This window comes from Carcharodon carcharias, chromosome 13 (genome assembly GCF_017639515.1).
Source record: "Carcharodon carcharias isolate sCarCar2 chromosome 13, sCarCar2.pri, whole genome shotgun sequence".
In the NCBI taxonomy this organism is placed as follows: Eukaryota; Metazoa; Chordata; class Chondrichthyes; order Lamniformes; family Lamnidae; genus Carcharodon; species Carcharodon carcharias.
Window position 1 is genome coordinate 101,619,534 of NC_054479.1, and position 144,179 is coordinate 101,763,712.

The window sequence follows — 144,179 nt, forward strand, 5'->3', positions numbered from 1 at the left end:
GCACAGGAGATTGACAGGTCACGTTATTGACCTTCATACCGTTATGAGGGGCATAGAACGGGTGGACAGAAGGCAACATTTCCCCTTGGCGTAGGGATGGCTAATGTGGTGGTATTTATTTAAGTTGAGTGTCATGAAGTTGACGAGTGAGATGCTGAGGACCTTTTGGACAAAGTAATGTGGGAAGCACTGGCTGAAAGGGTGGTGGAGGTACAAACCCTCCTAAGATGCAATAAATCTTTGGATGTGCAGCAGCAATGCCATGGCATGTTAGGCCATGGGGATAGTGGTCAGAAATGGGATAAGGTGACTTTGGAAAGTGCTAGAGACGCACATCCTCAAGGGGCCAAGGGACCTTTGTGTATGACCCACACGTCTGACTGTATCAGTCTGTGAATGAGCAGTGTTGCTGCATTAACGATTGCAGCAATCTTCAGTGCTTTGGATGGTGGGGAAACAGAGTGGCTGGGACTGTGGCCCTCAAATACCTGGCGGCTGCACCCCAGCTCACCGACACCTGCCAACCTGGCCGCTTGCCTCCTCCCCAGCTCCATGGCCTGCTCCTCATATGTGGTTAGGTGCTGCAGCACGGCGTGCCCACTGCCAGTCCGCAAATACTCCCAGCGATTATGCTGTGTTTTTGCCTGCAGAACAGAAAAGAGCATTTATTGGGGCTGATTGCTCATGTACTCTGCACATGCACACCACACCCCAACCACAGTGGCCCAGCTGAGGCCTCCAGCAGTTCCTGCCCACACTACTGGTGATCAGTCACCAGAAGATAGTTTGGCTGGTCCCAAACCCCTCCCCCAACGGCCACTTTGGACACATTCGGCGTCCATCACTTTGAATAACACATGAGTCTTAGCACCCATGGCAAGGAGGCACAACTAGGTGCGGCACTGAGGCCAGCAGATTGCTCTTGGCCACGACACCTTAAGGCTCCCCTTCCACCATCTTATCACCATCAATAAGACATGTGTTGGAGTTCTGAGTATGTGTATAGCGCACCCCCCCTACCTCTCTCCCCCCCCCCCACCACCACCCTGCAGGTTGCCCCCAGACTACTCAAATGCGGCAACTACCAACATATGCTGCGGGGAGAACCCATTTGCCCACACAGTGTGCACCAAGTGCCCAATGCAGTATCGACACTAAGACGTGACAGGGAGGAGGGGGGGCCTCAAAAACTAAGGCTACCTGCTGGGTCAAATGGCCAAGGCCAACATGGTCCTCATCCTTCCAGAGAGCAACAAATCATTGAAGCGTTTGCGGCACTGGGTTCCTGTGCACCACACAGCATCTTGAGAGCTAACAGCCTCCGCCACCTCCTGCCACGCCTGCCTTGTCATGTGGGGGGCCCTCCTCCTCCCATCCTTGGGAAACAACACATCCTGACAATGTGACACCTCTTCCAGAAGGCAAGCATCGGAGAACCGAGGGGCACATTGGCCCCCCGCTGGCCTACCCTGCAGCCTTCCCCCCTCCTCCTCCTCTGCCCTGACCTCCTCTGGTGCCCGGTCACAGGCCATGGTGAATGGCCTAAAAGAGGCTGCCTGCCCTTTCCTTATACAGACTGCTGGTTCCCCATTGGAACCGGCGCTCGGTACACGCCCACCACAGATTTGAATTTCCCACTGTACACGGGACTCTGAAACATGCTGGGTGGGCCTTAATTGGTCCGCCTGCACAAAATGGCGGCGCGGCCCATTTCACCGGCAGAGATCGGCCACGTGCCCACCACCGATTGGGTCGGGCCCGCCCGCCCGACAAACATAAAATCCTGCCCCATGTATGTGTAGAGTTTGATCACTGTCCTGGTGAAGTTGTAAGCTGTCACTATTGAAATTTCTGTCATTCTGTATACATGCATAAAGTCACTTTTGTTCCTACCTCTGCTGCTCAGCATTGCTCCTGATTCCTGTCCTCAGTGTTGTTTCAGGCTCCTGTGCCATGTGCTAGGGCACAAAATTCTTGCAAGATGAGGAATTGTCCCCCTCAGTTTGCCGTGGCGTTGAATCTCCGAAGGAGCAGCCAGGGTTAAGTGATGGTATTGGCATTTGGTTGGTTTTGGGTGGGGCAAGTGTGGTTTGGTTTGTTGTGGTGCTGTGTGGGACATAAGGAGAGTGTCAGCATGAACTGTGGGGGCAGAAACAGCTAATTTGAGCTGAAGGGAGAGAAAGAAAATATATGTCTTTTAAATGGGAAGAAGCAGAAAGATTTTCATTTATAGTGTCTTTCACAGCTACCAGACACCACATCACAAAGTGTTTTACAGAGATACTCTTTGAAGTGTAGTTACAGTTGTGATGTTATTTTTGCCAAAATAGCAGACCATGGAGCAGGCTGTCATTGATTGCATGCACATGGTTTGTGCTGGAGCATCTCAATGCTGTGGAGTACTATAATAACCACAAAGATGACCACTTGCTGAATATGGAGTTGATGTGAGACCATGCTCAATCTGTGATGCCATCAGTCTTTTAGCCACCATGTCAAACCAGGGGGTGGCTGCTTCGCTACATGAGCTTTCTGCTCAATGCCTGGTCTATTATTCCCCTCCATGACGCAAACAGAAGTGGCAATCAAGACTACATTGGCCATGCTGCCTTGAGAAACATCACTGACCAGGCAATTAGGGTGCTGAAACAAATATTCCAAGCCTCCAGTACTCACTGGACTGAGTATCTCAAGCCATGGTGGTCTACTACATCCTCAACAATCTGGTCTATCATGAGGGCTCAGGCCTTGCACCAAGGATTTGACAACCACATCAGGAGGATAAAGAGGAGGTAGGAGGACAGAGGCAGCCGATATGATCACATTCTGCACGAACTGACTGTGAACATCTAATTTGACCATGTTCTTGTGATACAACCAGATCCCACTCCTTACCATCCCTCTGTCAAGGACCATCATAGTGTTCTCATGGCCATAATCGTGCTTCAAAAGTCATGACATAATAATTAATCCATACCAAATTTATAGAACACTGTTCCAATATTCCACACAAAACTAAACATCCTTGTGCATTCTTTGGTACCAGTCTTGCAGGTGCCTTTGAATGGTCTGGTTCTCATGTGCAGTACTACCCTAGTGGCTGCGTCATGACTTGTGGAAGGCTGCTGATTATCACGGGGGTCACTGCAGATACAGGATGACACTGTGCAGCACTAGCCCAAGAAAGCCAGGCTTCAAACTGTATCACCTTAGCAGGATGGCAGCAGTTTGGGCTGGCTGACTGACAGGCAAAAGCATTGGCAAGAGTGACAATGGTGGGAGCACAAATATTGGAACTCAGGACAACATGTTTGTGCTCTACAGGGCCAAAGTCACTCCCTGGGGCAACATCTCAGCAATCCTTATAATATACGGGAGGATGGGCTGCTGGACTGCTGTTAGGTCCTGATAGTCACTTTGAGCACTGTTATCCATAGCCATGATGAGTGTAGTCTGAACCTGAACAGCAACAGGCTGAGATTTCATGACCTCTTTTGCCTTCCACTGCAGCACTGAGCTATTGGGTGGCTTCTACTTGTGCTATAATGGAAGCTGTCACACCAGCCATCAGATGCTGCTTCATGTTGATTGCACAAATGAGGTCATGGAATTGGCCACCATTTCCATGCTGGAAAGGATGGGTAGAAGGACTCCAAGCTCCGCACAAAGTCCTGTGTCAAGCTGGAGCTGGACTCTTCCGCACTCCTTGACAGCAACAGCAGCTTTTCTGGGAAGCCTGTTAATGAACCAAACATTTCTGTGTGCATGTCACTCCATCGAAATCCTCACCTGAGTCCTCCGCAGCACAGCTTGCCCTCTGGGGAGTTGGCATATGTGCAACCCCTCCCTCTGTCCTGGCTGTACCCTAGACACCACCATCACTATCCCTGGGTATGGTTCTGTCTGCCCCACTGGCAGGACAGACCCACCAGAAGTGACAGCACAGTGGTATACAATCGGGAGGGAGTAGCCCTGGGAATCCTCAACATCGACTGAACCCCATGAAGTTTCAAGGAATAAGGTCAAACAGAGGGAGGGAAAACTCCTGCTGGTTATCACCTATTACCAACACCCACCCCTCCCCGCCACAGCAGATGAATCAGTGCTTCTCCATGTTGAACACCACTTGGAAGAAGCACTGAGGGTGGAAAGGGCTCAGAATGTACTCTGCGAGGGAACTTCAATGTCCATCACCAGGAATGGCTCAGTAGCACCACTGCTGGCTGAGCTGGCTGAGTCCTAAAGGACATAGCTGCTAGATGGGTTCTGAGGCAAGTGGTGAGGGAACCAACAAGGGGGAAAGAAACCTCATCCTCTCCAACCTACCAGTCACAGATGCGCCTGCCCATCGCAGTATTGGTAAGAGTGACCACCACATACGCTTTGTGGATATGAAGGGAGGAATTTTCCAGCCCTGTCACAGCAGGGGTGGAAAATTCAGCGAGCCATTCAAAAGTCCATTGACTGGTGGGACCAGAAGATCCCACTGGTGGGAGGGGCTGGAAAATTCCGGCCTAAGACCTGTCTTTACGTTGAGGGTACCCTCCATTGTGTTGTGTGGCACTACCACCATGCTAAATTGGATAGATTTCGAACGGGCTAGTAACTCAAAATTGGGCCTTCATGAGATACTGTGGGCCATATCAGCAGCAGAATTGTACACAACCACAATCTGCAACCTCATGGTCCAGCATATTCCCCACTCTACCATTACCACCAAGCCAGGGGATCAAGTGCAGGAGGGCATGCCAGGGTCAGCACGAGGCATACCTAAAAATGAGGTGTCGACCTGGTGAAGCTACAACACAGGACTACTTCCATATCAAACAGCAGAAGCAGCATGCAATAAATGCAGTTAAACGATCCCACAACCAACAGATCAGGTCTAAGCAGTCCTGCCACATCCAGTCGTGAATGGTGGTGGACAATTAAACAACCAACTTAAGGAGGAGGCTCCACAAATATCCCCATGTTTAATGATGGGGGAGTCCAGCATGTCAGTGCAAAAGAGAAGGCTGAAGTACTTGCAACCATCTTCAGCCAGAAGTGGCTCCTCCAGAGGTCCCCAGCATCACAGGTGCCAGTTATCAGCCAATTCCATTTGCTCCACGTGATATCAAGAAAAGTCTGAATGCACTGTGTATTGCAAAGGCTATGGGCCCTGACAATATTTCGGCAATAGTACTGAAGAAGTGAGCTTCAGAACTAGCCACACCCCTAGTCAAGCTGTTCCAGTGCAGTTACAACAGCGGCATTTACCCAACAATGTGGAAAATTGCCCAGTTATGTCCTGTCCAATAAAAGCAAGACAAATCCAGCCCAACCAATTACTGCCCCATCAGCCTACTCTCAATCATCAGCAAAGTGATGGAAGGGGCTGTGGACAGTGCTATCAAGTGTCACTTGCTCAGCAATAACATGTCCATTGACACTCAGTTTCGGATTTGCCAGGGCCACTTAGCTCCTGACTTCATTACGGCCATAGTCCAAACATGGACAAAAGAGTTCTCAAGGGGTAAGGGGAATGTGACTGCCCTTGACATCAAGGCAGTATTTGACCAAGTGTGGCATCTATGAGACCTAGCAAAACTGATGTCATTGGGAATTGGGGGAAAGGTCTCCACTGGTTGGAGTCACAAAGGAAGATGGTGTGGTTGTTGGAGGTCAATCAACTTGGTCCCAGGGCATCACTGCAGGAGTTGCTCAGGGTAGTGAACTAGTACCAACCATCTTCAGCTGCTTCATCAATGATCTTTCTTCCATCATAAGGTCAGAAGTGGAGATGTTCGCTGATGATTGCGCGATGTTCTGCACCGTTCACAACACCTCAGATACTGAAGCAGTCCATGCCTAAATGCAGCAAAACCTGGACAATATCCAGGCTTGAGCTGGCAAGTGGCAAGTAGCATTCATGCCACGCAAGTGCCAGGCAATGACTATCTCCAACAAGATGGAATCCAGCCATCTCCCCTTGACATTCAATGGCATTAGCATCACTGAAACCCCTAACAACATCCTGTAGGTTACCATTGACCAGGAACTGAACTGGACTAGCCATATAAATACTGTGGCTACAAGAGCAGGTCAGACACTAGGAGTTCTGCAGTAACACACCTTCTGACACCCCAAAGCCTGTCCACCATCTACAATGCTCAAGTCAGGAATGTGATAGAATACTCTGCACTTGCCTGGATGAGTGCAGCAACAACAGCACTTGAGAAGCTAGACAAAATCCAGGAGAAAGCAACTTATTGATTGGCATCCTAACCACCACTTTAAACAGTCACTCCCTCGACCACAGGCATATACTGACAGCAGTGTGTACCATTTATAGAATGCACTGCAACACCTTCCAAACCCACAACCTCTACCACCAAGAAGGACAAGGGCAGCAGATGCATGGGAACACCACCACTTGCATATTCCCCCACTCCCCACTCCAAGACACACACCATCCTGACTTGGAATGCATCACTGTCACTGGATCAAAATCTAGGAACTCTCCTCCTAAAAGGACTATGTATTAATTCCAATAATTGTATGTTGAGGCAGATCAAGTCTGAAGCTAGCCTGTACCTTAAAGCAGGTGTATTTCCAGCAAAGCCACAGACTTCTCCCAGCTCGTCTCAAACACCCAGATTTATTAATTGATTTTGTAGGATTTGAACCCATGTCCTCAGAGAATTAGCCTGCCTCCATTAGGTTACTAATCCAATGACAATACCACTACACTACCATCTCCCCCTCAAACATTCAGCATGAACTGGTTTATATACCCTTACAATGACTCTCTAACCCTTCCCCAATTGGGGACTGCTGTGCCTAATTACCAATTTAAAGTATGCATTTCATTGCTACATAAATTCAACATTAACACTGTTGGTGTACCTACACCACATGGACTGCAGTAGTTCAAGAAGGTGTCTCACCACCACCTTCTCAAGGGTAATTAGGGATGAGCAATGAATGCTGACCTAACCCATAGTGTCCACATTCTGTGAACAAATAAAAAAAATCTCTTGCCCAGTGTATCACCATATCTTGATGCTGCCTCTATTCTAGCCTCCAAAGCATGTGCAGCGCCTGATAGCTGTGACTCTCAGATTGAGTAATGGCACTTCTTCCTCCCCACATTCTTCTTTCTCTAGGCTTTCAGCCCTCCTGGCCAGGAAAGCTTGTGAATCTGAAAGCATAAAGGCATAAGGGCAGGGTTGGGTTGAGTTGGTTGGTTTGGGGGGGTGGTGGAATCAAGAGTACATGGTTACACCATTTGCAAATTGTAAATCATAGAAGGTTGCTGGATGAAATTGAAGTGGGACTTGAGAAGATGCATTAAACAGGAACAGATCGTCTTCCTCCATGGTTTCAGCACTGCTGCTGGCCACAGACTCAGTGATGGTTCCAATGATTTCCAGCATCATGTACTCCATGGGGGTGAGGGCATGAAGCTGTACCTGCCCCCACTGGTTAGCAGATGCTGCCTTCAATAATGCATTACCTTGCCTTTCAACTAAAGGAAAGTGTTTCAGTGAGTGTGATGCAATATGCTTTAGATGGTATGCTTGCCACGGTTGAATAACTGACAGTGTGAGAAAACTGTGAGCTGTGTGTAAGCTGCTTCCAACAGTGCTAAGTGTGTGAAGGTGAGGTGAGGCTATGAATGTGAGGTATAAGTTGTAAATGATAAAAATTGTTGGTAGGTGTGTGAAGGGGGTGCATTGAAGAGAACAGTATGGGGCTGGTAATGAGTGATAGGATAAGGTATGTGAAGATGCATTCCCTGACCTTGACCAAGCATGTGAGGAGAATAATTTTTTTTTGTGACATTATATCAGATCCTAAACAACCTACTGATGAGAGATTATTGACCTGAAACATTAATTCTTTCTGTCCCGCAATAGATGCTGCTAAACCTATTGAGTATTTCAGTAATTCCTCTTTTTATTTCAGGTTCCCAGTATCCACAGAATTTTGCTTTAGTTTATGTGATGCAGGCTAGATTTGAGTGGTGCTGGCCTTGTACAAACCTAGGCCCCTTGCTGAGGCATATGGCCATTCAATAGCTCATTCAATGCTGGGCTGAAGTCCACAATTATTAAAATTCTCAGGCAGCATGAAGCTTATGGCCTGTCTGCAATACTTTGAATGGGTGTGGGTTAATGATGCATTGCGATCCCTGGTGCCAGGTTTCAGGGGTTATACAATTGAGCTATTTTGATGTCAATTAAATAAATTTTTTGAAGATAATCAAGAAAGTTCCAGTAGAACATAGCAACAGAGTAACAGTAACCCAACCTAGCCTACACATATCCTTTAGAACTTGAGATGCCTTTCTCCCACAGAAAGTGGTCCTTTTGATGGACCTCAGTGAACCCATGCTTGGCAACGTGTTCTAGAGGTTGGTGACTCTGAGTGGGAAAAAGATACTTAATGACATTTACCCAAAATCTTGGCTTTCATATTGCATATTACTTCTCCAATATCTCTATTGAGCGCAGAAACTACTTTGAACTAAACCAACATTTATCTCCTTTATCAATTTAAAAACCTCAAAGTTATTTAATTTGTTCAATGGAAAAACATGCCCAATTCCTTAAGCATAGCCTGATAGAAAAGATCTTAAGACTATGCATCATTTTGATCAACATTTTCATCCCTTGTAATTTGTTGGCATGAAAACGGTACACATACTTGAAATGCAGCTGTGCCAAAGCCTTGCATTGTCCATTTTTTTTACTATCATTCACGGATGTGGTCATTTCTGGCATGACCAGTATTTATTGCCTATCCTTAAAAGCTTCTGAGGAGATGGTGATGAGCCTCCTTCTTCAACAGCTGCAGATTGTGTGGTGAAGATACTCTTGCAGCAATTACATTTTGCCCTGACGGTTTGGTACAACTGAATGACTTGCTAGGTTATTTCAGAAGGTCCACATATACGTGACACCAGCTATAGGTGGCGGATTTCATTCCCTGAAGGGCACTTGTGAAACAAGATTTTTTTTTTTGACAATCACATATGGTCACTATTACTGGTGTTAACTTTTTATTCCTGATTTATTAAATATATGGATTTGAAATTCCCCATCTGCTGTGATCGAATTTGAACTTGCCTCAGAATCATGAATCTGGGCTTTTGGATTACTCATCATTTAACATAGGATCTATGTTTTGAGACTTTCAGCTTTTATAAAGCTGTTGGCCAGGTAATAAAAGTTCTGCAAATTGGCTTTCATTGAAAAGATATTTCAGTGTAAAATTCTTTAACAAGATTTTTTATAAATACGAATGCAATTCTATACTACTGCCTCCTAGTGCACAGATTTCAGAAGTGATAGTGAAATGTATGCCAAAGATTTTTCTCTGTGATGTCACTTTTTTCTGTGTCAGTTTTCCTGAATTTCATTGGTTTCATTTTTTAATGCCAAAGCTAGCAACTGATGAGCTGCAAAGAAGCAACAGAACATCCATCAACTTAGACGTGCAACAGACCTCAGTTGAAATGTACAAAGTGCCTACCCACCCAAAAAATCCAGTTATTTTTATGTAGGTGCCACATTTGTATAACCATCCTTTACATCCGGTAATTAACTGATACTCTATCCCCACGACTGAGTCTGTCACTGTCTGTCTACAATGCACCAGTATCCTGTCCCTCAGTTTTGTTTTTGCTTTATTCCTCAATGGCAGGACTCATGAAACCCATTCAGTTGACAAGCTATTGATCTTGAATTTGTTTAAACCAGAACTCACTACTTCTGGAATACGTACATAATCAGGCTAAGCAAAGTTCAGATTTTTGTTATTTTATCAGGCATTTGGGGGACAAAGTATCACTGGAAAGGAGGGAAGGACAGAAAGAAAGTGCAAGACACACCAATACAGAGGTTCACTTCAGGTGAAGAAGGAGGGGCAGGTAAAGAAACCCCCTTGAATTGTGCCAGATTGATTGTTAAAGCCAGTGACAATTGAAGCAGAATCTGTTATGAAACATAGATCTGGTGGAGGGGACCTGAGATTTTTTGGGGCAGTGGAAAGAGTGAGCCCTTAGTACAAGAGAAGGGCATCTCTACGTCTGTTGCGACTATTGCTAACAGTTCATGTTGAAGTTAAATGGGGCGATGTTACAATGCACCCTATCCTGCTTACTGTGTGAAATTCCACAGGATTAAATATCAGTAAGATCTCATGCTCAGTAACCTGTCATTTTAGGCATTACCAACGTGATATAAATACCTTAAATTGCCTGACATGTTTGACAAATAATAATTGAAAACTTACCTGTTCAAAAATACTCTAGTTCAGTGGTGAAATAATCCAGAAGACATTAATAATTGTTTGTTCCCCTTTTAAGATTACTCTTTCATCATGTAAGGGTTTACTTCTGTTTCTCTCCCACCCAGTGTAGGATATTCCTACTCAGCCCTGGTAGTGGTAACGTGGCATTTTCAAAAAAAGGCTGATTGTCTCTATCTGACTAGTGTTGTTTTACTCATTCTTGATTCATTAATGCCATTGTTCATTGCCTTTTCTTGTAAGCAAAAAGCAAAAAAAAAACATTTAGTTAACTTAATGACTTGAAATTGTATTGGTCCAGAAAAGATAAATGTAATTCCTTCTAGGTGGTTCAGTCAGCTTTTTCAACGATTCATGTAAAGTTAGAAAAAGGGTGAAATACTATAACTACAGTGATGCAATTCTTAGCAACTGATACTGATTCTAGTTTATGGCTGATGATGAAATTACTTTGTGATTTTTTTTTGATGTAGAATGAGTTTTTCTTACATAAATAGAGAAAAATAATATATGCTATATTGCCTTTAAGGTTTGGATAATGAATGTAAATTGCATTGCTTTCAGGTAGCACCTTTAGGGTGATAAGAGTTTTACACAAGAATAATTGAACATAAATGCACCAAAATTTGCAACATTTGACTTTAGAACTTCACAAGAAAATATTTTTATGCATGCTGTAGAAATCCATGTGTCTTGTTACAATTGCCAGAATTTCGATTACCGAATACCATTGTTCTTAATTTTCATTTCCTCATTCCATTTAAATAACTTGGAAATGATCTGCAGTATAAAAGCTTCAGTCGATCACAGCACTAACTAGAATGACTTTGAATTTCTATTTTAGTTTCAGGTTAATACAATGAAGCACTCTGTATTGGTAGTGATCTGGGCTCTTGCCTTCTTTAAAGGTAAAACTTTCTTAGATATTTTTGTATGCTTGCATATTTTGCTTGTTCCAGGGTATGTATATATTTAAAATACACTAATTGAATCATTGAGTATGAGAATGCAAGTTACCGAAGGAATTTAATTTATTCTTTTATTTTGTTCATAACTTACTGCCAAATTGCTGATGGATGTGTAAAAAACACCCTATATTGGGAAAATGGTGATTGCCACCTGCCTTTGGCATAGGTGTTAAATACAGAAACACCACCTATAACTTATTGCGGGTCTGACTAATTCTGGCAGCTTCAAATAACTGTTTGCAGCCTGTTGAAGTGTGACCTTAGTGACATGTCTTTCTTAAGTCCCTTACCAATTTCAACCTCTGCAACTTGGATCAGGCAGTTCCACTCTAGTTTCCTTTCTTCTCCACCCTGCGGACCTCTGGAACTCCCATGCCTGCTTCAAGTCATTCCTTCCAGTATGTTGAGCTCCTTCAGGTGGCAGGCTGTGGCAGATGATGGATGACACTTGACTGTTGTCCCATGTTATGTCCCCTGCCAGTTTCAGGATCTCAGCTGCCAGGTGATTGAAGAAGCTGTTAGCAAAGGTCTCAGCCAAAACTAATATTATCCTGTTAACAAATGTAAAGAAAAATACTCTTTAAAAAGCTTCTGGTTACATTGTCCATTGTGTACAGCAGACAAAATATGATGACACCAACATGCTCACTATAAGCAGTGGGTACTGTTTTTTGCACCTTGTGGTAGTAATTAATTTACTATTTCAATCAACAAAATATAGATTATTTAATTAAGATAACTTGAATTATAATTATATTGTAATCCAAAATAATTTGGTCTTCAAGTTCTAACAGTACTTTCCTCCCCTAAATTATGATCAGATGTTAGAAGTAATTTAAAGCAAATGTAAATTTTTTGATGGCTGGAAATAATATTTGGTAGCAGAAAAGCTCATGGATTTACATTAGCCAAGGATTTTTCTAAAAAAACAGTTTTTGAAATTCATCTTCGATTTTCTTCTAACTGTAAGTTATGTTTCAGTGAGCAGGATGGACAGGGTCTAAGTGAAATGCATTGGGTTTGGATAGATCTTTAGAAAACTAAGGCTGTGTTGATGCTAAACCTTTTATGCAAAGTGAACTATAAAACCTCTTGCTGTACAAAAAAGTTGAATTCAACAAATTTGGGTAATTTTATGGAACAGAAATGTCACTTAAAATATATTTTAGTTTCTCACTTTCAGAGTAAGAAGTCCTGCATTTTCTAATTTATTTGACAATATGGATTTTACTTAATTCTAACACTTCTTCTGAAATTTTAATTCTTGGCAGGTTGAACTCTGTTTCACTCTGAGGGTAGAGCAGTTGCAAAGAGCCATCTTCAGCTCAGGCAGGGTGGGTGTGGGGTGCGGGGGGGGGGGGGGGGCGGTGGGGGAGGTGGGGGGGTGGGGTGCGGGGGGGTGGGGTGGCGTGGGTGGGGGGCAGCAGACCAGCTTCTAAACTTCAGAGTTGTTTGCAGTATCACTTTGGTCAGAACTTTACAACCTGCGGGTGGGCGGGCGTCTGACCTGTCCCGCCGCGAAAAAGCACGGGGTGACGTCGGGCGAGCATCCCAGCGCTATCGTGCACTTGTGCGATACCCCACTCGGCAGTCGGAAGTGCACCCTCCGACAATTAAGTGGGCAATTAAGCACATTAAGGAGGCAATTAGAAGCGTTTTTTCATGGCCTGTCCACTGTTATGGTTGGCGGATGGACCATTCTCCCAGGCGGCCTTTACATTTTTGCTCAAACCTCAATCCAGGGTGGGATGAAATCCCCGTGGGGAAATAAAATGCAAAGAGATACCTGGGGACTGTTTTTTTTATGAGGTATGCTTTCAGGTGCTTGCTTGTGCTGCACTGACATATTTTACAGCGTTTTTGTAGTTTTGTTTATTCAGTGGAGGTCTTCAGCTCCCTCAGGCAGCTGTCTGCCTTCAGAGAGCTCACTGCAAGTGCTCACCAACACCAGTGGTGACATCGACATCCGCCCCCACCAGCAGTGCTGAGCCTTTCTCACTGCACTTTTCATGCTGCCTGGCTGTCAATTGGCCAGCCCAGCGTGAAACCATGGTCAGGATTTCCCATCCGCTCCTGGTCCTGCTGATCGTGCACACCCGACAAGCGAAAAATTCAGGCCTGTGTGACTGGACCATGGCAAACAAGCACAAAAATATCACAGCACTTACAGCCAGCTGATGGAAAAGCAAGATTTGAGAAGCAGCAAGCTGGCTGAACCTGCTCTCAATTGTTGCATTTATGTAAGGGACAATGCTGTGTTTTCCAGACAGCCAATGCTTTAAAACCAATTTTACCATGGTATAGTGGGCAATCAATGTCCACAAGAGCAAAGAAAATGTTGTCACTTAATAATTTAGTTGTGCTTGTTATCCATTCGGGAACCACAATATGGTTTGAGGATGTTGGCACTAATGTAAGTAAAGCTATTCCAGACCAATACTTCTAGAGACTAATTTTAATTTTTCAGAATGAACTGAATCATTTTTAACATATGTTTATGTTATGCTTAACATATTGGGTAACGGAATTGATTTGGGGGGTGCATGTATAGCAGAGGGACTGTATGACCAACTTGTGAAATAAAATAATGGTCACTTTAACCGTGAGACTGGGAGGGGGGAAGAGGGTTAGAGAGTGGAGAGGGAGCACTGGTAAAAGCAAGGGGGCAGGGGATGTTGGGAGAGGGGAGATTGAGGTAGGGGGGGTGAGGGGAGTGAGAGTGCGGGGAAACAGGGTTGAGAGTGAGGAAATAGGAGAGCGTGAGTTGAGGGAAGGGGCCAATGTGGGGGAGCGGGGGGGGGGGGGGGGGGGTGGGGGGTGGGGGGGGTTGGTGAGAGTGGTTGGGGAGTGGTGGGAAGAGCCTTGCTCAGAGAAAGAACTTGTATGTATTCAATCAAACTAGCAGTTCCGCACTTCCCAGGCTTGCTCTCCCCCTTGTGGTCACCAGCAGCTGCCCAGTGCACTGCGCAAAAGGGAAAAAGATGTGAAGGCAGCAGCAGACTAGATACCCCACTCTCGCCCCCACGCACAATAATTAGCCCCTCACCCCCTCCCACATGCTAATTAGCCCCCCTCCCCTCTCACACAATAATTAGCTCCCTCTCCCCTCTCACACAGTAATTAGCCCCCCTCCCCTCTCACACAATAATTAGACCCTTCTTTCCCTCTCACATTGAGTAATTAGCTCCCTCCCCTCTCACACACAATAATTATTCCCCTCTCCTCCTCTCACGCACATTAACTATTCCCCTGTCCCCATCTCACATTCAGTAATAACCCCTCTCCCCTTCTCACAGAATAATTAAGCCCCTCTCCTGCCTCTCCCCTGGGCACATACAGTAATTATTCCCCTCTCTCCTGACCATACAAAGTAATTATTCCCCTCTCCCTCCCACAAACACACTAATTATTCCCCTCTCCACCCCAACACACAGTAATTATTCCCCTCCCTACCCCAACTCACAGTAATTGTTCTCCCCTCTACCCTAACACACTCTAATTATTCCCCTCTGTACCCCAACACACGGTGATTATTCCCCTTTCTCTCCCCCCACACACAGTAATTACTCACCTCTCCCCAACACACACAGTAATTATTCCTCTCCTCCATGTACAGTAATTATTCCTCCCTCCCACCCACACATACAGTAATTGCTCCCTTCTCCCCTCCCACACACAGTAATTATTCTCCTCTCCCCCTCACACACTAATTATTCCCCTTTCCCCCCAACATACTAATTACTCCCCTCTCCCCGCCCACACATACAGTAATTTTTTTCCTCTCCCCCAACACGCACTAATTTTTCCCCTTCCCCACCCACACATACAGCAATTGTTCCCCACTCCCTCCTCCCTTCCGCCCCACACACAGTAATTATTCCCCTCTCCCCATACACACAATAATTATTCCCCTCTCCCTCCCACACATTAATTATTCTACTTCCCACTCACACATACAGTAATTGTTCCCCTTTCCCTGCTTCCCACACCCCCCACACACAGTAATTATTTCCCTCTCCCCCACATGAAACAGGAGCAGGAAGACAAATTTTGAGGCAGTCACATTACTTCCTGACATTGATTCAGTTCAGGGCTGTTGCAGAGCCAAAAGTGACAAGCTCAAGAATTGCAGGCCAGCCTGAAAAAATTCTGACAACTGGTGTTTCCAAATTTTGGAGTTCCGGTCTAGCAAGATGGCAGAGAATATGGGACAAATGGCTTCCTGGGTGCATTTTGTAAGATATGTGGGACAATTATTAAAAATACAGGACGATCTCACCAAATAAGAGACAGCTGGTTAACCCTGGTGGGGTTGGTGGCTGGTCTGGTTAGATGATTAGAAAATGGAAGTGTTTCATGAAATTGGATTTTACTCAGGCAGGACAAGGGTTTGGCAGCCAGGAAATGGACTGACATTTTAAATATGTTAATGAGATTAAGAGACTCATATTTAACCTGTTTTACATGTTTAATAGTACACTGTTAGGTTTCCTGGATTTTGGGAGTCACATCAACTGCAGTGAGGCATGGATGGCCTCAGGGAGCACTCCTTGTGGGCTGACAGGAGCAGTAATGCTTCCTCCTGGCCCTGCAGCTCCCTTCCCATCAGATCCAATTCCCCCAGCATCAGATCCCAACCTGAGCTGGTTCAGACCCTTCTCTGGGGACAGAAATTGGACCACTCTCCTGCTAAACCCCTCACTACCCCAAGGACTGGAATCTCCTGCCTGGGGCTCAGGGATTGAACCTTCCCCAAGCTGAGAAATTGGTCTCTTCCCAGGATTGCACCCATCAATGATAAAACATCAGATTCACACAAAGGATTGGACTAGAGGTAGTTTAGGAGATGCATTTCATGAGGGGGGGAGGGAGGGAGGGAAGGGTGGGGGGAGGGAGGGGAGGGATGGGGGGTGCGGGCCTCCCCGCTCACCAACTCGTAAAATGACATGAGATGACATTGGGTGGAACCCCCGACATCACCCCACATCATTTCCATTTTCAGGTCAGTGGGGGCACAGCTGAGTCAGCTGTGCGCCTGCTGACCTGTCAACAGCCTATTGAGGTAATTGAAAAACTAATTAAAGTCATTAATGGGCCTGCCCGTCCAACCTCAAGGTTGGTAGACAGACTGGGGGTCCTGGTGGGCGTCGGAAAAAACATGAAACCTCATCCATGAGCGGGATGAAGTTTCTTGAGAGTATTAAAATTTTTATTAAAGGTTTCAATAAAAGTTATGGATATGTCCCAATTCATGTGACAGTGTCACATGAGGGAACATATCATGGAATTTTTTTTATCATTTGTATTACAAATTTTAAACCTGAGCTAATCTCCCTGAGGCAGCACTTAGCCTCAGGGAGATCAGTGCGCTCTTTCACGTGCATGCACGAAACAGCACACTCCCAGCTGAGGGAATCCACCCCTGCCCGCACTTCCGAGCGGACATCACACTGGGTGGGCCTTAATTCGCCCGCCCACGTAAAATGGCGGTGCATCCCAATTGGGGGCACCAATCGGAGGCGCGCCTGCCCTGCCCACTCCCGCACTTCCCCCCCACCGATGGTGGGAAAATTTTTCCCCATGGAAACTTCACTGCAGAGAACTGGGTTTTCAGGCTCTGGAACCAAGGGCCAACTTTATGTTTGTATTTGAATGCCATAAATGGTGAATCCTGCAGATAAGTTCCAGAAAAGAAAAAGAGAAGCTTGCATTATATTCTAAATGAATTGATTTCTCTTGCTTCTTTCATTAAGAAAAATTGATCTTTTTCCATCACAGGTCATGATGCTACTGTCAAATTTAACCAAGCTTATGGACACTCCACTTTCGGTAAGTTGACATCAAAAAATAGCACAACCATTTTGATGATATAGTAAATTTACCTAAACTAAAAAGTCAGGCATAAAATTTATTATTAAGCTCAAAATAGCTATTGAGATACTGTCATTATATTTTCTCAGCTCTCCTTTGCTTAAATTGTCTGTTGGCATTTGTTAATAAAGTATAATTGAGTGTTAATTTACATCTTCAAAGAAACACAATGATAAGGACCCAAGATTCTGTTCTTAGCTCTCTTTCATTTATAAATTTGATTTACAATTTAAAGTGTTTAAATTCCTTCATAACCTTATGCTTTTTTAACTCTGCAAACTCTTCCAGCCCTACACTCTCCCAAATGTTTAGGTCTGTTAATGTCTGAAAGATGTTTGGGACCAAGGCATTTCTGGATTTTGGAATTTTCTAGATTATGGAATAACATTAGAATGCCTAACCCACAAGTGTGTGAGCCAGATATAACTCTGTATCTGAGACATAAAACATTGACAAAAAATTTAGAAAACTGTAATAAAAATTGTTTAGTTTTACTAAAATGAAAACTACACCAGTTTACCCTTGGTCTGCTCAAAAGCACTGATACAAACTGAGGACAAAGAATGGTGAGTGATGGGGCGTGGGGGGACAGTGACTGTAGCACAGGGAAACAGTGTGTGAGGTCACAGTGTAATACAGAATCCAGAATTAGCACTACAACGGGCCCAAGCTAGGGGATGCAGGGAATGATAAACATTCAATATAAAAGAAACAGAGAACAATTGCTGCGGTTGCAATTTCTCAGAAAGATTGGCAATATACTACCAGAGTGAAAGGCTTTGATTTTTAATTTCAATTCCTACCAAATTAACCAACTTTTCTTCCAACGTCGTTCACTTTGTCTCTCTCTCCTATTTCATGATGTTTTGCGGTGCTGTGAATGTGAGCATCTGAAGTGCAGAGCCTTTCACAAGAAGTCCAGACAACTGGGGTTTCCGATTTCAGATTCCAGACTGGAGAGGTTACAGTGTATAATGGTTGCAGGCTCTTTCATTGCACTTAGTCTTTTTTAATGAAATGTGATTGTATAAATATAGAAATAACATTTTGAAAATAAACCATATGTTTGTAGTCTATTTTCCATAGCTAACTCACTTGGATTTAAACCGATAATTTTGCTTTAGATCTGAATAAGGCTGTTCTTACTCAAGTCTTCAAGCGGTCATTGGATAGTTCCAATCAATCACCACAAAATCATCGTGAGTACAATACATTGAATATACTTGATCACCCAAATGCACTTAACTTCAGTGTCATCTCACATCTGTCTTTCAGAGAAACAATCTTAGAATGATGTTACAGAGGGAATTGTCCTTTTCTTCCAGATACCTGCAACACATGGGGAATGGGAGCATTCAAGGATTTTGACAATGAACTATTCCATTTTATATCAAACTGTGAGTTTATCATGAGCAGACTATGCAGAGGCCAACATGATGATTATATGGTGAAAATCCGCAGAGGATCAGATGGACATCTGAAGCATGTATTCTTCAAAATTGGAACCACCCAAATTGTTCTGACAAATGGGACAATTCAGGTTAAAGGCCAGATGTAAGTTAAATTCTGCAGGTCTGCTTTTGTTTTCTCTTATTCATTTATGGGATGTGGGTGTTGCTGGCTAGGCCACCATTTATTGCCCCCCCCTATTTGCCCTTGAGAAGGTGGTGGTGAGAGTTAGTTACAAAACTGCTGCATTACCAGGCACAGAAAGAAAACATAATATATTAGTATGGATCAAAGCAAAAATTTTAAGTAATATTACACAAGCCACATTTTTCTACTTAATTCCCATATAACCATTGTAGAAAAACTTTGCCGTACGATGACAAGGTGGTCAATATTCGTAGAAATGGAGAGAACATCAAGATTGCAAACAAGAAACGTTCCATATCATTAACCTGGAACCATAAAGATGCATTGATGGTGAGATGTTTTAAGTGTAGCATTCCTTTTCATTTTCATTTTCTTTCACTCTGCAAATGAAGTATATAAATGCAACACTTCTTATTTTCATCTGTGAATGTGTAATATGTGTTCTCTAGATGATAAGTTTATCCATGTAGGTGAAATCCTGTTTCTCAAAAATTGCTCTGTTCATCATCAGAGAAATTGTATTAATCAATTTCATGAAGTTTTTGTTATTTTAATATTTCACATTTTGCCAACTGATTTTTCTTGTAACTGAGCACGACACTCAACCTTAAACTGACCTGTGTGTGCTTCTTCACCTCTGATATAGTAATTGATAGTTAACACAATAGTTACATTTCTATGTATAGAAATAAATGATTATTTGATGAAATGAACAAGAAGAGAGTTCCCGTGGCAGTAAAGGTGAACCTTTCCCTCTGTAGTTGCAGTGTGTTTTCTTGCAATTGACATTGAGCTCTGTTTTGGCCAATAACAATGGCCAGAATTTTCGGCTCGGTGAGCAGGGGTGGGGCCCACTCGCCGAGGTGTAAAATGATGCGGAGCGACGTTGGACTTGTGTCCCGACATCGCCACGCGTCATTTAGTTTTTCAGTCTGGCAGGCGCACAGCCAAGTCGGCTGCACACCTGCTGAACTGTCAAAGAACTACTAAGGCCATTTAAATATCAATTAAAGTAATTAAATGAGCTGCCCATCCAACCTTAAGGTTGGTGGGCAGGCGACGAGCCCAGGCGGCCTTCACATTTTTCATGGGACCTCATCCATGGGTGGGACGAGCTTTCATGAAGGGTTTATAAATTAAATACATTTTTTCATTAATCTTCCTTGACGTGTCTCAGCTCATGAGGGGACATGTCCTAAAATATTTTCTTTTCTTTATTTAAATTTTTAAACCTTAAACTAATCTCCCTGAGAGCAGGCCCTGACTTAGGGAACCCCCAACCCTCCCGACCCACGCAGGGAGTGCCTAGCACTTCCAGGCGCACGTCACTCTGGATGGGCCTCAATTGGTCTGCCCCCATAAAATGGTAGCACAGACCCAATCGGGTGCACTGATCAGGTTCACGCTCACCCCCGCACTTCCCCCTCAACAGGGGAACATCCTCCCAAGTGGTTAATTTAGAAACTGTTTGTTTTGTAAGTCACTACATGTTTTGAATGTCAAAATTAATCCCTTAATAAAGAATATTCTCTATTGACTACCTTTCCAAAGAATGAAATGCAACACAAACATATTTAAATAAAGATGATGCAAATGTGGAGCTCAGAAAGACATTCTTTTATGAATAGTTACATAAATTAAGTTCAATCGAGTACAGTTTTAGACTAATATTTATGTTCAAACAACAGGAATAGATTTTTGTGATGGTGATTTTAGCATTGGGATGGGGAGACGGGATCATCAGTTTGAGGCAGGACCCGTAATGGCGCCTGTACCTCCTCATCATACCTTCAGGAAACCATTGGCCTGGTCAACCACAATGTTCCCTTTCACCTCCTCTTTGTGCAGCTTAATTGGACAACCAACTCTTGGTTCCACTTTTATCTATCCAATCATAAAGCACCTCCAGGAATGGCTTCTCTTCCTGTCCCTTATCGTTACTTCTGGAGTCCCGGAGGGATCGAAGCTTGTTCCCCTCCCTTTCGTGACAACATCCAGATTGACTTTTTCACCAGTTTTCTTGACTCCTTCACAGCTGCTAATCTGTCAGCCTGTTTGTCTGATAGCCACGCTTGGATGAAATGTCATTTCATCCAGTTAAACACTGAGAAGACCGAACTGTCCTCTTTGGTCCTTGCTGCAAAATCCTTTGCCACTGATTCTATCCTGCTCCCCAGTCTTTGTCTTAGGCTGAACTAGCCTAGTCACTATTCCAACATTCTATTTTATCCCAAGCTAAGCTCCCAACCTGATACCCAAAGGCAACCTATGTCAGTCCCTATAATATTGTTTGTACTCAGCACATCTTTTTCCAAAACTGTTATCCATGCCTTTGCCGTTTCCAGCCTTAACTGTTCCAGGCTTACAAGTCATAAACTCCAGATCATCCAAAACTCTACTGCCCATACCCTAACCCTCACCCGGTTCCACTCACCCGTAATTCCTATCCTTGCTGACCTACATTGGGTCCAGGTTCCCCAACACCTACAACTGATAATTTCTACTCTCATGTTTAAGTCCCTACAGGCCATGTCCCCCATTCTATCTATAACCATCGCTGGCATTAAACCTCTTCGCCTCCTGAATTGTCAGTCCCTTCATACTTGGTCTTTCCATGACCTTCCTGACTAGTAACTGAATCTTGCTCCTGATATTTGTCTTAGACTTCCTTTTTCCGTTTTGGTCTCTCCTCACTCAATCCTTGGTTACTCCTTGTAAAAATCTCTCCTTTGCTTAGGCATCCATTTATTTCGGATTATAGCTTCATAATCTGCTCTGGAATGTTTTTTCTGTATTAACGGTGTCATGTAAATGCAAGCTCTTGTTGTTATGTCAATTCTGCCTGTCCAGCATTTCCTGTTCTGCAACTTACTGAGGAAGACCAGGCTTGAATTTTCACCCTTGATTTGGGAGCACAGAGTCAGGAAAATTCCCAACTCTGCAAACTCGGGACAAAGTGCCCCAGATGATCCAAGTTTCCTTCTGAGGGGGGTGCTGTGGGGTGGAGGATGGGTGTTAACAGGAGTCAGGCTTGCCTTGCCCAGAAAGAGTTCAGAGGCTGCCACAGGGGTTGCCAGGTGCAGAGTTGGGCTGTGCAAAAGGTTGGCCTTGGTGATCCAGGACTTCAACTCGGCCGTAAAAAGCAATAAAACAAAAAACAGCCTTCCAGCTCTCACCTGCATACCCCCTCACCCTGCCACACACTCCTCATGCCCTATCCAAGCTAACCCATGCTACCTCATGCCACCAACCCACCCCAATGGCCCCTCATTCTCCACATGCTAACCTATGTCTCTCATGGCCCCTCATACCTTCCATGCCAACCTATACTCCTCTTTCTACCTCCACAGCCCTTTATAGCCCCTCTGTCATCTTAGTACCAACTCATGCCAACCCATACTCCCCATCCACCCCCTTTGCTGTTATAGCCTCAATGCCAACTCGCCCAGTATCTACCATGAGAAGACCTCAGGCCCCATGCGGAGAGAAAATAAAATAAAGTTCTAAGTGTTTATTGCAATTTTATTTTAAAAAAATTCTCATTTTAAAAATGCATTCACTACATTTACATTCCTTCAGCTACATAATCCCTTACAAAACAAACATATAATTCAAGTGCTTAAATCCTTATAAAAACAAACATTTCATTCAAGAGCTCAATCATTTATAAAAGCAAATGTTTGTATTTATATTCCCACATCAAAGACTTTAAAACCACTGGGAGCTGTCAATCAAACTGTGATCTGGCAGACACCCCACTGTGATAATGATAGGTTGTGAAATAATCATGTAGCATAAATCCTATCATGATAGTCCTCTGGTTTATGTCACCAGACAGAGTGAACTAACAAGGATTTTTTAAATCACATTGCAGAATATTTTTGGGAAAGCATTTAAAGGCCAGGGGATTTAAATGCCTTGCCAGCTTGATAGGTTGTGAAATAACTCCAATGAGTTTAATAACTTTTTACATACATTCATGTCTAATTTTAACAATTCTAAAGGGAACTTGACATCTCCCACAGGGCATCTGACCTCTCCCAAAGGTGTCCCTGGACCTGCCTAAAAGGGTACCCTACCTCGTCAGATACCTCCGGCAGCTTTAGACCTTTCCCTGAAAAATGTAAGGATGTGCAAACTACAACTGACCCCCATTCCCCCTTGGTTAAAATGGTGGTTGCCAGGTTTGGGGATAAGATTTTTGGAATTGGTTCCCTGGCATTATTTTGGCTATGCCGGAGGCCATCTCCATTTTTACGAAAATTCAGGCCACAGTATTTATTCATCCAAACCATTGTCTGTTTATCTTGGTCATCTTATTCTCCTTTTACATGCAACCTGCTATCCTGATGCTTCATGCAGGCCCAGACTTTTCCATTATGCCCTGATGACTGTTTGATGATGGGTCTCAGAAGTACTTCTGTAAAAACATCAAATGTCAATTTGATATCATTTTCTTGGTTTGTCCTGAACAGTTCATGCTTACTAAGTCAGGCAATGTTTTGCACAGAAAGCTGTGCAAATGGCCAAAAATGAGCAAATTTAATATTTAATTAGTAATGATGTAGTTTGAGAGTGATATTGTTAGAAAAAAAACTTAGAATTATCAAACAAGGTAAATGTTTATGTGTATACTTTAAATATTGCATCCATTTTCTTTTTAAGCTAAAACTTCACCCTAAATACAGTGGAAATGTTTGTGGACTATGTGGAAAATTTGATAAAAAAGGGAATACACACAGCCAGATTAAAAATGGTAAGAATAAACACACATTTTTAAAGAAAATACCATTGTCCCACAATATTTAACCATTTTTCTCATATCTAAGTTGCAGGATGTGTAATTTTTCACAATAATGCAAATCTTGGCACAAATGAAATCCAGGCTGAATTTTAACCCTTTCCCCTTGTGCATTTGATTTGTGTTTCAACACTGGATTAAGCTTTCCATCTTTCGTATTGCAGCCCTATGTTGACACTTCGGGTAGAATTTTTCGGGCCTCCACTGGCGGTTTTGAAGACCATACCCCATAAAATTCTTTGGGTGGCCCTACAGCTGCCTCCCTGCCTGCCATTGACCCTCCTTCTACCAAATTTTATTGGGGGCAGATGAGGCCAAGGGCAGCTTGCCTGCCCTTGCCCCATCGAGGTCCCTATTTGGCCAACTATGGAGACTTAAGAGTTGCTTCCCACCAGGTTGCAATTTTAGAGGCTGGTGAGAAGAGCTCAGGGTGGATAGAAGTTCAGCAGGTTACCCTGCTCAGGCCTGGGCAGAAAATGCTTTTCCAATTCATTCCATCACCCCGCCATCCCCCCAAACTCCCCAAAAAGTCTAGAACCCCAGGGCGCTCCCTTCCCTGACAGCCTTTCCATCATGACCCCCAACCCTGTCTCACTTCCCCCTCTGGCCTCCACCCCCCCATCCCTTTCTCGAGACCCCTACATTTACTTCTTTCCTGGCTTCTGGCACTTAGAATCTATGGATTGCCTCTTGCCCACACAGTAGCCACCCAGTGGTGCTGTGGGACTACAGAGCCGTTGGCAGGCAGGGCTTCCTCCTAAGTGAAGGGTTGAATTCCTGTCTCCAGACAAATTATTCTCCACAGACCATTAAATGCCTGCCAGGCTGCTGCTATCAATGCGGATGCAATCCACACCGGCTTTTCTGATAGCAAGGCCGGACCATCAGAAAAAGGCTACTTTTGGTGAATGGAGGAATGAAATATTTAAGTAGAAATAGGTGAAATAGATAAGATATGGGGTTAAAATATTGAACTGGGCTGGATTAGGATGCTGAGGTTACTAATAGCCCATTTCAAGCTGAAGCAGTGATCAGGGAGTGTAGTGTGTGGTTCGTAGAAGGTGGATTTGGTTGCCAAGAGATCGAGTTTGTGGCAGGAAATGAAAACAATGGGTTCAGTTTTCCCATGTTGAACTGCAGGAAACTGAGGCTCATCCAAAACTGATGAAGTCTGGCAACACAAAAGCACAGGAGGGGTCTAGGGAGGTGGTCAAGTGGTAGAGCTGAGTTTCATCAGACTACCTGTGGAAGTTGACCCAATATGTTTGGATGATGTCATCAGGAGAAGCATATATGTGAGGAGAAAGAGGGACCCAAGGATGAATCATTCGAGCCTCCAAAGGTTACAGTGCACAGATGGAAAGAGAATTCATTGTTGTAGCTGTTGTAGCTATAATTGGATAAATAAGAGTGGAACCTTGTCAGATTAGTTCGAGTGAACAGGACAAAAGAGAGAGACATTAGAAAAGGATGCTATGGTTGAGCATGGGCAAGGCTGCAGGGAGGTAAAATGCAACATGGTTACAATCAGGGAGGATGTAATTTGTGACTTTGTGTTAATGCAGTTCCAGACTGAAACTTAATTGGACAGATTCAAACATGGAATTGCAGGAAAGATAGGAACAGATTTGGTTGGCAAAAGCATGTTCAAGGGCTTTGAATTGAAATGGGAGATTGGGGATGGAATAGTTTTTTGCAAGGATAGTAGGGTTAAGCGTTTTTTGAGGAGGAGTGGTTGATGGTTGTGATTTTGAAAGGGAGGTGGGAGTGGCAGTGCCTGAGGAAAATGAGCACATCACTGGGCCAGACATTTCCCTTATGGAGTGAATTATAATAGCACACAATTCCAGTGCAGTTATCATAGATGTATTTTCAACTGCCCACATGTCACCATAAATGCACAGCCTGATCAGCTGGCAGCCTTCATAAATTGAAAGGGCTTCTAACCCCTCAGTGTTCAGTTAGTCTGTGACCACATGAAGTGCTTTATGAAGCTGTGTGTGTAATTTCCAGGCAACAGCCATGATGCATATGCACTTTGCAATTCCCAGGTGCCGCGTCTGTTCAACCCACCTCCACAGCTAAATGGGTGGATCCTCAGGAGCAGGCTATGGCCTGTCTAAACCTGTGTGATGATGCCAGTGAGGCCAAGGAAAGACGTTATCAGTCATGGCTCCACAGAGCCATAGTAGAACAAGCCATTTGTCTACTGAAGATATGCTTCTGTTGCCTTGACAGGGGGGACAGCTTCAATAGGCCCATTGAGGGTCTCATGTATCATTGTAGTTCTTTGTGCGCTGCAGAACCTGGCACTGCCAAGGGGTGAGAACCTGAAACCAGTGGACTTTGAGGAGACACAAGCCTCATCTGACTTGGATGATGGTATAGAGGAGGCTGAGCAGGAAGGAGGACAACAACAGTTGCCTGCTGCCAAGGTCAGAGTGATGGAGGTAGACACCAGGGGTGCCCTAGTAAAACTTTATCCAACACCCTTCCAGCATCCTTGTCTCTCATGATGTGCACATAATCCCCAAGCTTCATACTAGACCACACATCTCAATTGTCCTTCCAAAATGTACATCACATCTGAGCTGCATCATTCATTAGAGAGAGATAAATATAATGCAAGGCCCCTTACACATACTTACATGTGGATTCAAGCGTCCCATGAGCCTGTCATTAATAAGCCATCAATGGATAGAGTACACAGCATGGAATGCATTAACACTTTTTAATCACACTAATTGGCCTATAATTTCTTGCTTTCTGTCTCTCTCCTTGAATAGACGTGTTATATCAGCAATTTCTCAATCTGCTGGAATCTTTCCAGAATCCAGGGAATTTTAGAAGTTCACAATCAATGCATCTATTATCTCTGTAGCCATCTCTTTTAAGACCCTAAGATGCAGGCCATCCATTATAGAGGACTTGTCAATCTTTAGTTCTACTAGTTTTCCCAGAATCTTTTCCCTAGTGACTGTGATTGTTTTAAGTTCCTCCCTCCTTTTTGCCTCTTGATTTTCAAATGTTCTTGGTAAGTTTTTTGTGTCTTCTACAGTAAATACAGACACAAAATACCTGTTCAATACTTCTGCCATTTCCTTGTTTCCCATGATTAATTTTCCAGTCTCTCTTTCTAAGGGGCCAAAACTCACTTTAGTTACTATTTTTCCTCTTTTAAGTACGTGTATCAACTCTATTTGTTTTTGTATTTCTAGCTAGCTTCCTGTCATACTCTAATCGTTCCCTCCTCATTACTTTTAGCCATTCCTTGCTGATTTCTAAAATCTGTCCAAACTTCTGAGCTATCACTAATCTTTGCAGTCGTGTATGCTTCTTCTTTCAATTTGATACTATCCTAAACTTCCTTAGTTAATCACAAATGGTGCACCCTTCTAATAGAGTCTTTCATTCTCAATGGAATATGTCTTTTCTGAGAGTTCTGGAATAGCTTCTTAAATATCTGCCACTGTTTCTCTTCTGCCCTACCTTTGAATCTATTTTCCCAATACACTTTAGACAACTTTGTCCACACAACCATGTAATTGCCTTCGTTTAATTTTAAGACACCTATCTTAGACCAAATATCTCACCCTCAAATTGAATGTGAAATTCTATTATGTTATGATCACTGTTTCCACTGTTACCACTTCAGTTTGCACCTGTAGGCTGCTGCTCTGAGTTGCTTCTGTCATTGACTTTCTTGGTTAATGTTCAGTACTGTTAGAACAATGGAAGTCTGATTTAGGGATGGCTGCCATTTAAAAATGGCACCACCTCCTGCAATTCTATGACATGATGCTAGCACTCCTGCATTGACTCCCACCCCCATCAAGTAATTGGGTGAGCCCTGTGAGTCACTTCCCCTTATTAGCCAGCTGCCATACGGTCGCAGCCAGCCAGCCCCATTCAACCTGCTCGGGACTCCTGTCGACATCTCTGTCTACCAGCAGAATCCGTGTTGCCTGAATTAAACTCTATCCCATGTTTCCACATTTAGGGGAGACCAAAATTAAGGGCCACAAATATAATATAGTAAGTATAATATAGACATTAATAAATCCAGACTTGGCATAGGCAATAGTTGAGGAGATTAGCATTTAAGTGAAAGCTGGATTAACACATCAGGGAGGAAGGACTAGCAGATCATGTTGACACTTTGGTGCAAATGAGCAAAAAGCCAAATTTTGCTGCAAAGTGATTTCAGCACTTCTAAAAACTGTGTATGTTTGCTTTGGTTACTTTGAACTTTAGCTCCGTTTTGTATTCAAAAAATTCAAGTACACTGAGGGATTTGCTACATACATGATATTAAGCACATTGCAAAAGCATGGAGTGTCATTCTCTCTCTCTCTCTCTCTGTTCTAGTGGAGGAAAACTCAATCCGTGCATACTCTACTTCAGCTGGTGACTGCCCTATCAAAGTATCTGCTGGAACCAACGTACATTGTGAGAAAGCCAGGCTTGTAAGTTATTTATTTCCAGGGAGAACTGTAATACTGCAAATACAAATCAATTTAGTACACCATGAACCTGACCTGGATTCTAGTAAAAAAATATTTATATTGATCCGATAGAGTTGAGATAATGCAGATTACTCCATTATATGAATATAAGAAATAGGAGCAGCAGTAGACCATCTGGCCCCTCAAGCCTGCTACACCATTCAATAATATCACGGCATGTACATTTACATCAACTCTACTTTTCCGTCCTGCTCTCATATCAATTGATTCCCCTGGTGGCCAGGAATGTATCAATCTCAGTCTTGAATATACTTTACAAAGGAACATCTTTGGGGTAGAGAACAAGATTCGTAACCCTGAGTGAAGAAATTTCTCATCATCTCAGTCCTAAATGACAAAGCCCTCATCCTGAGACTTTGATCTCTAGTTTTCTAGAATTTGTAGCTAGGAGAAACAGGCTCTCAGCATCTACCTTGTCAAGCCCTTTATCAATGTTGTACATTTCAATGCGATTTCATCCTTCTAAACTGCAGAGACTGTAAGATCATACTACTCAATCTCTCATACCAGGAATCAATCTAATGAGCCTCTGTTGCAGCTCCTCAAGGGCAAGTATATCCATTTTTAGGTAAGGAGACCAGAACAATACACTGCATCAGATCTGATCTCGCCAGTGCCCTTTTTTAATTGAGCCAATTGCTGCAATACTCTTACACTTCAACCCTCTTCCAATAATGGTTAATTTCATTTAAAGCATACTTTCTTCCTGCAGTTAATTATTGTTCAGCCATGCAAATCTGCTAATCACAATCCTCCCAGAAGGAAAAGCCTGTTCAAAATTTTCAAATGCCAGTAAAGATCAGTGATACTGGCACCAGTAATATTAGAGTTCCATTTTAAGGTATACAAGACCAGTTGGGACAATATTACTCGTACCCTTCATTTCTAAGTTTTACTGGTTGTTCTTAACAGCTGTTCTTAACACTGCATTTTAGTTCATTTGTTCTTATCTAGACAAAATAATTTGTTTGCACAGATGCAACTCAATTTTGATCTGAATACTACATTACAAGGGTACACCATTAAATACGTGATTAGTTCACACAACCAGCCCAATTAAAGTGGCCAATGCTACTGGGGTCAGTTTCAGTTTTAACAATTCAATATTTTATTCAAAATTATCCATCTAAGGCAGGTGTACAAAACAGACTCCAAGTTCTACAAGTTTGCAGTTATGGCCCTTTCAGACTCAGGTCACTTCATCACAAACAGGACAGGGAAATTAATTTTTGTCTTCTCACTTAGAAGATTTCAGAGAATCAAATTATAATGTGATTCAATGGCTTAGTCAACTACATACTTCATTTTAACATTTCATTCCTCACTATTCACTTATTCACTAAACTGCTAATTTAACTTTTTTATCTAAAAATTTCAACATTTCCATTATAAAAAAGTGAATTAAGATATTTGGGCTACTTTGAATGGGGAATAAAAACACAACAAGAACCTTAAATCATTAGGGGTATGAAACAGCAGCTATTGGAGGTGACCCCTTATACACCCATTTTGGGTTTATATAAGATATTGCTATATATCGTTAATGCACTTATGTGAAGGTATTATAAGATGTTGTCATACATCCATTATCTCTAATACAAATTTGAGGACTAGAAAGCATTGAAATTCTAGTTATGACCTCTTTATAAAATTAAGTCATTGAGATAGTAAAACATATCCTCTTTCATGCCATTTATATGAGATTTGGGTACCAGTTATAACATTGGAAATCAGATGCCAGGGACCCTTTCAGGAGATCAAAAACATGTCATGGTTAACTCCTTATGTTAACCTCAGCAAGATTCAAAAAGCCCCCAAGTATCCTTAGTGTTTGTATATTTTGTAAGTGTAATTACATCCTTCTAATGTAATACATTACATAACCATACCTGTTTACTATCCCTTCCCTTCTGCATACCATCTAATTCCTTACTCTTGTCTCTTCTCATTACATTCATAACACAAGCATATTCATCACATATTACCTTGCTACAGCTATATGTCTGAATTACTATATTTTCTTATAGATGGTTAATGAGGTAATGTCTCCAGGCTTGCCATGTACTTCTGCAACCACTGCCTAATTAGACTTTATTATGTATGTATATATGCTTTATATTCTAGATAGGCTTATTAAGGCTACTTACTCTAACAAGTACACTTATTCTCACACACCCCAACACATTTTCTTTTTCTTTTTGCCTGTTTCAAAGTTGAAAGTTTCAGTGAATATTTCTGGTTATTGACTAATAGATGGACATATTTCCAACTTTCCAGCTAGAATAATCACAGTGAGATAGAAGCACTTTTCCATTAAAGGTACAGAAATGGGCAGCTGATCCATAAAAGCCACTTTACATCAAGGCAGCAAGCTAAAAATTTATTGCAAATTTTCTGCTACTACTGTATGTTTTTCTGATTTGAGACCACACTTCAAATATGTAATTGGAAAATGTTACTGTTCTGTTTTAGGCTGTGCTGTTTGTTCTCTTTCTATAAACAGTCTCCTGGATCAAATAAAGAATAAAAGTACCTTTAAATCTTGACTAAATGCATAAGCCTCTATTTAGAAAACTAGAAATCATTTGGTAATGCAAAAGGTATTTGAGTTTAATTAGAGACATTGAGTTGTAGTAGATTTCACAGCTTGAAGACTCAGCAGTAGACTTGTAATTCTATCATTTTCATTGTTGTGTTTCTTTTCATCAGGACTGCATAACTCCTATATCAAAACATTTCACTCAATGCACTGATTCTTTGCGTTATACCAGCATATGTTTAATGGAAGTCTGTGCTTCTCCGGATAAAGATTGGGTCAACTGTCCCACTTTAACAGAACTTGCAAACCAGTGTGGGGCAGAAATTGTTCACCTTGGTTGGAGGGAGGATGCAAGATGTGGTATGTTTTCCTGCATATTTAGAAAATAAAACAAATAAATAGTTCATGGTTAAAGCTCGTAAATAATTTCACCATTAAATAGAAGAATATTTGTGTAAAAACTAAATAGTGCAGTTGGTAGAAATCTGAAATAAATAAATAAATACTCAGCAGGTCAGGCACCATCTGTGGAGAGAAACAGAGTTAATGGCCTGGATTTTTGACAAGTTGGGATGATTCAGGAGTCTTTTAAAAATGACAGGCAGGTTCCGAATCCAGGATTCCCGATCCCATTCCCAGGATTTCCAGTTTTCAGGAGTGTCTTTTAAGGATGCGAACTGGTTCTGGTTGCAAGGCCAGAACCTGACATTCCTGTCATTGCTGGCTCCTCAGGGGTCGTGAACCATAGGCTGCACTTGCATGCCCATTGATCTATATAGTGCATAGAACCAACGAACCCTATAGTGACAATAAGATATATGAATTTTTTTTAAAAAAAACAGCCATTCAACCATTACTTTTATTACTTCCATGATAAAAAAGTTCTTTTACTACAGGGCAATGAAAGTGTCAATCATCCATACCCTTTAAAGAGTCAACAGCAGAAACTACAAGCACTTGAAGCCTCTTAACATTGTGTACTTCACAGAAGACATCAGAGGGACAAAGCTGTCAATCAAGCAGAATTTTCTCTGGGGCTCAGGTGTATCAACAGACTACTGCATTTCTGGGCTCTCAGCCAAATCTCATTATGCATTCTCAGCTGAGCACTATGACATCCATTACTCTGTTGAAACAGCGGAGCCTCAGGAAAAACATTGCTTGATTGGCAACTCTGGATCTCTGATCTATGCTGTCAATTGCACAATGCTTATTTATGCAAGGTTAAGAGATTTCAAGTGCTTGCAGTTTCTGTTATTGGTACTTTAAAGGGTCTGGATGATTGACACATTTATTGCCTTGTAGTAAAATTACATTTTTAATACAGTGGAAAGTAATGTATGAATGATATTTCTTAAAGCTTTTTTTAATTTGACATTCTATTGTCACTATAGGGTTCATTGGTTCTATACAGTGTATAATGGGTCAATGGGCATGGAGTGCCATAGCCTGGCATGGGGGAATGAGGGGCAGTGTGGTGGATGGGGGTAATAACCTGGCATAGAAGGCATGAGTGTCCATGGGGGCGGGTGGAGAGGCATAGCCTTCCATAGGGGCCATGAGGTGGCATGGATGGGGCATGTGGAGTTTTTGAGAAGTAAGGAGTGAGGGCTAAGGGGCCTTGCAACTTCCATTATAACTTAGTCAAAATCCTAGAGCAACAATGTTGGATTTTTAAACAGTCCGCCTTGGCACTTGGTGGTCCCTGTGGCTGCCTCCAACCTTTACCCGCATTGGCTGGTCTGATGCAGCCTCCACCCACCATCCACCACCCCCCACCCCACACCACCACCCCCACCCCCCACAACCCCCAACCAATGTAAATCCCTTGCGGGCACTTTCTCCCTAGGTGGGCTTGGGAAGTCGACAATTTTACCATCTTCCGCTACCCGCCTCATTGATGAAAATTCAACCAGGCCAATATTTCAGCTCGATAACCCTTCATCAGAACGTCTTATGATATTAGGTCATCAACCTGAAACATCAGTTCTATTCTTGTGTAATGATATGTGTGTATTTGTACTCATTATAAAACAAAATATGAAACATTTGACTCCTCCTTTCTAGAACTGCCTGTTTGTCCTGAGAATCAGATTTACAAGCATTGTGGTTCAGAAATTATTCCAACATGTACTGATCCAAAACCTCAACAGACAAATGACCCCTGTGTAAACTCTTGTGAATGTCCAACAGGTAACAATTTTTATTTTGACTGAGACAGATTTATTGTGTTGCATTTTATGCTTCGGATTTTATGGCATTGTATATGGGTAGCTTGAGACGAATTTGAATTTTTCGTACCTGGTTTGGAGGTTGAGGAATAACGGTATCAATTTGAGGCAGTGGATGGATGATGCATGAGCAGAGGGAAAAGGGAACAGTGAGGAAAGAAGGAGAGAGGTGTGCAACAATCAGCTATTGAGAGAAGAAATAGAAACGATAGAGATTGAGGTTCTGTGGATGGTAAATGTAGCCAGGGAGGGAGTTGGTGTAAAAGTAGTGAGAAAGTAAAGTAGGGGTGACCAGAAAGTGGTAAATGTCTGAGTGGGGATTTGAAGGTGATATTGGATTGGCAACCAATGAGGAAAATGGAAGCAATATTCACGGAGGTTAAGGACAAAATTTATCTTTGCTGGCGGATGTAAGTTAGAAAGGGGGTGGGGAATGGTTGACCGCCAATAATATTCTCAGTAGGCAGACTTTAGTTTGCACAGGTTGACATCCAGGAAGCACATGAGAGCATCAGGTGAATCTTCCCATTTTATTACTTTTCCTCTAGATGAGAGGCTGCGTTGCACTTATGCATAATAGTGTGGTTGACACCAGGAATTTGTCTCTTTCCACTTGGCTGGGCTGTGTCTTGGTGCTTGAACTTTGAGGACCACCATCCCATTTGTTGTTTTGTACATGAAATAAAGTTAGATTAACAGTCTACGAGAGACTTGATGGAGAATAAAAATTGCCTCTGATAAAATGTAAAATTTCCACAATATTCAATTTGTATTATCACTCTCATGAGTAAAGACAACTGTTTATAACAGAAGCATCTCATGGCAGCTATTTAATGTGTAGGGTCTGAATATATCAGATGTTAGTCACTCCAGCAAAGATAAATGGGCAGGAATTAGTGTGGACCTGTTTTCAAGCCTAGGTCCAGCATTAAGGTAACTGTATGCACCAAAAGCCAGGGTCCCAAAGATTGATTGAAAATGGTCCTTGGGGCTCACCTTAATAATTGAGATGAGATGCTGCTGCAGATCAGCCTGGAAACGCCCTAACATTGAGCCCTATAAATGTGGCAGTATGACCAAGGCTTGCTCAAAATCTTCCACTGCCTAGTGGCTGCTTTACACTTAAGAAAGGTGCAATACATGCCAAATTCTATTAGGTCAAAACTTTGATAAAATAAGAATGGGATCTCCTCTTTTCTGTTGATCCTGTTTGTGGTCATGAGCTGGTTCTTCATTTCATTCACCTTTTGTAAGAATCAATAAAATAAGCATTAGCTCCAGAAATTCTTAGGGATTCACTTTGAAACAGCAAACTAGTTCACACCACCCAGCAATAAATAGAATTCTAACTTTCGAGTTTAAGTATGCAATTGCTTTGAAGATTGATAGATATGGGCACTGCAGGATTAAATAGTTAAATCCTAGCTTTCCTGGTCGGTTTATTTGTATGAATGTGTACTTTGTTTGCTCAATTTTTTATAACAGAATATAGAAGCCATTCAGCAGGAATGGGAATCTATATTATAGTTTAAAGGACAAAAGGTAATGGCCCCTTGTCACAGTGCAGAGTGTCTACTAAGCCAAAATTGTGAATAGTTTGAAATGCTCAATAAAGACATTTAGTGATCAAAGAGGATATCCAATGAGATTATTACATTGTCTCCAAACTGTGAGACAAACAGGGGAAAAAATTAATATTTTTCTGTTAAAGGAAACATGCCTGCTTTAGAATCATGTAATCATAGAATGGTTACAGTACAGAAGGAAGCCATTCAGCCAGTTGTGTCAATGCTGGTCCTCTGAGTGATTCACATTGTGCCACTCCCCTGCCTTTTCCTTACAGCCATGTAGTCTTTTTCTATTCAGATAATTATCCAATTTTTAGATTAATTTGCTGTCTGTCTTAAGATAGACCCATTTAAGTAATGCCATTGCCCAGACCTGGTTCTATATTTACCCAGAGATTAAACATTTGGTGAACACTTAGCTGCCTCATTGTAAATTAATTAATTTGTGAACAGTAATTCTGCTTATGAACATTACCAGCTAAGGAGTGGAATGTAGTGGTTTGCAGCCACTTCTGGAATATTTGTATATGTATAGTTGATTGGCAGCACCTGATCATGCAAATTAAAATTTTCACAGTTGTGTTCTAAACATTGATAATATAAACATCTGCGAAGCCAAGATGTTCGCTTCATAAATCTTCTTTACAGTACCAAGGGACCCAATTAGATTTGAAATTAAAAGGACATGATCGGGCCATCTGGCCAGCTGAGTCTTTCTATCCAATTGAGAGGGAACAACATGGACTCTTCATCTGGCCCTCAATAATGTAATCTCCTGGGGGAGGCAAAAGAACAGAGACAGCCTGGGACCAACTTAGGAAAAACTTTGGGAAATTCCCTTCTGAGTCCGTAAGACAATCAGGAGTAGTTCTGAGTACTACATCTCATTGGCATCCTAGCTATTAAGCAACTTATCTCCTATAATTAGAAATATTCTTTGTCAAATAAATTTGAAAATTTGGGCCTAGACCAAATACCAAAATTCCAGTTCCAGGCAGAAGTCAATGGAGTGGATTTTTGCTAAGTCAGGATGATTCTGGAGCCCTTTAAAAATGGAGGGTCTCAATTCCATAATGAAGCTTAACTGAGTGCCCAGAAATCCATTACTCATGTTGAAACACCTGAGCCCTAGAGAAAACATTGCTTTATTGACAGTTCTGGCTTGCTGATCTCTGCAGTCAATTTTGTAATGCTTATTTACACAAGGCTAACAGTTTTCAAGGGCTTGCAATTGCTGTTATTGACATTTTAAAGGGTCTGGATGATTGGCACTTTTATTGGGCTATGGCGAAATGACTTTGTTTTGACATAGTGGGAAGCAATGAATGAATGAATGACTTCTTCAAAGCTTTTTACACATCCTACTGTCACTACATGGTGCACTGGTTCTATACAGTGTATCATGGGTCAATAGGCATGGAAGTGCCATAACTTTGAATGGAGGGCTTGAGGGGCCATGGAGGGGTTTAGTGGGATGCATGAAGTGGCATGAGTGGGGCATATAGGGTGTCTGTGGTGTTGAGAGGATGTGAGGTAAGAAGACTGGAGATTCTTTCTATTTTTATTTTAGCTAGGGTGAAGTCCCACAGCGGGTCTTTGAAATAGCCCACCTCAGCACTGGCAGCTCCTGTAGCTACCCCAATCTATTTCCTGGGCCAGCCGCCCAATTCAAACCCATGTCCATCTGCCAGCAATGAAGATCCTACGTTTGTGGGCACTTTCTCCTGAGGTGGGCAGGAATTTTCCTGACTCCTGCTCCTACCTTGGTGATGAAATTCAGCCTTATATAATAACAAAGTTTTCAGTGTTGCAACTATAAATGAAAACTTTGCCTTAGTTGGGATTCAATGCACTTATACTTTTATTCTACTTCAGGCACTGTCCTTGATAACATAAGAGACACCAACAAATGCATCAGAAATTCAAGTTGTCCTTGTGTATATAGTGGAAAGATTTATGATGCTGGGGATAGAAGGGACACCGACTGCCAGACATGGTAATGGCTCTAAGTCAGCTCACATCAGAAAATTCAACAATGTGTTGTCAAATATTTCGCTAATGACATTTGCCTCTTTTTTAGTGTTTGTAATAGCGGACTATGGGATTGTTCTCATCATAGCTGTCGCAGAAGTTGCAAAGTAGAAGAAGGAACACACATTACAACATTTGATGGGAGATATTATAATTTGAGAGGAAATTGCAAATACTATGCAGTTCTTGTACGTGAGATATTTTGTTACATTCGTGGTAGACAGTATCTATGATATCCATCCTTGTTTGACAGGATTTTGAGCTCCATATTTTAAAGTCCAACTTTTTAAACCCCCCAGGGAAACGATTGGTCAGTAAATATTGAGATGCACCTATGTCAAACTGCAGTTAATCAGATCTGCTTAGGAAGTGTTATTTACACTCAAAATAAGGTAAGCATTTGTGATTTTTAAGCACTTATTTTATTTATTTAAATTATGCTTGAATATGCTATATTAATCTTTTTCATTATAGGTCACATATGAATTCAACAACAAGGGCAACATTTATTCTGGTGGCAAAGAAATTAATCTTCCTCAAAATCAGGGTAAAATTAAAATTGAAGAAAATTAATTCCTCCTCTTAATCAAAAAGCTAAATTTGTTCAAACTTAACTTAAACTGTTTTTTTTTAATTCCACAGATGGAATAATAATATTTGAACGGTCTTCATACTTCATTCAATTTTCAACATCGTTTGGGCTAACAATGCAAGTGCAAATATCTCCCATTATGCAGGTGTACATTTCGCTGCCAGAAAAGAGTAAAGGAACTGTAAAAGGTATTGCTAAATAGCTGCTTATTGACCATTGGGTGGGGGAGGTGGGGGCGAAGGTCTGCCTAATCTCCGGGGCTTTTCAAGCAATCACTCAGATCCAGGAGACAGGCACTAACCTCCTTATCTCAGTAAAAGCCTGAAATGATTAAGTTGGAAATGGGTTTGTATCTAAAAACACATTTTCTTGACTTTAACTTCCCCCATCCAATCCTAACCAAACATCTATTTTGGGGTAAAATCCAATCTATACCATCTGAAGAAAATCAATAATCAACATGCAAGGAACACATAGAGCAGAATTTCACCCTTGTCGGGCGGGTTTGATAGAGGCAGGCGGGGCCGTTCGGGAAACTGACTGTTGCCCACGATCGAGATCAGAAGGTGATTTCACGCTGGTGGCTAATTAAGGCCCAGTGTGAAACATGAGCAGCAGTGCTCAGCACTGCCTATGCAGGCCCAGGGGGGGTGGGGAAGGGGAGAAGGCAAGCAGAGCATGCACGGACTTCGCACATGCACACGAGTAAGCGCTTGATAATCTCCTGGAGGCACAAAGCTGCTTCAGAGAGATGAAGAGCTGAAAAGAAATAAAGAAATTAAAAATGTTATAAAACACGTCCCCTCATGTAACTCTGTCACATGAGCAGGGACATATTATTAATTAAATTTTAAATTTATTTATTTTATTTTTATTTGCTTTAGGAAACCTCATCCTGCCTGTGAATGAGGTTTCCCAAAAAGTGTAAAGACCATTTGGCCTTTCCACCTGCCCACCAACCGTAAGGGTGGATGGGCTGCAAAAAATTCTGTTTAACTGATTCTTTAATGGCCTTAAAAGGCCTTTTATTGTCAGCGGGCAAGCTGCTGACTCTGGCATGTGCCCACCGAATGAAATATCGCGCATTGACGTTGGGACACTCTCCCGATGTCAACGCACATCATTTTACACTCGAGTGGGTTGGGCGCACACCCGCCCGTAGAGCTAAAGATTTTGCCCATAATATATATTATTGCACCGTTACAGACAGGGGAAAGAGGCAAACTGAACTTTATTTTTCTCACTATCTGGCCATAAGCAGAGGTGTTTTAATTTTTGAAAAAGGATGTGGCGTGTTTCCCCAAACTCTTTGGGCAGGATCTTCCGGTCGGCGAGCGAGGGCCGGGCCCACTCTCTGATGCGTAAAATGACGTGGGATGACATCACCCGCATCATTTCCATTTTCAGGTTGGTGGGGGTGTAGCCGAGTCAGCTGCATACCTGCCAACCTGTCAATAGCCTGTTGAGGCCATTGACAAAACAATTAAAATCATTAGTGGACATGCCCGTCCCACCTGAATGTTAGCAGGCAGGCTGGGAGCCCTGGTGGGCTTCAGAAAAAGCATGAAACCTTGTCCATGGGTGGGATGAGGTTTCATGAGGGTATTTAAATTTTCAATAAAGGTTTCAGTTAAAGTTATGGATATATTCCAACTCATGTGACAGCGTGACATGAGGAGACCTGTCAGGGACACTTTTCTATCACTCATCGCTCACTCCTGGCTGAGGGAATCCCACCCCTGCCCACATGGGGTGCGCATAGCACTTCCTGCCGCCTTAATTGGCCCACCCATGTAAAATGGTGGCGCACCCCCAATTGGGGGTGCTGATTGAAGGCTCGCCCACCCAGGTCTGCTCTTGCACTTCTCCATCAATGAGGGGAAAATGTTTCCCTTTGTTTGTGAAGTCAATTTTAAAGTGACTCACCACAAACTCTCTTTAGGATTAAATCAGCAGTATTGTTTATTCATACATTTAGACCAGGGAATACTCATCACAACTACATGCACACACTCAAGCACAAAAGAAGGAGATAGGAAAGAAAAGAGTTTTATAGCAAGGAATAACTTAAAACAAAATGAAATCAAAGATATGGATATTAATTTATTTGAATATCAGAGTTCAGAATGTCAGAGTAGAGTGAGGGTTCCTTCACGTAGGAGTTAAAGTTCAGACGGGTTCAGCTAACTGAAAGCAGAGTTGCTGAATTCCTTCAAAGTTGGTGGTGAAGCAATCAGGTAATGTTGGTATACAGAAGCTTGGTCCACTCTGTGGGCATTGGCAGGAACCTTCCAAAGAACCAGACTTTGAGGAGGTTTGGACTTTGTTATCAGTCTGGAGTCCTGCTTCGATGTACACAAGCTGCTTGTACACCAACAGGGATACTGGGTGAGTGGGACTAAACCCATCCAGGATAGGACATAGCAGCAGTGTTTAGAATGAGCTGAAGTTTTCAGAACGTGGAATAGTCAAGTCTGGAGGTCGTAATGGCATGGAGGAGGCTCTCAGAATCAGATGGGTTGAAGTATAATTTAAATTAGAGATGTTATGGGGGTGCAAGTAGATGCCGGGGGAGTCCAGGAATGTAATATTAAAACTTTCCAAAGGCCAAAGGAGCTTAGATCATGTGGTGTTGCACATTGTTGAGTCAGTTTTAGGTTAATAATCAGTTTACATGTCTCTGATCAAAATTCATTGTTCACTTTAGGAGATAGATGGTGGCTATTAGTGCCTCCGTAGGTATAAAAAGTTTCAATGGCTCTCTTTTTATTGTAAGTCCAGGCTGGGGTGATGGGCCATCCACTGATCTCTTGTTTCATTGATTGTAAATGGTCCACACAATGATAGGCATGATATCCCACAAAACTGAGGGTTGAGCTTTGTCCTGTAATTATTGTTGAAATTTTTCAGAACTGTAACCAACTTGTTAGCCATGTGATATGTAGCAGGCTTGTTTTTGGTTCAGCAAAGTCAATTTTTAAATAAGGAGAAAATAAGGTTTAATTAACACAGTTTACAGTCACTTTCATGTCTTACGAAGATGAGAGAGCAATTAATCAATGTCACACCCTATTCAGAACAAACTTCGCCTAGACATCTTTTGCTCCTTTTAAGGTCATCAACAGGGATACTGGGTGAGTGGGACTAAACCCATCCAGGATAGGACATAGCAGCAGTGTTTAGAATGAGCTGAAGTTTTCAGAACGTGGAATAGTCAAGTCTGGAGGTCATAATGGCATGGAGGAGGCTCTCAGAATCAAATGGGTTGAAGTATAATTTAAATTAGAGATGTTATGGGGGTGCAAGTAGATGGTTGGAAAGTCAGCTCTGGGTCAAAAAGTGGGAACAGCCTGAAGTGGTGGCCAGCAACAGGTACAGAATTTAGGCAATGGTTTGTGATTGACCACAAAAGATAAGCTTTGGCTGGCACAGAGTCTGCTGATCTCATCTGCCTCCTCCACCTCATCCATTCTGATGAAGGCAGCTACTGACAAGTACTGCAACCTCACCAGGACCTCCCCATATATACACTTTTTGGGGGGTTGCTAGCTTACCCAGTGTCAATCACCTATTCAAACTATTCTGACCAATGGACACAGGACAGGTATTGGACAGGACAGGGTGGTTACCACCCCTCCAATGCGTCACCCTGCTCGAGGCCAGCTTTTTAGTTTACATCTTGCTAAGAGTCATATTCTGGCCCTTTTCCAAACACTTACATAGACAAGGGGGTACACACAGCACCATCCTAACAGCTTAGGATTGTCAGCATGGCGGCTTGAACTGCTAAGACTGTTTCAAGGTCAAAGTGTTTAGAAATCATCTTTCCAGAGAATCAATGCTGTTTAGAATATCCTATGAAGGTTCTATATTATGTGGAAAATATCTGTTTCTTACAGTTAGGAGATAACAATGGTTCAAGGACTTTAAAGGGAATGGGGAGTTTGGACACAGGTAATGGGACTGTTTAGACATGAGCCAAAGGCAAATATTAAAATAGTCTCATAAAATGCTTAATGTCATATTTTGTTTATTATTGTTCGAGGAATAAACTTTATCACACTGAGCAGAATTTTCTGCCTGCCGGGCGGGCGGGCAGGGAGCCAATCCCCACCAGAGAAGCGGGCCCCGCTGCCATTTTAAGTGGGCGGGCCAATTAAGACCCACCCAGCGTGATGTCCACCGGGAAATGCCATGCGCTTCCTGTGTGGGCAGGGGGGAGGGGAATTCCCCAAAAGTGAAAGTGCGCTCTTTCGCTCATGCGCATGAAAGAGCACACATCTCCCTGAGGCTAAGTGCTGCCTCAGGGAGATCGCTGACAGTTGTTCAAACATTAAAAATAGAAAAATAAAAAAATCCTTAACATGTCCCCCTCATGTGACAATGTCACATGAGAAGGGACGTGTTCATAAATTTCACTGAAACTTTAATAAACTTTTTTAAACCCTACATGAAACCTCATCCCGCCAGTGGATGAGGTTTCATGTTTTTTCAGAAGCCCGCTGGGGCTCCTGGCCTGCTCGCCAATCTTAAGGTTGGACGGGCAGGGCCTTTAACTGTTTTAATTATCCTGTCAATGATCTCAATTGGCCATTGACAGGTCGGCGGGTAGACAGCTGATGTTGCTGTGCCCTCGCCTTCCTGAAAATTTAAATGGGGCGGGATGATGTCTGGGGTTCCCCCCGACGTCATCCTGCGTCATTTTCACATCGGCGAGCAGGCCCCCCCCGCTTGCTGATAGAAAAATTCAGTCCGCTGTTTCGAAAAATTAACTATGACTTGAGGATGTAGCTGAGTTAAAACAGCTGCTTAACCAAATCAGATCTTTACATTTTTGTAATGTTATGCAATCATTTATTTTCCAGGCTTATGTGGCAACTTTAATGACAATGCTGCTGATGACTTAACATCCTCACAGAATATGGTGGAACAATCGATTGTCAATTTTGCTCATTCGTGGCGTTATGATTCAAAATGCAAACACCCTGAACCAGAATACCCTTGTATTAGTTCAGAAAAAGGTAATGCTCTGTTTCACACCTGACCTTCAGCTAATACCTTCATTTTGTTCTGTAAGTGTGTGGTTGCATCACAAACCATTATACTAACATTCCTTCCATCTCTCTTGGATCAACCTGCTGGCACAGAGTGGGTCCTACACCGAATCAAATTCTGGCAATCATTTTCCATCAGGCAGAATCATTGTAGATTTCTGTTGAAATTGAGAGTTACCTTGTTAATTTTTGCTAACATGCAAATTCCTCCTAACCTTGAAATAGAACTCTTTATTCTCAACTAGTTCTTAGCAGGAGAAAAAGTTCAGCAAATTTGTGCACATGGCATGGATTTCACTCTGGGTTGGCAGCAATGGATTGTCAATTGTTGCAAATGTTCCTTGGGATATTTCACTGCAATTAAAGGTGCTTTATAAATTTATTTTAATATATCACTACTCATTTTCAACAGTTTTATTACTGGTCAGTAATGAAGGTATGAAGTACAGCTGGCCAATGAGCCTGTTTTTCCATTCAATTAGATTATGGCTAAGGTGTATTCAATTTTCACAAAGCTGATTTTTCCTATTGTGGTAGAAATATTCTTGGCCAGCTATGGTGATAAAAGTGACTGAATGGCCATCAGAGAAAGATGCTGTGCGGCAACACATGGTTACTGACTCTCTAGCAAGTCATTTGGTCCTTATTGAACATGGGATCCCCATGTTTAACAGCAGATGGCTTTTTAAAAAATGCTGGGAATATTCTGCATACAAGACTTTTGGTCCAAATGGCACCCATTTTGAATAAGTTTTCTAGGAAAATCAGTTGCGCGCATTAATTGATCTAAAGGGTACAGTAAATTAATTGATTCTGTAGCTTTAAAGCCAATTCTTAACAATCTTTCTTTTAATTCATTTTTATGTCTGCTACCTAAGTGCTCTTGAAGCTTTGTGTCAATTGTCCTACCCCTCCCCTTGCCTTATAACTGGCACCAGTGCATTCCTCATTAGGAATGCCCCTGTTTAAGACATCTGGAAGGACAAACTAAGGTGTGCCAACAGATCTGGCTGCATGTAAGGTGTTTTATGCCCATTGGCTGAAACCGATTGCAGACAGCCAAACCCACCTCACTTTGACGATAATGCAGAGGTTTCAATTTCTAAAGAAAATTGGGCCAATTGACCTCCGGCACTACCAATATAATTGAATGCCTGATCAATGCTTTCTCAGAAGCAATAACTTTGCAGCATGTCATGGTGGCAGCAACCTTCACTTGTTACTGGCGAGCTTGATATAGTTTGTTCACCACCTGCTACAAATACACCTGCAGTCATCATGTGGCCAAGGGCTGACACATTCAATAACAACAGTCTGCTTTAGCCTGATACTTGACCCAATAAGCATGTGATCTATTGACAGCAGACCAGCACTGAGAGTGATGCAACCCTCTTGTAATCATTTCATGCAGCACCACCTTCACTTCTGCACCCCTCAAACAGGGAGCCAGGTGCTGGGCTGTTCCATACTTTTCTGTAAACCTTGTGCCAGCATCTTGGGTTTCTTATCCTTTTTTTTTTGCTTGCCACACATCATAGCACTTTTCCCTTTTCAGACTTGACAAAAGCTTTCAATGAGATGAAGTTTCTCTGAGCCTTTCCCATGTCTGTAAGGATTTTTGCAACCTTATATTAGCCCTTTCCTGTAACTGTCCATCACTTTCGATTTCACTGACCTGTGATTTTTCATTCTCACTTTACATTCTCACTCTCTGCACCTGCCAGAAACCATGTCTAAAGCTGTGCATAATTATGATAATGAATTATGATCATGATAATGCTTAGAGCATTGAACCACGAAATCAAGCATTTTAGAAAAAGAAGTGAAGAGTGAGACAAAATGGCCCATTTTGCTTACAAAATGTTTTGCTGAATTACTATATGTCAAACTCAGCTGGTGAGTTTAACTAAAGGGGAGATGTACTACCACAGCTGTCAGAGACCTTGGTTATAACATGGGGCATTCAAGGATTTATTGCATTGTAGCAAGAGTTGGGGACGAGGAGCGCAGAGGAGCAGGCAGATAGTTCACAACACGTATTGCTCCAGGCAGCTGATGTATTGCAGAAGTTGTGCTGGCGTAAGTGAGGAGCAGTGCCTAAGGCTTTTTCGTATTTAACAGCTTTGATAGCTTTTGCTCAGTAGACATTCAGCTATTTTCTGCCAACAATTGTACGCTGAACCTGGATGAATGAACTTTTACACTATTTTGACTGCTAAGTTTATATTGCACTAATAAAATTGCTTTCTCATAAAACAAATATTTGAAAGCGACCCATTCTAAAGCTACCTTAACTATTTCATTAACATTGGAGAAAACATGCTTTTTGGTCTCATTTATAGTCAAAGCGGAATTTTCAATCAGTTGAACTTCTCAAATGTTATTCACCGAGGCATGAGTTATTTTCACTATATTTGTATTAGATTAAGTTGTTGAAATTATCTGAATTCAATGTATTCCATTCTGGAATATAAACAATCACATCTTCCTATTATGTTGCAGATTCCTATGCAAAAAGACATTGCTCCAAGCTGATAAACCCTAATGGTGTTTTTCATAAATGCCATTCTATAGTAGATTACGTCAAATACTATGAGGTAAGGAGGAATATTTTGCAGGCATGTGCAAGCGAAAACCTTTCAGAATCAAAGTGAAATAAGTTGCACAGTCTATATTTAACACCCGCTGAACACTTAATAGGGAAATGGATTAAACTAAATATAAATTGTTCTGATAATTCCTTAATAAACCACTTTAATTAATGCAGTGTAAGAAAAAAAATCAGGCATTTATTGTATAACAGACAATATTCCTTCAGTACATTAATGTAATTATTTGTCTATTATTAGGTCCACTATTAAATCATGTAGTTATAAAAATGTCAAAGATGCTTCTAGGGATGATTGTTAGGATTTTAGTCAGGGTCAATAAAATACTTGTTATTCACAATGGATATATATTTGCTTACAGCTGGATGAGAATGCTATTTAATAAACTAAGGAATTGTGCAAGACAAGGAAAAGAGACATTGGGCAGAATTTTACATCCCAATCAGGTGTAAAATTGCACGTGATGATGTTGGGTGAACGTCCCAATTTCATTGCGCACTCGTGCAATAGTTTGGTCAGCGTGCATGCGCAGCTGCCGGAGCCAGGCCCGCCATTAATAAAAAGGCCACTTAAGGCACTTAACAGTCCAACTGATGGCGATTTTTCCTTGCCCGTGTGATTTTGCACTTGTCGCATGGGAAAAACGGGCAGGCGGCCAGCTGACATTTTCAAAAACCTCATCCATGGGCAGGATAAAAAAGGGCAGCAGCATTGCCAGTGTGAGTAATGAGGAAGTTTGGAGATAGTTTGCTGCTAGTTGCTTATTGGTACTTGGCAGCCTCAGCTCTGTTCGGGTCTTTATTCTTAGCATTTCCAGACTTCATTTCAGGACTCATGGGTGTCTGCAAGACCCCTGGAGGATTCAGACCACGGGGACCATTCCAGGTATCAGACGGCCTTCTGTTACCTTGATAATGGGGATTGTGGTCTCTGCTGGCGGCACCTCCTCTGAGGAGGAAGAGAGGGGCAGAAGGGAGAGGAGACCAGGTGTCCCAAGGCAGCTTCCAAGGGAGTGGCCTGTGGGAGGAGATGCACAGGCACAAGAGGCACAGGGCCACCAGTGTTAACCGCACACTCAGAGGGGCATAACCACTATACACGTAAGAGATATCATTGGGATTCTGTTCATTGATGCACAGGGCCAGCAAGGAGGAAGGGGCCGCAGAAGACACAACTGTCCTGCTGCCAGGGTTTACAGGCGGTGATGTAGCTGCCTCCCTATGTCTGAGGTGCAATGCTGAAGGAGGCGCCGCCTCTCAAAGGAGATCGTGACCTCCATTTGTCAGATGATTGGGCCTGGGGCCAGCTCCGACTGTGTGGGTGGACACCACATGCCAGTGGCTTTGAAGGTCATGGTGGCCCTCAACTTCTATGCCTCCGGTTCTTTCCAGGGGTCAGTGGGTGATCTGTGTGGAGTGTCTCAATCAGCTGTCCATAGTTGTACCAAGCTGGTGACAGAAGTTCTATTCAGGCGGGTCCTGACTTTTATTCTTTACCATACGGATGAGGCCAGCCAGGCTGAGTGAGCCAGATGCTTTGCAGTGATTGCTGGGTTCCCCCACGTCCAGGGTGCAAGCGACTGCACACATGTGGCTATCAAAATGCCAGAGGGTCAGCTGGATACCTTCGTCAACAGGAAAGGATTCCACTCCTTCAGTGTGCAGATAGTGTGTGACCGCAGGATGCAGATTCTGCAAGCTTGTGCAAGGCAACTTAGCAGCTCCCATGATGCTTACATCCTGCGACACTCCCAGGTGCCAAGGGTCTTCAGTGCTCCAGCCCGACTGGATGGATGGCTGCTGGGCGACAATGGCTATCCGTGGCTCATGATGCCTCTCCGGCACCCAACAACAGAGGCAGAGAAGCATTACAATGCAAGTTATGGCTCCTCAAGGGTGGTGGTAGAGAGGACCATAAGTCTTCTCGAGATGAATTTCCGATGCCTGGGTCAATCACTAGGGGCATTACAATACCCCCAGAGCGGGTGTCACTAATAGTGGTTGCATGCTGCGCTCTCCACAATCAGGCACTGGCAATGGAGGACCCACTGGAAGAAAAGGATCTTGACGCAGCTGCACAAGCCACAAACGATGAGTCTAGTAGTGAGTCCAAAGATGAGGAGAACACTAAGGCCTTGGAACTGGACCTCAGTCAGCTGCAGGGAAGCAGGGACATCAGGGACGCCTTGAACCAACGCTCCTTCAGCTAGGCCACCAAAGATCAGCTTCAGCCACATGCCAGGGCTGTCGCCTTCATCCCAGATGTCTGAAAGCACCCTTTCATTTGAACACAAAGAATACTCAGTGCCTGCACAATAAAATTCAGAGCCACCAACGTCCAGCACTACTTACTGGCTTTCCCCACACCAATGAATTAAAAAGTTAAAGCATATTCAGGCCATGGTAACAAAAGCACAATTTATCTCATTATGACAGTTCAACAATATTTACATAAACGTTTCTGGTCTTCAACCCCAGACCTGTATGCATAAAGTCAGCATAAATGAATATAAAATCATCAGTGACCTGTCCCTCTTGTGCTCATGGTGCATTTAACTTACATTTGCAAGTGCTACGTCCAGGTGCTCCCCCCTCTCTGGCACTGGCATTGGAGACAGCCTGCTGACACTGCTGTCTTGTTGGCCTCGATGATGAATTTTAATGGAAAAAATTATTTGATTTATAAATCCTCCATGAAACCTCATCCCGCCAATGGATGAGGTTTCATGATAAATGCAAAGGCCGCCTCAAGGTTGGACAGGCAGCTCTGTTAATCATTTTACTTAGTTTTTAAATGGCCTTAATAGGCTTTTGACAGCCAACTCCAGTGTGCGCCCACTGAACTGAAGATTGGAATGGCACCCAGTGACGTCGGAATGCACGCCCGATTTTACCCGTCAGCGAGCGGGGCCCACCCCTGCACGGCGACCCAAAGGTTCTGGACCAGGAATCCCTGATTCTATTCCTAGAGCTGCCTCTCCATGAGAGTCACCACTCTCTCAGTGGAAAAGGCAGTGTGCTCGGCCTTGATGGTCAACGTAGTGCTCATGCTCCGCATGGACTCCTCCTTCACGGAGACCATGGCACACATTCCCTCATGGATCTCCGCCAGATCCTCCCGCAAATCTCACTGGACATCCAGCATCTAACGCCTAATGGATGACTCCAGAGACTCATCATCAGCCTTCAACTGAGCATCGTCCTGATCCCCAGCAGTCCTCCGACTGCTGTCACCTTGGGCACTCTGTGCCTTCACTGCACCTCAGGCAAGTGTGAAGTGCCCTCACCAATGTGCACTGATATACTAGCTGCTGATTTAATGTTCACCAAGGTGCTGATATCTGCACTGGTGCCTGCTTCAGAGAGCTGGTGTGATGCAGGTGCAACAGAAATTCGGTGGTCCTCTGGTGCCAGGGGTGGCCCTTCAGGGTCCACGGATCGCACACTTGCTGGCAAAACTAAAATGGACAACAAAGACATTTGTTAAAGTCATCACACCGTCACTGTGCATGCCAGGCACCCTGGTGAGACCATGGAGATCTGCGTCATGGTACCCTCGTCTTCCAATGATCAATGGGGACTCCAGGTTTGAGGCTCACATCAATGAAGAGACTACACTAGAATGGTTGCACAAACCGAAAACATCATCTCTGTACACTGCTCTCTTACCTTCGTCTGGCACCCCCGCCTCTCCATACCCGGTTGCATGGGGCACGAACTGGCTCTCAAGCTCCAGGGCATCTTGTTCATATTTGCAAAGGATTAGGAGGCAAGCAGGGCCTCTGCTGGTCCACAACCTTTCAATGTTGTTATGGGTCGTCTTCTCCTGAAAGGACAGAGGAGCATTGATTAGTCCACTCTCTACCTGCAGCATCATTGCAGCCTGGCCAATCCCAGATGAGGAGCACTTGGCAGGGCACACCCAAGTCGGAGATGCAAGGCACTCAGTCCAAGCAGCCAGGGCTCATCCCTTTGGTCAGCTCTGGTGTCATTGGCAATTGGCACTCAGACTCTAACACCCTGAGGTTCATGGGAGGGGGTGGACGGCCAGACCTTAACACTTCTGCACACTGACCCATGCCAACATGGCACTCACCCTTGCTGAGCGCACAGATCATTGAGGTGCTTCTGGCTGTGCACCCATGTGCGCCGCACCGCATCATGGCTGCTCACCATTACTGCCACCTTCTCCCATGCCCTCTTGGTGAGGTGTGGTGGCCTCCTCCTCCCATCCCTGGGGACAAAGGCATCTCTCCTGGCAGCCACCTCCTCCAGGAGGACAGACGAGGCACTCATCAGAAAAGCGGGGGACCGAGCGCCCACCTGACCTTCCCTCCCATCTGCCATGTCCAGACACACTCGACTCCATTGCAGAAGTACAGAAGACGTCCTTGCATGGCAGACATCCAGGAGCTGCCTGGGTCGCTTTTAAACACGCCATTGGATCCGACAGCTGACAGGCCCCCATCCCCGCTTGGCCCTTCCCGGCCAATGTGGAGCCGTGTTTCACGCTGGGTGGGTCTTAATTGGCCCACCAGCGTGAAATCATGGTCAGGGTCCGATCACAGGTAGAGAACCGTTCTCCAGCCACTCCTGAGCCTGCCCACCGTGTCTGCCTGACGACCTCAGAATCCTGCCCATTGAACTGAGGACACTCCTGTTTTGATGCAGAAAATATCACAGAAACAATAGCTCAAGTATTAAGATAACTCATCCACAGAAACCAATAACGGTAATTTACTGAAATAAAATCTGAGGGCACCACGTCAAAAATTAATTTTTCTCTCGCGTAAGTTGGAGTAGTTGTAAGATTTCGAAGAATGCAATGAATTTACAGTAAATCACTCATTTTTATTATAAACTTATTGCAAATTGATTAGACCTATTCTGTTAGTCACTTCACAATGTTATTTGGAATTTTATGGTAAATGGAATTATTCGGATCTAAAAGACAACTGTCAACTGTTGAGAAAAGTAGAATGAAAGTCATCAAAAACTCTAGAAAATAACTGATTAGAAAATGAAAAAGCCAACTGCCAGGTCTCCAATTTGCCCACCTATTTCAAGTGATAGTCTCCTTGAAATATATAAATTGAGTTTGTGAAGTGTAAGTCGGATCCCAATTACCATATTAATTCAGACTGGTAGGAGTCTGCACTGTGTCGTACTATTTCTGTGAGCCCCTGAACAGCAGAAATGCTGGCAAATAATAATCTGGGTTGCTATTGTCCTGGGACCTCACCTTCCATGAAGATGACCCCCTCACAGCTCATCTTGCAGCAGTCATCACAGCCCGATATAGAGCTGCAATTCGGTGAGCTGCTTCAGGCCGTCTGTCTGGTGCCCAGCAGTTCCCCTGGAACATTTAACTGAGGCTGGGTCCTCAAAATCATGGGGACCTTATCGCTGGCAAAGTGGGCTGACGATTACTGCAACATACTCCATACAGTTGCCCAATTGTCCAATTCGACCCTTATGGGTAGGATTTTCCTTTTGGCGAGCGAGGGGGTGCGGGGCCAACTCTCTGACACGTAAAATGGCACACTGTGACGTCGGGTGGAACTCCTGATGTCACCGCACCCCATTTAAATGTTCCAGTAGGCGGGGGTGCAGCAAAATCAGCTGTGTGCCTGCCGACCTGTCAATGGTCAATTGAGGCCATTGACAGAGTCATTTAGCTAATTAATGGACCTGCCCATCCAACCTTAAGGTTGGCGGGCAGGCCAGGAGTCCTGGCGGGCATTAGAAAAAGCATGAAACCTCATCCACGGGCGGGATGAAGTTTCATGTAGGTTTTAAAACATTTTATTAATGTTTTTGTAAAAAATTATTGTCATGTCCCAAGTCATATCACATGAGGGGACATGTCAGGAATTTCTTTTTTTCCTATTTTTAGTACTTGTCACAGAACAGGCGATCTGCCCGACGCAGCACTTAGCCTCAGGGAGATGAGTGCACTCTTTCGTGCGCATGCGCGAAAGAGTGCATTCTCGATTTTGGGATTCCCCCGCCTGCACAGGGAGCGCATAGTGCTTCCGTGTGGACGTTGTGCTGGACGGGCCTTAATTGGCTCGCCCACGTAAAATGGCGCCACGACCCTGATTGGGGGCACCGATCGGAGAAGCAGCTGTGCACGCCCGCCCTTCAACTTCAGCCCCCCCCCTTCAACTTCGTCCCCGATGGGGGGAAAATGGTTAAAGAAAATCCTGTGTTTTTAAAAAGCTAAGATTATTTGACTCCTGATATGTTCTGGCATTGTGATTCTGTGATTCGGTTATATCCAGATTAGCAAAATATACAACAACTTACCAAAGATAATGGAAGAAAATAATCATTTTAATTGTATTTGCTTTAAAGATGTGTAAGGATTCCATCTGCACCTGTCAGAATATTGATCACTGCATCTGTGCGGCACTCGGGTCATATGTTCATGCATGTGCAGAAAGAGGTGTCATCCTGAAGAAATGGACTGAAGGCATTTGCAGTAAGTTGAAATATTTATCTTTCATAGAATTTCACACCATTTTCTGCAGGCAGAATCAGTTACTTGAAAACAATTTATAAAAGTTACAAATGAATATACGGATATCATTCTTTAAGTGTATTGATGCCTGGAGACCAAGTCCATGCTTTTCTAGATTGACGTTCAACCCAACTATCTCCAAATGTTTCTTCTGTTTTTTTGTGAAAATGCATTCTCATTTGCTTGGAAGTTCCTCCATGATGGACCCAAAATTTAACAGATACCAGCTTTGGGATCTACACAGAATAAATTAGTAGACTGCTTAATTAATGGAGGAGAGAGTTCACTGACCTCACCTAGTACATATTAGTATTTTTTTCTTTTATCCTTAGATTCCAATGAAGAAAGCCCTAGAGCCTATTCGATCTCTTCCTTTCAGAACATCAGTCATATCATCCTTCCATTAGAATATGTAGCTAGTTCTTAAATGAATCCAGAGAGTTAACCTCAACCTTCCCGACATTCAGGCCAGGAGTTTACGGCCCCTTTCGCTCGGCAGGCTATTACTGTCCTGCCGAACTAAATGGAGATTTAAATGTCTTGCTGCATCCACGGTGGAGGTGGGGGGAGGGGTGGGGTGATGGGGAGACAGGCTGCGATGAAGCCGTAAAATCCTGGCCTTGGTTTCAATAATAATTGTCCACTGTTAAATACTCTGACATCATCTCTAAATTTGTACTTCAACCCCCTGAACAGGTGCCCTCTTGCCCTGCTGTCTTAGTATTATATTGGGTTCACTTTCTCTATTTTATTAAACATTTTATAAGGTGAAATATGCAGTCATGAAGCTATCAAATTTTTCCTCATAGCTCCTCATTCTGACATCAAGAGTTGCCCAGGTTACATTCCTCTACACTATTTTCAGCGATGTTCATGTGCTCTGTAGAAGCCATCAGGATATGCACTTATGGAGTGAGCTACAGCAACTAGAAAATAGGGCAGGAAAGTTGTTGAATATCTTTTCCTGGATTGTTGAATAAACTGCATTTATTTGCTATGATTTGAATGTTATTTTAGGAATATATAGCTGGTTGGATTAGAACTATTGGAGATCTGTTTTTGATAGAATGTGGTTGGCTCTGAATTTTGGTAGAGTCCTTGGAAAGAAATTGAAATTGGACAGAAATATTTTATGTCATATGATTGATGGATAACAAAAGTAGAACATAAAAAATTGGATAGAGCACTGGAACACTTGACCAGTTAAGAAGAAAGCTAAACAATTATCAGAATTTTTGTAAACAGCAAAATATGAGAAGCTCTTGTATAAATAGAAGAAAATTAGGGTTTAGGGCAAAAAAAACAACTTTACTTAGGGGAAATCCTTAACTAAAATAGATCGTGGATAGTGAAGAGTACTACTTGTAACCTGAAATAAACTGCCAATTGAAATCTTTCAGTCATGGTACATAAAAGTTTTCATTTAGAAGTAAAATATATTGAGTGTTTAATTATGCTCTTTTAAAGTTAATGATTTGTGGGATGGGAGTGTCCCTGGCAAGGCCAGCATTTCTTGCTGATCCCTAATTGCCTTTGAGAAGGTGGTGATGAGCCCTTTCTTGAACTCCTGCAGTCCATATAATGAAGGCCCTCCCATTGTGCTGTTAGGTAAGGAGTTTGAGGCAATGAATGAATGCTGATATATTTCGAAGTCAGGATGATGTACAACACGAAGGGGAACTTGGTGTTCTCAAGGACCTGCTACCCTTATCTATCTAGGTGGGAGAGGTTGCAGTTTTGGAAGGTGCTGTTGATGAAGTTTTGGTGAGTTGCTTCAGTGCATCTTGTAGATGGTACACACTGCTGCCACTGTGCACTAATGGTGGAGAGGGTGACTCTTAAGGTGGCAGATGAGGTGCAGATCAAGCAAGCTGTTTTTCCTTGATCATGTTGAATGTCTTGCATGCTGTTGCAACTGTACTTATCCAGGCAAGTGAGTGTTCCATCACACTTCTAACTTTTGCCTTGTAGATGGTGGATGGGCTTTGGGGAGTCAGGAGGTGAGTTTCACGCCACAGAATTCCCAGCCTCTGACCTGTTCTTACAGCCACAGTATTTATATGGCTGGTCCAGTTAGGTTTGAGGTCAATGGCAATCCTCAGGATGTTGATGGTGGAGCAGTTAATGATAGTAATGTCACTGAATGTCATGAAGTGAGGTTAGACACTTTTAATGGGGATGGTCATTGCCAGTCAATTGTATGATGTGAATACACTTACCAGCCCAGGCTTAGATAGTGTCCTTGAAAACACAGACTGCTTCATTATCTAAAGAATTACAGATGAAACTGAACTCTGTACAACCATCAGCAAAAATCCCCCATTCTGACTTTATGTTGGAAAGAAGGTCGCTGATGAAGGAACTGGAGGGTTGGGCCTAGGACACTGCCCTATGGAACTCCTGCACTGATGTCCTGTGGCTGAGCTGATTGGCCTCCCACAGCCACCATCTTCCTTCATGCTTGAAGTGACTCCAAACGAATGGAGAGATTTCCCCCGATCCCATTGACTTCAGTCTTACTAGGGATAGGGTTTCAGGTCCCGGCCATCGTTGGGACCATCTGGTCCCGCCGAAAGTCTTTGGACTTTTGGCTGGGCCGCCGAATCTCCTGCTGCATGTCCTACCATGGTGGGGCCAGAAAATCCCAGCCCAGGGCTCCCTGATGCTACACAAGGCCTCGATATCAAAGGCAGTCCCTCTCACCTCTCCTTTGGAATTCAGCCCTTTTCCCATGTAGGATCAAGACTGGAGATGAGTGGTTCTGGAGAAACCTAAACTGAATATTGTTCAGCAGGTTATTGGTGATTAAGTTAAAAGCAAAAAACTGCGTATGCTGGAAATCCAAAACAAAAACAAAAATACCTGGAAAAACTCAGTGAGTCTGGCAGCATCTGCGGAGAGGAACACAGTTAAAGTTTCGAGTCCAAATGACCCTTCAACAGAACTAAGTAAAGATAGAAGAGAGGTGAAATATAAACTGGTTTGGGAGGGGGGTGGGGGGGGGGGTGGGACAAGTAGAGCCAGTGATAGGTGGAGATAACCAAAAGATGTCACAGACAAAAGGACAAAAAGGTGTTGAAAGTGGTGATATTATCTAAGGAATGTGCTAATTAAGGGTAGAAAGCAGGACAAGCAAGGTACAGATAGCTCTAGTGGGGGTGGGGTGGGGGGAAGGAATTGAAAAAGGCTAAAAGGTAGAGATAAAACAATGGATGGAAATATATTTTAAAATAATGGAAATAGGTGGAAAAAGAAAAATCTATATAAATTATTGGAAAAAAAGGGTGGATCGGAAAGGGGGTGGGGATGGAGGAAGGAGTTTGTGATCTAAAATTGTTGAACTCAATATTGATTAAGTGCCAGTTGATAACAGTTGATGCTTGGCCTAAATAGCCAAGTGGTTATGGTAGTGGGTTTGTAACCCCAAGATCAAGAGTTCAACTCTCACAATGGCAAACTATGAAACAATGTAACTTCATCTGAAACAGATGGAAATGGGTTTGTACTCAAAAGAGCTGATAGCAGTTGACCATGCTTTTCATCACATTGCTGATGATTGAGCATAAGCTGATCAGGCTGTAATTGGGCAGGTTGAATTTGTCCTCCTTCTTTTGGATGGGACATGTCTGAGCAATTTCCCTGTTTGTCAGGTAGATGGCAGTATAATACTAGAACAGCTTGATTAGAGGCTCAGCTAGTTTGGGAACACAAATCTTCACTATAGCCAGGATGTTGTTGAGGCCCATGGCCTTTACTGTATCCAGCGTGCTCAGTTGTTTTTCCACACCATGAGTGAATCAAATTGGCAGATGATTGTGAAGATGAGGATCTCAGGAGGAAGCTGAGATGGATCATCTACTTTTCACTTTTGGCTGGAGGTGGTGGAGAACGCTTCTGGCTTATCTTTTGCTTTCATCAGTATTCAGCTGTTTTCTAATACTAGTGGTTTCTGTTTCTAGATACAACTTGTGAGCTGGACCAGATTTTTGACAATAACATGACACCCTGTAACCGGACCTGCAGATCACTGGGAACAACTGACTTTACCTGTAGTGTTAAGGATGTTGCAGTTTATGGATGTGGTTGTCTTGAGGGAAAGTACATGGATGAAAATGGGTTCTGTGTTGATCAAGGACGTTGCTCATGTTACTACAAGGGCATGTATATTGAATCTGGACAGAGTGTTGACAACTGGTGAGCATACTTGTCACAGTCTACCAAAGCTGTATGATTAAGCATATGAAAAAATACCCTTAGCTTTTCTTTTCTTTCTTCAGCTTTTGCGTAGGTGGATTAATTAGGTGCAGTCAAATTCGTTCCACTACACCAAGTCCAGGTAAATTTTTGGTATTTTTTAAAGTAGTAATTACTGGAAGCATGAATTAGAACCTGTATGAAACAACTTTCTGCATTTTTTTTTTTGTCCATTAGAGTGTTTTGGGGGAAAGGAGCATTTTAATTGTTCAGGAGCTGGAAAATTAAATCGGAATTCCTGTGGGAAGAAATGCAGCAACTTGAATTTACCATGTGTAAGTGATATCCAACAACACAAGTTTGTAAAGAACACATGCACACTTGCATGCAACACAGAAGTTGAACACAAAATATTAAGTGATTCTAAACGACGCGGGGACATATTTTGATCTGTTGATAAAGATAGAACAAAATTCTTTCGCTACATTGTGAAGTTTTGCAAAGGAATTTTTCATGAGCACAGGTTCTGATCTTCCAGGAATGCATAAGTTCTAGAATGGTCTCCATAGGCACGAAGATAGCAAACATAATCCAGCTGTTTAAGGAGGGAAGCACAAAACAAGGAACTCTAGACCAGTTAGCCCGAGATTAATAGCAGGGACAATGCTACAATCTAAAGTCACTTAGAAAATCATAATATGATTAGGCAGAGTCAGCATGTGCTTATGAAAAGGAAGTTGTGTTTGGCAAATCGATTGAAGTTTTTTAAGGCAGTAGAAAAGGGGGAACTAGTGGATGAAATATATTGGATTTTTAAAAGTGGCCATACGTAATGTTGTTACACAAGATAAAGGTTTGTAATATTGAGGTATTACATTAGCATGGATTCACGATTGGTTAACAGATAGAATGCTGAGAATATAAATGTTCATTTTCCGATTGGCAGGTTCTAACCATTGGAGTGCCACAAGGACCAGTGCTTGGGCCTTAGCTATTTACAATGTAAATTAATGACTTTGATGAAGGGACTGAGTATAATATTTCCAAGTTTGCTGATGATACAAAGTTAGGTAGGAAAGTAAGTTGTGAGCAGGACACAAAGAGGCTGCAAAGAGATATAGGCTTGTTAAATGATAGGATACAAAGGTGGCAGATGGAGTTCAAGGTGGGAAAATGTGAAATTATCAACTTTGGTAGGAAGATTAGGAAGCAGAATATTTTTAAAAGGTGGAACTAGTAAATGTGTAGAGGGATTTGTGACTGGAAAAATCACATCGGCCAGAATTTTACACCTCCCCCTCAGCAGGTGGGTTTTTAGGTGGTGGAGGGACGGGATTCCCTCTGGTCTCCCACCTGCCCTGACTGCACAGCAATTTTATGCAGAGGTGGAAAAGACCTCAGGCAGGAAACACGTCCTTGCCCCAACTGGGGCCCTTAAGTGGTTAATTATTGGTCACTTAAGGGCCACTTCCTACATAACCTCCATTTTTAGGCTGCCGGGAGGATTGAACCTCCATAGGTGAAGTCCGAAAATGAACAGAATTACATCTTAGGCGGGAAGTGGGTGGGGTGCCTCAATCAGAAGCCCCTTCTGAAGCTGGGCACCACCCCCTCATTAAAGTCCGGTAGCCTTCGGAACTCCCTCAACAGCACCCTCCCTGCCCCTTGGCCACTGACCCGAGACACTGATTGCTCCTTTCATGCTCCCCCAGGCCTTCCCTACCTTCTTCACCCTGGGACCCCTTGAACTTACTAGATCCCCAGTGCCTGGACTGAGGCTTCAACATCCTCCTGCATTTCTTCTTCTGTCCATTGCAGTGCCATCGCTGCAGGGACCAGAGAACTGCTGGTCAATCAGATTGGCCTGAGTGAGGGGGCCTTTTCAACTTACCTTTTAAAAGCTTCCCTCATGCACACTAGGGCCCATGACTTATCTAAGAGGCCGTGAACCACAACCCTTTAAAAATCGGACCTGATTCGATGCCTATTCACACAATGGAGCTGGCCAGTTTGAAAGTGCCGGATGTGGACTTCTGATAGGAACAAGCCTGCACACTTTAAAGGCACTCCTGAAAATTAGAGAGCCTGGAATGTTGGGAATCCCAGAATTGGGACCCGTCTGCTATTTTTAAAGGGCCCCTGAGTCAATCCGACTCAGTGAAAATCCAGACCATAGTGTCAGGATAAGAAGCTGGTCATTTAGAAATGAGATGAAAGTTTCTTCACTCAGAAGGTTATGAATCTCTGGAATTCTGTACTGCTGAGGACTGTGGATGTTCAATATATTCAAGACTGGGATGTGGGGAAAAGTGAAGTTTAACCACTTAAACCATGATCTTATTGCCTTACTGAATGGCAGATTAGGCTTTGAGGGTCCATGTGGCTGACTCCTGCTACTATTCCTTGTGTTCTTTTGTTCATTAGAGCAATAAAGTGTGTGTGTAGTGTATGTGTGGTGTGTGTGTGTGTGTAAGTGAAATCTGTATGTAATCGTGACTACGTGAGAATGGCAACACTGATGAGCGTAAGTTTATATTTTTTCATGTTATTTGACATCAATATTAAACAAGTTTGGAGGAATCACTGAAGATTTTCTCTTTTGTAACAGCCAGCTCAATGCATTCCTGACTGCATCTGTCCTGATGGTAAAGCTGAAGATGAAAATGGAAACTGTGTATTGTATGAAAAATGCCCTTGTTTATTTGAAGGAGAGAGCCATACCGAAGGAAAAGTAATCAAAAAGGATTGCAACAAATGGTGAGATTCAACATATGTCAAAATTGTTCAGTTTCATATCTTAAAAGCACTTTAATATTACAGAACCCAATATCTCTATTCTTTATGTTGCAGCACGTGCCAGGGTGGAGTATGGAATTGTACTGGGAAGCTATGTTCAAAGACCTGCAAGGTTTATGGTGAAGGTCATTACACAACTTTTGATGAGAAGAGGTACACCTATGACGGCAATTGTGAATATATATTTGTTCAGGTAAGTTGCGATGGCTAGATACTTGACTTACTATTAGTAGGAAATGAGTCATGGCTTTGCATTGATTTTGGTCGAGAATAAGTTAAGATCCTAAACAGATATTACACATTTCTGAAGATTCGCTATTTCTTAATCTTTCGACAAACCTGAATAACAATATGATGCAGAAACAAAAATAAAAACCTTGTTGCGAACAGGTCATCGGTAAAGACCTATAAAGCACTGAGCAAGCTGAATTTTCCCAGTGCCACAGAGGTGACTTTCAAGGTGGCACGGGGGTTTGATCACGACAACTCCATGATGTCTTCCAACCTCCATGCAATTTTCCTGGAGGCGTACTTCCTGTGGCAGCGGCTACCTGCATGGGAGCATTGTTTAGCCAATTAAGACATGTAAAAGGATTAATTAGTCCCTATTTTTGGACACGCTAGAAATTTTTCAAACAGTGCAGGCTGAGAGGGGCATACCTGCTTCTCCCAGGTCCACACTCAAGTCAATACTTTTAAAACGCTTACCTTCTTAGTTCCAGTTTAGCAAATTTGAAGTGCGTCTCATCTGTTTTAGGTGGACATCAGGGACATCTCTACGGTACCCAAAACAATATGCTGCTTGGGTACTGTAATTTGGCTCCCTAAATTGGAGCTCTGTAGCCATTTTCTGCCAGGAAAACTGGCACAATGGCAATCGGTTTGATCCCCTTGTGCACTAAAACATCACAATGATTTATGGTTGAAATTGTATGGAGTATTTTTCTCATTAGACTGATATACAATACATTGGTATTTATTATTGAACTGTTTAAGCCATATACAATTGTACAGGATATACTTTGTTGGACATATTTATTTAAAACTACCTTCATTTTAGGACCATTGCAGAGGAAAGATTGGTACATTCCAAGTACTAATAGAAAATGTTGCATGCTGTGAAAATGGAGTGACTTGTTCCAGAAACATCAAAATTATATTTCAGGTATATTTTCTAATTTACAATTATTAGGTAGCTATATTAACATTTTAGTAAGAGTTTTCAAAATACAAATTTCAGCAGGGACCGTTAATAATCTTGTATATCATAAAACATCCTGTTTTCAAATTCGCTTGTCTCTTATAGGATAAAGAACTAACTTTGCAAGATGGGCAAGTTAATACAAATTTGACAACAAGAAGCACAGAAGATTTCTATTCATTTCACACTGTTGGGCTCTATCTGATCCTCACATTTTCCAATGGAATCACTGTGATTTGGGACAAACACACCAGACTTTCAGTCACACTGGATGCACACTGGAGGGTAAATGTCACTTTGAATTAAAATAATTTCTCCTACATATACTTTTTGATTCTTCGCCCTTTCTGAAAACAGACAAATAGTCACATGGAAATTGTAATCAAACAGAAGAGTTTGATATGAAGAGCTACCAGTCAATTAGTTGGCTGAGCGATACAAATAGAGAAAAATTGTGCCGAAATTGTAACTTACAACTATCCACAGCTATCACATGAATCAACATAAGGAAGATCATTTATCTGGAGAAATTTCACTTAATTTAACCAGAGAGCCAATTTAAGTGACCAGATAATGATCCAGAACTTGGTGTCACATGACCAGCATGTGCGGCCCTGAAACATTCAGAAAGAAGTCAGTAAGGTCGTCAACCCCTACACCTAGGGCCTTTGTCAGTCTCAAAAAGGCACTAATGTACGTTAAGCTCAAAAATCTTTTTCTATTAAACACTTAGCCTGCCTCAAAATCACAGTTTAGAAGTCTTGGACCCTTGGTTGGGATTCAAAGTTATACACGTCTTTTGTGTGCTAGGGAAAAATTCCAGCAATGCAACAATATTAATATATTCTATGTGTAAGAACAGTAAATATAGGAGCAGGAGAAGGCTGCTGTATGGGGTGTCATGCTTGCTTCTCTATTCAAGAAATTCATGGCTGTTCTCTCATCTCCTCTCTATTTTCCCACCCTATTCCTATTTTCCCTTGATTCCCTTAGTGCCATCCCAGTCTTGAATAGATTCATGTATTCAAGCCATATATATGATTGAGCATCCACAGATCTCTGAGATGAAGAATTCCAAAGACTCCCAACACTCTGAGTGAAGTAATTTCTTCTCAGTTCTAAATGGCCATGCCCTTATACTGAGAATATGACACATAGTCCTAGATTATCCAGCCAAGGGAAAGCTGGCTGTCAAGACCTCTAAGAATGCTACACATTCACTGTGATTATTTTTCATTCTTCTAAACTCCAGCGAATATAGTCCAATTGAACTCAACCCCTCATCCCTGGAACTAATCCAGTGAACTTTTGTTACATCCCCTCGAAGGCAAGTATATCCTCCCATATGTAACGAGACCAAAACTGCACACAGTCCCCCCACCAAAGCTCTATATAATTGCAGCTTCAATTCCGTACTCTTACATTCCAATGTATAATGTGGCCCTCCCAGGTGGGACACAGAGAATAACATTGATGATGAGACTAAATTTGAGAGGTAAGTTGCCAGGTAAAGCTTTTAAGGAACAAAAGAAATAACGATGTGCATTCAAATTTCTAATACAATCTCAGGAGTAAATGAACTTGCACAGTATCATACTCTTGCAGATTAGAGCAAAAAAAATGAGATGCTAATGAATAGGTAACAGTGTATTATTACCTCCAATCAAGGGGCATAAACACAATCCAGCAATAACCTAGCTCACAATGATCAAAATATTTTTTCCTAGTTTCCTGCCTTCCTTTCCCAAAGATGTTGACGGCTGCTAGAGTGTGGCACTTGTTCCCATCTAATACTTTGGCCTAAAGATGACCCTAGACAAGAGCGGTCAGCAGGTGTGTTGGCCAGTCCAATCCTGTCCTGACGTGGCTTTCACATAAGCACTTTGGTCACCAGTTAATGATCGGTAATGATAATCCAAGATGATTTTCTTCCCTGTCCCCTTGCCTAGCCCAGCAGTGCAGAGTTCAATTGCTGCCAAGTCAGCTGAGATGAACTACCTGAGTACAGATCAATGAAAATACAAAGATTAGAGTGAATAAATGATTTCTCAGATTAATGGTCTTCATCTGTAGGCAGGTATTTCTGACTTGCAGATCATATCAGCTAAGTTAGTTTATTTTGGAGATTGATTTTGAAACGTCAGATTAGTATCCTTAATTTTTTGATTACTTGTAACTTTTACTACAGAACAAAGTATGCGGTCTCTGTGGAAATTTCAATGATGACACTGAAGATGATTTAACAACAAAATTTAACTCCTTGGTGAGCAGCTCCATTGAATTTGGAAACAGTTGGAAATCTGCACTGCCCTGCTCTAATTCAGTGAATCAGACATTTCCTTGTGAGAGAAACCCATTCTGTTTTCCATGGGCACAGAGAAAGTGTGCCATAATTAAAGATGCAAATGAAGTGTTTAGAAAATGTCACAATAAGGTAAGAAACTTTTCAAATATATTATTACTACTTTGACAGTTATTAATGATATTTTTAAAGCTACAAAAACAAAATTATTTGAATGTCATTAAAAATGCTCAGTCTCTACAGGAGTGTGCTTGCATGTATTTAACCATTTTCAGAGTGTATTCTGCTTACTTACCTTACCATTACAAGGATGAAAGCTGAAAGGTCCTAATGCCATCATTGTATCAACCAAATTTTATTATATTCCATTGAAACAGTTGTTTCAAAAATGGAAAATTCTTTCCAATGTAATTCAAGTGAGTGGCAATTGCAGAAGCACTGGCAATAATCTTTAAATGTTCCCTGGATTTGGGGGAGGTGCCGGAAGATTGGAGAATTGCAAACATTACACCCTTGTTCTAAAACAGTTGTAAAGATCTGCTCTGCAATTACAGACCTGTCAGTTTAACTTTGGTGGTGGGGAAACTTCTAGAAACAATTAATCAGGATAGAGTTAATAGCCACATGGAAAAATGTGGATTTATTCAGAAGAATCAACATGGATTTGTTAAAGGAAAATCATGTCTAGCTAACTTGCTGGAGTTCTTTGAAGAGGTAACAGAGATGGTTGATGAGGGCAAGGCCGTTGATGTGATGTATGTGGACTTCCAAAAGGTGTTTGATACAGTGTCACACAACAGGCTTGTGAGGAAATTTATAGGCCATGGAATAAAAGGGACAGTAGCAACATGGATACAAAATTGGCTGAAGGATAAGAAACAGAGAGTAATGTTAATGGGCATTTTTCAGGCTGCAAGAAGGTTTGTAGGGAGTTCCCCAGGGGTCGCTATTGGGACCCTTGTTTTTCCTGATATATATAAATGACCTAGATCTTGGTGTGCAGGGTACAATTTCAAAGTTTGCGAATGACACAAAACTTGGGAGAATTGTAAACTGTGAGGAGGACAGTGTAGAACTTCAAAGGAGCATTGTCACATTGGTGGATTGGGCAGATAGGTGGCAGATGAAGTTCAATAGAGAGAAATGTGAGGTGATACACTTTGGTTCAAAGAACGTGGAGAGACAGTATAAAATAAAGGGTGCTATTATAAAAGGGTGTGCAGGAGCAGAGAGACCTGGGTGTACATGTACATAAGTCATTAAAGATGGCAGGACAGGTAGAGAGAGTTGTTTCTAAAGCATACTGTGTTCTAGGCTTCATTAATGGGGGCACAGAGTACAAGAGCAGGGAGGTTATGATGAACTTATATAAAACACTGGTTAGACCTCAGCTGGAGTATCATGCACAGTTCTGGGTGCTACACTATAGGAAGGATGTGAATGCATTGGAGAAAGTGCCGAAGAGGTTTACGAAAATGGTTCTAGGCATGAGACACTTCAGTTATAAGGAAAGATTGGAGAAGTTGGGACAGTTTTCCTTGGAGAGGAGAAAGCTAAGAGGAGACTTGATAGAAGTTTTCAAAATCATGAGGGGCAGCATTTCACCGATTTTGCATCAAGGCGTTCAGCACACTGAGATCAGTAATGGAGCCCGGTGGAAAATACTCAAATTTCCAGAGCCATACCAGATACAAAGTAAGGTTTTTTTTTGGTGGAGGTCAATCACTGGAGCTCCAAGATATCTCTGTAAGACTTCCTCAGTCCCAATATTCTTCTGCTGCTTGCTCGATAACCTTCTCTTCATCACCTTTTGAAGAGTAGGGTTGTTCATTGGCGATTGTTGATTTCCGTTCACAACGGCTCTGGTAATGAAGCAGCTTCTGCCAGCCTACAGCAGGACCTGACACATTCAGGCCTAGACTAACAGTCCCGCTCAGCTACACACATGTGCAGCTGCACCCTGGAAGACCTTGTTCCACGTTAAATACCACTCGTGTGCAGCTATGCAAAAATTCTTAAAGGTACTGTGCATTGAAAAAACTGCCTATACAAAGCAAACAAAAATATTATAGGGAACATTGGTTTGGACTGAGTAGCAGCAAGTAATTGTTACATTTGTTTCTTTATTCTTTCACAGGATGTGGGTGTCTCTGGCAAGGCCAGCATTTGTTGCAAACCCTAATTGCCCTTGAACTGAGTGGCTTGCCAGGCCATTTCAGAGCGCAGTTAAAAGTCAACCACATCGTTCTGGGTCTGGATTCACATATAGGCCAGCCCCAGTAAGGATGGCAAATTTCCTTCCCTAAAGGGCATTAGTGAACCAGATGGTGTTTTTCATTACTGCAGCTAGATTTATATTTCAGATTTATTAACTGAATTCAAATTCCACCTGCTGCCACGGTGAGATTTGAACCCATGCCCCCTAGGCATTAACCTGGGCCCTTGGATGTCCATTGACATTACCACTACACCACCATCTCTCCCTAAGACAGTGACTATTGCCAACAAAAAAAGGGTTCAGCCAACTCCTTCTAACCTTTACCAGTAACAAAATTGTTGAATCCTTTGCCAGCAACATCCTGGGGTGTCAAGATTGACCAGGAGCTTAAGTGAACTTGCTATACCACCAACATGGCTACAAGAGCAGGGCAGCAGGTGGGACATAAAACCCTTACACTTGCAGGTAGTTAATACTTGGAGTGTAGTGTAATGGTTATGTTACATAAACTGAACTGATATTTCTTATTAAGAGCTTGAACTTGTCTCCCTAGGACACTGTTTGGTTGTCAGGATGAGTGTGGGGACTTAGATTGAGGTTAAAATCAGATAGTTTCCTTTGCGCTGCTTGTGTAGTATTTTGCAATATTGGATGTTGAGATAAATCTCAACAAGGAAGCAAACCGTCAAGAGGGGAGGGAAACAGGAAGTGTTACATTTGGTTGGTATTTTGCTAACCTATTTTATTGTATAAAAGACCTGATAATTTTTCATATGAATGGTGATCCTCATAAATTGAGTCTTTTATGTGTAAAACAAACAAAGCAGTCGAGATTCTGTTTTTTTTCAGTTGAAGTATTGTAAAACCTCTTCTATTTGTTTTCTAACACTGTATTGTGGTCCCTTTACAGGTTAACCCAGAACCATACTATGAGGCTTGCCTTAAGGAAGCTTGTGCCTGCGATATGGAGGGAAAATATCTGGGTTTCTGTACTGCTGTAGCAGTGTATGCAGAAGCTTGTAACAGTGCTGGTGTTTGTATTCACTGGAGAAACCCTGAACGATGTCGTAAGTCTAAGTTTTTGGTTTAGTTAGAAATACTAACTGAAACTTTTGGGTGAATGCAGGAGAGTTTGGGTCATCTTAAAGGTGCATATTTTATTGAAGATAAGTATTTATGGGTGAAAATAACAGGCAAACTGGCAATCTTCTGATATTTAATTTTCCATTACTATCTAACCTTTTTTAAAGCCCTCTAATCTTTGGCACTTGCCTGCCTTTTGCTTATGCCTGGAATGCTGATTGGTTTGAATCACAGACTTTGAGGTAGTTGCTTCTAGTGAGGTGTTGCACTGACCTTGGAGGTCAATCTGTCTGCCCTGATGAAACAATCCATCTGGCAACTGTAACATGGTTTTGGAGTAATGCTAATTATTTCTGATCAATTTCAACAACATTTGGGCTTTTATGTGAACTATTCATTTGGATGTTGAAACAATTGTTGGTGAGTTCATATTAATATTACTATTTTGCATTGCAGCTGTGTATTGTGACTATTATAACAGGCCCAATGAATGCAGCTGGCATTATCAACCATGTGGAACGTTGACAGCAAAAACATGCAAGGACCAGACAATTCGAAAAAAGCTGTCTGCTGTTCTTGAAGGTGGTATTATTTCATAATTCTGCTCTAGTTTAAATATGCCAGAAGGCATTTCTCTATTCATTTTCTTCATATGCATTTTAATATTAAGCAGGCAAAGAGTTTTTTTTCTCTGTCACCATTACTAATCCAGTTCATTAGATGGTGCGGTGCTCAGTCATCTGCGTCAAGATTCAATTTTCAGTTTCTTCTTGTGCTGTGTCATAAGGTCAGATCAGCAGTAGGAGATGTGAGAGTAAAGCATTGATCTCAATCCCCTTGGGCTAATGAGTAGAAAAATCATTCAGGGTTTCCACTTCTGATCATTCCCTGCTGGCTGATCCTTGTTCTTGGAATGTGGGTGACACTGTTGTGGCACTACTTACAGCCAATCTCTACTTGCCCTGATTGTGTGTACCTGCATGTCGGATGACTAAGATAAGGGTGGAAGGTTTCCAGTTCTCTGAATAGACTAGCGAACCAGTTAGGTTTTGCTTTAAAAATCATGTGTGTGAAGGGCAGGTGAAGTTAGAATCCAACTTAAATATGATGTCTCCTCACTGTCAAAAAGCCTGCTAATATTTAGTACCTAGAATTAAAGACACATGGTTTCTAGAGAAGGTTAACTGAGGGTTGCCAAAGTGGAATTATGACCCAGCAAAGGACATTACCTTTGGAAGAGGAAGGAAGAAAGTTGGAGCAAATAATCTGCATAATTGTGGTTCAAATACATTTTAGTGAAGGTATACACAATGATTGAGGTTAGTTATAACTAATAAGGCATTGGGCTGTATTTTACAGCCCCTCAGCTGGGCATATTTTTGGTGGGGATATATGTAAAGGATGAGGGGTGTCTAGTTCACTACCTTCCTGTCCACCCCCAAACTGTATTCTGTAACATGGTAGGTGGGTGGCTGCTGCAATTGGCAGCCTGTCCACCATATTTAAATAAATAATTATGGGCCAATTGAGCTTCTTACCAAGCCAGTTGACTGGGATAATATGCTGTCTACATCATAATACCATAGGCATAAGCAGTGTGTTTTCTGAGGTCAGCTTATAAAAGGGTGGGAAGGAAGGGGGTGGCAAGTCATTCTGGGGGTGCCTGTGTGCATTGGGTGCACCTCCAACCAAGATGTCACCTCCCCTTGCATCATTTCTCGCTGCTTGCCTCTAAACCCTGGCCTCCACCTGCTCTCCCCCCTCCCAGGCCTCTCTGATTCCTCCCCACCCTAAAAGCCTAGCACTTAGCTGTCTACGGCAGCAATCACTCCTCTTTCTGCTCCTCCTTTCAGTCCCAGCAGTGCCCACCACTGAGCTCTGGTGCTGCCGGGACCGTTAGAGTTGCTAGCCAATCAGGTTTGCTGGCAGCTCTTGATGGCAGGACTTCCTCCTAATGAGAGGTGGAAGTCCTATTCTCACCTAGTTAAGCCTGCTGGCAGTATGTTATGGCTGCGGGATGGGCTCCTTTCTGGATTGGCTGCCAGCTGACTTTGGGGTGGGTGGGCAGCTCTCCTGTAAAATCCAGCCCATTGATTTCATTTAGTAATCTGTAGAACTATATAGAGTTTTTGAGAATGTTAGCTATATTTATGATAATTTGTATCACTTGATATAAATATTATTCAACAATTTTGTTGAATTAACACAAGTAATACATTAGAAGAGATAAATTATGAATTCATATAAGAATAAAATGTTCCAGAACTAAACTCATTGAAAGAACTACCCTTATTTTTATATAATCCAGGTCAGGGGCACCTTGTTAATGTCCAGTGCAGCTACAACACTGGCTACAACTACAACAATTTTGAAAATTACCCAGCTATGTCCTGTCCCCAGAAAAGCAGGACAAATCCAATCCAGCCAATTACACCCCATCATTAAATTTTCCATCATTGACAGTGCTGTCAAATGGCACTTGCACAGCAATAACCTGCTCACTGATGTTCAGTTTGGATTCTGCCAGGGCCACTCAGCTTCTGCCTTGGTCCAAACGTGGACAAAAGAGCTGAATTCCAGAGTCGAGATGACAATGACTGCCTTTGACACCAAGGCAACATTTTACTGAGCGTGGCATCAAGAATCCCTTGTAAAACTCCAAAAGATGTATTCACAGTGCTGAAACTTTAGGTTTTCTACTTTTGTTATATTAGTCCAATAAAAAGTAGACCTATTTTGTGGGGACTCTAAATTCTTATTTTTATGGAATGAGATATATTACACAAACAATTTACATTGCCCAGTTGTATTTACATTGTTAATTTACATTCGCTGAATTTCAAATAACAAGCTATTATTAGAAAAATGGAGATAGGCAAAATACATATGAAATTCCAGACCTGTCTAATAACCAATAAACTACGGTATAATTTACATGATATAATTGTGATAAAATTATGATAAAACCATTGTTAACATGATAACAACACTATAAGCACCTCACACTAATTTTCACATTTTTTTTGATAATTAGGTTGCTACCCAAAGTGTCCAGAGAGTGCGCCTTATCTGGATGAAAATATAATGACATGTGTCGGCCTGGTTAACTGTACCTGTTATTACAATGGTCAAATATATGAAACAGGTCAAAATGTACCTGCCGATGAAAACTGGTAAAGTATCCAGAACATGTCATTTCATTGTTAATTATTACTACCAATAGATCATGAAAACTATGATGTGCCAAATCTTCCAGTCTCCAGATCATTATTCACCGGATATATGATTGAAGATGCGTGTCGGGGCCCTGATGCGCAGACCTACGTGGGAATTGCTTGGGAAGTTTAAACCTCCAATGGGCAATTCCCTGGTCCCTCTGTGGTGTCTCCAACTCTGAGTTATAGTTGGAGACTTTGGACAGTTCCGTGGTATGTGAATAGTTACCAAGGAAATGTTGGACAGATTAAAATCTTGTCTAACATCCCTCCAATCACTTATACTGACCCCCAAATACGTCCCCCCCAGCCATCAACTATCCCTCAACCACCCAACTATCACCTCCAACCACCTGACTAGCCCCCCCTGACCTGACCTGACCCAACTATTACCCTGATCACCCAACCACTCCAGAACCCACTGCCGACTCACTTATCCCACCCACCCTACCACCTCAGCCAACCTACCAACCTAACCACAAGGCCCACCTCACCCACCTACCATCTCATCGACCTACCAGCTCAGTCACCTCACCCACCCATCTCACCCACCTACCACCCCACCACCTCACCACCGTATCCAACTCACCCACCTACCCACATCACTCATCTTCCACCTCATCAGCTTACTCACTTCGGCCACCTACCACCTTACCCATCTAGCCACTTCACACACCTGCCACCTCACCTACCTACCCACCTATACATCTCAGCCACTTACTCACCTTCCCCGTTCACCCACTCACCCCTTTGCCCATCCACCCCTTCGCCTACTTGCCCATTCACCCACTCATCTATCCACTAACATTTATTCACCAACATTCACTCCTGGTTAATGGGAATAAAGACAGTGCTGGATACTTCAACAGGAGGAAAATAAAGAGAAGTTTAAGCTGCTATTTCCTCTCTTTCACTGCCTTTCCATAGTGATGCTAAAATTGCAGTATCTTCTACACCCTCATATGCTTTGGTGTTACATTAGCTATAATACAAATGAAACTGGTGCAAAGAATAATTCAAAGTACACACATGCTATCTGTCCATATACTGCAATTTTTAAAAGTTATTTTTAATATTTTTAGTACCAGATGGAAGCAAATATTATCTTATTAGTGTGAAAACATAAATAATTTTTGGGTAGTAGGGTAGACTTGTAAAAAGCTATATTATTCCCTCACCAGAGAGTGAAGCACAGTTGGGAGTACAACTCTGATCTATACTGAGAGGCCTGGATAAAGTGGACATTGGGAAGATGTTTTCATTAGTAGGAGAGACTAGGACCCAAGGGCACAGCCTCAGAGTAAAGGGAAGACCTTTTAGAACAGAGATGAGGAGAAACTTCTTTAGCCAGATAGTGGTGAATCTATGGAATTCATTGCCACAGAAGGCTGTGGAGGCCAGGTCATTGAGTATATTTAAGACTGAGATAGATAGGTTCTTGATTGGTAAGGGGATCAAAGGTTACGGAGAGAAGGCGGGAGAATGGGGTTGAGAAACTTATCAGCCATGATTGAATGGCGGAGCAGACTCGATAGGCCGAATGGCCTAATTTCTGCTCTTATGTCTTATGGTCTTATGGTCTATACTGCTCTGTGTCCTACAAATGTACCAATCTCTAACAGGTGCTTGTAGTGTAATGGATATAGAGACTATATAAAGAATAAGGATTTTTTTAAAAACTGATTTCCTAAAATAAATCATTTGAACATTTAATATTTTACAGCACATGCTTTGAAGGAGAAGTCAAATGTGGTAAGTAAACTTTGTTTTTCTGTAAGTCACTCACCACAGTTAATCATTAAGGAGGCAGTCATTATGGGTGAAGACTTCCCAAATCTTTAAAACAATAAGCGGAGTCATATGCCCAAGCCTGCACAGGTCAGAGGTACGCAACAGTTGGGGTGTTTTGGGAGGTGGATAATTAATGGACCACCTCAGCTCTTGGAATCTAATAAAGGACATCGAGTGGGTTCCCAAGCTGGGAGGCCCAATAGAAGCACTTGGAGCATTAGTGGTACGGCAATATTTGAGACCTTTTTTGCTGTGTGTGGATAAAAAAAATTCAAAAGGCATTTAATAAAATTCCAAGATCATAAAAATTGAGGATTCTAAAACTAGGAGTTAAATCACAAACGTAGTGATTTTTTGAGGAAACAGACATCAACAGATAGTCACGAGGAGAATGACTTTGAAGATTATTCATAATACCAAATGAGGAGTTTAATCAAACTATGAGGAAGAATGGTGGAGTGAAAAGATGGCAGATGTAGTTCAGCGTAGAGATGTGTGAAGTTTTTTTAAAATTCTTTCATGGGATGTGAGCATTACTGACAAGGCCAGATGAGTTTGTAGAATCCTTCTCTGACAGTTTCCTGGAACAACATGTGGTGGAAACAAATGGGGATAAAGCTATTATGGATCTAGGGGTCAATCATTTAGATTTATAGGAGGAAAAATTTCTTCATACAGGGGTTGTAAACCCTTGGAATTGTATACCCCAGAGAGCCGTTGAGTATCTATCACTGAGTATATTTAAGGCTGAGATAGACAGATCTTTGGTCTCAGAGAATCAGCATATGGGGAGTTATTGTGGTTGAGGCAGATCAGCCATGTTAAATAGTCGAGTAGGCTCGAGGGGACATTTTGTACTCCTGCTCCTAATTCCTATATTCTTATGTTTGTAAATGTGCAAGTTCCAAATTACTATTTTATTTGCACCTGTTTCCTGTAGATATTAGTTCCTTTAAAAAAACTTTAATTAGTCTAAGTTGAAATCTTAGCATTTGGTTCATAGCTTTTAAAAGCACAAGTTTTGCAATAAACACCAGGAAACAGTTTTGTTCTTGATGGCATCAGTAGATACTTCATCTTTTGTACAAGTTTTACATTGAGCCTCGCCTATCAATATTCTGAAATATCAACAATGCAATGGGCTCAAAAGTTACTATGCTAATTTATATTTTTGAAAGAAAGTGAAATTGTTATTTTTGCAATCTAATTGCTAAAAATGGCTGATACACAAAATCAAAAGGCTTGTTACTGATTTAATGATCTTTCATGATTTTTTCTTTAGTACCTGTAACCACGACATCTCCAACCACGACATCTACAACAACTCCAACCACGACATCCCCAAGCACATCTCCAACTACAACATCTACAACAACTCCAACCACGACATCCCTAAGCACATCTCCAACAACAACATCTACAACAACTCTAACCACAACATCTCCAACAACATCTACAACAACGCTAACTACGACATCTCCGACGACATCTCCAACTACAACTCCTCTAAGCACGACATCTCCAAGCACAACATCTCCAAGCACAACATCTACAACAACGCTAAGCACGACATCTCCAAGCACAACATCTCCAACTACAACATCTACAACAACTCTAACTACGACATCTCCAAGCACAACATCTCCAACTACAACAACTCTAACCACGACATCCCCAAGCACATCTCCAACTACAACATCTACAACAACTCCAACCACGACATCCCTAAGCACATCTCCAACAACAACATCTACAACAACTCTAACCACAACATCTCCAACAACAACATCTACAACAACGCTAACTACGACATCTCCGACCACGACATCTCCAACTACAACTCCTCTAAGCACAACATCTCCAAGCACAACATCTCCAAGCACAACATCTACAACAACGCTAAGCACGACATCTCCAAGCACAACATCTCCAACTACAACATCTACAACAACTCTAACTACGACATCTCCAAGCACAACATCTCCAACTACAACAACTCTAACCACGACATCCCCAAGCACATCTCCAACTACAACATCTACAACAACTCCAACTACAACATCTACAACAACTCCAACCACGACATCCCTAAGCACATCTCCAACAACAACATCTACAACAACTCTAACCACAACATCTCCAACAACAACATCTACAACAACGCTAACTACGACATCTCCGACCACGACATCTCCAACTACAACTCCTCTAAGCACAACATCTCCAAGCACAACATCTCCAAGCACAACATCTACAACAACGCTAAGCACGACATCTCCAAGCACAACATCTCCAACTACAACATCTACAACAACTCTAACTACGACATCTCCAAGCACAACATCTCCAACTACAACAACTCTAACCACGACATCCCCAAGCACATCTCCAACTACAACAACTCTAAGCACGACATCTCCAAGAACAACATCTCCAACTACATCTACAACAACTCTAAGTACGACATCTCCAAGCACGACATCTCCAACTACAACATCTACAACAACTCTAAGCACGACATCTCCAAGCACGACATCTCCAACTACAATATCTACAACAACTCTAAGCACGACATCTCCAAGCACGACATCTCCAACTACAACAACAACAACTCTAAGCACCACATCTCCAAGCACAACATCTCCAACCACAACATCTACAACAACTCTAACCACAACATCTCCAAGCACAACAGCTTCAACTACAACAGCATCAAGCACAACATGTAAGTATGGGGCTAGGGTTAGTGAAACTTGGAGGTGTGCAAATTGTGGAGGGTTGGAGTCCCGGGATGATAGCGGTACAGAGGTATTTGTTGTGGCACCTGGAAAAGCTTTTGTGCTCCTATTACCTCTGCAGAAATATTATCAAACTTACCTTGACTAGTTTTCTTCTGTTTCATTGCAAACAGAAATAATCAAATCCTGGCGGGTGATCGCTTTGACTATTTCCAATGTAAAATGACATTCAGGGTCCTATTTGATTATTGAAATAGGCCGATCACTTGAAACAGGCATGCAATAGTAGGTATCTTTCAAAATGGCAGCAGCTACTTGCTTGGCTTTAATCGGGTAGTAAGATTACTAGCCCCATTTTGAGGTCACGATTGTTCCATTAAGGGTAAGCATTCCAGAAATAATGCAACAGTGGCTTCAAAGCACTTCAAGTGATTTTCTGCCTATGATACCAAAAGAAAATTTCTCAATTGTAATATACGAACCAGTAACACATAAGAGAGCATCAGGAAATGGTTCACAGGGGCCCCACTGGAAGGTACAAGGCAGACACACAATACTACATGTAAGGGACTTGCAGTTCCTACCCAGTGATCCCATTACAACATGACTGTACCTAAACAGAATCAAACTGATCAGTAATAGTATCAAGCTGGTTATGCTTGGGTGGAAAGTTGAAAGAAAAGGTTTCATAATGAACAATGGCAACATATGTTTATTACTTGTGGAATAGAGGAGGAACCTGAGCTGCACACACATCCTAAATTAATTCTGAGTACTGATCCTGTCCTTATAGCACAAAATACCGAAAACAGATGATCTGGCCGTTTATTTTTTCTCTGTGGGATCTTGCTGTGCAAAATGTGGTGGTGTCTTTCTTAGACTACAGTGGTGACTACATTTTAAAAATAACTTCATTAGTTGGAGTGTGCTTTGAGATGTCTTGAGGTCATGAAAGGCACCTTAAATTGTAATTCCATCTTTCTTTCCTTTTTAAGTATTTATATAAACTGATAAATTTTGCTCTTTTTATTTTGCAGTGGAGCCTTGTTCAGGTTATTGGTCAGAATGGAGCAATACATTTACACCAACTATAACGGACAGGGGAGATCGAGAATCACCAGAGAACCTATGTCGTTTCAACAATTCATATAATAATATTCAGTGCGAAGCAGTTAAAAACCCCAAACAGCCAATCTCAGGAACAACTGACAATGTGACATGTGATTTACAAGGACTCAAATGCATCCCACCACCTTCCGATATCAGTATCATGTGCCTTGACTACAGAATTAGAGTATGTTGTACAATACTCACCACAACCACCCCCACAACCACCCCCACAACCACATCTACAACCACCCCTATAACCACTCCTACAAGCACCCCCACAATCACCCCCACAATCACCCCCACAACAACACCCACAACCATCCCCACAACCACCTCCACAATCACCCCCACAACCACTCCTACAACCACTCCTACAACCACACCCACAACCACCCCCACAACCACGTCCACAACTACTCCCACAACCACCCCCACAACCACCCCCACAACCACCCCCACAACCACATCCACAACCACCTCCGCAACTACCCCCACAACCACGTCCACAACCACCCCCACAACCACACCTACAAGCACCCTCACTACCACCCCCACAACCACCCCCACAACCACCCCAACAACCACACCCACAACCACGTCCACAACCACGTCCACAACCACGTCCACAACTACTCCCACAACCACCCCCACAACCACCCCCACAACCACCCCCACAACTACATCCACAACCACCTCCACAACTACCCCCACAACCACGTCCACAACTACCCCCACAACAACACCTACAAGCACCCCCACTACCACCCCCACTACCACCCCCACAACCACCCCCACAACCACCCCCACAACCACCCCCACAACCACCCCCACAACCACATCTACAACCACCCCTATAACCACTCCTACAAGCACCCCCACAACCACCTCCACAATCACCCCCACAACCATCTCCACAACCACTCCTACAAGCACCCCCACAATCACCCCCACAATCACCCCCACAACAACACCCACAACCACCTCCACAACTACCCCCACAATCACCCCCACAACCACCCCCACAACCACCTCCACAATCACCCCCACAACCACCCCCACAACCACCTCAACAATCACCCCCACAACCACTCCTACCACCACTCCTACAACCACCCCCACAACCACTCCTATAAGCACCCCCACATGTGCTTGCAAACAGGTAAGATTTTGCTATAAAATGCATGATATTAGAATACACTGTTCTGTGGAAAGAGAACTTTACAATTTTGATTCTACAATAGCTTTTCTAATTGAATATCTTCTTTGAAGGAAAATGTTTTTCTCCTGCTCAACAAAAATACAACATCACAGCAATCTGTCAGAGTTCATTTACTTTTCTTGAATTGTTATCCTCCACATATCAACTAGGGTGTAGATCAGATGGATGGCAACAGTTTGGGGTTTGATCTCTGTTCCAGCTAGGGTTGATTTGAGACTTGCCTCCTTGCCCTACCTGTGGTGGAGGTCGTGGCACTGTGGTTTGGACCTGACTTTGGGCAGAGAACTCAAGAAGGAGAACATCCCATAACTCAACTACTAACTATAAAGAATTTCATTCTGTTACAACTCTCTGCATAAAGACATTTCTCTTAATCACATTCTTCACTCTTTTAGTAGGGTTAGTCAGAGTAATTGTTGTTCTCTTGCACTATTTAAACATTTTGGAATATGGTTGCTCATACATTACATAAATAATGCTCTTCCTGTTGCTTTGGTTTTGATGAAGGCTGCCATCAATGAGCCTTCGTCAGTTTTTAGTTTCTGTTCAAAGATACTTTGCTCAACATCCAATACCATTAAGTGAATTATGTTATTAAACCACTTCCCCTTGAGTTGATTGTCAAGTTTTTGCTGGCTCATATTGTTTGCAATGCTATCTATAGAGGATTTTTCACTTAATAATCCACTAAATGACACTTCTGAGGGCTTTCAAAATATTTGCAGGAAACTTGGAGCTTAGTTGACCCAGGCTTGAGGGTGCCATTATCTGCTCACCTATTATGTTAACAAAAATGCTCTTGTACCGAATTTCAGAATATGTTTATAGTATAGCCTGGGAATTCCTGACTCCAGAAAGATAGAAAGGAAGATTCCTGCCTGCTTAGGGCCTGTGTAAACCTGGAGTGAAACCTGGTTAGGCTGGAGTTCTATTGCATTTACAATGGACCTTTAAATTCCAATGGGGCCAAGAGGAATTTTCTCACCACTCTCCTGATAGCAAGGCGGGTTGTCAATGGGAGTTGCTGGCTGTCCCTGAACATTTCACTAACACTTCCTTTGATAGGCCTATGATCATAAAAACCCACAGTAGCTGAGATTTAGCCTGAGCCTTACTGAGGGCCTTTAGAAGGACCCAAACCTTTGATGGACCTGCTCACTCCTTTGATATCAGTTTTCTGTTGGATCCTTGCTGGGCCTCCTTTCTAGTGTGAGATTGGGATGGTACTGCTCCAGCTGCCAGTTTGGAATGGGTGTTTTTGCAGATTCAATGCATTCACCCTGGTCATGTGGATGACCTCAGCACTGAAATTTGGAGTAGAATCAGTGTCTTGGGAATGGCAAAAAAGAACTTTTGTTCTACTGCACTAGTACCAGTGGAGATGGCCCTCAAGATTTCCAGGGCCTACAAGTTTGGTAGTGATGTTGAGCATTTAAGGCTTCACATGGATATCAAACTTGCATGTATAAATCAGATGTAAAATTGAAAAATCAAGCAATATCTTGATATTAAAATTCTCATTCTTGTTTTCAAATCCTTCATGGCCTTGCAATTCCCTATCTTTTTAATCTCCTTCAGCCACACTGCCCTCTGAGATATCTGTGCTCTTCTAATTCTGGTCTCTTGTGCATCCCCAATTTTAATTGCTCCACCATTAGTGGCCATGCCTTCAGTTGCCTAGGTCCTAAGCTCTGGAACACCCTCCCTACACCTCTTTGTCTCTCTATCTCCTTTAAGACACCACTTAAAACTTACTTCTTTGACCAAAATGTTGGTCATTGCCCTAATACCTTCTTATTTGTCTTGGTGTCATATTTTGTTTAAAACGCTCCTGCGAAGCACCTTAGGACTTTTTGTGACATTAAAGGTGCTTTATAAAGATACATTATTGTTGTTGAAAACTAACTCTGGAATGATGTGGACTGAGACTCCTCTATCTTGAGCATCTTGCTACAGTTTATTCAGGTGTCAGGTCAGACCTTGATGCTAGTTTCACTTGGCAATTATTCCCCTTAGTTATATTGAAGACTTTCATTCCATCTACATCTTGATAGTGCCTAATTATAGAACCAGAATAAGACAGGAGAGTGTGTGATATCAGTAGCTGTCAGAAAACCTGGATCTTGAACCAGTCCATAGTGCCAGCATTATTTCAAGGAGCAGGCAGACTGCACAGATGGCACTTACTCTCGCTTCCATTTTTTGATGCTTGCTTGCTGCCACCTCCACTTGCTGCTCAATAGTTCATGAGGTGTTTGCTCCTAACTCTATCTGATTTCTGTTGCCTGTGAACTGAAGATTAATTCACAAGTATTTGTGAAATGACCATCTTTTATTTTTCCTGTGGCAAGCTACATGATGGGAGCTCCTTAGACAAAAAGAAAGGGAACTATGTTAGCATGAACTATATGCCAAATATCTGTGCACATAGTATCATTGTCAATATAATGCATGATATTGGTGGCCAAATATGTCTGGACTCACTGTCTAGTGGGGCTTCCATGAATCTACTAAATTCTCCAATTTCCACACCCGGCGACCCAATAATTTGGAGATATAGCTCCCCATGATGAATGACGAAGTACCAAATTAATCAGTTAAGTTGCAGCAACAGCTTTGCAGACATTGTAGCTTGAGAGTGGAGGATGCAAAGGGTGAGACCTGTGCTTACCTAGCTGCATATTTAACGGGATGTGCATGCATTGTACTGGCTTTCTTTTGAGCAGGTGCATTTAAAATAAACCTAGATGGATATTCTTCTTTAGTCCAGTAAACCACTTTCTTCACTTTCTCTCCTGACCTATAGACAGAGAATTCTGCATTTGACATGTTGGCTATCTCTTTATAATGTTCGTTGAACTTGTATAGGGTCTTGCTCAGCCCATAAAGTATATAGCTTCCTTGTCACACTTCCTGCAGCAGCACACCCAGGCACATGAATTATAGGAGTACTGTTAAAGAAATCCTCTTGTGTACTAATCTAATTCACTTGCTTGAATCCTAGAATTAGCTATCACTCAGTTGGTAGCACTCATACCTCCTAAGTGACAAGGTTCTGGGCTCAATTCCCACTCCAAGGGAATAATATGGAGTAGGGGGCTGGGGGAGAATGGCTCGCCTCACAGCCATAATGTGCTGAGAGTGGGCTTAACAAGTGCCAAATGAGACTTCCACTTCTCACTGGGGAGAAAGTCCCAGCCTCTTGAGCTGCCGGCCAATTTCTGGGGCTGCGGGAAGAGGAGGAAGGTGGCAAAAAGGATCCCTAGAGCAGGTAAACCTGGGGTCATGGGCAGAAAGGGTTTGAGCAGGTCAGGGAGGGGGATCGCGATTGGGTTTAAGGCTGTGGGTGGATAGGAAGAAAGTGGAGGGAGGGGGTTCCATCTTAGGCGGGCAGCCTCCGAAGATGGAACCGCTGCCCCTTCCTTCCTGCCCTTCAATGAATGAGGTAAAAAAATCGGGCTGCTCACTCCCGCCTTACAGCCATGCCAAATCTTTTATGGTGTGGCCAGCATATTATCAGGATCAATTGGCTTGGTAAAAAGCCTAACTGACCCTTGATTACCAGTTCAAACATGGCAGGCTGGCTACAGATTTTGGCACCCACCCACTCTCCAGATAATGAGGGTGAGCTCGGGGGTAGATGGGAAGGTGGTGGGGTGGGCACCTCCCCTATTTTACCTGCCCAGCTGGAAACACACCCAGTGAAGGCATGTAAAATGTAGCCCCAGGACCTGAGCACAAAAATCAAGGCTAACACTGGAATGCAATACTGAGAGAGTGCGTCATTGTCAGAGGCGCTGTCTTTCAGGTGAGCTGTTAAATCTTGACCCCTTCTGCCTGCTCATGTGGTTGTAAAAGATCATCTGGTACAATTTTAAAAAGTAGCAGGGGAATTATTCCTGGTACCTTGGCCAATATTTATTCCTCAGTCAACATATACAAAAACAGATTATCTGGTCATTATCGCATTGCGCTTTGTGGGAGCTTGCTGTGCACAAATTAGACTTCAAACGTGTTGCAGTGGCTGAAAAGTGTTTTGATATGTCTGGTGATCATGAAAAACACCAGATAATCGCAAGCCTTTCTTTCTTTTACTAGTGCAGTGGGACATGGACCGAAGGTTGTGCTATTAAAGAATGTGTAGATGGAAAAACTGTTATACGAAAAAATTGCACACAAGAGAAGCCTGTATGTCCGAATAATTTAAAGCTTATTGAAGTCATAAATGAATGTGGCTGTCCGTCTTGGGAATGTGGATGTTAGTATCTCTTGCCTGTTCTAATTACTATATCATTATAAATTCTTAGTAGCGTTAGTATTACTTATTTTGTTTCCCTCATCACAAAAAAACCCTTGAAAACCATATTCTGCTTACTTTTTAGGTGAATGTCAAGTATGGGGAGATCCACACTACCGTACATTCAGTGGGGTGGCATATGATTTCTACAAGAATTGCACGTACGTTCTTGTGGAAGAACGTAATCCAATATACAATTTCCGTGTTCTACTGGATAATTACTACTGCTTTCCTATGTTCGCTGCTTCCTGTCCAAAAGCACTAAACATTGTTTACAAAGGAGTTCAGATAACTATTTCAACTAATCGTGACATTGTGGTAAGTATTCTGCACATTTTCTTTTACTAATACTGTCCAACATCTGCTTAGCTAATTGGCCAAATAATCAACCAGTTCCACATATCCGTGCAACATTTGAAGAGCAATAACTGATTGAATCCAAATGCATTGTGTGCTGAGCTGTCAAATTGTACAGGCCAAACAATTACTGGTCTGTGCTGTGCCAGCTAGACTGATGGGGGAACTACAATTAACTTCCATGGGCTGGATCTTTGTCCTGTGCTTGGGAACGCATTGTCAGGAGAACCTCCAGGTCCCAACCCATAACGTGTCAGAAATAATGACTCAACACAATTTTTAAAAGAATGACCAATCACAGGGCTGACAGCTCAAGGGCCTCAACAGCATCACCAGGGATGGTGGCTACTGCTGAGGAAGGTATGGTCCCTGCAGCCTGCAGCATGGAGGGTGAAAATTGTTGAAAATAATCGTAAATCTTTTAGTGATGGAGGGGAAACCTCTCCAAGTAAATTTGGGGGGTGGGGGGGTGGTGTTGGTGGTGCAGGGGCTGCCTTCCTTTCCAGCAGCCCCCTCTGATTAAAACAACAATCCCTTTCCAGTTGCTCCTTGGGAGGCCACTTACATTTAGACAAGCTCACCGTGCTGGAGGGCTCAGCCTGCTATTGCAAAGTACCAATGACCTGGTAAAATGGCCCTTAATAGAGCCTATGGATACTCAAATTAGCTTCCTGCCTCATTGTGGTGGAAGCCTGTTCCATCCCATTTACACCATTAGTAAAATTTCCTGACAGCAGGACATGATCAGGGAGCCAATCTACTGTTGCCCCCTGCAATTTTCCCAGCACCCCTGCCTGTTCCTGCCTTAATTCAGGCTGGTAGAATTCTCACCATTAACTCTGTTTCTCTCTCCATGGATGGTACCTGCCCTGCAGAGTATTTCCAGCATTTTCAAATTTTATTTCAAACCTCCGCAACATTTTCTTTTGTTACAGTTAACAATGCCCAAATTAATTTCCAAGACTTGCTAGGCTGTTTGCTCGTTTGGGACGGTTTAAATAAAACTGCATTTTAAATCTTACAGCTAACAGTTAATCAAAGTCCAAAACAAATTCCCTACATGACAAATGGAATAAGTGTAACTAAACGGAATCCCTGGAGTGCACGGATTTATTTCGATGAAATTAAAACAACAATCACTGCCGCTTACAACAACTTTAAAATCATCGTGCCAGAAATGTTTTTCATCAATAATACCCAGGGACAGTGTGGTATGTGGTTTCATATTCTCATATTGTGCTCTTTGCCATATTTATGTTTCATTGCAGAGCTGAAGGTGCTGGAGGTTAGATATTTGTCATGGAATTAGGTCAAACTTTTTATGTTTTTTCTCCCTCTCTCAGGCTCTTGCACAAATGTTCCCACTGTTGATTGCTTGAGACCAAATGGGACAATAGAGCCTTCTGACTGCTGCCATAAGACTGCACTTGATTGGAAGGTTAATGTCCCCAGTAAGCCATATTGTAACTCAGCTCCTCAAAATCAGACCTGTGTACCAACGACACCCTCGCCACCTTGCACTTCCGAGATGCCTGCGTGTGACCTCATTTCACAAACGTATGTAAAACTCTAAATTATAATTTGACTTACTTTAAAATAGTTTTCAAAAGTCTATGGGCTGATTTTCATTCTGGAGCCAGGCTCCTAAGATTGGGTGCATTTCCAGATCATGACCCCTGTGTTGCATTGATGTCTGACATGAATTTTAATAAGCAGGCCAATTAGTGGCCTTGGTGAGTGCTCATCATCCAACTAAGGATGGCATGTGGGCTCACATGGTGGGAGGCGCAATAGGAGCCCCTCTGGCACGGAGGGAATGGCAGTGCCACTGACTGCCACTGTAGTCAGGAGAGGGTGAGCACCTGGAGATGGTAGCGCCCCTGAAGAGCTCTGATAATGTTTTTTATTCAAAAACGCCACAGCTGCCAGGCCTTCGTCGTGAATGGGTAGCCCCTCCCTCAGTGGGTGGTCTGTGACCACAGCTGTGACCCAATGGCTATGGTGAGTGTGGGAGGTGTGTCTCCTGACTGGATAGAGACTGGTACTTGGGGCCTGTAGGCCAACTGGAAAATTCCAGTCAGCGTCTGCAGAGTGGAATTAAGTGGCCCTTTAATTGGTCTAATTGGCTACCCACTGGCTTGTGGGCAGGTAGCTGTCACAAACCCCACCACACCGCACCCCCACCCCCTTCCCTGTCACCGCATCTCCCCTGCCCCACCCCCCTCCTCCTCCAGTATGCTGGCCAGCAGAGAGAAATTATGGAAGCATCCATCTCTGGTCCTACCTCCTCAGGCGGTCAAAAATTTTGCACCAGATGATTAGGGAGTGGTGTTTGCAGAAAGAACAGGGGGAAGTCTAGTGACTGTTCATGAAGTAATGTAATATGCACATTCCATAGCAGCAGGTCTCACTACACGTGCCATTTGCGGAACCATTTAAAGAGTTATTTTTGTTGGCTGAGACATTGGGTGTAATCTTGCACCATTATATTTTCCTCAATGGTTACTTCCAATCTCACAATGCCCAAAGTGTTGAAGTACTGAGATGTAAATCATTTCCTCTCAGTTAAGCCATCATTCATTGCAGGAAAAACTCAGCAGGTCTGACAGCATCTGTGGAGAGAAAGACAGAGTTAATGTTTGAGTCATATGGACTCGAAACGTTGACTCTGTCTTTCTCTCGACAGATGCTGTCAGACCTGCTGAGCTTTTCCAACATTTTTTGTTTTCGTTTCAGATTTCCAGCATCTGCAGTATTTTGCCTTTATTCATCACAGGACTGTCTGTTGGATGTTACTAGCATAAAATAGTTACTAAATTTGCCTTCATATTAGCCACTGCACTTCAGAAGAAATTCACTGTGTAATGCATTTTAAGATGTCTGATTTGATAGGCTGCTATATAAATACAAATATTATTATAGAGTTGGAGAGAAAATGAGAGATACTGATGGCTTAGCTCAACAATCTGCAGCAAATCACCTGTTCTTCCCTTCCATGCCTGGTGAAACATGGAGCAATTTCTTGCTCTGCTTTACAAACTGATGCTCTGGGTTGTTTCTGTAAGAAAGTTCCTATTAACTTGGACAGGTAATCTGCCCAACTCTCTCTACAAGGAGAACAAGTTGTGATGTTGGGAGGATGGGGGAAGGGAGAACTCAGGTCTCATCAGATGGAAGGATTCTGCTGAATGTCAAACCAATATTCAATGACTGGAACTCTTGCCTCTGTGTGCCAGCATACATTATTTACTAGGGTTCGATAAACAGTTCTTGCTGCTTCTAACCCTTTCTTTCACCAGCTCAATCCTGTGTCCTTACCAGTCTGCTCCACCTCAATTACCTCCCCAACTTTAGAATGAGAAACACAGTGGGAGATTTCCATTGTGATATATTAGCTTGTAATTGCACACACACCTGTAAAATGTTTAAGAAGAAATAGGAAGATTGATATTACCTAAAATATGGAGGTGGTTTTCACTCTACTACTCTTTTGACTATGAATAATTTAGAACAATGTTACTTAAGTTATCATTTGAACCAAATGAACCGTTGTTTTACACATCCATTGATGCTTAGAATTAACTAAAAAATATAACTTGAAATTTAATAAGATATTGCATACGGGCATGAGGCTTTTCTTTAAACATATTTGTGTTTTCCCCCACCACACAGACCATTTGAAAACTGTACCGATATAAATCTTGAGCCTTACAAGATAAGCTGTAGAACTGACCACTGTCTAGTCAATTCTACAGAAATGGACTGTGTAAGTGTAGCAGCTGCTGCTGCCAGCTGCAGAGAAAGCACCTGTGTTGACTGGAGATCGTCTGTAGATGAATGTTGTAAGTACTCTGAATCTAGGGAACAGTCAAATCGTACTTTATTAAGAAAAATATTCTCTTTTGCTTTGTATCATAATTTTGAAGCAATCAATAATTTATCTTAATAAATGCACAGATACAGGGGACAATTTTAATCCCGAATGGGTCTTGGGTTTGATGGTTTTGGAGGGGAGAATGGAGGAAGTTGCTAGCCCAGATTTTCAGCCTGGGGCATTTTAACTCCTGGATCCAGCCCGAATACAGCCTGTTAAGCAGCCTGAAACAGGCAGAAAGCAGCATCTAGCAGATGGGAGAAGTTCAGACAGTCAGAGAATACCTGTTGATAGCAAAGGAAAGTGTGTTGACAAGCAGGTAAGTCACAGGGAGAGGTTTCAGGGTGGTCTTGTGGGGGGCAGGGTTTGTGGATCGGGCAGGTGGTTTGGAGTCCATCGTAGGAGAGGCTGTGACTTTTCTTGTGGGTCCAGGAGGAGCATTTCTGTCCCATTTGGCACAAGAGGAAAGATTTCAACTCCCCCTGTAGTGTCTCCTCTTTTTGTTTTTCCAAAATTATACTTTAGTCACAAAAGTTATGAAAGTACATAACCGTTCAAAGTTGACATTACATAAGGTGCAAATCAGATCAGTTTCTTCTAATACGGTATGTTACTCACTCTATTTACTATTACAGTTAATATTTACAATGTTCATTTACATGTTGAACATATAGCCAGAAGGTTTTACCCAGATTTCAGCCCCTTGGGGCACTATGGCTGAAAGGCCTTAGGTGATGGCCATCCCCCATTGTGACTTTGCTGCGGCTGCTCCAAGCTTTCAATGCATCCCTCGGCACCTAATCCTGGACCTTGGAATGTGCCAGTCTGCAACACCAGGCTATGGACAACTTTTTGCACTGGGGGAACCAGCAAGTTTCAGGCAGACCAAAGAGCATCTTTCACCGAGTTAATGGCCCTCCAGCTGCAGTTGAAGTTTATCTTGTTGCCCTTGAGGTGGCTGTGATGGGGGAGACACCATCATCCACCTCTTTCTGGAAAGTGCCTTTTCAAAAAACGTTCAAAGTAGCACACCTTCCATGCTTCTTCTGACAGTTGCTTCAGCCTGGCTGCAAAGTTGTGGCGACATCCCACTCATGCTCTACTTAAACACTAATTGGAGTCCCATGATGGAATAGGAGCCTGATTAGCATAAATGTATGAGGCTGCTGCCTGCTTCCAGGTGGCATCTCAGCAAGTTACACAGAGCAGTCAACATGACGGCCAATGGGATTTCTATTGGGAATGGGGCAGAAGGTTTGAATCCTCCATTTTAATGACCCCTCCTACACTTCAGCTTTGTTGGCATCAGTTGTGTTGGGATAAAATTCACACCATAATTTTGACATCTCTTACAAATTCCGCCTCCCTCCATGCCATCACCCCACCCCACCCATGCCAACTTTTTTTGTTCCAAGGAAAAAGATCCAATTATTCAAACCATTTTCATAATCTTCCATTCCTCCTATCAGCCCAGAAAGTCTTGATTCCACACTTATATTTCTAATCATTAGTGACCAGAACCATATGTAATAATCAACTGTAAGCTAACCGGTGTCTTGTACAAATTCAACATTGTGTCAACTCAACTCCAAGGCCCATTACAGAGATTGTGACTTCAGTGCAGCACTGGAGGAAGGCTGCATCATTGGAGATGTTGTCCTTCAGATGAGATGTTGCATCCAGGCCCCATACACCTTTTCAGCTGGAGAAAAAAGATTCCTATTCAGGCACTATTCAGGCCTGACTAAAACTCATCCCTCAACAACAACAACTTGTCTTTTCATAGTGGGGGTAAAGTTTGTACATTACTCAGACTACATTGATTCTCGGGGGGCATTTGGGGAGGTACAGTTAGCATTCTGAGCCAATACCTGCGCATCTTGCACTGCCTCACTGCATTGTTCAATGTTATCAATGAGGAATACCATGCAGGTTGCACTACCTGTCCCCAGGAATTGAAGCAAGCCTCCATGATGTTGTTCGAAACAATGCTGCATTAACAAATCCTTGCCCCCCTTTCTTTAACAGAGTAAAATTCCCCAAGGTATTTCATAGGACCATTATAAGACATAATTGGACACTAAGTCAAATACAGAAATATTAGGGAAAATGACTAAATGCTTAGTCAAAGAGTTTTTAGGGATGCTCTGAAGGACACAAGCAAGGTAGTGAAATGGAGAGGTTTAGAGAGAGAATTCCAGAGTCTAGGCAGCTGAAGGCATGGCACCAATGCAATACAATATGTTGTGTTGTTATAATGATATAAAGACACCAATCACTCATAAGGGATTGGGTAAACATGTTGTGGGTTTATTTATTTAGACTAGGTACCTGGGAACATTTATATTTATGCAGAAAGCTTGAAGACATCAGCAGCAGAGCTATGTGTGCGCACCTTGCTCAAAAGCAAAAGTGAAACTAAAACTGTTCATGACTTATCGCCTTGTTGTTTGAGATCTTGTGTGCAAATAATCTGCTGTCTTTGTCTACAAAATATCAGTGATTGTAAGTTTTGGCTCAAAATCAGTTTGGATATCTGAGGAAGTAAAAGTTGGTATATAAATGCAAGTTCTTTCTCTTCTGGTTTTTATGTATATGTAAAGTATATATCTATATAATGTATATATTTATGGATACCTACACATAAAATCCCCAATGTATGTAAAACTCTCAAAGGGCTGTGTTTAATGATTATGTATGTTCCTGCATATGAGGGTTTAGATATTCATTTTGTGCCACAGTCTAAAATGGGTGATACAGAGTCAGTAGTTCATGTTATTCCACCCTTTTGTAAATAAAAAGTGGGGTAGATGTGTGGGGTTAAAACTGATCCAGTGGCGTGTAGTTGAGGTTCAGGATTAAAGTTCCCCAGACCTGAAATTTGAGCAACTTGCTCCACCTCCCTTACCCAAAACTCACCTAGGACTGAAATTGATCCCTGTATCTGTGCACATATTGAAGTTGATTATGGGTTGTTACGAAGTTATAATAGCAATTATAGATGAAATATAATGTTGATTTGTGTCTGGTTTTGATTTTGAGGCAACTATTTTAATTAGTCATAATATATTTAAAAAAAATTAGAGGCTGAAATTCAGATCCCTTACCCTAACTTATTTGAGTACAGCCTATAGGTTTTGACAAGAGGAATAATTCAAACTTAAGCAATGATGTGTGATAATTTTGTTTCATGCATGACTCACTGCTGTAATATTCAAAATTCAGGAAAATGCCAATAACCTTTCCAGGATGTAAGGAAAATTACTCCATTCAAATTAAGGAAGCTACTGAAAATGTTCAGAAAAGGGGATCACTTTGAGATTTCTTAAAGAGAGAAAAACTTGTGTTAGTTTTCAGAAACAACTTAGATTAATTATGTTGTTATAGTAATCAGAAGCTAAAACACTATTATTTGGAAGTATCCACAAAGGGTTAACTTACTGCTTAGTTGGGCCGGGGAATGCATTTGCATCATTTATTCTGCTATAAGCCGAATTTGGGTGGAGCCTCATTAAGCTGCTCTCTGTCCTGTTTTACATTCATTGCAGTTGCTGCTGAAAGTAGGAGTGTATGGAAGAAGTGCCTGCTCTCAGTTCCGGCACAGGATAATAACAGAATTACCTAATTCCATCATTTATACCTGCCTTGCTCTAAGTGTAAAATATAGGTTATATAATTAGATGTACAGGACTAGCTGATCAGGTCAAAAGTGGCTTCTTAAAGGGACAATCGTTGTATTGGAATTTTTGGTTATAATTTTTATATTCTTGCTTTGGCTTAAATTAATTTTCTGTAGTAGTACTACAGACTAGGTAGCAGCATCAACTTCCCCCTATGAATCCCTCTGTACAAGCATGGTCAAAGCAAGTTGATTCCAGGTCCATGGTTTGGGCATGAATAGATTATGGCTGGTAGAGTTCCTTTCTCAGCTAGGGTCCATTGTCCAAAGTGATTTTGTCTAACGGCATGTTCTCCACCCAGATTAATACACAGATGATTGTCTGGATGTTTTGTGAATGGGTCAGGAGATGTGTTCATTCATATTCCTCTAAGAAGATGAGGGTGGGGTGGGGGGTGGGGTGGTTTGATGGTGGAGGGGGGGTGGTGGTTCTAGGCAGACTGACTCCATTTCCAATGGCTTTGGAATTTTTGAGGTACAGTTATGCAAATATTTGGCCACTTTAGAAGCTGCTGTTTTAAGTCACTGAAATGCTCTTATTCAGTCTTTTAAAACTCAACCAGTGTTTTCAGCCCAATAAATAAGTGAAGCCCTTTTCGATATAAAACATGGCTTTCTAGCAATACCTTGCCTCCAAGGTTATCCTTTTGCACTGCTGACTGTCATGTCTGACCTAGAGATGTCAACACCGATCTCTTCTGTGGTGTCTGCAGAATGGCAGGGTAAACATAGTGTAATTGTCTCCCTCCTGCAAGAAGGGTAAAAATGGGTAAAGATGTACCTAGGCAAGGCATGCAACCATTTATTGGCTTTTCCCTACTCCCATCGCCTAGTTAATTTTGCTCTGTTCATTTCCTACCCATCCCATGCTGGGAGACCAAAATCAGTCTCCATGGCTCTCACAGTATTTCATCTGCCCAAACTATGTATTAGTTTTCAGTTATAAAACTTAAACAAAACTTGTTTTTTTCTGTGATTTTTGTCCCATTAAACAACAGACCTAGAGAACATAGTGTAGTCGAGGAATTAAAAAAAAGCTACATGAACATATTTTAGAAAATTCTCTGGCAATACCAATGACCTTAATTTCAAAGTTTAAAAATGCCTTCATAGGGTGCATGTTAGTGTTTGTGTTAGAATATGGCATTACTAGTTTCATTTCATTTAAAATTAGGTCATGATTTATTTCATTTCTGATGGTTTTTCTGACTGCTTGTGCATCTTATAATCACTTTTTTTAAAAAACTTTTTTTAATAGCTTTTCCCTGCAATGAAACTTTCATTTATAAGCCTTGTGAAATGAAGCAGGATGATTATTGTGAGAACAAGTAAGTATGATGTACTTTCTTTTACACAATTTGAGCTTGATGCTGATTTGTATGTTATCTTATGCTTATTATGAATGATTAGCACCAAAATTACTTTCCTTCTCACCAGTTTGGTCACAACAGACAAGCTGGAATTTACCAATTTGTACTGCTGCCACAGAACTTTGTGTACGAGAATCACGTTTCACCTTGTACAGCTTGGAGTTACAGTCCAGAGATTACAGTTACGGAGATTAAGCAGACTAGGCCTATAATTCCTAGAGTTTGGAAGAATTGAGAGATGATCTGTTTGGAACATAAAATATTAAGGATAGATGCTAGGAGGATATTTTCTCTGGTCGGGGAGCCTAAAACTAGGGGGTAAAAATCCCATGCCTCTATTTCAAAGAACAGCAGGGAGTTCTCCTTAGTATCTGGGCTAATATTTATCCCTCAATCAGCATCACAAAAACAGATTATCTGGTCAATGTCAGCAAATTCACTGTGCACAAATTGACCACCATGTTATCTAAATTACAAGTGACTACGCTTCAAAAGTACTCATTGACTAAAGTGTTTTGAAACTTCTGGTGGTCATGAAAGGCACTATATAAGTGCAAATTTTAGGGTTTTTTCCCCACAGTCCCAGAATAAGGTGTTGGCTGTTTAGGGCTGAGGTGAGGAGAAATTCCTTCATTCAAAGGGTTGCAAACTTTTGGAGTTCTCTACCCGAGAAAGCTTCGTATGCTGAGTTGTTGAATATAATCAAGGCTGAGATCATTAAATTTTGGGATACTAGGATATCAAGAAAATGGGGATAAAGCAGAAGGGTTAAGCTGAGGTAGATCAGTCTCAGTTTGATTGAATGCTGGAGCAGTCTCAAATGATCGAATGGCCTAGTTCTGCTCCTATATCTTAAGTTCTTCTAAATTCATGGCATTAAAATATTTAGTATGCTAAAGTTAAAATTTAATATCACTCTTAAACCCAGTTGCTCCTGACTCACAAGGTTGTGCTCAGCAGTTCCTAAGTTTATGAAATGACTCATTGATGCCTTGCCTGGCAACATGACTGTCACTCACATTGTATTAATAAATCCTATTTGACATCAAGGTATCATTTGACCAAGTGTCTCGCCAAGGAACCTTTTTAAAATTGGAATCAGGGAAAACTCTCTACTGGCCAGAATCATACCCAGCACAAAGGAAAATGATTATGGAGACCAATCATCTCAGCCCCAGGACATTACTGCAGGAGTTGCTCAGGGTAGTGTCCTAGGTCCAACAATCTTCAGTAGCTTCATCAATGACCTTCCATCCATCATTGGATCAGAAGTGGTGATGTTCGCTGATGATTATATAGTGTTCAGTTCCATTTCCTCAAAAATGAAGTTGTCTATGTGTGCATGCAGCAATGCCTGGACAACGTTCAGACTTGGGCTGGTAAGTGGCAAGTAACCTCTGTTCCACACATGTGACAGGCAATGAGCATCTCCAAGAAAGCATGTAAACACCTTCCCTTAACATTCAACAGCCTTACCATCATCAAATCCCCACCATCAACATCCTGGGATAAGAGGAGAGGTGTTACTGTTGACCAAAAATTTAACTGGGCAAGGAACATAAATAACGTGGCAATGAGAGATGGTCAGAGAATATGTTTTCTAAGCTGTATGCCTCACTTCCAAGCTCTCTAAAGCCTTTTCACCATCTACAAGACACAAGTCAAGAGTGTGATGGAATATTCTCTACTTGCCTGCGTGAGGCCAGCTCCAACAACACTCAAGAAGCTCATCACCATGCAAGACCAAAGCGGCCCACTTAACTGGCACCTTAAACATTCATTCTCTCCACCAATGGTGCACATTGGTAGCAGTGGTACCATCCACAGGGTGTACTGCAGAAACTCACCAAAGCTTAATCAACTTCTGAACCTGTTACTTCCACCACCTACAAGAATAGGCAGAAGGTCTATGGGAACACCACCACCTGCAAGTTCCCCTCTGAGTCACTCACCTGACTTGGAGCAATAAGGGCATTCCTTCATATTCACTGTGTCAAAATCCTGGAATTTCCTCCCTAACACCACTCCGGCTGTATCTACAGCACGCAGTAGTTCAAGACGGAGGTTCATCACCACCTTCTCCAAGGGTGGACAATAAATGCTGACTTTGCCAGTGATGCCTACATCCCCTGAATGAATAAGCAAAAAAATGTAACTGATTAGATTAAAACTGAAGAAACACAAGTTTGACAATCACGGTATAATACCAGTTCTTTCAAGTGGTCTTGTATTGATAACATATTCAAACAATCATGTCAAGCATGCAATTTAACTAAGGCAATAGATCAGAAAATAAATGTTAGAAATAATGATTGACAGCCATATTTTTAATGCTTTGCAGCAGCAATGCAATCCCAGATTGATTTTTTCAAATTTTATCTTTAACGTAATAAATATTTTAATTTGGCCTTGAATTTCCTCAGAATTTGCACAAGAATATGGCTGTAACCCCAGGCTGCACTGGGTCCCCATCAGCCCTGAGAATTCCTGGTCAACCTTGTAAGAACCAGAATCTCTACCACCTACTTAAAAGACCAATGACACCAAGAAATGGGCATGACAAACTTGCTGACACCTTCCGCCAATAAAAGTCAGACAGATGCTGGATTTTCCAGCTACATGGGACAGGCAGGTGCCAGATATGTGTCTGTAGTAACCCTCCAGTCCCATGCTTTCCCACTCGACCCACAACATGTGGCAGGGTCAGTGCTGGACCGTCACTACTGGGTTAAAGCTGAAAGACGTGTGGCCATTATTGGCTACTCTTTAAAATACTAATGGTTGCACTCCCATTTTTAGTGCAGTGATGGAGGGGATGAAGTTTGTCTCTTATGAAGAAGGCTGCTTTTGCCCACCTGGAAAGAAACTATCTGAAGACAAAACCAAATGTGTTTCTACATGTAAGTTTATTTACCTTCACTCAATATGTAGTCAGATAAAAACATATATTAATGAACAGCTTTGATCACGGTATCAAGTAAAATCATAGAACTGATGAAGCTTTTTCTTGAAAACCAGGTTGCCTAGACAGTAACGGAACACGGAGAGAGGTAAGTGATTCAGAATTTGATATTTCCTTTATGCAGAATATATTTGTAAACAGTTATTTATTAACTGTGGTGCACTTGTCATATTGGAGAATGGAATTGTTTTCATCAATTCATTTCTTTCACTGGAACAATGTCGTTGGGAACTTTTGATTGGTTATGGTGGATATCACTTGGAAAAGAAAATAGACTCAAAGCGAACAACTGCCTTTCGGAATTGTCATTTTATTACATTTAGCCAGTGTCACCTTCTGTTAACATATAAGATGTCGATTACCTAATGGTGCATCTAATATGTTCAATAAAACAAATGCAGCAATTGCCTTGATCTTCAAAGTGCAAGAACTTGGCTGAGAGTTACTGCATTAACAATGCATTAAAGTGGTAATTTACTATGCTCCTTCTTGAAGTATTAATATTGGCCAGATTATTGCTGAAAAAAGTCAATCCTGGCGAAGCTTTTTTTTTCTTGTGCTCATGAGGATGGGCATAACAATGCAACATTTCAAAGGGAACAATTTATACTGCATTAGAAAAGGGCACTGAACAGTTATCAAGTCAGCTCTGATTGGCTGAGACATTACCATGGTGAATGTACCAGGGAGCTATTGTTCCCTATGTTTTTGTATATTCAAAAAAGGTGCAATGTCCACATATTCCTTTTGCCTGCTGAAGGCAGGCATCTGTCTATAAATATATGTAGCTTCTAGCAAGCATAAGTGAGCTACATTGTAAGCCCGACAGATAATCTTAATTTGGTTGTTGGTATCATTCTACAGCAAGTGGGGTCTAATCGTGGAATGACATCTAATGCTAGACATTATGTTCTGAGTTTTGCAAACATAGGTTAGTTGAGTCCAGTCAGTACTCTGCCTATTGTGAACAGCCATAGGGACGTGCTGTTTGATACGATCCATATGTTGGGATGTACATCCTACATACCTAGCATTGCACTGGCACTCCACATTACTAATTTCTATGGTAGGCAGAATGCCTTTTTGGCTTGACAGCAGCATCTTGTTAGTGGAAAACACCACTCATGTTGCCACTGCATAGTAGCAGAGTGAACGGGTAGCTTTACTTGCTTCTCAAATTTTTGATTTACTTTACTTCCAGGGTAATGTGAGGTAGACTGGACACTTTTCAGGTCCAAAAGTAGTGGCCTTTGGCCCATGCATGAGTATGCATGATATGCAGCAAGCAATGATCTGATCAGGGTAACATTATCCCTCAGGATAGCTTTGATGTGGCCTATTTCAGCATCAAGCTTGCACGTTTAGCAAATAGCTCGTGCACCATTTACAAGAGTGCCGATGAGGTCAATCTTGTAGCACATGGAGCTGTAGGCATCCCAACGTGTATATTGACCAGTGAAGGAAGGTTTGTGACTGACAGTAATATAGGACCCATTAGAAGATTTCTCAACTAGCATGCTGAGGAAAGGGATCTCATTTGACTGCACCATTTCAAAAGTGAATTTGAGCACAGGATGGTGTGCATTATGGTGTGTCAAGAAATCCTTATATGTAGCTGTATTCATATAGCAACCCTGTCATCTACATATTGGAAATATGAATGGGATAAGAGGTTAAGGTTCATTCCATCAAAAATGTGTTTCTCAAGGAAACCGATGAAAATGTTAGCGAGAGCTGGCCCTAACTGCTGTCCATCCCATACTCAAATTCACCTTTAAAATGGAGCAGTCTCAATGCTAGCTGAACAATTGGCTAATGGGTTCTCTATTACTGTCTCCAGCAAGCCAACCTTCACTGGTCAGTATACTGGCTGGGATATCTATAGATCCACACACCATAAGATTGGTCTTATCGGCAACCTCGTAAATAGGGCCCAAGCCATTTGTTCACTGTATAAGTTTGTTATGTAAATAGAGCACAACAAAGCGATCCTGCAGGATAATGGCTGCCCTGAGCTGATAATTGCTCACTGTGTATCATGCATACTCATGAATGGGTCTAAAGCTGCTATTTTAGGACCTGAAAAGTGCCCAGTCTACCTCAAATTACCCTGAAAGAGTAAAGTATCTCAAATATTTGAGCAACAGGTGAAGCGAGCCATTTCACACTGCTTCTATGGAGTGGCAACACGAGTGGTGTCTTCCACTAACAGGTTGCTGCCATCAAGCCAAAAAGATGTTCTGCTTACCATGCAAATGAGTAATGTGGTATATGAATTTCAATGCCTGTGTGATGCCAGGTAAGTAGGCTGTACGTCCAAATGACTGGCAGCTCATATCAAACCAGCACCTCCCCTCAGTTTTCACAGTAGGCAGAGTACTGGCCGTATTCAACCAACACATGCTTGCAAAACTCAGAACGTAATGTTTAATGTTAGATGTGATTCTGCAATTGGGCAGCACTTGCTAAACAATCCCAGATGTGCTAAGAATAGCACTAACAAGCAATTTAAAATGATCAGCCAGGCTTACACTTGCTAGAAGCTATCCCTGCAGACAAAATGAATATGTCCAGACATTGCACCTTTTTGGAATAAACAGAAGCACAGGGACAATAGCTCCTTGGTGCATTTGCCATGGCAAAGCCTCAACCAGTCAGAGCTGACTTGCTAACCAATCAGCACCCTTTTCTTGTGCAGTATAAATTATGCTCCCTTTGAAATTTGACATTATTGTGTCTGACCTGATGACAGCAAAGCAGAAAAGCTTCAACTGCATTTGTCTTTTTCTCAGCAATACTCAAGTTCTGTACCACCAAGCGACTAATTGCCTAGATTGGTAATGTCTTTATGACATAGGTTTGTTGAGAAGATGCACCAGCTGATGAGATGACCTGGGGTAATTTAGAAACTGGCTTGCTGCAGGTGGAAAGTGCATGGTCTGGATCTTGCTCCTTTAAGATTTTACATTGATGGCAGTTTCCAGGCTTCTAGGTTTAAGTACAACAAAATAAAGAGACAACCATGAAAATGCAATTATATTTAGTTTTCAGCAATTGGTGTAATTTTTAACAAATAAAAGTTTAAACAAGACAGAGTAGAGTTTCTGTGCTTTTCTGTCTAACTTCAACTTAACTTCAGCAGAATCTTCGGATAAGTTGTGCAAAAGGTCATTTGTATAATTTCTCCAGGGATTCACTGCATCCCTGCTGTATAACTCCTGTGGAAATTTCAGGCAGGCATTCGTATTCAATCACAATTTTAACCCTGCTTTTAAAACTTTGAGGTTAATAATTCCTATTCTTCCCAAGTAGCTGTCAATGTTAGTTTTATGTGCAACCAGGATATTGTCCCTGGAAATCCGCAGCCCTTCTGATATAGCTTCGCTGTAACTTCAGTGGGAGGCTCCTAGAAGATTTGGATGTTAGGCTGGGAATGCGATATGGAAAATCCCATTCTGGTTCAAAAATTTAAGCTGACCCTTGTAAAGGGGTGGTGCCTGAGCCCAACTCTTGCAAGATGTAAGGAAAGGCAGGGCTGGTACAGAGGCTTTACACATCAGAATTCACTCAGGACAGGATCGGCAGCCACTACATCTGATGAGAGCAAACATCCCAAATGGTGGAAATGGGGCCAGGGTCCTGGCCTGGAAATCTGAAAGGGGTCCAGTGCTTTTTTTAATACAACTGAAAAACCTTCTATACATAGTTCCCTTACAAAACCTTCTAGTCTCTTCCATGGGGGTTGCTCAAGATGCAAGGTGGAACCGAAGGAATCCATCCCTAACATTGCAAACTTTGGTAGAATTAGCAACAGAAGTCTTGGTGGGATGTGCATTCCCTGTGAACCTTCAGGTCTATTATATTTAACAAGTAAATTGAGATTATTTACTGTGTTGATTGTGAAAACCCTACCAATGTCTCCTTCACACAAGAAATGGTGACATTAAAATTTGCTTTATTTGTTTGGGAAGCATCAGTTGAATGTACTTATTTTATTATGCTGCATCTGTCATTCCTAGGAAGATGAAACGTGGATTAATCCCAACGATGGCTGTATTTCCTACTCATGTACTGAAAATGGTATCTTAACTCACAGAAAGACATGTGCTTTTCTCCCTTTTTGCAAAGAGGTTTGTACAGTACATTATCCAGGTTTACCAGTTGTCTTCATCTTGAAGAATCCTAATCAAGTACAAATAAAGTAGTTTTAATGAAAACTGACATTGTTCAAAGCACATACTATAAACATTATTACATGATATGAAAGAATTTTAACCACGTCAAATAATCTAGCATGAACTTATGCTCACCAATGTGCCTGTATCTGCACTGGCGCATGGTGCAGAGAGAGGATGTGATGTGGATGCATCTGGCAGCTGTTCCTCCTTGGGAGTTGGGAGGGGGAGGTCCCTGGGGTCCTTTTGGGGTCATGATAATGAATCATCTGAGGGAGGAAGCAAAGATGTCAGCATCGACCATCATTATGAAATCTGAGTGCACTCAGTGTGCTTTCTCATTAGGATAGACATCTGGCTGAGTAAATACATTCGAATGGACAAGCAAAGGTAACAACCGCATTTCACCTGTCAGCCTTACAACAACAGCCCCAAATCTCTCAGACCCTACACCAAGCTCGTCCCTTTCCATTGGACTCTCACCCTCATCTGACACACCTGCCTCTCTGTGACCTGTGGACCTGGCTCCACACTCACAGGCCATTTCCAAAGCCTGCTCCTTCACATGACTGAAGATCAGTAGCTTTGGAATCGCCCCACCAGTCTGCCCCCATTTCACCAGATTGTGACTGCTCTTCCCCAGTAAGGGGAAAAGTGCTTCCATTAGTTCCCCCAACATGCCACTACTTAACAGCTTCCCCAACCCCAAAGACGCAGGAAGAGTTGCCCGTCACATAGTCGCATATCACCCAACCTACATGCCAGCCATGGTCTGTCAAGGCACATGATATGCCACATTGTGCTCTGCATTTCACACCCCTGAGCACCAACATGTGCTGCCTCCCACGAAGACACCTACCCAAGGTTCCAACTGGAATCAGTATTCACACTGCCGGAGTGTAGAGAGTCATTGAACTTTTCTGGCACTGATCCAGGTTCTGCGTGCTTCGTCATGGCCGCTGCCCAGGCCCGCCACCTCCATTCAGGCCATCTTCGTGACATCAGGTGGCCTCCACTTGAAGTCCCTTGGCAGCAGAATGTGATGACAGTTATTTTACTGCCTTCAGTAATACCCTCAGGCATTCATCCAAAAAACGGGGCAGACTGGATCCTTGCATTCCGGTCATGCCTGGCATGTGATCCCGGCATCGCTGCCATCTTGCACACTGGAGAAGCACTTCAAATCTGTTACGGAGATCAGAAAAATTCCCACTGCAAACCAGCTCTGTGAGGAGCTAAAAGGAGACTTCCAGCCTGCAGGGAGCTGTATGTAAATCCCCCACTCGAAGCCTTCCTGTTCATGCTGTTCCCCCTCTCCCCGCCCCGGCCGGCAACGTTTCACACTGGCCAGCAGTTAATTGGCCAACCAGTGTGAAATTGAGTTTGACAGCCGATCGGATTCCACATCTGCTTCTGGGCCCACTGATCGCGCTCACACACCAAGTTGAAAATTCAGGCCATGGTTTGATATCCATCAAATAGCTAAAAAGAAAATGGTGACTTTGCCATTGCTTCCATATCAGCATTAATATTGCTGCAGGATACAGAATTGATTTTTCTGCTCAGTTTATGACAATCCAGAGCTTACCTGGGCTGTTACTTATACGATTCGGGACAAAGTAATATATTTCAGTAGAAAATATGATAACTGCAAAGCATTTATGGATATTACTGAAATTACCTGTGCAGTTTGCAGACTTTGATTTGTTATACTTATTAGAAATGTTATACCTGCAGGTTTTTGTCATTAGCTGACCGTGCTAGTGCTCACACAATAAAATAACGCCTCTTTCTTTATCTATAATGGTTTCTTTCCTTGACCTCTTCTCTAATTTGCTTTTCCTCATCTCCATCTTTCTGTGGCTCCACTGCTCTGCCCCTCCAATTTCCCTCTTTCCCAGTTTCTATCTGGCTGTCACACAATTTGTCTGCTGTTTCCGTTTGTTTTTTCTTGTGTCTTACAATTCCTCTGTACTCCTATCACACATTAGTCCTGATTTTTGTCCTGACTTCCCTCCTTGGCCTACTACATAGCATTAGTTGGGCAGGGCAGACCAGAAGTACACCCTATTTGACATGTTTGAATCCACACATATTTCTGGGTTTGCACCATTAGTCCCAGTATCTAGTGCAGGCCTAAAGCAGCAGTACTGATTGTTGTTTGTGGGACCCCTCTGTCTCCTAACCAAAAACTAAACATTCCCAGGCATGAAGACAAAGTAAATCACCCCCTTTTTATTCTATCATCCTCTGTGAGTACATTTATTTTTTCTCTTATCTATATGTGATTTTACTCCTTTCTCTTAAAGAATATATCGGTTGGGGGGCTAGAACTCCCAGCAACACAAACAGGCGCCACAAACAAATGTCATAGAACTGGTGAAATTGCATCAGTGAGGACGCTGATTCTCAGGAATGAGTTACCAATTAATAATTCTTAAAAAAGGGTAGTGATTCTCCCATGTTTGATCAAATTTATTCTAAATTGAGCAAGTTTATCGTGAAGTAGTTTGAAGCATTTCTGAAAAAAATGAGTATGTAAATGGAAGGCTTAACTTTTCCCTTTTTTTAGTCACACATGATCATCTTTACATTCTTACAGGCACAAAGTTTTATCACTGTAGAATTGAAGAGCGCTATTAATTTTTTACTGTTCATTCTCTTTGTTTAGGCTGACAGAAAATGGGATGTTGACAAATGTTGCTATGTGTGTGAACCTCCAGGTAACCATTTAATTTTTTTACACTAAAATTTAATTATATGTTAATTTACCTTTGCGTTGTTGCACATGACTAGTCATGACTAAACTGAGTGGTGGAGAAGATTGTAAGCAGGAAAAGTACCTTAGGGAAGAGAAGTGGGGTTAGAAAAATATCCCAGCATGGGTGTTTGTAAAAGTGCTTTAGGGATAAGTGTTGCTCTGACTTTCCAAGAAAAAAAGCATTGAAAGGGCCTTAATATTTTATAAACATTCTCCAATTTTTTTTTGTTTTCAGTAGACCCTGATTTTGTCAGTGAATATTTCCAGAGTTTTCAGACATTGAAGCATTACCTATACTTCAATTTTGAAAGGGCCTTTGTTTTTTTTCCCTCAATAAAGGCAGAGACGACTCTTAATTTCTGAACTGGCAGAAAATTCTTCAGGTTTGCTCATGAATTAAGGTGTCATGGTGTAAAACATTTTGAGGTTATTATTGTTAGCAAACCTCCATGCTGAAAATCTTCAGAAGTAACAAGTATTGTAGATAACCGTGGACACATCTGTAAATGAACTTTTCCATTGGACGAGATTGACAATGGGTTTTACAAACCATATTGAAATAAAATGTCATGACTTATCTATTATTTATAACATACAAATAGATGCTGATTCTATTTTAAAAAAACAATGACTTACAATTTAAATAAAAGTAAGGCCCCTAATGGTATAAGCATCACATGTTGTGATATTGATTTATATAGATTACGATGATTTGAGGATCTAGCCTTGGTCTGTATGGAGCCTACTGATGTCAGTCAGGAAAATGTAGGGTACAATTGGCTTCAATGTCACGAGTATGTCCTTTCTTCCAATATCTGTGTTGGTTATTTCTCTTCAAGTTGTGTAAACTGTGCTACCAAGCACGGTGGGGCAATTACTGGGTTTATCCAAAAAAAACTTCAGGATTTTGGAGTGAACATTTTTATACAGATATAAAAATAGAGAAATATTTTGCATACGCAGTTCACTGCCCCATTAAAACAAGTCATGCAAGTACCATATTAACAGGCATTATAAGAATAGGTGTGCAAGGCCTTCATGTTGAATTCATTACAATTAGTGCCTTAGGGCATTGTCACATTCTTCATTCTGACTTATCTGAGAATCTGATCATGAATTCTGGCTACAGACAGCTACCATCACAAACCAGTGGGTGGAGTGGAGTGATGATATATAAAGGTTTAGTGTGTCAAAGAAACACTGGAAATTGAGGAAGTCTGAAAACATAGAAAACATTCGTATTCAGAAAAAGAATGTGAACAATTATGAAGAGAATAAACTTTATTAAATATCACAGACAAATTGTATGACTCATCAACCAAGCACAACATTCCCTGTTATGCCCAAATTTCAGATAGGCTTTCGGAGAAGAATTTCATCTTACATATCAGTTGCCAGTGTAGTCATGTCATGTGCATCATAATCCATCCTTATTTTGTATCTATCTAACATCTGTATTTTCAGTAGGCGTCACTAATTAGCCCTTTGAAGCAGGAAACCTAGTTGATTTTTCCCTATTTCAGCTCAGATGTGCTAAGGCCAATTACAACAGTTCTGCTACCACCTTGGTCTCTGTGGTTCATTACTACTTTTTTTGTTTTTGTTTAGTTAAAATTTGGTTTTGAGTCTTTTTGTGCTCCAATCGTGCAGATAACTTTCTGTTGTATGCACTTCTAAAAATCACTTAGTTTGCTTTTCATGCAGATTTCCCATTATGTTGGTCTTAGTAATTCTACAATGTGAAACAACCATCCTGTTTTGAAACTTGTTCAATTATGGGGTAATATTTTTGGACCCAAATGTATTAGAAATTCCAGTTTCTAAATCAATCATTATTCACTGATTACCCATTGCTAAATCTAAATGATTCACTCTGCCTACAAAAACTTCAGACTGGGTGTTGCAGAGTGTATTAAACTATGTGATGCAGTTAATTAAATAGAGAACCTTCACCTCTTGTTCATATACAACCCAGAATGAAGGAATAACAATCTCCCTAGTTTTCTGCCTATAAAGGAGAAACTTGCATTTATATAGTACCCTGCACAATCTCAGGACATCCTGAAGCATTTGCAACCAATGAAGTATTTTTGAAATGTGGTAACTGTTGTATTGTAGGAAATGCACAGCAAATTTGCACACAACAAGGCCCAACAATCTGCAGTGAAATAAATGACCAGATCATCTATTTTGGATGTTAATTGAATGGATGTAAATTGAATAATTTTTGGCCAAGACACTGGGAGAACTCCCTTGTTCTTCTTCAGTTGTGTCATATGAGTCAGTTTCTGTGGATTTGTCATGTCTCAAAGCACACCTGGATTCAGCACCCTGAATTGTTACTTAAGGTGCTGAAATGTAAAAAAGATAAAATAGCAAATATCACACTTCTGGAGCAGGAAAGTGCTTTGTAAGTTTTTATTGAGGCCATTGTTAGAGCAGAGTAGTAAGAGGCTTACTCTGCACCATCTATCCTAAACCTGACCTGGATGTCCTTAATATTGATTGTTCCCCAACCCTTTCACTTGGGCACAAAAATTCATTTTAAAACATTATGTTGTGGCGATGACCATGTAGAATGTTTTTGTTTCATGTCAAAGAATTAATAAAGTTCTTTTGAATGTTTTGTCTTCTTTTCACCTAGAGGTAATTGGTGATATTAAAATTATGCACACACAGGCATTCTGGAAGAAATAACTTTGAATATTAGTTAAAAATAAATCAGTAGGGATGAATTTTCTTAAATTCATGACCGACTATGCCTGAACCATCTGAGTTCTTAACAATATAATTTTATAAGTGTGTTTTCCAGATTCAACTGTAGCTTAAGTTTTAACCAGTGTTGTTGATTTTATTAGTTCTAGTATTCACCTGCAAGAGGCACATCCAAGCACAAAATGTCACAAAAATACTGAATGGTAGAAAATGTTCAGGACGAATTGATTTGACTGTATGTGACGGTTCTTGTCCTGGATTAACCAAGTAAGTACTTCCTTTTATGTTTTTAATTGTGACTTAAATAAGAATCGTTAAATATTGCTTCTTAATGAAGAATAAGAATTTACTGAGATTGGAACTAGAAATGTTGGACAAAATTTTTACCTTGGCAGGCGAGCGCACGACTGACCCGCTTGAGTGCAAAATGACACGTCGGGTGTGTGTCCCGATGTCAATGCGCACTTGTGCGATATGTCGGGGTCAGCGGGCGTGTGCCGGAGTCAGCAGCGCGTCTGCCGACAATTAAAAGGCCTATTAAGGCCATTAGCAAGGTAATAAAAATAAATTTTTCGCAGCCCGACCAACCTTAAGGTTGCCGGGCACACAAAAAGGCCAAGTGGCCTTTGCATTTTTAGGAAACCTCATCCACGGGCGGAATGAGGTTTCCTGAAGCAAATAAAAACAAAATAGAACATTTAAAATTTAATTAATAACATGTCTCTGCTCATGTGACAGAGTCACATGAGGGGACATGTTTCATTACATTTTTCATTTCATTATCTTTTTTTAAACTCTTCCTATCCCTGAGGCAGCTCTGTGCCTCAGGGAGACTCCCAAGTGCTCACTCACACGCATACGCGAAATGCGCGCTCGCCCTCTGCCCGCCTGCACGGGCAGCGTTGAGCGCTGCCGCTTGCGTTTCACGCTGGGTGGGCCTTAATTGGCCTGCCAATGTAAAATCGCCTTCCAGCCTGGATCGCTGGTGGCGGTTGACTTCCCAACTGCCACCCCCCCCACCGCCCCCCCCCACCCCGCCGAGCCCACCCAGCAAGGGCTAAATTTTGCCCATTGTTTACATATTTAGAAATTATTTTTGATTGATTTTCGAGTGAATACATATTTATGCACAGCAATGTGCAATTAAAAATGGCTAAATATAAACCCTAATCAATAGTAGCACGATGTTTGAGAAAAGTTGCTGTTAAATGTACATTTGACTTTGTGTAGTTGCTCACCATGATTTTGTTTCTGCTTATATCCTAACTGTTCCTTGCCAAGTTGTTCAATAATTGTTTGTGTCCCTTCAATGCTGACAGCTTCCGGGTGACCAACATGACCAAACTGATGCAGTTTACCTATTTAGGGTGTTTTGTAGTTCGTTATTCATTCTGTATCTTATGGGGGTAATTTTCCCTAGGTACTTCAGGTAGTGTGGCCAACATAGGATCTTGAGCTGCAATGCTGGTTTATCCGGCCTTCAATGCAAGATGCCACGTTGGTAAAAGAGTTGAAGTGAATGGTTGAAATGGCTGGAGGATCATTAAGGCTCTGATTGACAGTTACATGGCCTGCTGGTACTTAAAAAACAGGCTGCATGGCATTTTGCCAGCCAGCCTTTCAATTAATGACCTCTTCCAATAGTGACAAGCTGAATAAGAGGAAATAAGTTGTGGCTAGGATTTTGAGTGCTAGTTAAACATATGCTCAGCTTTCATTGTTCACTTGCTGCTGGTGATTGAAGGACTACATTGCATTTGAAGAGGACCATTGAAATATATTACAAGACTTTCTGTGACACTTTGTCAAGACTTAATCAACATTCAATCGACAATTCTCCCAGGAATTTTCTGAGAACCTTATCTATAAAGAGTGCTTGCTGTGCTACTGTATCTTAATGGAAACAATGGCCCAAAACTTCCAATCAGATTCGGAACCCCTGTGTCTGACACTGATCAGACAGAAAACTACCCACTACCTGTATATGTTGAAAAGGCTCCGTATTCCAATCGAAGATACAGAAGAACCCCCTCAGTGCAGGAATCCTCACAGAGAGCAGCAAAAAGAATCAGCGCAGAGGCCACAACCCTTTTTATGATGCTAGTTGTCATAAGGAAGGTTTAAGGGTCCAGATTCTGAAGACAGCAGTTCAGATATCCTTCTGGGATGCCCTTGAAATGCCGTGGGCCATCTCAGCACGTGCCTCAGTGGTCTGGGAAATGATGGCATGGTGGGGGAGGGAGCTGGAAGACAGTCAGCTGAAGAGAGTCAGTTCCTGCCCCTTGATTCCCAAGCCTCCAGCTCGGGGTGTTTGTTCAGTGATCTGGTGGAGAACAGATCTTTGGGCACAAAGATGCTCTTCAAATCCCTTGCAACCAAGGAGCACAGAGCCAGCATGGCAGCTTCCAAGCTTCCATTGCAGCACTTTGCCATCCAGTGGAAGATGTAAGTAGTGCAATGGAAGCCATTTGGAGATTTTTCAAAATGCTTTGTGATTTCATGCAAGCTTTTTGGTCATTCCGTGGAACCTGCAATAGAAAATGATGACCTCAATCATCAGACAAACATGATTACGATGTTGGACTTCACAGACTACCCCATGGAAATGGCCAACCTTTCCATGCAGGAGAAGATGGGTTTCTGGCTCTGCGTCAATCCACAAACCAAGCTGGAGGTGGACTCCTCCCAATCTACCACATTACCTGCCTCTGTGGCTTCCTTCCCTCCTGCAGCTACAGGAGATCGCTCTTCCTCTGGACCTCTTCCACCAGGACTACACTGGTAGAGACGAGAACCTGTGCGTGCCCTCTCCTCCAGTCTCTGAGCCATTGTCAAATGTTCTGTTGTGTGTCAACCAACACACTCCACACTTTCAGTGAAAGTGGATGCGAGGAGGCCACATATCTAAAATCAACAGTTGAGTGCGAAACCTGCAGGTGTCTGTTTTAGAATCTTCAGATCCAGTTAAATCATGGCAATCATCAAGTGGTTCTAAAATTGCATGGTTAAACTAAACACTCAAACAGGCACGTTTTATCACCACAGCACAGAACACATTTGTACCATTTCACTAAAGTAAACCCCCTAACCTTTCAAAAATTTCCCTCTCTTATCTATCTGTAAATTATTCTAATGGTGCTTGCTATCTGATCATGTTCAGAATATGACAACACATTCTTCAAACCAACGCGAGTCATTGTACAATGCTTCTTATATGAAGCATCTTTAGACATTTCAGACAGAATCGGACATGGTATAAAACCAAAGTCTACCTTCTTTTAAATTGTTATCAACACTATGGGCTGAATTTTTTGCCTGTCGAGCAGGCCCAACCCAATCTCCAACAGGCGGGGAGCCGATCCCCGCTGAGGAAGCAGGCCCCACCACCATTTTAAGTGATGTCCGCCGGGAAGCTATGTGCTCCCTGTGCGGGCGGGGTGGGGATTCCCTAAATGCAAGAATGCACTCTTTTGGACATGCACATGAAAGAGCACACATCTCCCTGAGGCTAAGCGCTGCCTCAGGGAGATCACGGAAATGTTTTCAAACTTTAAAAATAGAAAAATAAAAAAATCATTAACATGTTCCCCTCATGTGACAATGTCACACAAGATGGGACATGTTAATAAAGTGCACAAAAGCTTTAATAAACTTTTTAAAAACTGACATGAAACCTCATCCTGCCGGTGGATGAGGTTTCATGTTTTTTCAGAAGCCCGCTGGGGTTCCTGGCCTGTCCACCAGCCTTAAGGTTGGACGTGGAGGTCGTTAACTGTTTTAATTATCCTGTCAATGGCCTCAATTGGCCATTGACAGGTCGGTGGGTGGACAGCTGATGTCGCTGTGCCCCTGCCTTCCTGAAGATTTAAATGGGGCGGGATGATGTCTGAGGTTTCCCCGACATCATCCCTCGTCATTTTCACATCAGCGAGCTGGCCCCGCCCCCTTCTCACCGACGGAAAAATTCAGCCCTATGTCATTTTGTTGCATTGTTCTTACATTTACTCTGCTAAAACATACAATCTCTTATTTTCTAGATTTAACACCGCATCAAACAGCCTTGATCATGCTTGTGAATGTTGCCGAGAACGAGAGACTGAACGTAAGACAGTGAAACTTGATTGTGCGGATGGAAGTACTGCAACGTACGACTATATTTACATCAATTCATGTCACTGCCTAGATGTTGTCTGTCATGAATTATTTTTTGAACACTAGAATCTCTAATGAACAAACTGGATCTTGAACGCGAAAGTTAAATTCAATTTACAATTATCTTTCAAAAGTAATTTCTTACAGTATAATGCTACACAAGAGCAAATGAGAAACATGTTACTTTTAGCTATTCTTTTCAACAGGAGTTAAAGCAATCTTTGCAACATTACTTTGTTGAATAAAACTGTCTACTTTTTCATAACCACAAACAAATATCAATAAATAACTGCAAGGAACAAATCTTTAGAGTCAATCAATATGTTAGAATTTTACTTTCTAAAATATAGAAGCAAAAAATTAACACCCCACTATTTTGGACCTTGGGACAGAATTTAGCCCTTGTTGGGCGGGCATGGCAAGGGTGGTCAGGAAGCCGCCCGCGATCGAGGTTAGAAGGCGATTACACGCTGGTGGGCCAATTAAGGCCCGCCCAGCGTGAAATACAAGCAGTAGCGCTCAGCGCTGACTGTGCAGGCGGTGGGAGGAGGATGTGTGGGGCAATTGCATGCGCGTGAGTGCGCACTTGAGAATCTCCCAGAGGCCCAGAGCTGTCTCAGGAAGGTGAAGGGCAGAATTTTGCCTGTGTCAGGCGGGCTCGGCAGGGGTGGTTGGGAAGCTGACCACCGCCCGTGATCGAGGCTGACAGGTCAATTAAAGCCCGCCGAGTGTGAAACGCGAGCGACAGCGCTCAGCGCTGTCTGTGCAGGTGGGGGAGGGGATAGTGCGAGCGGGTGAGTGCGACCTTCGCACATGAGTGCGAGTATGCACTTCATAATCTCCCTGAGACGCAGAGCTGCCTCATGGAGATGAAGCATTTTCAAAAAAGAAAATAAAGAAATAAATAATGTAATAAAACATGTCCGCTTGTGTGACTCTGTCGCGTGAGCAGGGAGATGTTATTACTTAAATTTTAAAACTTTTATTTTTATTTGCTTTAGGAAACCTCGTCCCACCTGTGGATGAGGTTTCCTAAAAAGTGCAAAGGCCACTTGATCTTTTTGCCTGCCAACCATCCGCTGACCGAAATATTGCGCAAGTGCATGTTGACGTTCCGATGCTCACCTGACGCCAACATACATCATTTTATGCTCGAGCTGGTCGAGCACATTACTGCCTGCTGAGCTAAAAATTTTGTCTGAAGCGTTTTAAGTAAAGGGGCTTAAGCTTTTTTCAGGTGTCAGTCCTGCAGGCCAATATTTGTTCTTTATCAATATGGGAGGTGGCGCACCCTAGCTCTTAGTGAGTGTGGACTCCCTGAACATCATATAGGAAAGCTAGGAGCTGTTGAACTACTTCCTCATCAGCACCTCATTATCTTCAGCAACAAATTACATGCACACAGTTATAAAAGAATGTGTTTTATGACAGTGGAGACAAGGTCATAGTCAGACTTTTTAACCATGAGTTATTCCTTGGTTCACACTTTAAGTTCCATCCATTTTAGCCACAGTATCTAGATTTCCTACATTATACTAAAATAAAAGCAAAATACTGTGGATGCTGGAAATCTGAAATAAAAACAGAAAATGCTGGAAAATCTCAGCAAGTCTGACAGCATCCAAGGAGAGAGAAGCAGGGTTAACATTTTGAGTCATATGGGCTCAAGAGCTAAAGAGGAGTAGAAATGTGATGAAATTTATACTGCTCCATCCCCCTTAAACAGTATGAATTTCATCACATTTCTACTTCTCTTTAGCTCTGAAGAAGGGTCATACGGACTCAAAACGTTAACTCTGTTTCTCTCTCCACAGATGCTGTTAGTCCTGCTGAGTTTTTTCAGCATTTCCTGTATTTATTCTACACTCTATTAATTGGTAGATATAATATAACAATGGTGGTTATTCCATTCATGGGATTTACCAGTAGCCTAGATTTAGAAATAATACTAGCCATTGTTTCCACTGAAACCAAGAAAAACAAATGTATTTTATAAAGCATTTATTACGTATTAATGACATGCTTTAACAATAAAGACCTGATTCACATTGGCTGATTAATGATGTTAATCAGTGAAAAAAAAAATCACTCACTCAGAGTAGGGTTGATTTTCTCCAAATGCATTCTCAGGACACTGCAGTGTGCAGAAATAGTGTGTGGAGATTGTTTGGAACACTTTACTTCCTAAATTAGATTTTATCCTGAAAGATTAGTAGCTCCATTGTACTTAAATTACTCAAGCAAACAGATCCAGTTTAAAACGCTCTGCAATCCAGTGTGGTTGGATGCTTTTCACTTCCCTGTGCAATAATTTTACTGATAGGGATAATCACTGAACCGAACACAAAGTCATCCAAATTTCATCACTTTGTAGTCTATTCCACGAATACAGCAGTTGTGCAACTTCCATGACCCCAGTTTCAGATAGTTGATTCTCATTATTTCAGTAGACGCTGATGTTTCTTTCCTGTAAACAAAATCTACTACCGCCTCTTAGGGAGTGGCAGAACAGAAATCAAGAGCAGGTTGGCACAGCTTGGCCTGAAGTTTCTTTGAAGTGAGTGACCCTGTTGTTACCTCTGTCAAAACAAAATTGCCTTGGCCACTTGCTGTAGAGGACATATTGTACACAGGATTGCTGGATCTTCTCCTCTGAAAACCTATCGGTGCAGTTGCAGGCATAAAAACCATGTAAAACAGGTGTAAGCAGCTGAAGTACAGGGAAACTTTGTGTAACCTTTCAAAAGATAGCTCAGCATCGAAGTGAGGAACAAACAGGTAGCACTACACAAACATAAAATGCTTACTCATTCTTAGCTTTTACCCTCTTTTCCTACTAATCCATCAACTCAGTGATGGCATAAGAGGAGGAAGTGGTGGATCTTTGTTCCGTATAATGACAATGAGTGCAAAAGGCGTATGAGAACTCGGATACCTTCCCTGTACAGCTGTGTGAGGCTGCCCCATCTCCTCTGCACCAATCTCTTCCAATTTAGTACCAAAAGCACTTGTTTCCTCACTCCAAGGCACCAGTTTAGAGACTTTCACCCAGGGGAATTGATGCTTGAAATGTGGAATGGGCACTGGCTGATTTGCAGAGCACAAGCAACATGGAGTGACTGAGAAAGTCCCAATTCCTTAGTCAAGACCAAGCAGAAGGCTGCCAAGGTTCCGAATTATGGGACCCAAAAATCATGGGAATTTAAAAGAAGACTGTTTGAGGAGCACCGAATCTATGTGCAGGCTCTGAGATCTGTTTCCAAGTTGTGTGTTTCAACTGATAGGTGTGAGTCTTGAGCCGACAGTTACCCTTCTTTGGAAAATCAGGGAAACTTTCTCTTCCTTATTGGCACCAGTCGAGTGTGTGGCAGCTTCATTGGAACCAGCACCAGATCCCCACTGAGAAAAAGTAGCAAAGGATCAGTCACTGCCTCCACCTCAAAAGAAGCACTGGAGGCAACTCAGGAGACAATAGCAGACAGAATGGAGGGTAGCATGAATCTCAGCTTCCAGGCTGGGGCGAGTGCTGTTACTGTCTTTTTCTGGATCTGATAGTTACCAGCAGAACAATCATGCTGGTGACCATTGGAGGCACAAATTCAGGGTCCAGTGGAATAATGATGTTCCAGTTCACTTGCCTATTTCCATCTGTCTAGACAAGAGTCACAGGTAGATCAGACTGGGTAAGAAAACTAGAGGCTGAATTTTCTCAGCTCCAGGTTAGTGACTTTGGAGGCAGGGAAGTTGGGAAAATAGCAGGGATCCACATTCGTGCAGTTCCCAGACACATTCTCACCTCTGGGGGAGGTTTCTCAGGGGGAGGCAGTGAGATGGATCAGCTACCCATTGAATGTAGGTAGGCAGCCAATTTGCACGTTTAAAGCCCAAATCAGAAGCGATTTGGAGGGCTGGCTGGCATTTTGCCAGTAGCAGAGCTACTCCCCTTCTTCATGTGGAGGCTGCCAGTTCTGTGGAGGCGACCTTCCTGTGGCAGTCTGTGGAGCACTGGAGGCTCCATGCTCCTAAGACAGGACTGCAGGACAAGAAAGGCAGCCCCCGTGGCCCCAATGAGCTATCCGGGGAGGTATCCCCTAAAATCTTGGGCCCTCTGAATTCTTCATATTGGTGCACCCTCTCAATCCCCTGACCAGCCTTAGCAGCACCCACTTCTTCTAGTGGGGCAGCCACGGCTTCAAAGTTGCTGACCTTCTGATCCTCGGGCTGCACCAGGAACCTGCCCACCACCCTTAATTGGCCAATTAGGGGCCTTTATCTCTGAAAGTGGCCTGCTATTCTGGGTCCCAGCAAGAATGGGCTCAGGAGGTTGATTTGACGCTAGTGCCCTGCATCAGATTTCCTTTACTTAAGCACATTAATAAACTAATTGGGTTTTAAACACAATCAAACAGTTTCAGATATTTTTATTAAAACTTAATTCTACTTCTCCTGGAAGGACTTGAACTGAGGTTCTCAAGGTTACTAATCCAGCTCTGGATTGTCTAGTCCAGTATCATTAACATTACCACAAAACCAAGCAAATCAGCCTAGAATATATAAAACATGATATAAATCCAGCAGGTATACTGCATTAGTGCCTTATTTACCTCAGGAGCAGGGAAAAACTTTGCAAATGACCTTGAGAGATGACCTGGATGCAGTTAAGATAGAATGCTTACAAATAGCCTTTGAAAGGGATTAATTTCCTTATTTCGTCATTAAGTGTTTAATTTACTCAAAGAGACTAATATTTTTCCACATCTCTTAAAATTATGCTACAAAGTAGCGAAAGATCACTTGGCTATGTCATTGCAACTTTCTGAAGGGAATAATTCTAATTAGGAGCTTCCCACCCAACACAATGACAGGAACCTACATGTTTGTAAAGGTTAAAAAGGGGATGCAGAGTTAATTTAATTTCTCAGTACTGCTCTAGGCCAGTTGATTTACATTGGTCTTTTTTATTTCTCAAAAATGCCAAATTGCCATAAGCACTTAAAATAAATATCAACACACAAATAGATTGCAGTATCGATTATGACATGCTAAGTACCAATTTTAATCATAGGTTATCATTTTTTAAAAAAGTTAACCAAGAATAATGCAAGCAAATTCACTTATCCAACTTTAACAAGTACAACCCCCAATTTATTGAGAAGGTTTTAGGCTTTCACACTTCATTACATTTTGTTTGGTATTAATACAAAACCAGTGTTCATGGCTGGATAGCTGATGTCTGGCTTGCTGTAAATAGGTATGTATCGTGTTTCTTATTTTTCTTTATAAGTAGCAGGAAAGTGTAGGGCTCAAACCTAATTACAGCTTTAAGCAAAGCAAATGTATCAGAATAAATGACCATCATCTTCTGTGATGCATTTAATCTTTTTTTAATTCATTCACTGGGTGTGGGCTTCACTGGCTGGGCCAGCATTCATTGCCCATCCCTAGTTGCCCTTGAGAAGGTGGTGGTGAGCTGCCTTCCTGAACCACTGCAGTCCATGTACACCCACAGCACTGTTAGGAAAGGAGTTCCAGGAATTTGACCCAACTACAGCAAAGGAACGGTGATATAACTTAGGATGGTGAGTGCCTTGGGGGTGGAATTCCCAGGCGGTGGTGTTCCCATCCATCTGCTGCCCATTTCTTTCTAGATGGTAGGGATCATGGGTTTGGAAGGTGCTGTCTAAGGAACCTTGGTGAATTCCTGCAGTGCATCTTATAAATGGTACACACTGTTGCCACCATGTGTCAGTGGTGGAGGGAGTGAATATTTGTGGATACCAAACAAGCGGGCTGCTTTGCCCTGGACGGTGTCAAGCTTCTTGGGTGTTATGGGAGCTGCACTCATCCAGGCAAGTGGGGAGTATTCCATCACACTCCTGACTTGTGCTTTGTAGGTGGTGGACAGATTTTGGGGACAGAGTTACTCATTGCAGAATCCCTAGCCTCTGAACTGCTCTTGGAGCCACAGTATTTATATGGCTAGCCCAGTTCAGTTTCTGGTCAATGGTAACCCCCAGGATGTTGACAGTGGGGGATTCAGTGATGGTAATGCCATTGAACGTCAAAGGGCAATGGTTAGATTCTTTCTTATTGGAGATGGTCATTGCCTGGCACTTGTGTTGCGTGAATGTTACTTGCCACTTGTCAGCCCAAGCCTGGATATTGTCCAGGTCTTGCTGCATTTGGACATGGACTGCTTCAGTATCTGAGGAGCCACGAATGGTGCTGAACATTGTACAATCATCAGCGAACATCTGACCCTATGATGGAAGGAAGATCATTGATGAAGCAGCCAAAGATGATTGGGCCAAGGGCACTACCCTGAGGAACTCCTGCAGTGATGTTCTGGAGCTGAAATGATTGACCTCCAAGAACCACAACCATCTTCCTTTGTGCTAGGTATGACTCCAACCCCCTGATTCCCATTGACCCCAGTTTTGCTAGGCTCCTTTCATTTTTATGTTAAGGTCAAAATGTAGATCCAGATCAGCGACAGCTCAGTGAGAAGTTGAGTAACATTGGACAAGTTTGCAAGTTCAATAACTAATCTGCTCTACTAATTTGTTTAAGATGTATGATTGGGTCAGTGTCATTGTCCCAAGTGCCATGAAACAAAGGACTGAAACATCCCCCAGGGTTCCTGCCCCTATAACAACAAGCTGGTATCTCCTGGAAATCTGTATGTGTCTGTAGTTATGAGGTGAGGATTACATTGTGTTGTCTTCTGCACCCAAAGGTTCCCTGAAACTTACAGTTGAGGTTCATATTTCGGCAATATACATGAGGCCAAACAGTACCAGTACCAATGTAACTGAACCCTAAAGAGGGATCAATGGCTTTGATGAGGTGAATGGTTAATGAGAAGGGAAAAAATTCAAAATATTTTATACATTGTTTGTATCAGTGAAGAAAATATGGCAGACATACTCATGAATAGAAAAATAAAGGTTCAAATCTCTTAGTTCTCTATAAAGATTTTGCATAAATGTCTTTTTCCACCGGCTTTTCTTAAATTTAAAGGAAAATAATTGAATTTGAGATTGGGAACCTACTGTATCCTTGTTTTCTCTTGAGTGATTACTTTGGCCCAGAGCTTCCAATCTCAGTGGTGGTGAATATTTAGTGTGTAATGTAACTTTAAGAATAATACTTGTTGGGAGAGATCACATGATCTACAGTAATCAATAGGAAAGTAGTGCAGGTTACCCCTGCAATCAGTGTAGAGATAGAGTTGGAGTTACTGCTGAGTATGTTGTAGATAAACTTAATGTTTCCACCCATGAAGTGTCTGCAGATCAATTGTAACACTAATAACATAACTCAGCTGCCTTACAACAAACTGGCGACAAGGATTGAACAGAAGAAATCAAGTTAGAAAGAATTGGCACGGTACCTCACCCAGTGATTGTAAATAGCAAGCTCTGTTATAATTGAAGAAGTTATCCTCTCTCAAAATGCCACAATTTGGGAGAATTGATCCTTTTGAACCAGCCACAGATGATTGGTCTCAATACATAGGACGCCTCACGTTCTTTTTTCAAGCGAACATGATTACGGAGGAAGAGAAGAGACGAGCAATTCTCTTGAATACTTGTGGGAGCAAAATCTATGGTTTAATTTGAAATTTGATGGCACCCAGTGCCGCGATTCGGAGAATTTCAATGAATTGGTGGACCTCGTTAAGGGCCATTTTCAATGCAAGCCCTCAGTCACGATGCAGAGGTTCAGGTTTATTTCATGAAATAGAGCCCCAGGTGAGACAATTGCATGCTACGTGGCAAATTTGAAGCAGCTAATGGAACATTGCGAGTTTGGTACGACTCTGAACAACATGCTCAGAGATCGTTTAGTGTGTGGTGTGAAAGGGGACACTATTCAGAAAAGATTATTGTCCGAAGTGAATCTGGATTTCAAGAAGGCACTAGAGGTAGTGCTGGCCATGGAAAGCACAGTAAGAGATTCAAAAGCAATACAGGGTGCCCAAAAGGGTGCCATCTTCCATATCGAGTGGGAAATCTCAGCCAAAAGTGATGCAAAAAAGCAAGACTCTGTCAAGAAGCAAGAAACAGCCCCCGCTAGCCGAAGAATAAAGAAAAATAACTTAGCAACAAAATCAAAGAATAAATTTAATAGAGGTGGAAACAATCAGTCTTTTATCAATTGCCAGTTTAAAAAAATCGGATGCTACTGTTGCCATAGAAATGGAAAATTTGATGAGACGATGCAAGGAAAGATTCAAGCAGGCTGGTAAACAAAAGAAGAAGCCCAATGAAATCTATAATGGAGGAGAGCCTGAAACAACAAATTCTGACATTTACTAATTGTTTAATCTGAAAGTTGGAAAGACAGAACCAATATTTGTCACAGTGAAATTAAATGGCAAACCTGTTAAAATGGAAGTGGACATGGGAGTTTTCATTACAGTAATTGGGGAACATACTTTCAGATATTTAAATTATGGTGAACATCAACTAAGCTTGGAATGAACAGCTGCCAAGTTAAAGCATACATAGGTGGAGTCATTCAATTAAAAGGCATAAGCAGAGTAACTGTCCATTATGGGAGCCAATCGGCACAGCTACCCATGATGGTAGTAGCAGGTGAAGGTCCAAGGCTCCTGGGGAGAGACTGGTTGAAGGAGACTAAGTTAGAATGGTCCAAAATCTTACAGTTGAGAGCAAGTGGGTTACCAGAACTACATAAAAAGCATGCCACTTGTCTTCAAGGATGAACTGAGAAAACTCCAGGGCCTGCAGCCCAAGATTTATGTGGATCCTGAAGCAACCCTTTGCTCATGAAAGTGAGACTAGTGCCATATGCCCTAAGAGAAGAAGTCGATACTGAGCTGAAGGCTAGAGAAACTGAGGGTTATACAAGCTGTGCAGTTTTCAGAATGGGCAGCACCCATAGACCCTGTCCTTAAACCCGACCAAAGCATCCGAATTTGTGGAGACTACAAACTGACTGGTACCCCATTCCAAAAGTTGAAGATCTGTATGCCAAGCTAGCCGGAGGGACAACGTGCACAAAGTTTGACATGAGTCATGTTTATCAACAACTAGAGTTGGACAATGCCTTCCAGGAATTTGACACAATTAATACCTCTAAAAGATTGTACCAATCTACACAATTGCCTTTAGTGTTTCGTCAGCTTGTGCCATCTTTCAGAGAACAATGGAAAGCTTACTGCAGGGACTGCACCAGGTTGTACTCTATTAGAAAGAGCATTTGGCAAACTTAGAAGAAGTCTTAAAAGGTTTCTTACAAGCTGGAGTGTGTTTATAAAAAGAAAAGGACACGTTCCAAGTGAGGGGAGTAACTATTTGTGCCACCGGGTAGATTCACAGGGCCTCCAACCGGTTGACGAGAAAGTGAGAGCCATAAGAGAGGCACTTGCACCAAAGAACACCTCAGAGCTCAAATCATTCCTAGGAATGATCAACTATTATGGGCAGTTCTTACACAATTTGTCTACAGTGCTGGCCCCCCTGCATTCTCTACTGGAAAAGAAGCAACATTGGCCTTGGGAGGTGCCCCAGAAGGAAGCTTTCATAAAGATGAAGCAATTGTTGGACTCATCCAATTTATGACCAGACAAAAGAATTTGTGCTGACATTTGACGCATCTCCCTATGGAGTGGGAGCACTGCTCTCTCATCGGATGGACAACGGCACGGAAGGTCAATAGGTTATGTATCAAGGATGCTCACCAGAGCGGAAAAGGGATACCCATAGATAGAAAAAGAAGGCCTGCCCATCATCTTTAGTGTCAAAAATTTCACCAGTACACGGCTGCCATGTTACAATCATTTCAGACCACAAACTACAATCAGGTTTGTTTAGTGAGGAAAAGGCTATACAGCCCTTGGCCTCAGCAAGAATATAATGATGAGCTTTAATTCGGGCAGCATATGAATACACTTTCGTACATATGCCTGGCAATCAAATCACAAACACTGATACCCTTAGTCATTTGCCTTTACAAGAAAATGATGACCACGTCCCAGTTCCACAGGAACTTGTTTTACTGTTAAATTTCTTAGATTCCTCACCGGTATCTGCTCAACAGATCAGAGACTGTATAAGTCGGGACAAGTATGAGAACAAATGCTACATGGTTGGTCTCAGGAGCCCATGTCTGATGAAATGAAACCATACTTCAACAGAAGACATGAAATAATCAGCCAGGATGACATCCTATTATGGGGAGCATGAGTGATAGTTCCTCCAAAGGGAAGGGAGCCACTTTTATCTGCACAGTGCACATCCAGGAGTTTCCTGAATGAAGATCATAGCACGCAGATATTTATCATGGCCTGGGATGGATGGTGAAATAAAAAGTTTAGTAAAGCACTGTGTGCAATGTCAGCAACTGCAAAGGTTGCCAGTGACAGCTCTATTACACCCATGGGAGTGGCCAGGGAGATCCTGGGTGCGGTTACACATTGACTACGTTGGACCTTTCCTGGGAACAATGTTTCTGCTCATTGTCAATGCCCATTCAAAATGTTTGGATGTATATGAGGTGAATTAACCAATGTTGGCCGCTACATTTGAGAAACTACATCAGAGTTTTGCTTTTAATGGAGAACTAGAAGTAGTCACTTCTGATAATGGCACAGCATTTACGAGTGCTGAGTTTCAACAGTTTATCAGCCTCAATGGTATCACCCAAGTGAAAACTGCACCATATCACCCTTCCTCAAACGGATTGGCCAAAAGGGTAGTTCAAATGTTCAAGGCAGGCATGTAAAAGTTAACTGGTGATTCCTTGGCAACCAAGCTAGCATTCTTTCTTTATCATTACAGAGCTACCCTTCACACAACAACAAGCGTCACACCTGCGGAATTATTATTGAAACACCATCTCAGGACAAGATTGAGCTTAATAATGCCAAATTTACAGGGGAAGGTAGAAAGGAGTCAGGGAAGCCAGAAAATTAGACGCAACTGGCATAGTCATGAGAGGTAATTTATCGTGGGAGGAACAGTACACGTGAAGAACTTTGGGGAAGGACCAATGTGGTTACTGGACCTCTATCTTACCACGTGGAGTTGGAAGGCTGGGTCATTCGTAAACATGTGGACCATTTAAGGAAGAGAGAGACAAATCGTCAATATGGTTCCACCAGTAACCATGACTGGGTCTGCGTTTCCTGTTGAGGATACTCAATCTAGGACTGACATGTTTGAGCTTAATAATGCCAAATTTATAGGGGAATCCGTTGCTAAGGAATCACCAGTTAACTTTTACATGCCTGCCTTAAACATCTGAACTGCCCTTTTGGCCAATCTGTTTGAGGAAGGGTGGTTCCTGCAGGAGTTGGGAATACAGAACTGCAAGTGCCCACCGAAGCACCTGATGTTCAGGCAACTCCGGAAAAGGAGGTCCCTGACAAAAGATCTGAAGTTGTGGAGCTGCGACCCACAAATATCGGGAAACCACCTGAAAGACTGAACTTCTAAATTCCTTACCTAGTGTAAATATTAGGTTGTCTTGAAAGATATGTACTTGTAAACATAATATGCATAGCCAAGTTAAAGGGGGAGGAATGTAGTAATTATGGTTTTATTTAGTGTGTAATGTGCCTTTAAGAATAATACTTGTCATGATCTGTAGTAACCAATAGGAGAGTAGTGCAGGCTACCTTTGCAGTCGGTGTAGAGATAGAGTTGGTGCTGAAGCACACGTGTAGTTGCTGCTGAGTATATTGTAAACTAACTTAATGCTTCCACCCTGGAAGTGTCTGCAGACCAACTCTATCACTAATAGTACAACTCAGCTGCCTTACAACATTCAGGCTTCCAAGCCTCCCTGCAGCTTGTGATCGCCTCTGCGTTTAAGACTGAATGTCCTTCCATGCTTAGTCCCCATTCCCCATGCATGACGCTGAACTAGGAAAGTGAGGATTACCCAGAAAAATCTCAAATATCTGAGAGGTTTGAGTGTGTGATGTCAGAGGTGTGTGCTCATCTTGATTAAGCTGTCTCATTCCCTATGATGCTCTTACATTGCTTCTGAACAGCTGCTTAGCAGTGCTCCATGTTATCCTCGTGTAAAGGCATAGCACACAACTCTATATGGAATTCATTCCATGACAGTGCACTCATTGATTTAGGCTACCTGGAAAGGACAGACCTTTGTGAGCTGGACAATGTTGAGGACTGAATGCTCTGATGCCAATGTTTTTGTACATCTCCTGTCCCCAGCAGGGTCCATGAGGGAAGAAGTTGTCATTGACAGATGCATTAGTACTGGCATGTCCACATTCCTCCATAATGCAAAGATCATCCAGGGTAGAAGCCTGGCAGGCTTCCAACAAATACAGGCTTCTGAGTGTTAGTAAACAAGCAAACCCATTGTCTCGTAGCTTTGGGTACATGATGTAGAGTTACAAGTCACTGCATCCAGATATGTGAGGGATATGTGGGGTCATTAACAGGATGATGCCTCTTCATCAGAGCTATCAATGGCAGACATGGAGCTTTCTGGATGCTGTTCCCTCTTGAGACATTCAAGCGCAAACCACTGAAGACTGTCTTTTTGGTTCAGACTACATAACTAAGATGGTTTTATACTGACGCACATCCATGTTTGAATCAGCTTTGCACGTGCTTGGAAGCTGCCATGCCCACTAACTTGATGATGCTGTGATGAAAAGAACTGTACTATATGGAGCTGTTTCAGTGCCTGCGCTAATGGAGTATGATCCACATTTCACAGGGGCCACATGTTGCCAAGGCTAATATGTATTCCAAGGACGATCCCATCATTTGGGACGAAGGTGACTAAAGCTACTTCTGTGACTTTTGTGAGATTTTTTCCTTCTCCTGAAATGTTCATGCTGGGAACAATGGTGTTGTAGCATTCCCTGCATTGAAGACTGAAGAGTCTCAATTGTGAAAATTAGTCGTGAGCTTATTCTCCCTGGAACATTGTGACTATGAACTTGACACAGGCATGTCGTCCACGTCATGCCCATGCAATGGCATCCTTTTCTGGCTCGTCCTACTCTTCACCCTCTTCAGTGTTACCCCCTTCTATACCCTCCTCATCTGAGAAGACATCTCATCTCTCAATGCCTCCCTCAGAGAAATCATCCCCCCTTTGCAGTCCACGGTTGTGCAGAGCACAGCTAACAACGATGATGCGGGAGACCCTTTTTGGTGATTATTGGGGAGCACTGCCTGATTGGTCCAAACATCGTAAGTGCATCTTCAGGTCAATGGTTTTCTCGATCATGGACCTTGTGACAAAAGATGCTGTATTGTATCTCTCCTGAGATGCACTCTGTGGGTGACGGATGGGCATCATTAGCCATTCCTTCTGCGGAGGACCCTTTGTCAGGAGCCAAATCTCTAAGTGCCAAGGTCCTCAAAAATCTGTAGCACCTGGGAGTAACTCAAAATGTAAGAATTGTGAGAGCTCCCTGTGTACCTGTCACAACATGCAGGGTCTGTTTCTGGTGGTCACAAATAATCTACACTTTGAGAGAGTCAAATCCTTTTCTATTATTGAATCTTGTGGGCTGCTGCCAGGGAGTTCTCAAGGCCACCTGTGTGCAGTCAATGGTACCCTGCACTTTCGAGACACATGAGATCGCAGCAAATCCCACAGCTCTGGCAGCCTGGCTTGCTTCATTCATGCACAACTACATGTTGTGGTGAGCTTTATTGTAAAGGACATCTGTTACCTCCCTTGTACATTTGTGTGCAGCTGATTGTGAGAATCTGCAAAGGTCCCCAGTGGAGTCCTGGAAGGATCCCGTGGCAAAAAAAGTTTAGCGCATAGTAACCTTCAGAGCCAATGGCTTGGGATACCCTCCAGGTCTGCATGGCATGAGATCATCATAAATATACACCACCATATCCCTAGCCAAGCAAAGTCACCTGCGACACTGTCTTTCACTCATCTCCAGGTATGAGCTGTGTCTTCTGTAGACCCTTGGTTGTGCCAAACATCTTTGTGGATGATGTCCCTCCTTGGAAGCATCTGGGACATCGTGGGGCTCTGCTGGCACTGCCTCCTCAGGACAATGTCCTTGTTAGAGCTCAGTTGAGCCAATCTGCAATGGGCCCTGCTTCTCCTCCTTATCATAACTACCAACAAGATAGCATTGCATCACGCCTGTATTCTCCACTCCTCCTTGTACCTGTGCATGGTAGTTCCCATTGAATGGTCTTATTTTTATATTCTTTCATGGAATGTGGATGTTCCACCCATCACAATTGACCCACTCAATATCACCAACCTCTCCCCTCTGTCACCCTTGAATCTCTTTAACCCTGGACCCTATAATGATCCACCTTCACATGCCTTCCCTCCCCTCAGAGCCGACATCCATTATCATTCCCATGCCTACCTTGACCTTGCCCCCTCCCATTATCTTGTCCCCCTCTGTGACCCACACAATGATATCTTCACCTGCCAGACTCACAGCTTGTACCTGTTGCCACTTCCCCCTCTGACTGTGACTGTTCCCTCCTACCACCAGTACCCTGAGTTCTTCCCCCAGGACCCTACCATTGACACTAGTGACCCTTCCCTCTAAGATACCTCACCCACTTTCCTGGACACACTCTGCCCCACTTCGCCAGACACTCTCCCACACGCACCCTCCCCGTCCACTTCTTCACGTAGCCTGCCTCCTGTGTCCAGCCTCCAATCCATCCCTCTTCCACCCTTTGCCTGGCTCCAGTTTCCAGGCTCCGTTCCACCCTATCATCCTCCACCTGCTGCTTACACCCTTTGCCTGCCTTCCATTTCCAGCCTTAGCACGGCTTTGGCTATCGACACCCAATAAGAGTGAATGTTTTGAGTGGTTCCCAAGAAGGCTAAAGCAGCATCTACTGACCTCAAGTCCAGGAAGAAGTCTATCTCACCAGGTGTACGACACTTATGTACAGTCACGAAAGAGAACTTTCTGAGTTTGCGCTGGGGGTTGCTTAATTTAGCGGGGGAATAAGATTCTGGTGTGTTGGTCTTTTAATGAGCATTCATGAGATGAAAATCAGGTTCCCAATGTAGCTCTGCTACTCAACACACCTCTAAGCCGCTATGAAAGTCGGGACAGCAAGATTCAAAACTAATTTCCCACTGTTGGGAAACTAATTTTTGGCCTCCTGCCAAATCCTGCTTCCCCACTCGCCATGATTCCCATTGCTGTTGGGAGATGAAGATTCCATCCAATGTTGAGAAATGAGGTAAAGGATTAAACTCTGCTGTCTTCTTTTACGAAAGGAATCCATTCAGTGCTGTCCTCAAGTGGCAAATGTGAACCCACTGAATGCCAATAACCAACAAATCATTGGGTCATGAGTAGGCCCAGCCCTGTCCTTATTGGATATTTAGTTGTGCTTTTTTGTTTGGTTTGAACTTTACCTCTAACTTCCACTATCTGAAATGCTTTGCCTGAAGCAGGGTGTTCTCTGTGGTGCCTGGGCGTAAGCAGCTCCTGTTTCATCCCAGCACCAAAAAATGGCGACTTTCAAGTTTTTCTGCTGAGCTGAAGTGTAAGCCCCACTTCAACGAGCTGCAGCGTCACATATCTGCTCCTGTCGAGGAAGCCTCAACCATTTGCCCTTTCGGCACAATGTTGATCTTACGGGGAGTATGTAAATGCTGGCATAGTGAAACCCTTTGTAAATTCGCTTTGCGCAGTAGCAGTGCTAAACGCACTGGGGAAAATCTGCTAGTGTCAGCAATGCAGCGAGTCTGGGATTTTGGATCTTTTTCCTGGCATGCGTGACTCAGCCTCACATCATGTGATTCCCCCAATGAGCTATTATTGTGGCTCTTCCTTTGCTGTTCTATCTGCACATCACTATGTCAAAATCCTGAACATTTACCAGCAATTAAATTTTACAATTTATCAGTCACTAAATAATGGTTGGACACTTTTTATTGGAATTGCAAAATTACAGGGTGTTAACATTAGAGTGTAGTTTTGGTGTTTGTTTTGGCCAATTTTGCACCACACCTTTATAATGCTGTTAGTATTGAGGTATGGTTAGCAATTATTTGTATTGGATTCATTTCTTGTAGCTAATGCCCCTGGCATAGTTCTACAATTTTACCCCATTGTAATTGCATTATACTTAGCAACAAGGTAGCAAATTTCCTTATGTGTCTTTGTGCAGTGACTCAGAAAGTATGTGTACAGTTTGAAGTTGTCACCCAGATGATGTTTTATCCAAGCCCAAGTGTAAATGTTCCAACCTGGCATCAATTCATGAGAACTAGAGCGTGGCAAGCTTTTCCTTTGCCAACTTCCCAAAGAGATTTTCACATTTAACACTAATCTATTGTGCTTGCCAAATTCTGAGTCCGCATTGGGAGTGGGGTTGGAATGTTGCCAAAGTTGCTTGTCAAAGATTCCTTAAAGAGCTGTACCTAAAACTTAAAAGGCTGGGCCACTGAGAAGTAAACAAATGTACTTCTGAGACCAAAAAATATATACTTTTCAAGTTTATAGAAGCCTGTGGGCAAGTGACAGAAAAGATCAACAGCTCAATGCCCAGTTTGATTGCCACCAAAGTAAACTTGCTGCTGCATGAAGTGGCTGTGAAGGGAACAGTGGTACAGTGTGCCTGCCACCAGGTGGTAACTAATCTCAACACTATAGGCCCTCCCTGCATCAACCTGGGAAAGAATGCTGAGGAAAGGCAGTACGTCTTAAGGAAGTCTCCAAGGTAAAACTATGCAAAAAATACCAACTATTGGGACTCAAACATGCCTTCAATGTAGTAAAACATCTCAAGACCTTTCTCAGGAGTTTTATCAAACACAATTTGATGGCACGTAAAGAGATATTAGGACAGGTGATTAAATCCTAGTCAAAGAGTGTTTTTGAAGAAGCATTTTAAAGGAATAAGAAATGGAGAAATGGAGAAATTTCAGGAGAGAATTCGAGATCTTAGGACATACTGTAGATCACGCTGCATAGGTTGACCCGGCATTTAAGATGATCTTTTTTATGGCACCAAAAATCAGGCTTTTTCATATACTTGGTCTATAAATTGACTCCCCTTTTCAACTATGAAGTGCTATACTTGCATAAGTAGTCAGCCTCAATTTTTCACCCCAGACATGCATGTTTTACTTACCTTATACTGTAAGTTGGCACATGGAGTTAGGCAGGCGATACACGCTGTGTTGTGAAGAAGATGCATGGCAGTCCACACAGAACAGACTGCACATGGCATGGCAAGTGACAAACAAGAAATGGTTCCTCCAGCAAAACAAATGAAGTACGAAACTGCTTTCAAGCTAAAAGTTAGAACATTTACTAACTCATCAAATAATTGTGCTGCAGCAAGGGAATTCAGCATTAGTGAAAAACTGGCAAGAATGGAAGAAGGAATCTTTCCTGGAGAAGATGCCCAAGACCACATGCACCATCAGAACAGGGAACAGCCACTAGCCTGATATGAGAAGCATGTATTGGATTGGGCCCTTGAAAATCATTAGGATGGTTACATCGTCACCAAAAATACAATGTGTATATATGCACATATGTGAGCCAAATGAAACTCAGTCCAGCAAAGATTTCAGACCAACAACTAGTTGGTGTAGCTGCTTTATAGAACTAGACTAAAGGGACGACAATGAGAAAGGGCAAGGGAAATTCAGGAATGAAGGTGCTGTATCTAAATGCACGCAGTATACGAAATAAGGTAAATGAGCTTGTGGCGCAGATTGAAATTGGCAGGTATGATGTGGTGAGCATCACGGAGACATGGCTGCAAGGGGATTAGGACTGAGAGCTAAATATCCAAGGATATACTTCCCATTGAAAAGATAGGCAGGTTGGCAGAGGGGGTGGGGTTGCTTTGTTAGTAAGAAATAAAATTAAATCGATAGCAAGAAATGACGTAAGGTCAGATGATGTAGAATCTGTGTGGGTTGAGTTGAGGAACCGCAAAGATTAAAAAACCAAAATGGGAGTTATGTACAGGCCTCTGAACAGTAGTCAGGATGTGGGGCACAAGATACACCAGGAGATAGAAAAGGCGTGTAAGAAAGGCAAGGTCACAGTGATCATAGGGGATTTCAATATGCAGGTAGACTGGGAAAATCAGGTTGGTAGTGGATCCCAAGAAAAGGAACTTGTGGAATGTCTACGAGATGGCTTTTTGGAGCAGCTTGAGATGGAGCCCACTAGGGAACAGGCAATTCTAGATTTAGTGATGTGTAATGAGGCAGATTTGATAAGGGAGCTTAAGGTGAAGGAACCCTTAGGAGGAAGTGACCATAATATGATAGAATTTACCCTGCAATTTGAGAGGAAAAAGCTGGAATCAGATGTAACGGTATTACAGTTGAATAAAGGCAACTACAGAGGCATGAGGGAGGAGCTGGCCAGAATTGACTGGGAGATGAGCCTATCAGGAAAGACAGTGGAATAGCAAAGGCAGGTGTTTCTGGGAGTAATTTGGGAGACACAGCAAAAAATTCATCCCTAGGAAGAAGAAGCATACTAAAGGGAGGACGGGGCAACCATGGCTGACAAGGGAAGTCAGGGACAGCATAAAAGCTAAAGAGAAAGCATACAATGCGATGAAGAGCAGTGGAAAACCAAGGGATTGGAAAGCCTACAAAGACCAACAGAGGACAACTAAAAAAGAAATAAGGAGGAAGAAGATTAAATGTGAGGGTAAACTAGCCAGCAATATAAAAGAAGATTGCAAGAGTTTTTTTTAGATATATAAAGGGTAAGAGAGAGGCAAAAGTGGACATTGGGCCTCTGGAAAATGATGCTGGAGAAGTAGTAGTGGGGAACAAAGAAATGGCGGAGGAACTGAATAGGTACTTTGCATCAGTCTTCACGGTGGAAGACACGAGTAACATCCCCAAAGTTCAAGAGACTCGGGGGGCAGAGGTGACTATGGTGGCCATTCCTAAGGAGAAGATGCTAGGAAAACTGAAAGGTCTGAAGATGGATAAATCAGCTGCACCAGATGGATTACACCCCAGAGTTCTGAAGGAGATTGCTGAAGAGATAGTGGAGGCATTAGTGGTGATCTTTCAGGAATCACTGGAGTCAGGGAGGGTCCCAGAGGACTGGAAAATCGCTAATGTAACCCCCCATTTAAGAAGGGAGTGAGGCAAAAACGGGAAATTACAGGCCGATTAGCCTGACCTCAGTCGTTGGTAAGATTTTAGAGTCCATTATTAAGGATGAAATTTCAGAATACTTGGAAGTGCATGGGAAAATAGGGCAAGGTCAGCATGGTTTCATCAAGGGGAGGTCATGCCTGACAAATCTGTTAGAATTCGTTGAGGTGACAAAGGAGAGCCAATGGATGTTATCTACTTGGACTTCTAGAAGGCCTTTGACAAGGTGCCGCACAGGAGGCTGCTCAGTAAGATAAGAGCCCATGGTGTTAGAGGCAAGGTACTAGCATGAGTAGAATTTTGGCTTTCTGGCAGGAGGCAGAGAGTGGGGATAAGGGGGTACTTCTCAGGATGGCGGCCGGTGACTAGTGAAGTTCCGCAGGGGTCAGTGTTGGGACCACATCTTTTCACTTTATACATTAATGATCTAGATGAAGGAACTGAAGGCATTCTGGCTAAGTTTGCAGATGATACAAAGATAGGTGGAGGGACAGGTAGTATTGAGGAGGCGGGGAGGCTGCAGAAGGATTTAGACAGGTAGGAGAATGGGCAAAGAAGAGGCAGATGGAATACAACATGGGTAAGTGTGAAGTCATGCACTTTGGTAGGAAGAATCGAGGCATAGACTATTTTCTAAATGGGGAGAGAATTCATAAATCTGGAGTGCATAGGGACTTGGGAGTCCTAGTCCAGGATTCTCTTAGGGTTAACTTGCAGGTTGAGTCGGTAGTTAGGAAGGCAAATGCAATGTTGGCATTTATTTCGAGTGGTCTAAAATATAAAAGCCGGGATGTGCTGCTGGGGCTTTATATGGCTCTGGTCTGACCATATTTAGAATATTGTAAGCAATTTTGGGCCCCGTATCTCAGGAAGGATGTGCTGGTCCTGGACAGGGTCCAGAGGAGGTTCATGAGAACGATTTCAGGAATGAAAGGCTTAACATATGAGGAATGTTTGAGGACACTGGGTCTATACTCGATGGAGTTTAGAAGGATGAGGGGGGATCTGATTGAAACTTACAGAATACTGAAAGGCCTGGATAGAGTGGACGTGGGAAAGATATTTCCATTAGTAGGAGAGACTAGGACCCGAGGGCACAGCCTCAGAGTAAAGGGAAGACCTTTTAGAACAGAGATGAGGAGAAATTTCTTTAGCCAGAGAGTGATGAATCTATGGAATTCATTGCCACAGAAGGCTGTGGAGGCCAGGTCATTGAGTGTATTTAAGACTGAGATAGATAGGTTCTTGATTGGTAAGGGGATCAAAGGTTACGGGGAGAAGCCGGGAGAATGAGGTTGAGAAACTTATCAGCCATGATTGAATGGCGGAGCAGACTCGATGGGCCAAATGGCCTAATTTCTGCTCCTATGTCTTATGGTCCTAAGGTCTAAATAGACCAGTCTTTGAGATCGCTCAGAGACTACCAAAAGACCTCAATGCTAAAATTAGCATTTTCAGCAATTCATTATCAGACAGCAGCAAAAACATAAGGACCAATTATGTCACATCAGCAACATGAATTTAGATTTGCCCAGCAGCCGAACTGTGGAGTGGAAACGTTTGCAAACAGCTCTGGTGAAAATAACAGGACATGAGAAGACAAGATTCACGGTGGTTCTAGTCTGAATGTCTGATGGAATAGAATTAAATCCTATGGTCATTTTTGAATATAAAACCATGTTAAACATTAAGTTCCTTGCAGGAGTTTCTGTGCATGTCCATAACAATGGTTGGATGGATGAGGATGGAGTGAAGTTATGGATTAACTGAGGATGGTGGGGTAACACATCCCCACCAATTCTATGCTATTTTACACTGTAACAAACATTGATTGGCATAAGGTGGGACCTCTGCCCCCACTCGGAACAACGTCCTGCTTTGGAGAGCTGCTGGCCAATCAGATTGGCTGGCAGCTCTCCAGTCCCTCCAGGCACAGCGCTGCAATAGCCAGAAGAGGCACTGCAGGGAACTGTCTGGAACTAAGTCCCAAGACCCGGAGGACAAGTAAGAGGCAGGGATACCAGGACGGGGAGGCACCATCTGGGTGTGTGCTAGGGGGGAGATAAGGGTCTTGGGGTATAGGCCAGGGGTGGCACCGAGGGCCGAAGGTCACTGGACCCGAAGGGGAGGGGTTTCTGATGGAGGCATGCCCCCATTCCTTTCTGCAGAGATCAAACACAGTTAATTGCTTGGTTTCCCCCCACCCTGAGCAGTCATCTGCCCACCCGCCCAAAAATTGAGGCTAGGTGGGAAAAAGCGCCTAAGCGGCCATTGGGATTCCAGTCCGTCCAATTTCACACTCCCCCTCCCCACCCTCCACCTATCCCCCACCCCCACCTCACAACCCACCTGGGGCTGAGCGTAAAATTCCGGCCACTGTGTGGAATAGATATCCTATGTGAAGAATGTAATTTATTATTGTGGGGTGTGTTCAGATCCCATATAACCAATGAGATCAAGAGGTGCCTATGAAGAAGTAAAACCTAAATTGTAGTCATACCAGTGGGCCTAACCTCCATAGTTCAACCTTTGGATGTGTGCCTAAGGAAGCCATTCAAGCATCATGTTCATGCCAAATGGGATAGGTGGACGATTGACAGAGAAAAAAATCTTCACAAAGGATGGAAATTTGCATGATATCCCGCTTGATGTTTTAAATGGTTTCATTATCAAATCATGGGATGCTATTGCACACCAAGTGTCATCAGATCACTTTAAAAATGTGGAATATCCAATTCAATGGATGGAGAGGAAGACGGTTTGTTATCATGGGATGATTCTGAAATCTTAAGTGCCACATCTGATCCAGAGTGGGATCCTTATGATGACACTATAGCCAAAATGACCCAGAATAAATTCAATGAGCTCTTTGCATCGAAAGCAATGGTTTTGACGGCGTAAAATGCTTTGATTGTATATTGGATCCAGTGCCCTTTGGTTTGTTGGGGCTAAATGATCTGGGTTGCATGCTTGATTCGGGGTGACTGAATTGGTACAGAGACAGAGAACATCAGGACATTGTTGTTAGAATAAACACATGCTTTTAATTTACAAACTAAACTCAGCAGCTACACTTGTGTGCTCACAACTCAAAATTCTGTCTTCACTCTTCAGAGTCTAACTCAAGACTGTCTCACAGGGGTAGCCTTCTGCTATTGGGTATTGAGATCATATGTTCTTACATTACAACACTTGTCTTAAAGTTATATTACAAATTAGATTACTACATCCCTCCCCCTTTACTGAAAAATTTTACAATTTTTTTCAATATATCAAGCTATTTGCACAGATCAATTATTTACAAAATCAGTCTCTCTGGGGGTTTCCTTGTGCGTGTAGAACATCTCAGCTCTACAACTTCTGAAGTTTGATTTGGAGCCTCCTTTACTGGAGTTGTCTGAGCATCTGGTTCTTCAGTAGGTACCTGTAAATCTGTTTCTTCGACTCTTCCAGGTATAGTCGGCCCTTCAGAAATATTTGTAATTGTTGAGTTCTTTCAACAGGAGATGTTGATTCAGTCTCGAACACTGGTGGAATCATTTCAGCGTATTTAGTTTCTCTTCTTCTTATGTGATCCTCATGTCTCCTAATTCCTCCTCGATCTTTGACTTTCACGTGGTAGGAAAGAGGTCTGGTTACTGTACTTATCTCACTGCTATCATGCAAGTACTTCACTAAAATTTTTCACAAATACTTTCCCTCCGACATTAAATGTTCTGTCTTGACTGCGACAATCATGTCCAATTTTTTGACTTTGCTGCCTTCTTTCTACCTCTCCATAACTAGGTTCAGTCTCGACTGGAGACGACTCTTCATCAACAATTCCGCAGGTGTGACACCTGTTGTTGAATGAGGAGTGGTTCTATAATGGAAACTAAATCACGCTAACTCAGTCACTACTGAATCTCTAGACAATTTCTTCATACCAGATTTGAACATCTGAACTGCTCTCTCGGCGAGTCCATTTGAAGAAGGGAGGTATGGAGATGGTTTCACACGGGCAATGCCATTGAGGCTTGTAAATCGATTAAATTCAGCACTTGTGAATACTGTTCCATTATCAGACACTACAACTTCAGGTCCTTTAATTGCAAAACTTTGTCATAGTTTGTCTATTGTCGCTGAAGATGTGGGTGACCTCACTTCGTATATGTCCGTCCATTTTGAATGAGCATCTATGATAAGTAGAAACATTGTTCCCATAAAAGGCCCTACATTGTCAATATGTATTTGTACCCATGGCCATCCAGGCCACTCCCAGGGATGTAACGGGGCTGTTGCAGGTAATTTTTGTGCTTGTTGGCACTGCATAGCTTCTCACTAAGTTTTCTATTTCTCCATCCATTTCCAGCCACCAAGTACTATTGCCTTCATTTTGGAAATTCTGGGATGTGCACTGTGAAGTTCAGATAACAATGACTTTCGTCCTTTTGGAAGAACAATCACCTGAGCTCCCTACAATAAAATACCTTGTTGCCTGGTTACCTCGTATCTTCTCTGGAAATAAAGTTTCATTTCATCAGGTTCTTGTTCTTGTGACCAGCAATGAAGAACTTGGTTTCTCACTTTGGATAAGATTGGGTCTCGGTTTGTCCAATCTTTAATTTGTCTTGCACATATCAAGGATGATTCCAGGAAGTTCAATAACAAACAAATTCCTGAGGAATTGGAATATCCTCATCTTTTACTTGCAAAGGTAAACGATTGAGTGCATCTGCATTTGCAATTTGGTATTTAATAAAAGTGTACTCACACGCTGCCCAGATCAACATCCATTTTTGTACTCTTGCTGATGCTATAGGGGATATAGCCTTGCCTTCCCTGAATAGTCCTAATAATGGCTTGTGGTTTGTTATGATAGTAAAGTGACAACCCTATAGATATTGATGAAGCTTCTTAATACCAAAAATGATTGCCGGGCCTTCTTTTTCAATTTTCTATGCGCTACTGAGTGTTCTTGACTCATATCCTATAGGCTACTCTGATCCACCATCCATTCGATGGGAAAGCACTGCTCCCACTCCACATTATTATCAACTCTTTTTAGGGCCAAAATATACTAGAAGCGTAGATATTTGTAACAACTGTTTCACTTTTATGAAAGCTTTTTCCAATGGTGTTTGCCACGACCATCTCTGGTTTTCCTTGAGCAAGTAATACAATGGTGCCAGTTATGTCATCAAATTAGGAAAGAAGCGTCCATAGTAATTGATCATCCCTAAGAATGAGTTCAGTTCGGATGTATTCTTTGGCTCTTTAATGGCTTTCGCTTTTTCTTCAACTGAATGTAGGCCTTGTGAATCTACCTTGTGACCTAGGTAAGTTACCTCTTTTGCCTGGAATGTGCACTTTTCCTTTATCAATTGCACTCCCACCTGCGAAAAATGTTTCAGAACTTCTTCCAAGTTCATCAAAAGTTCCTTCTCAGTGAATCCAGTCATAAGAACATCATCCAAATGAAGTACAACATGGGGCAATCCTTGTAGTAAACCTTCCATGGTTCTTTGGAACATGGCGTTCGCTGAAGATACACCAAAAGTTAAACGGGTGTATTGGTACAATCCCTTATATGTATTTATGGTGACAAACTGCTGGGAAGCCTTGTCTAATTCCAATTCTTGGTAGGCGTGGCTCAAATCTAACTTCGTGTAAGCTGTTCCACCTGCCGATTTAGCGTATAAATCTTCAATTTTAGGAATGGCGTGTCTATCCAATTTTGAAACTTTATTGACTGTTAATTTATAATCCCCACAAATTCAAATGCTTTGGTCACGTTTGAGAACAAGTACAATTGGTACTGTCCATTCTGAAAACGGCACTGGTTGTATCACTCCTCGTTTTTCTAACCTGTCCAGTTTGGCATCTACTTTTTCCCGCATTGCATAAGGAACTGGCCTTGCCTTCATGAATCTTGGTGTTGCCTCTGGATCTACATGAATTTTTGTTTGTAGCCCCTCAATTTTTCCAAGTTCTTCCCTGAGTTTTTATAGTAGCTCTGAAAGCCCATTAGTTCTTAGTTGGAAGATTTCCGTCCATTCCAATTTAACTTCTTCTGGCCAGTTTCTTCCGAGGAGACTAGGTCCCTCACCTGCTACTACCATCATGATCATTGTTTGATCTCCGTAATGGACTGTCATATAATTTTCATACGCCCTTGACTTGTATGTTGTCTCCCATGTAAGTTTTTAATTCATTAGGTTCTTCTAAATTTAGTTTATGTTCTCCGTGATTCAGGTATTTAACAGTATGCTCACCCATCACCGTAGAGGCTATACCAGTATCCACCTCCATTCTGATAGGCCTCTTGTTCACTTTCATAGTTACACAGATAGGCTCTGTTCTTCCTGCCTTTAAATTATTTACAAATAGATATCAGGATCTATTACTTCAGGCTTTTCAATGTTATTTATCTCATTGGGTTTTTGCTTTTGTCTGCAAGTCTACCTGATTCTATCTTTACAATGTTTCATGAGGTGTCCATATCGATGGCAGAGGAAACATTCGATCTTTTTAAACTGTGGTTCATAACAAGGTTGTCTGCTTCCATCTCTGTTTCTATTATGTCATTTTTTTCTGCTGTTATCCCTTTTAATTTGTGTGCTAGCCATAGCTGCTTTCCGCTTCTGAGTAAAGCACTGCACTTTCGTATTCTTTTTGGTAGAGGCTTCCCACCCAATGTGGAAGTCAGCATCATTTTGTACTCCCAGTATGGCTTTTGCGTCTCACACGCACCTTCCATTGCCAGACCAATTTCCAATGCCTTCTGAAAATCTAAATTTGTTTCAGCCAGTAATCTCTTCTGAATTGCATTTCCGTTTATACCACACACCAAACGATCTCTATACATACCATTGTTAGATGTACCAAACTCACAATATTCAGTCAATTGCTTCAGACTTGCCACATAACAAGCAACTATCTCTTCTGCAGCTCTAATTTTTGAGTTAAATTTAAAACATTGCATCGTCACTGGTGGCTTGGGCTAGTAATGATTCTTTACGAGATTCACTGAGTCATCAAAACCTTTCAAACCTGGAGCACTGGGTGGCAACAGATTTCGAATTAGTCCATATGTCTTCCTCCCACACATGGACAGAAGGGTCGTGTGCCTCTTCTCCTCCCCCACAATGTCATTTGCCTGGAAGAAGAATGTGAGATTTTCAACATATTGAGACCAATCGCCTGAGGTTAGGTCCAAAGGCTCCACTCTTTCAAATTGCGGCATGGTCTGAGGGGATTACTTCAACGATCAAGAAGGAAATTTTCTTTTACTTACAACTGCTGTGTGAGGTACGGTCCGATTTCGGTTTTTCTGATTTCCTTTGCTATCCCTCACTTTTTTACCTTGTTTTTTCCATGGCTGTTTGTACTTCTACTCTCGTCATCAATTTGTTGGATCCAGTGCCCTTTGGTTTGTTGGGGCTAAATGGTCTGGGTTGCATGCTTGATTTGGGGTAACCGAGTTGGTACAGACAGAGAACATCAGGAGATTGTTGTTAGAATAAACACATGCTGTTTATTTACAAATTAAACTCAGCAGCTACACTTGTGTGCTCACAACTCAAAACTCTGTCTTCATTCTTCAGTGTCTAACTCAAGACTATCTCACAGAGGTAGCCCGTGCTACTCTGTTGTTGGGCATTAATACATTGTGATCTTACATTACAACAATCGTCTTAAAGGTATATTACATATCAGATTACTACATTCTGGTTAAAGGTATCTTTGTACAATTAATTAAATCAATAAACCGTGCCACATTAATTTAACATGAACTACCAGACTTATATTTTCTTTCACATTTCAAAATGACGACCACCCTAGCCAGCAGTTCACTTTTTATGTTCAGCACATAAGTCGGCCTGCACTTTTGGATGGATTTTTGTAAGTTTCAAAAGTTGACTTATATGGTAAGCAGCTGATGGCATGGCCACCAATGGTGGAGTGATGAAAACTGGGGATGCAAAAAAGGCCAGAATTAGAAGAGTCTAGAGATCATGAAGAGTTGTCGAGTTGGAGGAGATTATAGGGATAAGGAAATGTGAGAACACGGAGGCATTTGGAAACAAGGATGAGAATTTGAAGATCAAGGCGTTGCCAACTCACAAGTCAAGTCAGGATACACGGTATGAGCAGGACTTCCTTCCAGCTAGATATAGGCAGCATGCATTTTTAATGAGTTCAAGCTTTTTCGAGGGTGCAGGATGGGAATTCAGCCAGGTGAGAATTGGAATAGAAGAGTCTGGAGGTAACAAAGGCACGAATGAGTGTTTCAGTAGCTTTGATAAAAGGGTGAACGTGGGCAATAGAGCAAAAAATAAGGGCAGAAGCTTATCTTTGTCAAAATGGATGCCAGTGTTGCAAATGATCTCTTTTAATCTCAAGCAGTGAACAGAGAGAGGGATGGAGTCCATAGCTAGGAAATAGAGATAATGACTGTGAGGTCAACGGCATTTGCTCTTCTATATATTGCTTGGAAAAAATTGCTGATTCTCAGCAATGGTGACCCTCCCTGACTCGAGTGATTCCTGAAACATTACCACTAATGCCTCCACTATCTCTTCAGCTATCTCCTTCAGAACTCTGGGGTGTAATCCATCTGGTGCAGTTGATTTATCCACCTTCAGACCTTTCAGTTTTCCTAGCACCTTCTCTTTGGTAATGGCCACCATACTCACCTCTGCCCCCTGATTCTCTTGAACTTTGGGGGTGTTACTCGTGTCTTCTACCATGAAGACTGACTATTTAGTTCCTCCGCCAATTCTTTGTTCCCCACTACTACTTCTCCAGCGTCATTTTCCAGCGGGCCCAATGTCCACTTTTGCCTCTTTCTTATCCTTTATATATCAGATACAACACCTTCTGTCCTGTATTTCCCGTCCCCCTTCTCATTGTCGTCCATTTATCTGATGTGCTTGAAGTTAGATTCCTAGTCCTTTCCAAACACTCTGTCCTATTTTGTGTTCTGGGGGCTTTAATAGCCTCTCCTGGGCTCTTCTTTCTTTTCAGTTTTTTCATAATTTTCCATGGAGTTGAGTCCATCCCCCCCCAACCCCCACACGCTAACCAGCTGCTTTGTTTCCCATTAGTCATACTTCTTGGAGTTTTACCCTCCCCTACATCCCCACCACCCCCCCCCCACCAACCCCCCCACTTTCTAGTTTAAAGTCCTGTTGACCACCCTATTTACCTTTTTCGCTAGAACATTGGTCCCAGATTGGTTCAGGTGGAGACCGTCCCAATGGTACAGATCCCTCCTGTTCCAATACTGATGCCAGTGCCCCACGAAATGGAACCCCTCTTTCCCGCACCAATCCTTTAGCCACGTGATTACTTCCCTTATTCTTGCGTCCCTATGTCAATTTGCACGTGGCTCGGGTAGTAATCCGGAGATTATAACCCTTGAGGACCTGTTCTTTAATTTAGTTCCTGGTTCCTGATAATCCCCAAACAGGTCCGCTTTCCTAGTCTTACCTATGTTATTTATCCCAACATGGACCACAACAACTGGATCCTCCCCCTCCCTCTTCAATATCCTTTCAAGCCGGTCAGAGATGTCCCTCACCCTGGCACCGGGCAGGCAACATACCATGTGGGACTCTCGATCCTGCTAACAAAGGATGCTATCAATTCTCCTAATTATAGAACACCCTACAACTACCACTTGTCTTTTTGCAGCCCCCTCTTGAATGGCCTCCTGTGCCACGCTGCCGTGGTCAGCTGGCTCATCCTCCCTACAGCCCTGTTCCTCATCTATACAGGGAGCAAGTACCTCGTACCTGTTGGACAAGGTCAAGACCTGAGGCTCCTCTGTTCCTGAACACAAGATCCCTCTACCTGCCTCACTTGCAGTCACACCCTGCTGACCTTGACCACTGACTGAATTTGAGGTACTTAATCTACTGGGTGTGACTATCTCCTGAAACAAAGCATCCAGGTAACTCTCCCCCTCCCAGATGTGCCGCAGCATCTGGAGCTCAGACTCCAGCTCATCAATCAAACCAACACTTGCTGCAGATGTGGTCACTGCGGCTCGCAATGGGATCTGCCAGCTCTCACATCATTATGCTACAGCACATCACCTGCCCAGCCATCTCAACTTCGATAAATAATTTATTCATTAGCTTGCAGTGTTTTTTTTTTTTCAAATTTGGTGCAGATTTCCCACCAACCAATCAGGTCACAGCTTTCCTGTGATGACAATTTTTCAATTTTGGATTCAGTTGCTCTGTGCCCTGAGGTGACCGCTCCAGTGCTCCTCCCTCCAAGTCCGCTCCCAGAATTTACTCACCAATCAGCTGCTTTATCTTTAAAATCCACTGCCTCTTCCTCTCTATTTTTTTGTAGATTTGAGGAGGAAGGAGGGATGGAAACACTACAGCAATGTAATGTTTGGGGCTATTTCATTCTTTGACAGTGGTTCCTCCTCAGTTCCCTCCTGAGTCGCGGTGTCTGCAGCGACTTCTCCCAGAATGCTTCAGTCACTTCTCACCAGCACCCTCTGTCCTGGATCAAGATCTCCATGGTGGCGGTTATCTTATTAGTGTTAACCTTGGTGCAAGGGCATGCCGGCGCTATCGCCTCAGGCTGAAGGCTAACAGACTCCTCCATCATCCCTTGCAATCTGAGGAGTACAGCAGACATCCCTCCCTGATATTCCCATGATTGTCTTTGCAGCTCCACCAATTGATTGAGGACCAAGTCCAGAGGCTCATAATCTGACTCAGACTCAGCAGATTGCTTGCCTCCAGAAGTTCTCCAAGTACTACCGACCTTGGATGTCGCTGTCACTGCCTGCTGTGGAACAGATTATGTGCTGTGCTCACCAGGTTGTGATCACGAGGCTACTCTACATCTACGTCCCTCCAAGGTGCGTGTCTGCACTGGTGGAGAGTGTGGGTGAGCGCCGTAACAGGGCTTGTACGGTGCTGCCCTCAGGGTCCTCATCCGAGGTGCCTCATCGCTGGAGTCAGGGTCAAGGTCACCTGAGGGCAACGTGACAGATGTGCCTAGGAGAAAAAGTGAAGATTATTAGTGCTTGGAAGCTGTGTTACACACAGAACAGTGGACTCAGAGTAGTGTTGACAGAGGGGTGATGTGGTGCAGGATCCTCACATGGATGCTTGCCGCCGACCTCACTGTCACAGCAGGAACATTCCAAGTCCTCTCCGGCCAGCTTCAACTTGCGACTCTCGAATGGAGCCCACCACCGGTCCGGGATCCCTCCCGTTAATTTTGGGTGATCTTGTCCTGCATAAAGACGGATGGAGAAAGTGTGAGCAAGGCGCATGCCAGGCCAAATGAGAAGGATGCCAGTTGTGCATATGTGCTGAGTGGAGCCATGGGCTGGATGAAGAGGCAGTCTCCAGAGGAGATGAAGCCATATGGAGATGTGAGGGTGTGTGTGAGAGAGCGAGTGGTGATGCCCCTTGAGCTGGCAGTGAGTGAGAGGTCAGTGAATGTGTGGTGTGGCTTGTGAGTGTGTGAGTTTAGAGCGATGAGGTGGTTGACTTACCCTGGTGGCACGGATGAGATCATTCATTCTTTTTTTGCACTGGATGACTGACCTCTTGTGTGTAGCATTGGCACTGACCACGTCTGCCACTGCCTCCCAAGCTGGTGCTGAGGCTGATGGGCATCCTGAGGCCAGAGCGAGGGTAGAGGATATCATGGCGGGTCTCCATGTCATCCAAAAGGCATCCCAGGAATGCATCACTGAATCGGGGGCTGCACCCTTCTTGGGTTTTGGGACCATGTCTTCACTGGAGCAGTCCTGGCCTGCAAGCATTGAGAAATGTGCGTGCGGCTGCAGTTTAAATATGGTGCCCAGAGTGAGGCACTAGTGAGGTAATGGGGTGGTGGACAAATTGGATGCTGCCTGCCAGTGATCCAGCGTGTTTCCTGTGACTGCATAATTTATGAGGCAGGAAGGGGATGATACAGCGTCGAAATCTGCCATCATGGCCGGCAGGTGAAACGTTTTTTTTCACGGCCGCTGCCTTACTTAGTGCACACCTGGGTCAATTCTACCCTGTAGCTTTGTGGCTTTGGTCTTCCCAATATTTATTTGGAAGCAATTTTTGCTCACACAATAGTGGGGTGGTCGAAAGGGGTGACGGTGAAGGAGATCGTGGTGTCATCAAAAACGTGTGGAGCCTGATACTTTGTTTTCAGATGATGCTGCTGAGGGGCAACATGTAGTTGAGAAATGAGGGAGCCAGGGATCGATCTTTGGCTACAGGGATCGATAATGGTACAGGAGCAGGAAAAAAATTGGCCCTTCAGCCATCAACATAGATCTCCACTGGTCTATGTGTACCTTTATAAACAGTAAGTGAATAACAAATTGCTTGATCTGAATTGACACATTATCATAAAAGCAAAATACTGCAGATGCTGGAAGTCTGAAATAAAAACTGAAAATGCTGTAAAAACTCAGCAGGCTGGGCAGCGTCTGCAGAGAGGGAAACAGAGGGTGGAATCGTTCCAAATTTGCACTGAGTGCGGGAACAGGCGGGAAAAGGGATGTTTTACCTGCATTGGCTGCATTGGCAGCTTTTCACACCGTATTGTCCCAATTCCCGCCTTATTAATCACGCATTCCTGGGAAACACACTGTTTTGATGATGGGTGGGCTCTTATTCACCCGCCACGCCATCACCCCGCCGCTTCCTCATTCTGGGCACCATAGTTAAAGTGTAGCTGCATGCACACCTCTCAGTGCTTCCAGCTCAGGACTGCTGCATATAAAACATAGCCCTGGAAGGCAAGAAGACTGCAGCCCCCTAATTTAATGACATGCCCCTCAAGCACCTTTTGGACACAGTGGAGGCTCGCCGTGATTTCCTCTACCCCCGCTCTGGGCAATAACCAGCAAGAGAGGTCACCAATCCAGCAATCCTCCCAGCATGGGAGACAGTGGCAGCAGTGGTCAGTGCCAATGCCTTGCAAAAGTGGATAGTCACCCAGTGCCAAAAGAGGATGAATGGTCTCATCTGCTCTGCCAGGGTAAGTTACTTTCCCATTACTCTCAACTCATACACTCACAAATCCATCACACACCCACAGGGATCTCACACCTCAAGGGGCAACATCACTAACTCTCACACAGACCCTCACATCTCCATCAGGCTCATACCCTCTCGAGCTCATGTCCTCATCCTGTCTATGGCTCCACTCACAAACATTCCACGCAGTGCCAGGTGTCCTGCTCACATTCTCCCCATCTGTTTTCATGCAGGAGAAGCTGGCTCAAAGCAGCAGGGAGAGGTCCCAGGCAGAGGGTGGAGTCACCCGCATTAGGCCCCTCACTCACTTTGAGGAGTGTGCCATCGCGCTGACTGGTGAGGACGTGGACCGTGCCTGCAGCGCTGGTGAGGTCGGTGATGAACACCCCCGTGAGGATCCTGCACCACATCATCCCTCTCTCAATACAATTGCAAGTGCTCTCTTTCCTGCTGCCATGCACTAATTACCTCCACTTTGGTTCACAAGGAGCTATGCCAAGTGACCAGCACCCTCAAACAGCCAGTCCCTCAACTCCGTCCAGGTCTTGTCTGGAAGACCCGTCACAGCGCTTACCCACACCCTCCACCAGCACAGGGACACACACTTTGGTGGGACCTAGATCTAGAGCATGAGGAGATCTTGATCCTAGATCCTGAATCAGAGGATTGCATCCACCTGCTCTCTGATGAAGCAGCGCCCACATATGTGCGTTTGGAAGTCTCTATGGGGAGGATAGCGGATGCCATGGAGACCCTGGTCCAGCAGAACGTGGAGATGTGTGCAGACCTGTACTCCATCGCGGGAGCCATGAGTGGGTTCCTGCAGTGGCAACGTGAAAGGGAAACGGGGCACTCGAAATCCCTCCAGGTGCTTCTTCCCCTCAAGGAGTCAGGCCAGGGCCCTCAGGCACTCAAAGGAAGGAGAAGTGGCAGCTGGACATCCCTGGGTCATCCACCCAGGAATCCCAGAGGTTGACCTCTCCCTCCAAGTCCCCTTTGCCTGTGATCCCCTCAACCTCCTTCACTGTCACCGCAGAGGGAGCAGCTGGCCTGCAGGAGGACAGCCAAACCAAGCATAGTAGTACTACAGTTTTTCTTCAGCTCCCCCGCCTTTTCCCCTCCGCCAGTCACTCAGTTCCTTTCCCCTATCACTGTCGACCCTCCCCGGCATCACCTTCCACCTCCCCATTGTCACCTACCAGCCACAGCCGTTTTATTTCGGGGATGTCCAGGTGAACGTTTAAGTTTCCTTCCTTCCCGCCAATCCCACCCCTATCCATATTAACCTCCCCAACCTCCACCTTCCCACCCCCAGTGTCTGTGTCTGCCTTCGAGTCCTCACCAACCACCCTCGCTGTCCCTTCTACCGCTACAGTTGTACCCTCACTCTCCCACCCTACCATCTCCCTCTGTCCTCAGAGATTCTCACCATTCCCTCCTACCACACCCACTCTCATTTCATTCCCCAGGAAGCAGTCATCAACTTCACAGAGCCTTCCCTTGCACATTCAGGTGGATATCCCCCCATCTGGACTCCTTCTCCCCTTGGAATTCCTTCTTCCCTTGGAACCCCTTCCCCTCGGAGTCCTTCCCCCTTCCTCACTTCTTCCTCCAGCTTTACTTCTTCCTCCAGCTTTACTCCTTCTTCAGACTCCTTCCTCCCCCCGGGCTCCTTCCTTGCCATGCACTCCCCCCGCCCTCTCTGGACTCCTTCCTCCCACTTGACTCCTTCCCCTCTCCAGACTTCTTCCTCCACCTGGACTCCTTCCCCTCTCCAGACTCCTTCCCCTTTCAAGTTCCTTCCCTTACACCTTCCTGCCCCCTTAAATCTACTTCTGCAGCTGCTGTCTTCTCTCCTGTTACCCCCTCCTCCCCTATACTCCCTCCCCCTCACAATCTTACCCCCGACACCCTCATTCCCCCCTCCCAATCTCATTCCTTCTCCTGATACACCTTCCTCTCCCAGTCAATCCTAGGCCTTCCTCTCCCACCCCCAGGTACATCTTCCTCTCCCAAACACAGCTGGACCTTCCTCTCTACCTCCTCGACCATCATCCGTTGTGAGCAGACCCTCAACAGTGACTTTCCACCTTCTGTGAGCTGCTTCGTGGCAGTGCAATGTCCATGAGAATCCACCCAGCATGTCATGGATGTTCCTGCAGGGTTCCATTGCTGTCAGGGTCCACCATCTTCTACCCCCTCAGATTCCTGCGATGTAAGCAATGCCCTGACGGCATGTCCCAACTTAGAACGCTAAGTTGTGTTCTGCACAGGTGTGTTTTCCCACCAACGGAACCATGCCCACATCTTCCACACATAAGTTGCCTTTTTGGCCTCCATTTGGCCCTATTCTTTCCTTAGTTATCCTTTTGCTCCTTTTGTATTTATACAACATCTTTAGCTTTTCTTTGATTTTACTTGACAATAGTTTTCATGCCCTCCCCTTTCCTTCCTAATTTCCTTTTTAATTTCACTATGGTATTTTCTATACTCCTCTAGGCTTTCTGCAATGTTGAACTTTTGGTATCTGACGTAAGCTTCCCTTTTTTAACTTATCCTACTTTGTATATTCTTTGGCATCTAACAGGTCTAGATTTGAAAGTCCGAGCTTTTCACCTTTTGGGAACATATTTGTTGTGGACCTTGTCTGTCTCCTCCTTGAGTATTTCCCACTTCTTTGACACTTATTGCCTTCAAGTCCATCCTTGGCTTCACCCCACTTTTGCTCTGCAGCTATTTGAGATCCCTGCTCTCATCCAATTCTGATTTCTTGAGATTTATATCACAGGGGGATGTTGCAAGAGTGGAGAATTTTAATTATGAGGAAAGATTGGATAGGTTGAGGATGTTTTCTTTGATAAGAGGAGGCTGAAGGATGATTTACTTGAGGTATTAAAATAAGTGAGCAACCTAGATGAAGTGGAGAGGAGCAATTTTAGCGAGATCAATAACCAGGGATCATAGATTTAAAGTAATTGACATAAGGGTTAACGGGGAGCTGAAGAAAATTTTTTTCACCCAGAGGGTGGTCTTGTTTGGAACTCACTGCCTGAAGGGGTGGTAGACACAGAAACCCTCAATGAATTTTTAAAAAAATACTTGGATATGCTCTTGAAGTGCAGTAATCTCAAGGGCTATGGAACAAGAGCTAGAAAGTGGATTTTTAGTGCTGTAGATTTTCTATGTCTCTCCAGAAACAAGGAGGAGAAGTTTTAAATTGAGGTGTTTCAGAAAAAGTACAATCGTGTTTGGCGATCAAAAAAAGCAAATATACAATTATACATCGCAATATAATTCTATAATGTCTACCATGTGTACTTCTAATAATGCCTGACAGATGACAGTTTGATGGGAGATATTTCCAAGAGATTAAATAGCTACCACATACTCGGGTAATTTGACTTTATGCAATAATGTAAAATGGTTCACTGGAATTGGCAGCCTTTTATACATCCAACAAAAATAAAAATTGGGACAATTTTCAATGAGCTGCAAATTCATTATCGCCTGTATGAAATCATAGCACATGGTCAGTTACTCCCATTGACTTTGAAATGCTGGTTTCTTAATTGTGGGGATGCTCTTGTGGGTTATCTGCACCTTAACTGGTCATTGCCCCCAAAGCCTACTCTCTGGTTCACTGCAACTCCTTCCGTGCAACTGACCACTCTAAGTCCAGATGGTTAAAGACTTTGCTAAAACTGCGAACAAAGAATTTCACTTGAACCTTTGAGCTAATTCATTCATCCATGTAGTGGATATACTATCCTTAGTAGGCCAGGTGCTATGAGTTTCTCATGCGCCATTGATGCTATCTTGAAGGTAGGATGTAATATTAAAAGTTTTATGCTAATGAGTATTCATGGCATGCACATGTATTACATGTGGGAAACTGCCACAGGATTGCATGAGGCCTGACATGCCACTGACTTAATTTCTCTGCTTCTAAACCTACCGTTGGGAAGTTGAAATTTTGCTTCGTACCTAATTTAATCACCCTGCACATCATTCTTACAAGCTCCATGTAATCCCCTGCAACAATTTTAAAACTAAGACTTATAGGCCAGAAACTTACCTGTGTTGGATGGGCAGGTGATGCATGGCTGGTAGCGCTGCGGGCAGGGGGAGGAGGGAGAGTCGGAACCTGTGCTCTTTTGCGCAGAAATCTCCCTGAGGCAGCTCTGTGCCTCAGGGAGATTAAGTTGGTAATGAAAATCTTGAATAAATGATTTTGAAAATTATTTAAACATGTCCCCTCATGTGGCAGTGTCACTCGAGCAGGGACATGTTTATGCATCTCGCAAAATTTATTTAATTATTTTATTAAATCTTCAGGAAACCTCATCCCGCCTGTGGATGAGGTTTCCTGAGAAACGCGAAGGCCGCTTGGGCTCTTTGCCTGTCTGCCACCCTTAAGGCTGTTAACAAGTTTAATTGGTTTCTTCGTGGCCTTAATAGGCCTTTGACAATTGAGCGGGCGTGCAGCCGCCTCCGGCGCACACCTGCCAAATGCAATATCTAAATGACGCGTGATGACATCGGGACACACGCCCGCCGTCATCGCACATTGCGCATCAGCATGGCGGGCCCGTTCCCACACACCAATTGCAATATCCTGGACTTAGAGTTTTGTTAATCAAAGGATATGGGGCAAAGGCAGATAAATAGAGTTAGGCTGTAAATCACCCATGACCTCACTGCATAGCGGACAGGCTCAAGGGGCTAACTGGCATTTTCTTGTTCCTATACTCAGTTATCGGAGAATGGCAGCTTGCATGGAGGCTCAGGACCAGAAAGGATGAGTTGGGGGAAGGGATTGAAAGGGTTTGGGTGCATGGAGGAGTGCAAAGAGGGACCCAAGGGAGGACAGGGGTGAGACTGGGACCATGGAGGAGTGAAATGAGAAGGGCTTGGCCTCCTCAGCATGGTGGTGGGGTGGTGTGGGTAGTCAATTCAGGTAGGAAAATGAGGAGCCTCGAAAATGGGGTCAGCACTATCTACACACAGCGTGTTGACTGGCAGGGTCCTTACAGGGCTTTGAGTTCACCTACAAAATTTCAATCATCCCGTAGCGAATGATCTCAGACAATCTCCTTTACAATACAGAGAAGGGAGGGTGTTACCAACAGGGTTGGGAAAAAAATGTAAACTTTTGTACCTTTTTCCTTACTGTCCATAATCAGTGTGGTTTTGAAGAGGAAGATGTGTGTGTTTTTGGAATAAAAAAAGACTTGGTATCAGAAGCTAGTTTCGGCAACATAATGGCAAGTTCCAGAGCCTTCTATTGTCCACATAATGGGTTGGAGCCAGGGCTAGGAATGATACACAATGGGGGAATGATTGATGACCCATGAACATATCAGCTACAATTATCTTACTGAAAGACCTTATTTGATACTCTATTCTCACAGCTCCAACACATCTGGCAGTCATTGTTTATTAAATCTCTTCCAGTGAGCTGATAAGAATGGTCCCTTTTCACCTGAGAAACCTCTTTGTATTTTAGAACTTTCCAGAGGCACGTTTAAACAGGAGTTAATCATAAACCTTCTATAACCATTAATGTATGCCAACTGTCATGAAGCTATTAATGTATATAATATTATTGGAAAATGCTTTTCTTTTAAAATAGAGGTTTAGTCTGTGGGTGTGTCTTAATTGGATTAAAGCCACCCAGCCTGGATGCTTTGATGTGTATTAGTTTTGAGATGTAAGAGAGATAGAATGCATTTGCATTTTTTTGAATACAGCATTCAAGATGTGGGGTGAAATCTGGCACCTAGCTAGCAGAGACCAAACAATATGTTCATATTACTAATAAAATTGGTACTATGAAAGGGGTTTTATTGTAGAAGAGGCAGAGTTCAAAGAGTTGGTGATACAATAAGAATTTACATTCAATGAGATGTGCTGGATATAACTGATAGCAGTTTTGTGTGTGCAGGGCAGAGGCAATGTAAGATCTAAGCAACTGTAAGCCTACAACTGTCTCCGCAGGAACCAAAGCGAGAAGAACCTCATTTTGAATTTGTAAGGTGAAAATGCTTTGCCTGATGTCTGGTTAAGTCTATGGGTTGCTGTTGTCTTAATGAAGATTAGTTTGGGAATTTGTAAGAAGTAATGATAGTGGTAATTTGCAGCCATGTGTATATATTTAACTTGTGTAAATTAGTAAAATGTTTCAGTTAGTTCAATATAAAACTTCTCAAGAACTGGTGATCTGATTCCTGAATTTAGAGCTGCATCTCAAACTTACAAAAGTATGTAATGACAGTTGTTTAACGTTTCCTTCTGGGATTTTTAAATAACTCAGCTTTAACAACTACTGGTCATAACACAACCAGAGGCGAGCCAGTACATTTAGATCTCTGACTAAACTAGTCTCAACAAATAATGATGATACACACGTGAATAAAACAAAACCAATGTAATGTGACATATTTACAAATGAAATTTAAATTTGAAAACACACACTGTCACCTCTTTGCTCTCAATAAGTCTTATGTTAATGGTAATGGAAAGTTATGGCCATAATGAAGTACTTCCAAGTTTGTCCAGCAGGCTCTTTTATAAGCCGTCTATAGCTGCAGCATTGTCAACTGATGGTGGGTTTCACCACTGAAAATCTCCCCCCACCACAGAG

At 42.7% G+C, this 144,179-nt stretch overlaps 1 protein-coding gene across 6 annotated transcripts; it reads left to right on the forward strand.

Annotated features, from left to right (window-relative positions):
- Nucleotides 1-11,095: 11,095 nt before the first annotated feature.
- LOC121285635 (mucin-2-like) lies at nt 11,096-105,716 on the forward strand. 6 transcript variants are annotated; one of them, XM_041202276.1, is made up of 44 exons: nt 11,096-11,204; nt 17,043-17,093; nt 18,260-18,334; nt 18,461-18,689; nt 18,944-19,061; nt 23,397-23,487; nt 27,901-27,998; nt 30,768-30,957; nt 32,665-32,790; nt 36,272-36,392; nt 36,477-36,615; nt 36,727-36,819; nt 36,902-36,974; nt 37,070-37,207; nt 41,885-42,040; nt 44,576-44,670; nt 51,039-51,165; nt 55,164-55,398; nt 55,482-55,540; nt 55,636-55,733; nt 58,007-58,155; nt 58,249-58,387; nt 59,255-59,359; nt 59,501-59,680; nt 61,584-61,829; nt 64,826-64,982; nt 65,455-65,580; nt 68,033-68,171; nt 69,937-69,965; nt 71,287-72,025; nt 72,389-72,729; nt 73,780-75,011; nt 79,170-79,329; nt 79,454-79,686; nt 80,750-80,936; nt 81,069-81,282; nt 83,398-83,567; nt 88,537-88,606; nt 91,448-91,548; nt 91,667-91,698; nt 95,630-95,740; nt 98,457-98,508; nt 101,405-101,528; nt 105,299-105,716. In XM_041202276.1, exons 1-44 carry the CDS (start codon nt 11,156-11,158, stop codon nt 105,477-105,479), a joined length of 7,578 nt encoding a protein of 2,525 aa, XP_041058210.1. In that variant the 5' UTR covers nt 11,096-11,155; the 3' UTR covers nt 105,480-105,716. The 6 variants fall into 6 exon arrangements, with proteins under 6 accessions (XP_041058210.1, XP_041058211.1, XP_041058213.1 ...); XM_041202277.1 differs by having other exon boundaries at nt 71,287-71,701; nt 72,065-72,729; XM_041202279.1 differs by having other exon boundaries at nt 71,287-71,686.
- Nucleotides 105,717-144,179: the final 38,463 nt, after the last annotated feature.

Coding starts and splice junctions, on each gene's coding strand:
- LOC121285635 (XM_041202274.1), top strand. CDS start 11,156: ATGAAGCACTCTGTATTGGTAGTGATCTGGGCTCTTGCCTTCTTTAAA. Junction 44,671..51,038: donor ATTACGTCAAATACTATGAG/GTAAGGAGGAAT, acceptor TTTGCTTTAAAG/ATGTGTAAGGATTCCATCTG. Junction 69,966..71,286: donor TGAAGGAGAAGTCAAATGTG/GTAAGTAAACTT, acceptor TTTTTTCTTTAG/TACCTGTAACCACGACATCT.